The following is a 143,084-nucleotide window of genomic DNA, read 5'->3' as shown; positions in this document are numbered from 1 at the left end:
CAGATACAACTGAAAAACATATAAAAACATATAGACGGCAGTGATCATGACATCCATCCATGAACCCTCACATGACGGATAAAAAAACCCTCCAACCACAGAAAAACATGTTGACAGGAATAAACATGACCTGGACCTCGTAGTACATACACAGCTAGTAACTAGGAACTGGAATGCAAACGTTTACCCAATTGGGGAATTACAAACTGCCCTGCGTTAAACACTAGCCTAACTAAAACAAGTGTGCTGGTTGATTGACTGGTTTAAGCAGCCTCACCTGCTGTTATCTTTTCCACAACCTGGTGCGCAAAATGAAAGAGACCCACAAAAAGAGTGCTCCAGTACTCGCTGAGAGTTGGACCTTGTATTAGATATATGATTTTTTGGAGGGTATTTCTTGCACCCCTACTTTAGAGTTTTTAATCTAACCACACAACAAATAATCATGAGACTTTTCTGTGAACTGTTATTAACCCGAGATGTACTGGTAGTCAAAAATGTATATTTACATTGCAACTGTAGCATATTCCAATGCCGTCTCCCCCTGTGGTTCCACATCAACAGTGCAAACCAGAATACAAGGTGCCCGGGCTGTACGTTATCGACTCCATTGTCAGACAGTCGCGGCACCAGTTTGGCATGGAGAAGGACGTGTTCGCCCCGCGCTTCAGCAAGAACATCATCGGCACCTTCCAGCACCTTTACCGCTGTCCCTCGGATGACAAGGTGTGCGACGCATATAACACTGTTAGGTTTCGTTTCAAGTGTGCCAATGGTATGAAGGTATTATTGTAGCAAAAGTCTTTAGCACCTGTAACTGCAGAATTTGAATGCGTACACTAAAGTCACAGTAAATTTGAAGTCGTATATATTTATTTTGCATGTGTACTCTAAAGTCACAAATGTGTAACAGTACATTTGTAGTCGTAAAAAAAATATACATTTTTTTTTATACCATTGTAAACACAAAATAGGGTCTACGAGTACGCTAATCTGTGTTACAGGTGCACAAATCCTTTTGCTACAATTATTGCAGCGCAGTTGGTGCAAAACACATTCGCACACCCGTGTTTCATAATCTGAGAACATGCCCAAAAGGTGTGCATTCGTAAACCCAAATTTGAACAAATGCATCAGAAGTTGCACATCTGTGAACGCTATGTTAATTCAGCATTTTAATGAGCGAGCACAAAACCATTTTACAACTGCTCGAATCTGCTCCTGCAAGTCTCAGCTGTGGGGTTTTTTGCAGGTTGTTTTGCAACACCCCTAGGTGGTAAATGTGTAGCAAAAGTATTCGTATCCGTAGATGACAGAGCGTCCGTGAGCGGGACAAAATAGTCCCGCCCATAATTTCCTAATCCAATGAAAATCGCCGGCAGGGATGCATTTCTCAAATTACAGTGACGGCTGGTGGTGATTTTGGGTGGGTGGGCTAAAGAATGCATTACATTTATCAATACTTCACAGGGGTCCAGACGCCATGAGGTCACCTTTATATCTCTGTTCATAACTTTCATATAATGTGAATGATTTTTAAACAAGATTAAGGTGTAGAGAAAGGCATTTCTTTATTTGAAGCACAATTATAAATAAAAAGAAAAATAAGGTGCTTCACTGAGCTGAAATTGAACATTTCGAACTAAACCATTAAGCAAAATAAAACTTTTTTTGTGCTTAAAGTATTACACAATTAAAATGTTGACTGGTCTCCCTTTGCGCAAAATGCGGCTGTAGACGATCACACACTCTTTGGTAGAGACGTCTGTGTCGCCGTCAATCATGAAGGACATGTAGGGGTCCTTTTACATTATGTCATTTTACATTAGGCCTATGTAAAATGAAATGACTTAGTTCAAGGGAATTCTCCCCAAAGTATTGCATTAACATTTCTGAATTTATGTTATGGCGACCATTAAAATACATTCAAGGACATTTGCGGCATGTTAATGAAATACTTTGGGGGGAATTCACTTGAACTGAGTCATTTCATTTAACATAATGTAGGATACCCATCTCCGTTCAGTAGGACGCCCTCTTCACTTCTCCAGAAATAAACGTATCCCGTGCTGAGTATGCTGCGATCTTTATAGCTCCATGGCTGGCACGGGGTGGGTGGGTCCCAGTGTAATTTGAGAAATGCATCCCTGCCGGCGATTTTCATTGGATTAGGAAATTATGGGCGGGACTATTTTGTCCCGCTCACGGACGCTCTGTCATCTACGGATACGAATACTTTTGCTACACATTTACCACCTAGGGGTGTTGCAAAACAACCTGCAAAAAAAAACACAGCTGAGACTTGCAGGAGCAGATTCGAGCAGTTGTAAAATGGTTTTGTGCTCGCTCATTAAAATGCTGAATTAACATAGCGTTCACAGATGTGCAACTTCTGATGCATTTGTTCAAATTTGGGTTTACGAATGCACACCTTTTGGGCATGTTCTCAGATTATGAAACACGGGTGTGCGAATGTGTTTTGCACCAACTGCGCTGCAATAATTGTAGCAAAAGGATTTGTGCACCTGTAACACAGATTAGCGTACTCGTAGACCCTATTTTGTGTTTACAATGGTATAAAAAATATTTATATTTTTTTTACGACTACAAATGTACTGTTACACATTTGTGACTTTAGAGTACACATGCAAAATAAATATATACGACTTCAAATTTACTGTGACTTTAGTGTACGCATTCAAATTCTGCAGTTACAGGTGCTAAAGACTTTTGCTACAATAATACCTTCATACAATGGCCCCACCATGTTGTTTTCAGTCAGCTTCCTGGTGTTGTTTTTGTGGTTGATGTATTGTTGATTGAAACGCATTTCTAACCAGCCCACGTCTCTTTGCTTGTGTCTCCAGAGTAAGATAGTGCGAGTCCTCAACCTGTGGCAGAAGAATGCCGTGTTCAAGAGCGACATCATCCAGCCCCTGTTGGACATGGCGGCAGGGCTGCCCCCGCCCAGCGTCACCCCGGTCATGGCCAGCAGCACGGCGCCGGCCAACAACGCCACACCCGGTCAGTCCGGACGCGCACACGACAACGGCCTCCTTACCGCCCACCTACGTGTTGATTGGTTTAATGTTTAGCATGTAACAACGGTATAACGCACACAAGCGTGTCACATGTATATTGATATACTCCCTCCCTCTCTGGTTGTGTGCAGGTACCCCAGCCACCCCGGCCACCCCCGCCAACATAGTCCAGGGTCTGCCGGACTGGGCCTCTCAGATCTCCAACACAGACACCGTGGCTGCCGTCGCCCAGATCCTCCAGAGTCCCCAGGGACAACAGGTTAGAACAGAACCACAACCCTCCAGCACCCTCTTCTGGAATACTCTGTGCCTACCTTACAGTCATTTCTTCCCCTGTACTTGAATGTTTAGATCTTTCTGTCGTTGCTATATATATATATATATATATATATATATACTCTTTTTCCGTCGGTATTGCTGTTATGCACCCAAGTTGTTATACATATACAGTAATTATGAACTATGGTTGAAACTATTGTGGTTGCGGTTGTCGTGCAGCTGCAGCAGCTGGTGCAGAGTCTGCAGATGCAGCAGCAGAAGCCCCAGCCGTCCCTGCTGCAGGCGCTCGACGCGGGCCTGGTGGTCCAGCTGCAGGCGCTCACGGCCCAGCTCACGGCCGCCGCCACCGCCAACAGCCTCAACCCCCTGGAGCAGAGGGTGACTTCTTTTAACAAGGTAAGCGTACTGATGTTGTTTGGCATTTAACGCCGTTTGGAATTATCAGCATGAATATGTACCGTCGTGAAACGTAACATTTGATGTCGTCTTTTCCGTCTTAGAAACTTTTGGGCCAGTTCGACTTCGGGAATGACTCGGACCGCAGTGAAGATTCCAAAAAGGACACTTCATCTCAGATGTGAGGACAAGCTCTAGTCCCAGTCACATAATAAATCCATTGATCAATGAATTAATATGTGGTCACTGACGGGATCTCCTATTAACTACGTGTTGACCGCTCTGGGGGCGGCTCTTTGCAGGCCCATGGTGTCGGACTCCATCAACAACTCCCTGTTCCATCAGCTGGCCGAGCAGCTGCAGCAGCAGAACCTGGAGCAGTTCCAGAAACAGCTAATGGAGCACCAGCAGAAGGTGGGTCCTGGTCCGATCGACACCCCTCACACAGAGTGCCCCACAGTGCGTGCCGCACTTGGCTCCTCTAGGCGTAGTCTTCTTTATGAGGGCAGGTTGCGATGCTTCGTTCGCAGTATAACGGTTCTCGTTGTCTCTCCTCCTCGGAAGTCCATGAGCATGGAGCCGCAGGACTCCATCTTTGGGCCGGAGAACCCGGTGCCTTCTGTCCAGAGCACTAGCCAGCCACAGCTCCCCGAGGCAGAGAAACTAGACGACTCCATGGACAACCAGCAACAGGTACCAAAAGACTTGAATCACTTATTGGTTTTGTATCGGTAATAGTTGGTCTTGTACTATGTATACTGTCAATCATGCGGCGTGCTGCCATTGATTGGTGGCGTCCTATCGGCCTGGCGAGTGTGTTGAAGTGTGTTATCACGCGGTGATTGCAGGACATGGACATGGATCTGGACGAGGGCCCAGATGGAATGGAGGAGGAGCTCTTTGAGACGGAAGAGAAGAAGGCTGCGAGCACTCGCTCCAGGACGCGCTCCCGGTCACGCTCCAGGTCAGAGTCTCTCTCGTTCGCACTCTTTCATCTGGACTATCTTCAAACGAGGCCTGCCCCTAACTGGGACACCAAAGGCTCGGCCGTACCTTCTGCGTTGCACGTCTGCGGACAGCTGCAGAAGTGCGCTGGTAAAGCTAGTGCGGTACCATTGACACTAGAATTGAGGGTCCGTGTCAGTCTGGTTTCCACGCATGCATGTTCCCCGCTCCCTAGCTCCATGCCCCTTGATGGCACCAGCATACGTGGAAGTATGAATGGGCCCTTGGGTGCTACATTCAATCAGAGCAGTGGGTTTATGCTTTTTGTCGTAACGTGTTCTCCCAGTTTATCCTCCTCAGTCCAATTATGATTCAAATCATTTGATTACATAATAATAAGCTCATGTCTGCCACAGGAAACCTCTGTAAGTCATTTGTAATCTTGTGTCATTTGTAAGCTGCTGCATTTCCATTGATGTGCGTGTTTAAGCTCTGAAGTATATCCACATGATGTAACGTTGGAGGCGTTTGATGTCACCAGGTCTCCAAAGAGGAGGCGCTCTCGCTCGCGCTCCGGCTCTCGGAAACGGAAGCACCGCAAGCGCTCGCGGTCGCGCTCCAGGGACCGCAAGAGGAAGTCGTCTCGCTCCTACTCCAGCGAGAGACGCGCCCGCGAGCGGGAAAAAGAGAGGCAGAAGAAGGGCCTTCCCCCGATACGCTCCAGGACCCTCAGCGGTAGGAGACTTGGCGAGCTGTGTGCACAGACGCCACCGTCTCATTGAGTTTTTATGAATTCCTCATCATGGAAGCAGACAGCCTTTCACATTAACTTCTGAAAATGTACTAATTTTCTTGGCATCCGTCATACACAGTGTGCAGCACGACTCTGTGGGTTGGCCAAGTGGACAAGAAGGCCACTCAGCAAGACCTGACCAACCTGTTTGAGGAGTTTGGCCAAATCGAGTCCATCAACGTAAGTCGAGCTCGGCTTCTCTCTCGTAAGCTGCAGTGGTGTTACGTCGCTGACCCCTCTCAGCCTTAAGCCTGGGAGATTCTAAAAACCCCTTAATGAATGTAAAATGTTAACAACATACTCTCTCCCTTCTCCCTGGTCAGATGATCCCCCCCAGAGGCTGTGCCTACATCTGCATGGTCCACCGGCAGGACGCCTACCGCGCCCGCCAGAAGCTCAGCACCGGCTCCTTTAAGATCGGCTCCAAGGTCATCAAGGTACCCTCCAGCCAATCCACTCACTGATGCAATGTTCCCCCTTTCTCATTTCCCATCTTGTGTCCTCGGACAAATTGGATCATCCCAAAACCTGAATGGACTAGTGCCTTTTAAACGATATGATTAGTTTGAGACAAGCAGGTCATACTATCTTATTGTACCTAGTTTTATCCTTTTGTTCTTATTCCGGAGATAAACGCCATTTCGATTTCTCTGTATGTCTTCGGCGTATTTTGCAATTGACAATGAAGTTGACTTTGATGCTGTGGCTGTCCATACAAACACTGTTCTCATCCACTCCTTGTGTGTGTTTGTGGACCAGATTGCCTGGGCGCTGAACAAAGGCGTGAAGCAGGAGTACAAGCAGTTCTGGGACGTGGACCTGGGGGTCACCTACATACCCTGGGAGAAGGTGAAGCTGGACGACCTGGACGACTTCGCAGAGGGCGGCATAATCGACCAGGAGACGGTCGACGATGGTGAGGGAACGCTCCGCACGAGCTCTGGGATTGGTTGAAGCAACTGAAATGCTGGCTGTACGATATGACGCTTTAACGACACTCTGATAAAACATGCAGCCACCGGCTGGCGTTCAATTGTTCTGAGGTAGATTTATTGCCCACTTATAATTAGGGTTGGGTATCGTTTGGGTTTTACCGATACCGGTGCCTACTCGATACTTTTCAAACGGTTCCGGTGCTAAAACGGTTCTCAAACCGGTTCTTAAAAAAACGAAACGGCACACACTTGCATTAAGCAGAAAGTCAGGGGACACTGAGTTGAATGGCAACGGTGTTTGCTAGCCTACTTGATATGCAAGATTTACGGTTGGCATTCAATTACTCGACTTACCCGAAGAGGCTGCTGTGAGTGCTGTGACTGATACATATCTTTTTAAAATTACAAATAATTGTAATTACTCACTGAAAGCAGGCAGGCACGCATCATGGCGCAACATTACTGCCAAAGTCATATTAAGTAATATAACTCATGTGCGCAAGGCAGCCACAGGAGACGCCAACTTTGTTTTCAACCGCTCGGTACCGCGCTGTATTAATTCCCAAGTTTTGAAAAGAAAAAGTATTTGACGCGTATAACGACTCTGTTTTTGATTTGTTTATTTGGTTTTTGAACAGCAAGTTTTGGATGCATGCATCGGCTTTGAGTTTGTTTGTTAATTTAAAAATTACATTCGCTCGCAACACACACACACACACACACACACACACGCACACGTTCATTCACGTTCACCCACTACAACCTGCCGATCTTCAATCAAAACAACATCAAGTAAGCGATGCCACAGCGCGTTGACAAGTCCGTCCCGAGTCTCGAGGCGCCCATAGGCTTTATGGTTTATATGTTTGAAAGCCGTGACACACTCTTTTACCAGTTGGCCTGAAATACCACGCCTCGCAGTCATTGTTTACCGCAACATTGAGAAGGGTCCCGTCTGAAACTGAGTCGCGCAGCGCTGCGTTCCGAACGTTGTGTAATCAAATACACCGGTATGGCGGTAGGCTATATAATAAAATCATATCCATTGAAAATACACACCGTTATTCAGTGAGAACCGGTATAGCGCCCAGCACTGCAAGTTGACGCCGCAATACCATGGGGGCGGGGCAGGGGGCGTTAAAAAACATCAGGCACCGTTATGAGGAACCGAAATGTGCGTTCTTATTCGATCTCGTTACAACCGTTTACGTCGGAACCGGTTCCCTACTGGAACCGAGTTTCGGTGCTCAACCCTACTTATAATGGAACCGATCTTTAAAAAAGCCCTCATCGACACTCATGTTGGAATGAGGTCTGAGATGCATAAACACAGCTGGGCTCTCGAAGCCTACCACAGAAGAGGATGACTGCTTCAGGATTCTCGTTTTGTCAATACAGAGTGGGAGGCGGCCAAGAACGCGGAGCCTGTCAAGGAGCCCCCGAGCCAGGCCGTGAGTGTGGAGCCCGTGGCTGCTCCGATCCAAACCCACGCCGAGACCTACACCCAACAGGTCACCATGATGCCTGTTCAGGTACGGAAAATACACCATTTACCATTTATTTCTGACACTTTAGTTGTCGATCTCACTAGCCTCACATTATATAAGATATAAAATCAGCAAGACAGACTTTCCTCATATGATATGCTTCAATCCCTCCCAACACAATGTGGAAGGTAGACCTATGTTTTCCTCGGCCTAATCCTCGCTGCCAGTTTCAGCGTGTTTAATCTACTGTTGGGCACGCCCCATCCACTTCCTAAAGGCCTTTGCTGTTGACCTGCTAATGGGTCGGCTGAGTGATTGCAGCGCGGTCACACAGATTGTTTGTTCACTGTGGCACTGTAAGTGACTGTTTGTTATAATAAATGTCCTGCTCTCAGGGCGAATGGGTGCTTAAAGTCCTCAAAGGCTCATGCGACCAATTTGTTTATGAACAAGGCCTTTTTTGCTGTTGCGGCATGCACCTTAAGACAAATAAGCTATCCTCCACTCCCTCTTTCAAATCATTGATGCGCTGTACTTAAACCACTGTTCCCAGAGTGGGAGGGGCATGGTGTGATGGGATGGGAGGGGAAGTGGTAACATTTTGTAGTGCGGGGAAAATCGCAGACTTTATAAGAAAAACAATACACTTGTTCAATGAAAGTAATTTGTTGCACACTGGAGCTGTGAACAATCACATCCCCTCCTGACACAATTTAAAAAATATACATCGAGGTTTCATGGTGGTCGTGTCATGAGTCTGCAGGCAGATGGCGCAAACAACGTGCCCACAGCAATGTTACAGCAAATGTTGACTCAATGCCATGGGAGTGAGTGGACGGTCCAGACGGTCCAGAAGAAACCATTTCTTATCTTACGTGCGCTACATTGAGGAAAATTATTAGTTGCTGTTCTGTTGATTTATTCAATGTGGACAAAAGGCTATCTTTTAAATCATTAATTTGATTGCATCATTTAATTTGAAGGTAGTAATACCTGTTTGTTCATCTTGAAACAAATACAATAACATAACCAATATTGACTTATTTTTACCAAAATTAATCACTGATTCCCACTTGTGTCATGTTTCTGTTGGAGCCTGCATTGGCGTGATGATTTGATACTGGATGCTTCCTGTCGCCTCACCACTGAGTCTCATGTCTCACACCTCTGCAGCTGCCAGTGCCCCAAGCTGTTTCCAGTGCAGTGGGCATGGTGCCTCCATCCTTCCCCGTCTCCATGGGGATGCCGCCACCTGGCTATGGACCCCCACCACCCTTCATCCGAGCGGGCTTCAATGCCTCTCAGCCTCCCCCAGGTAAACACTGTCATCTTTGGAAAGAAAGAAACTTATTTTTTCTATGGAGTTGCACTGACTCCACATGACTCCACATAAAAAATGTATTGCGTTAATAATATGGCTGGTTTGTCTTCAATTCCATAGGCTTCATGACTGGAGCTCAGACACCAGGCATGTCCTCAAATACATGTAAGTATTCCCGAATATCGCGTGATAGAAACGGGCATCACGTTGTTGTTCAGCCGGTGAAGCCCATCTTTACTTGTGCCTTTACAGTGCAGTCGTCGATGACCTCCGGCCAGGATAATGTCAAGGACTCTCTGTATGGAGGCATGATCCCCCCCACCAGCAACATCTCAGGCAACTACATGCCCCCGGGCCTCCCCGGTACGGGCGTCTTCAACCCTCTGGGGGTCCCTCAACACAGTGCCAACGACAAAGGACATCAGTCGGCCGACGCCATGGAGTCCGCAGCAGAACTCGCCCTGCAAGGTAGAATAAGAACGCACTACATCTATAAATGCCAAAGGCCATTTATATCCCAGCTGCACTGATTTAAAGTCTTTTGTAATCCGAGGATATTAAGAATGTAGGTGCTAATCATAATCCATTTAATAAGGAGAAAGCAAGTCTGGCAATTATTCATGAGGATGACATTAAATATTGAACTGAATCCTGAATATTGGTGGCCCGAGGTTTGTTTATCAACGTGTTTCGTTCTCCTCCGTTGCCCAGGCATGCAGAACGCGGTGCGCAGCGGAATGGGTTTGTTGGGCATGCACCCGGGCACCCCCCTGGGCCACCCCCTGCACCCCGCGGGCCTGTCCGGACAGCGGATGCCCGGCCTGCTCCCCATGGACATGCGTCCCAACCTCCTGCAGCCCGGGGCGGCCGCCCGCTTCCCCCTGCTGCTGCAGCAGAGCCTGAACCAGCAGGCCAGCAGCATCCTAGAGGCCTCCCTCCAGGCCCAGGCCCGCGCCAGGGCCCCCTTCGCCCAGATGGACCCCTTCGGCAGGGGCCTCAACCCGCCCAGCGACGGCCTGCCCAAGGCCGAGGAGAAGTCCGGGGCTGACGAGGGCAAGGACCAGGACTACCGCTTCCCCCCGCCGGAGAAGCAGAGCACCGGCCTCCTGAGGACCCCTCCCCCGGAGCAGCGCGATGGCCCGGGCAGCGGCGCCGGAGGGGGGGGGGGCGGCGGCGGTGGGAGCGGAGGCCAGGGACCAGGGGGACCCAGGCCCGCCCTGCTCCAGACCCCAGGGACCCCGGGCCCCAGGTCCAGCCTGGTGGGCCGCCTGCAGGCCCTCGCGGGCTTCACCCCAGACAGCCGCTGGGGCCAGACCAGAGGGGACTTTGACGAGCGTGACAGCATGCGGGGTCCCCCCCCGCAGGCCCTGGGAGGCCCGCCGGCCCCCGGAGGGCCCAAGGGCTTCCCGGAGGAACGTCCGAGCCCGGGCCAGAACTTCCCCAGCCGCTTCGAGGGCCGCCCCAGTACACCGGCCGCCGCCGCCGGCTCCGCTGGGAACTCCGGGTCGGCGGGCGCCGCCCAGCCCTGGAGCCGCGGAGCCGCCGTCGCCCCCCCGGCGGCCGCCGCGCCCTTCGAGAGCGACCTTCACCAGGACCTGGACGAACGCCGGCGCCCGTGGGACCGGCAGCGTGACCGAGACGAAAGAGACTTCGACTTCAGGAGGGAGGTGAACGGGAACCGCCACGGCCGCGACAGAGATCGGGAGCGGGACCGGGACAGGGAGAGAGACACCAGAGACACCAGAGACACCCGAGAGAGAGACACCAGAGACCGGGGCCGCGAGCGCCCCAGGGAGCGCGAGCGGGACCGGGACAAAGAGAGGGAGCGTGAGCGCGGGGGGTGGACGCCTCTCTTGCCCCTGCCGACGCCCCTGCTCCCCACCCCGTCCCTCAACCCCAACCTGGCCCTGAACCAGGGCAAGATGCTGGCGCCCCTCAAACTCAACCCCCAGCTCCAGACGAGGTTCCAGTCCATGCTCCTTCCCCAGACTCCTGGCAAGCTGCCTCTGCCCCCGCAGCTCAACCCCTCACTGCTCGGGAGTCCCCCCAAGACACCCCCTCCGGCACTGAACCGGGGCGCCCTGGCCGCACCCCGGGCTGACAGCCCCAGCCCACCTCAGACTCTCTGCCAGGCCAAGTCCCTCGCCCCGGCCCGGTCCCCTCCCCTGGCCCGGTCCCCTTCCCCTCCCCCAGCCCATTCCCCAGCCCCCGCCCATTCCCCACCTCAAGCCCAGTCCCCCGCCCCAGCCCACTCCCCAGCCCAGTCCCCCCCTCCAGCCCAGTCGCCAGCAGAGACCAAGGCCCTGAGCCCGGCCACCGAGGCAGCGCCAGCGTCCCCTAGGCCTGTGACCCCTCAGCCCCAGACCCCTCCGTCTCTACGGTCCCCTACTCCAGATTCGGTCCAGTCGCCCCCGGAGCGAGCGGCCTCCCCTCAGGTAGACTCGCCCCCAGAGGCGTCCTCCCCGCTCGCCATCTCGCCGTACCACTCCCCGGACGCCTGCCTACCAGCCCCCGGCTCCCCCGGTCAGAGCCCCGACTCTCTGGAGGAGCAGGACGAGCCCGGCAGCCCGCCGGCGTCGCCCCCGGGGAGAGCCTCCCCGCCCCAGGCCCGCTGGGCCAACGGGCTCGCCATGGACCCCTTCTGCGTGGCCGACCCCACGCCCGAGGCGTCCCCCGACATCTCGCACCAGGGGGCGCCGTCCCCTTCCCTGTCCCACTCCCCCAACCTCGTCATCTCCCCAGGCGGCCCGCGGTCCAGCCCCGAGGACGCCCCCAGCGACCCGGAGGACGACGACGCCGAGGAGGAAGCGCCGACACCGCCGCCGCCGGAGCAGCAGCAGAAGGGGCCGCTGGCCTCCCCTCAGCACGTAGACAATGAACAGAGTGATGCGGTGGAGGGAGCTGCGAGTCAGCCAGTGCTAGACACTGACACAGACACTGAGGGGACATAATCATCACTCAGTAGGTAAAAGATCATTTTGTAAAGTTGTCTCTTCTTCTCTGCACTCATGTCCAGCAAACCACCCCCCCCCCCCCACCCCCAACCCCCCTCGCCACACGGGACATGGCGGGGGCACGGCACACATCCGTTGTCGTCTCGAGAAACGATAACAATAACAATATTCTATCTCTCACAAATACCTGTGTTTTTAAGTAAACGGCACGCTATTTTAATGGGAGATCATTTTGTATTTTATGCTTCCCCCCTCCCCTCCCCATCTTTTTTAAGTTGTATTGCCACCACATTCATTTTTAGTAATCAACCATTGATGAATTTTAATCATTTTTCAGCCCAAATGTATTAATTGTAATTGGGGCGGCGGCAGTTTGGCCTTCCTATGGAAGAAAGTAAGTAACCCTGGCTTTGGATTGAATTCAGTCCAACCACGATACTTGAAACCACACTGGCTGCCCCCCGTTTCCCCCCTGCTCTTCTTTTTTAAAAACACTGCTGCAAGGTTTTAAATGAGTGCTTTGTGTGCTGCCCTATAATGCTTCCTGTTTCCAAAGCCAAACCAATAGCCTACATTCAGTGATACTGGTACAGCTGCTTTTGAACCGGGGGGAGGGGGAACAAATACACTTAAAAAGATGGAAGCCGATGATCGTTGTGTCTCCCGCAGCTACAAATAAATGTCTTTGATTTGTTTCATATACTTCACCGGATTTTAAAAAGCATAAACCGAACGTGCCCCGTTGGAGGAAAGACATGGGGACATGGATCTCTGGGGGGGGGGGGGGGGTTGTGGATGTTGGGTGCATATTGTTTTAGTTTGAAATAAACCTGCTTTGTTTGTTTAAACACTTGCTTTAGGACTGTATTTTCTGACCCAGGACCAGTGGAAAACTAAGACCCACTTAACAGACTCTCAGTGTTTTGATTTGTCCTTCACTGTTTCGAACAACCCTTGATTATTTGCCGTTTCTGTTGTTGTTGTTGTTGCTCAAATCGCTGCTTGATCCTCCATCCACAAGGCTTGGATGAAACCACGGGATATAGTGCTTAGTTTCAAACCACTCTGGCTTGTTCATCCCCCACCCCGCTCTCTTTCTCTGGGGACGGGGCTGTGCCTTTCATTTGTTTTTGTGTGGAGTTGTAGTGTTCATGACGAAGCCGCCACAGAACTGCTGCGTGATATTGAACTGTTCCAGACCACAGTGTGGACAGACACACCACTGCCCCCTGTCACGTCCCCATCCCTGTCCCCCTCAAAACAACCGGTGTGAACCGTAGCCATTTGTACAGCACTATCCTGTAGTAGAGAACAAGACCGCCTATACTCCATAGCTCTGTGCATGCAGGCCTGCAGCCATGTTTTTAAAAAGCCTTTCTGTCTCCTGAACATTTCACACCGCAAGCTGGTCTTCTGTTGACCCGCTGCGGGCAAACCCTAGTCTGCTGTCCTGTTAGACCAAATGATCACTACAGGAGATGTATTGTTGAATAAAGTATAAAGGTGCAATCGGGACTTTATAATTCCTTACATTTTATTTTACTTGCTTTTCTAATAATGGTGACCGTGCCTGACCGTAAACACATTTCACTAGGACTATAAAACCCCACTGCGGGCTGGGATTCAGATTATTACAGTAATGCCCAGCAAACATTCAGGCTTTGACTACATGCCTCAGGAACAACTGAAGCGAAACAAATGGGTATCCTTAGTTCCAGTCATACAATCATTTTAACTCGAGTCTGCTTCTTATTCTAGCCTCATGATATCTTTGCCAGAGTAATATATATTTAGTCTATGGAGTGAGAGGTTTGCCATTTACAACCCTTTCAGCCACTTAGCTGTGACATTCATGTAGATCACTCGCCTCCTATATATAAATATGAAACATACTGTCGTTAAAGGTTCGTTTCTTACATCCCCCCCCACTCTATAGAACTAAAGGCCTTTCCTCTTCCAATTAAATCAAATTCAATAATTAATCAGCAAATCGGACCCATGCAAGAGAGCCGTGTTGGTGTGTATAGGCGAGGAGGGAGCGGGGAAGGTATTATGGGCGAGATCAGGGTTAGGTTATGGGTGAGACGGGTAGGTATATGGTGCTAGTAGAAGAGTGGGTTAAGTATATAAGAGTTGTAATATATGGGTGAGAATGGGTTAGCATATGGTTGAAGGAAGACGAGTGCGATTTATGTACGGATGAGGGAGGGATAGTATTGGTGTGAGAAACTGGCCGTAGTATCCTTGAGAGCAGGGTTAGGCTACACTTTTAGCCATCGATGACACTAACTGGGCCGGCTCTGTTTATATTCACGGGCACCGTTACCTAAATAAACAAGTAAAGATAACACTCATCATCATAGCTGGGGCTTTCACAAAATAATTGAACACCAGGCTACTTGCCTAATGTTCAGATTGTGTGCTACACCCACACTGTGAATAGGGTCCGTCGTCGATGTGTGTTCATCAGTCCACGACCGAGGCCCAGTGCGTAGCAGGAGCAGACCCTTAATTAGTGTTTATGAGCCACACCTGGGTTTGTCCTCGATTTCACCTTTGTGAAAAGGGTTCATTAAAGGGGACATATTAGACTACCAGGTGCGAGTGTGATTAGCCATTACAAGCCGTTTTGAAAATGTGCAGCTTCTGACATCACAGGTGGGCGTGTCCACCTAGATGTGTGCTGGATAGATCAGTCTACCAGCCTACCCAGTGGACTGTAGCAAACGTTGATTATCTATCAGTCATACAGCTAGGTGGACACGCCCACCTGTGATGTCAGAAGCTGCATATTTTCAAAACGGCTTGTAATGGCTAATCACACTCGCACCTGGTAGTATAATATGTCCCCTTTAAGTGTGTGAGCGCAAGGTTAGGAAAGTAATGTGAGAGAGATCAGCTTAGTATATGAGCGAGTGATAAAGAGTGGAATGACGGTGGTGTAAGTATGTGGGTGAGAGGGACCAGGTTTATGGGTTATGAGGGCGAGAGTAACCGAAGCAGGGGCTGGTGCTGTCTGTGTGGTCAGACAGAGACCCCCACCCAGTGCTTAGTCAGCAGGGCAGGTTCACACACTGAGGCTGCTGGCTGCGTCTGGACCAGGCTTAAGGCTAATGAAGTGCTTCTTTAGATGTATGAGCTTTATCTTGCTCTGCAGCAGTTTACTATAGTAGATGAACAAGCACAAATTAAGTGGTGTGTGTGTGTGTGTGTGTGTGTGTGTGTGGGTAAAACACAGATGACACTCATAACGTTAATTATGCATACTTTAATGAACCACAGCAATAGTAGACATCGCTTTCGCCTTCTCTCTCTCCCCGTTTCACTTCAATGGTATATATTTGATTATTTACTGGCATTAAAAAACATTCCAGTACTTTATCATTCTGCTATTGTAAGGTCCCTTGGTATTGTCACAGCCAAGACCCCTTGCAGCTGTTTATTTGCGTGCGGAACGCGGCTTTGATTGGTCTCTACGTGGGCTTGATAGAGGCCCGTGGAGACCGCGAGCAAACATCAGTGTGACCAGGGACTTGTCTCTCCTTTGTACTTCATAATCTCAGAAAATGGCTGCAAATAAAAAATATAAAAAAGCCTTGTATTATATTTACATTAACAATTAGGGCAGTATTACCTCGATATATAAATCATATAAGGTGAAACACAGCTGGAACTTGCTTCATGTGTGGCGCTTTTGATAAACAACCCTACATAAGCAAAGAGCAAGTAAAAAAGGAAAAACATTATCTTGAATGGAAAAGACTACCTGGTGGGTCTTTTCCCAGTGGCTGCGTCTACTCTAGCTCAGTGTGATGCCCTGCCTTCCATGAAGGCCCTGGCCCCAGACAGCCCTGAGGGAGGCCGCAGAGGGAGGCTGACCTTTCAGTGCAGGATTACCCCAGCATGGCTAACTAGCATCAAAGCCCCACCTGGAAAAGGCCATGGAAGTATTAAATCTGGTGATTGCCAGACAGGCCCAGGAGGTAATCATTAGGGACTCTGTGGGCTAGGCTGCTGGTTGAGTGGTTGAGTTCCCCGTTGTGAAGAAGTTAATTAGACCAGACTTCGAGGGAGGTAAGAAAGTCTTGTAAAAAGGGAAAGAGGAAAAAAGAAGGTTGAGGAAGAAAAACGTAATGTCTTGGTATTGAATCATGGTCTCCGTCCTTGGAGTTTTGCCCCCTGGGAGATTCCTTGATATATGGGTATTTTAGATTTACACGGTTTGGTTTTAATGGTTACATTCTCACATTTTGCTCTTGCTATGAATTAGTGGCGTTCATGATTTAGTCTCAGACAATGCTGCAGTAAAACGTAGTTTTTCCGAATGAAAGGTACAGGAAAAAAAGCTATTATACACTGATGCTCTAACTCATGCCCACGGCCAAGTCGATTGGAAATGAACAAGCAATACGCCATCTGGCCTGTAGGGGGCAGTGCGGGGTCACAGTCCACAGCAGCACCATCCCCATGGAGAAGAGAGTGGAGATGCTCTCTGGTTCATTTGCAGAATGTGTTTATTTTTTTCTAAAGTGCGACAGAGACATGAAGCTGCAGTGTTCAGCCCCTTGCCTTCTGTGTTGTTGTTCTCACTGAGACACATGGATGCGAGCCGAGGTGGAAAAATATTATGGGCATCATTTGTTTTTACAAACAAATCTTCACAGTAAAAAGGAAAGATAAATTGCAGCAGTTGCTCTCGTTCGTTGTGCCATGGTGGTATTATCAAATATGAATTACCAAAACCCACCCTTACGATTGATGGGAGATCAAAGTGTGACTAATGGGATGGCGTCTGCACAGAATCTAAAGCAGTGGGGCCTATGGTCGTCCTCCTTAATCTAGTCCCTGTGTTAGGAAACACAACCTGATACCCACGGACAGACACCAACAACCGCATACCAACAACCACACACACCAACGGCGATGGTAAAATACCCCAGCTAACATATTGGCACAGGGTGGTGTGATGCTCCGTCAAGATCAATAGAGATAAGCACGCACACAGGCCGTGCCTGCGGCAAACACCCAGACACACACACACGCACGCATGAGCTAGCGGGATTGCGCGCCCCGCCTATATTTCATCCAGCGCGCTTTGCAGGAAGAGGAACTCCCTATCTCGGCTCCCAGTCGGCAGCCCGGCGCGGGTAATTACTCAACCCTGTGAGAATGTGCATATCCCACCCCCAACACCCACAACCACCTTCCCTCTTCCTCTCTAAAGGCTCCTGGCTCGCTGGCTCCTTGCTTATCAGACTCCGCAGACTCCAATGCTGCCTGACTACCACCACCGCCGCCGCCACCCCTCTCCTCTCCCAGCTCCCCCCCCCTCCACCAGCGAGGGCCTTGGGGAGGGAGGGCTGGAGGATCGATAAAGGCATTCAGTGGGTTTTCCTTGTCGGCATCACAGCAGCCTTGAACCCTTGGTAGCAATTAAGTTTGGAATTTTTGTTGCCGTGGCGCGGTATGAAGATGATGAAGATATGAACCCGCGTTAGGTCGGCTGCAGGGCGCCTCTTTGTTGGGCATCGGGCAGCGGCGGGGCCTCTGGAGAGGGAACCAATACGATCAGAACACCGTATTGATCCGTGGAGTTGGGCTTCAGGTCTGATGTGCGGAATGCACTCCAGCGTAATGCCGCTGTGTCTAGACATAAATCTTGTCGTCTTTTATGTCTGGTCTTTTTATGTGTGTGGGAGGAATGGTTTCACTCGGTAATACCCTAATGAAAGCCCCTCTCTGCCCTCGCCAGCGCCGGGCCCTGTTTTGGTTCAAAGCTAGCACTGCGTGAAATAAGCATTTCATCTTTGTTTTTTAAGGCAATATGAAATTTGCTGTGAAATAATGTTTATTTTTCAAGGCCCAATCACTCCGCGACAACTCAGTCTGAAGATAAAAGAAGCTTGCCAAGCCAGAAAATATTTCCATTCAGTGTGTGTGTTTGTGTATGTGTGCTTGCGTTTGTGTGTGTATGCTTGTTAGAGTTTTGCATGCCAGGGTTTGAATGCCAACGCCCCCACCCACACCCACAGACATACACACTGGTTTGTGTATATTGACAGCGTGTCAACAATATTACAATGTAATCTGAAGGGAACACATCACTGCAAACATGAAGCTCACACACACCACAAGTGTGTTTCCACTTAGCTTCCATGGAGCTGGTAGATGTTCATCTGCAGTGTCTTCCCCCGCTGCCGGCTTTACTCAGGACTTACCATACATGATTGGTTGGACGCTGTTATACATGTTAATGTGTATCGTGTTCTAATCCAGAAGTGATGCCAGCTTCTGACTAAACACCTGCCTGTCTGGGATACATCATTTTGTGTTCAGTTTGGAAGATTCAACCTACTTGAATCTCTGTGTCGCCCAGTCCCCTCTGATTTGAGAAGGTTAGAGAAACCAGGAAAGTCTTGGAAAAAAAGAGAGAGGGAGAGAGGGCAAGAGAGAGGTAGTCATGGCGACAACCAAGCTTACACACCAATCTCCCACTCGACTACCTACTCTCAAGGCGCTGTGCATTGCGCGCATGTACATACACACTAGGTGGGTGCATTCCTCCCTGGGCTGTATTCTGTTTGTGTTGTATGTATGTGTGTGTGTGTGTGTGTGTGTGTGTGTGTGTGTGTGTGTGTGTGTGTGTGTGGGCATTATCTTTGCAACAGGGGAGCTTATTAAATGTACCAACACTCAGGCAGGGTAGAGGACGGGGTTGGGAGGCGGTGGGGGGGGGGGGGCAGGGTACATGGAGAGGTGGTGCTGCAGTATTGCTGAGCTTGCAAGGGAACATTTTGACAGCGCAGCGAAAAATGACCTTGGAATTGGGGAACTTTGGAAGAGAATTATGCAAAACTGTCAGGTAGGCCGCGGGAGCTCCCGAGCAACCTATAGAACAAAATAAATCCTCTTCACAGTCGTTATAGTTCAGTACCCTTTCTCTCAATGAAATCATCATTACCACATGACTCACTGGGTATATCTGGATAAAAGCAGTCATGTTTTCCAATAAAATACTTTGCTCTGACTGTGTGTGTGTGTGTGTGTGTGTGTGTGTGTGTGTGTGTGTGTGTGTGTGTGTGTGTGTGTGTGTGTGTGTCTGTCTGTGTGAGAGTGCGTGTGTGTGTATGAGTGAGTGCTTCTGTGTCTGACTGCGTCTAGTTTGTGTGTATGTGTGTGTGTGTCTGTGAATGTGTGTGTGTGTGTGCCTGTGTGTGTGCGTCATGGGTTTTGCAGAAGAAAGACATTGTGTGGAAGCTTGTAATTACGGAGCTGACTCAAACTGCTGGCCTGGGGATGTGACACCTGGTTCATCAGCCACCATAGAAAGTGTCATTGTTTCCACACAGGAGATCATCCCTGTGTCTGTGTGAACGTGTGTTTATACATGTGTTAACAGCTTGTATCCTTTTATACGCGTGTTTGTTTACGCCCGCATAAACGGTGTGAGTGTGCTTTCGCGTCTCACCCACCCTCGTCACTGTTCTTCATCCGTCGTCGCGACATCCCCCCCGACTTTACCCTGCAGCGCCAACGACCCCCTTTTTGGTGTGTTTGTTGTTCACTTTTTTCAGGCAGTTTGTTAGCCTAGCGCACCAGTTAGCTGCCAATTAGCCCCGAAGGCCCTCCTGTGTAGTCTGGCTTTCTGTTTACAACCCCGACGACGGCGACGGAAGCGCGCGCTCCCCTCCTGAGAGCGGAGGAGTCACTCAGATGTAGGAGATGGAAGTGGAGCAGACGCGACCCGTTTAAAGATCAAGAATCCTCCACAGCCCCCCCAGCCCCACGTTCAGAACGAATCCCGTCAGTCTCAAGGGGTCTGAGGAAGGAGGGGGCGGCGAGTAGGTGAGGGAGGAGGCAGGGTCGGTGGTTCCTCAGAAGAATCGGCAGCAATTTGTCATGAATCCAGATTGAGACGTTGAGTTGCAATGCCTGCTGAGATCAAGTCTTTTGCTCTCTTTTGTCGAATTTATTTATTGAAGTGTTTCTGCTCTCTGGTCTAGGGGGCTGGGTGGGGGGTAGAGTAGTAGATGCTCTGTAGAGATGCACTGCAAACGGCGCTCCATATTAGGAGAATAAAATGGAATTAATTAAAGTTAATTACATCGATAACATTTTGTGGTCTGATCATTAAACAAGATCCCGTCTAAAATATCGAAATTGGCAGTTTATACCATGAGGTTGAACAGTCAAGCGTTGTGTTAACATTTCGCCTGCAGTCGCTTGGCAGATAAAATAAATTGCGTAAAAACGTCAAAAAATTACCGTACATTTTCCAAGTCAATCTCCTGTCTCATAAATTCCACCCTTTAGCAGCAGCGGTGATAATTCAGACTCCGACACCGTGGGGACACAGAGCACCAGGCCGGCTAGCCGAGCTACTACAGCCAGGTCTGCAGGGAGGGACACTAGCTGCTGAATTAAACCAGGATTGGTAAACCGCTGCTGGTGTCAGTGAGCAAAATGCTAGCTCACGCGTAAAGGTCAGCGTTTGATTCAGCGTGCTCGGACAGTGTGATCCTTAAGCACACCTCCCAAACCCATCACCCCCCCCCCCCCCCCCCCCCAGTGACACCCACCCCTTCTACAGCACACGAGCGCATAGAGAAATCCAATGTCCAGCTCATTAGTGTTTAACCCTGTGGAGCAAACTTCAAACCACCCCCATGCCTTCTGTCCAATCTGTCGTGTGTTCTCTGTGTATGTGTGTTTGTGCACGTGCACGTGCACGCCCTCGTCAATATCACCCACGAGGCTTCCCCAAGCCACCCACTGAGCAGAGGATTAAACATTCATGATCATGTTTATTAATGGCTAGGAGGCATCTGGGGTCCCTGAGCTGTCACATCCATGTACCGGTACACACACGCACACGCACACGCACACGCACACAGATGCACAGACAAAACACCCTCCCACCAAAAGTAATGTTTCCTTCCACACACCAATTGGAGAGGAATACATCATGGTTTAACAAGCCGGCCTGCTTAGTTGCTGTTCTGCTTGCACACCAAAGACGCACATAGAAACACACACACACACACACACACACACACACACACACACACACACACACACACACACACACACACACACACACACACACACACACACACACACACACACGCATACAGATCAGTGGATGAGTCTTTCTTTGCAGCAGGCTCTGCGACAATGGCAGTGGTGGGCATGGCGACGGTGGGGCTGTATCTGGGGAAGATTTAGCCCCTCCTTTAGTTAGTTATGGATCCACTCATCTGTTCAGTGGAGAAGGAACAGACTTCCTGGCTGTGATCTCCCGCCCCGCCCCCATCACTCCTACGGTTGAGGGGGTCTGAGATCTGAGCGGCTAATTGTTTATGGTTGGGGGGATGAACGTCTGCGGTGGAAGTGTCACACGGGGAGCACGTCCGCTGCACACGTGTCCCTGCCATAAAGCAAAAGGATATGCTGCTCTTTCATTCAGCACTGGAGGAGAGGGCTATGCTCAGAAGACACAAAGGAAAGCCTCCTCTCTCTCCCTCTCTCTCTCTCTCTCTCTCTCTCTCTCTCGCTCTCTCTCTCTCTCTCTCTCTCTCTCTCTCTCTCTCTCTCTCTCTCTCTCTCTCTCTCTCTCTCTCTCTCTCTCTCTCTCTCTCTCTCTCTCTCTCTCTCTCTCTCTCGTTCGCTCGCTCTGTCTCTAGTTGCATGGCGGGAAAATTATGCTTGTAAAGGAGACCGCCACCCACGAATTGGATAATAAATTAGCCAGGGCCCTGCCCTGTGCTGACAATGCAGTATCTCTCTCTCTCTCTCTCTCTCTCTCTCTCTCTCCTCTCTCTCTCTCTCTCTCTCTCTCTCTCTCTCTCTCTCTCTCTCTCTCTCTCTCTCTCTCTCCCTCTGTCTCTCGCTCTCTCTTTGTCTGTTTATATTTCCCTTTGACTCTCTCTGACTCTCTGTCTCTTTATCTCTCTCTGTTCTAGGTCTCTCTCTCTTCACTGTGTCTCCCTCCTTTTCTCCCAGCTGTGAGACCAGCCCTTCTCCCTTTAGTTTTCCCCTTCCATCTGAACAGAGCGTAGTGTTTCCAGACGTCCTCTGGTGAGCCGTCTGGGTAATGGAGCCTGTGGGTCGATAGAGCAGGGGGTACTCGCTGCTGCGGGGGTGGGGAGCTGCTGGATATAGGTTTTATTTCAGGGGGGGGGTGGCGCTATTTTGCACATAGAGACACATGTACACACATCAACACACACACACACACACACACACACACACACACACACACACACACACACACACACACACACGTACATGTTGACCTCATGTTGTCTCTAATGAGACACCTTGTCTGGGAGGGGGAGGGGCGAGGTGAGTGCAGGGAAATGAGAAGCATGAACTGAGCGGATGTTCACACACACACACACACACACACACACACACACACACACACACACACACACACACACACACACACACATCCATGTCCACTCCAACCCCAACACACCTCACCTATAGCACCGGGGGAGGGGGGGGGGGGGGGTGAAAGGCTATCCTGGGCCAGACAACATGAGACTGTGGCTGTTTGTCAGATGGATTATGCTGGTGGTGGTGGTGCTGGGGAAGGGGGGTAGGGGGTCCTCTGGGGGAAGTTGGAGGGGAGGTGGTGGGGTTTGTGAGAAAAGAGAAACAGCTGGATGAATTTGTTCCTCAGAGACTGAAACCAGTCTGCCTCGGCTCCACTCATCCTATATCTTTCATTCACACACACACACACACACACACATAGGCAAACGTGCGCACACACATGCAGACGCACGCATGTGCGCACATGGACACACACACACACACGTGTGCACATACGCACACACACAGACACACAAACCTGCGCACAGACAGCCACACACACACATGCATGCGCATATGAACGGTGCGCCCACTGCAGTAAAACCCCCCGATGCACTCACACACACACATAGAGTTTATAACTGCTGCCAAGAAAGGTGGGACAGATTATCCCACACACAGTCAGAGTAAGGTACCTACTGTGCCCTTCTGAAGGAGACTTTTAGACTTCACATAATCACTGTGTTATCAGCTAACACACACACACATGCTTCCATTTTGCGCACACTTTTAAATAGACACAAACTCACACACACACACACTCACCTTCCACTGGGAGGGCTAATCCGATTCCACAGCCTAAATGAATGCGTCTAACATGTGACCAGCTATTTAGCGTTTATGAGCTAAATAGGCTAACTGCGAATCACACACATGGGCTTTGGGACAAAGCTTTTGATTCTTGTCGAGTATGTTGACATGGAATTACAAAAATGAGTGTTGGAGTGTTGGTCTTACTACTCACCCCTTAACAGATTCAAATATTTTTTATATTAGTCTTCCTCCAGAGCTATTCTAGAACATTTCCTAAAACATCTAGGTGTGATTATATTCTCTGTCACTGTTCTTCCCTTCCCCTTAACAGTTGCCTTATAAAGTTTAGAGATAAACTTAAACGGAATTACTAGATAGCTCATTCACATTTTATAGGCACATTGTTTGCATGACTGTTTGCATTTGCATGACCTGAATACACACACTTACAAACGCACACACACACGGCCACGGACACACACACACACACACACACACACGCACTCATACACGCACATCATCATTATTAATCTGTATCCAGCTCAGTAGTGGAACACTTAAAGTGAAACTTGAAGTGTTCCCCTGCTCTCTCCTCACAAAACCCTACACACATCACAAACTTCCACACATTCTCAGGCTCCTTGCAAACAAATCAGTTGGTGTGTGTGTATGCGTGTGTGTATGTGTGTGTGTGTGTGTGTGTGTGTTTAGCTGTGCAAGGTAGGGTGGGGGTGTATCGTATTTCCCACCTTTAACAAGTCCTGGTTGGTCATTCATTAACGACTGTTTTTTTACGGCCGAACTGGGCCAGGCTATGTCGGGACAGCGTTTTCTGTTACATGGCAACCAGTTAGCGAGGCTGATGTTGTTGTGGGAAACGGTCGCCAGAGAGGAGAGGGTGTGCTCCTCATTAGGGGAAGTGAAATGAAAAGACTTACAGTTCCTCAGCATTTAACAAGGTGGGTTTATCAGCAGCACTCGGCATCGGTGTGAAAGAACGCTTAGCCTTCAGAAAAACTAAAAGAAATACGTTTTACAGGCTGTTTAGAGCTCTTATTCGATGGGGGGACTATCTCACTGCTAATGGGAGACGTTAGAGAGGGCCATGGTTGTGTTCAAAAACAGTGCTGGGACTGACACAAGTTTCTGCTTGAAGCGTGGAAGCTTATGAAGATAGAGTTGCACATAGTGTGTTACCGCTCACTTGCCTAGAATGACTCGAATGAATTACTTTGTTATCGGTTTGTAGCGACTGTTTTCAATAAAAATGTAAGTCAATAATTCAATCCCTCATTCTCTGATTCAAACGTGGCATTAAGACCAGGCTATTCATTAGTCCTTTCATAAGATATCCCGCTGCAGTACAAATCCCTGTCTGGCCTTAAGTGAATAACAGCATTTACCTTTATTGGAATCAGACCTAGTTTTAGGTAGTTCTTGTTAAGTTCTCCATGGCCGGTTGTTTGCTAGCAAAGTGGTCATGTGACCTGGTACGCCATGTGACATTAAGGGCTTTGAAGAGTCACGCTATTCCATAGGTAAAAGAGGAGACGAGGATTGTAATTTCTTCATCCTCAGCCTGACCCAAGCCCTCCTTTACGCCTTTCTCCATCCTTGTTTCATGAGCCAAAAACTTGGACAGCTTCCCGTTCTCTTTCGGGATATATTCAGCCACCTACAAACTCTCACCTTGGTCATTGTCAGACGTGACCCACATTCACATGAAGAGGTTGTAACGTGTGACGTCTCTGGCACTTCTTAGAGCTGATATCACGCCTGGATCACCCAATCAGATTCACTGTTTGGGTGGACCCCACTGTCCTGTCCTCAGCCCAGTCCCTCGTCTTTTCACGCTGTCCTCTTGGACAGCCGTCACCTGGGATACCCTTGTGTCTGTGTCTGGTACTCCGGTGGCAGACAGATGACTGGTTCCTGGTTGCTGTTGTTACCTCTTTTTTTTTAGGAGGCAATTTTCTTGCCTGTCACAGTAGACATCCCCCTGTGTGCAGAGTCTCTCATGCGGGTTATCTTTCGCAGACAGGGCGTTTCGGGTGACAAGTTAAGTCAGGAAATTGGCTACAGTTGAGCTAGGTGATATTGAGAAAATCCATTACCGGAAAAGGGCTATATTGGACACCTCCTCGTCAGATATGGTTTTGTTGTTTGCAGCATCAACGGAACAAGTCGACTCGACAGAGGAAGCATGTTGTATTGATAGGATTACCGGCCCCTTAATGAATCACCCAGTTACATTTCTGGACTATACTAAAGCCTGTTCTTTTATATGTCATATCGATACGTCTGTCGCCCTGCACAGAGTTACGGTTCAACAGAGGGGTTGGGTTCTTTTTGCGGTACAACTGGGCTGCCACGGTTATACAATGGGGCTTGTTTGAGAACGCTCGGTCCTGTCTGGTGCTCCAACCTGTTTCTGCTGACGGTTTCGTTCTCCTTTGAACCAGGTGGCAGAGAGGGTTGGACCATCTGATGTGGAACACAATGCTCATGCCCGATCTTGGAACGTCATCTTTCCATTGAGTTTTCCCATCTACTGGAATGGATACGTGCCAATATATATATACAGGTTTTATTGTAGAGACCAAATATAATCTGTCCACAATGAATTGTGTTTAGGTAGATCAGTCTAGTAGGCTACCTCACCTAAAATGTACTCCAACATCCAGGGTTATATATTTTATGTTTAGAGCCCTGATAGACGGATATATTATCGAGCATCATTTCTTGGTTTCTGAACAAATGTAGACCTGGTGAATGGGTTGTTTGAGGTGAGTTGAGGCCACTCTAGGCACAGCCATGCGTCTCTCCGTGCTCTGTACTTGGGGGAGTGTGCTAAGTGAAACCTGTTGGTGGCTCTGCGTCACCAGGGTGGTGTGTGAAAGCCTTTGCAGAGCCTTGTAAGTACAGTAATAACACCTTACAAGGCTCTTTCTCTGCTCGTTCACATGGATGTTCAGTGTTTTTTGTCCCCCGTGGAGAACAACACAGTTCCCCTTTATTCCATCCATATTCCCTCTCTCTCACTCGCTTTCTCCCTCAAGCAAACCCCATGTGGTCTTATTTTGATCTCTCTCTCTCTCCCTCTCCTTGGCTCTCACTCTTTTCCTCTCTCTCTCTCTCTCTCTCATTCTCTCTCTCTCTCCCGCCCTCCAACACACATCCACACCTCCTCTCTCTCGCCCTCCCGGCTGTAATGGTGCGTAGAGCTGCAGACAGGCCGTGGGTCGCTGAGAGATGGGGCCCGGCGTGGACGAGGCTGATCCATCATCACGCGTAGTTTCCCACGTCGTCGTGGCGATGAGACCTTGCGGGGAGGAAGCTAATGCGTCAGCCCGAGCGTAAAGGCGTTACCTCCGGCCTGCGGTGGAGCCCGGGGGTTTCCGTTAGAACCTCTGCGTTACACGACACGCAGCATTTCACTTGCTCAGGCGACATGGTTTAGGTCACCCATGCATGGCTCCTGTGTGTGTGGAAGCCATATATCTTATGTTTTGTTTTTGACATTTCATTTATATCGATTCTTTTATAGATTCCCCTTGGCTGTGGTGACAGGGTCAGGATATCGGACATCTTTGTATTGTTATTATTATAAGTATTACTGTGATTTTACATGCAAATGTAATTCGTTTTCTCACTCAAATATTCTTATTTGCATTGACAAATAACAGCATAAAGCTTAACTGCCACAAACACACCTTCTGTTGGGTGTGTTGGTTCTCAACCCCCTGCTGTGAGGTGTAACAATGTCTCACGCTACACGCCATCCAGGTGGCTGCTACTCCCCACTGCTGACTCTTACTGGGCTCCTCCAGACAAGGAAGCGTTTGAGTATTTGTGTTGGAAGCCTGTTTATTGAACTGTTTGCAGATAATGATAAAAAGGAGATCTCTCCCTGAGTGTGGGTGGAGAAGGCTGGTTTGATTGCTCAATGTGCAACTGGTGTGCAGCCTCACCCAGACCCAGAGTCCAATCAGCCTGACTCTGGGCCAGGTGAGGCTGCTTCAACCAGCCGTCCTCCACACACTCTACACACACAATTTCTTTGAGGTACGACTCAAGTACGATGGGCCATCAATCTATGTCTAGCATGATAAAACATGAGACAAACATTTACATTTAGGGCATTTAGCAGACGCTTTTATCCACAGCGACTTACAAACCCATAGATATCAACCGTAAATATCAGCATTGATCGGGCAGAGTGCGGATGTGAATGAGTGCTGGAGAGCTGTCCCTGGCCGTCGCTGAGTGGACCTCGTGACAGGGTTCAGAGGAGACGACCGCTGTGGCAAACAGGGCCCATGCCTCTTTGTCGTCATTGATTTGTCATTAGTGGGGCCCTCAGGATCCTGTACACGCCGATCACTGAAGATCAGTCACCGTCTTGTTCAATTAAAGAACACCGCCTCCAAAAACGTCATCCCCCCCCCCCCGCCGGGGGTTCATAGAGGGAGATGGTGGGCTAGCTAGTGGGGGGAGAGAGAGAGAGAGAGAGAGAGAGAGAGAGAGAGAGAGAGAGAGAGAGAGAGAGAGAGAGAGAGAGAGAGAGAGAGAGAGAGAGAGAGAGAGAGAGAGAGAGAGAGAGAGACGACAGAGAGCTCTTTGTGGCTGTCTGCAGGCGAACATGCTTCTGTGTCTGCACCTCTTTGGAAACAAGTGCTCAGTTGTCCTGGGTGTGGTAGGGTCTGATTATAGTCCTGCCACCCCACCCCTGCCCCTCCCGGCCCCCATCCTCCTCCTATCACACACACACCCACCCACCCACCCACCCACCCACCCACCCACCCACCCACACACACACACACACACACACACACACACACACACACACACACACACACACACACACACACACACACACAAAAACACACCTTTAAACAACCCTGTCCTTGGGATTAAAAATGAAGCCACGTGAAAAGCAGGCAAAAAAAACAACCTGGCTATCTTCTCGGCAACCACAACACACCTACAGCCACAGTCTGACCTGGGCTCAGAGAGACGGAGGAGAAGGGGGTTCTCTCACTGTGTTATACCAAGCCTGTCTTACTGCAGAAGACAGCCTGTCTCACTGTGTTAAACCAAGCCTGTCTTACTGTACAAGACTGCCTGTCTCACTGTATTAGATTAAGCATGTCTCATTGTCTCTCTTTGTTATACTAAGCCTGTCTTGCTATAGAAGACAGAGCCTGACTCACTCTGTTATAGCAAGCCGGTCTTACTGTACAAGACAGCCCGTCTCACTGCATTAGACCTACCCTGTCTTACTGAAGAAGAGAGAGCCTGTCTCATTGTATTAAACCAAAACCTGTCTCACTGTGTTACACCAATATATATCCTATTGTAGTAGACAAACGCCTGTCTCACTGTATTACACCAATCCTGTCTCACTGTATTAGACCAAGTCTGCATTAAGCCTGTATCACTCTACAAAAGCCTTTTTCACTCTGGGCCACAAAGCCTGTCTCACCTCAGCCTGTGACACAAAAGCCTTGCATGTGAGGGCTCCTTCTACCGTCCACTGGGAAGGCCGCCGCAACGCTGGCTAAGAAAGGAGCACACATGACAACTGAGCGCGGACGGATTTACGCATCGAACAGGCTAGCACCGAGCATCACCGGTAATGAGAGACTGGGATCGGATCGCAACTGTACAAAAGACAGCCTCTCCCCGAGAAGGGTGAGAAATCACTTAGCAGTCACTACCTACACCCCACCCACCTCACACACTCTCCCCTCACCCGCCATCCTTCACCCTCCACCATTCTCCATTTGAACACACGCTGGTATAATTACCATGACGACCTGGTTGTACTGGGGCTACTATGACTAGAACAAAGCAGCGAGGTGAGGCATAGGCTGGATGCGATTGAGAGACACAAAGGAGAGAGAGAGAGACAGAGAGAGACAGAGAAAGAGAGAGAGAGAGAGAGAATAATGAATCCGAGTACCTCGCTGTGTGTGTTGCCATGTGTGTACAATGTATGTCATCTCATTAGGTGCGTATATGTGTGTCACCTGTCCATATAGTATTCCTGCATCAGCAGAAAGAGAGGAATGCTGGCTGAGCATGCCATTGGGTTAGATTATTTTTCCATTCATCATTCTGCTCCCCACCACTATTGCGATTAAACTGTTGACGCGTCCTTTTTCTTTGGAACCATACTATCGTTTTTTTTTCTTTTCTAGCGGCCGTTACCATGGTGTTTCCCAACATAGTATGCCACCTAAGGCATAGGTCTGCCATTAGGCTTGCTTAGGCACATCCTCACCGCAACGCGCGCACACACACACACACACACACACACACACACACACACACACACACACACACACACACACACACACACACACACACACACACCATAGAAGACCGCAGCAGATCAGGGTCATCCCGCTCTATTGTCACGGGCTGACAATGGGGGTTGATGGTTAGCAGGATGTCCGATGTCTGATCTAATTAACCCCCTAATGAGAGGCACAGTGGCCAGGGCTGCTGGGGGCTATCAGGTGAAAGGCACACCCACACACACCCTCCATATGTCCATAATTATCCAGAATACTGTTCCACCATATTCAATTTGACAAGATAACACTGGCTGGATCTGTGCCAAACTATTCTACAGTTTTTCTTATTGCAAGATATAACTGGCTATGTTGCCAGCGTACATCTGTTTTCTAAATTTTTTAACGAAACATGACAGACATACACAAAGAAACAGCGCCATAAAGATGCGTTTCGACTACATGATGACAGCTCACATAAATATTGAACGGTACAGCTATAACGCAGCATAAACAAGTCGGAAAATACAAGGAAAATGAATCAGTAAATATAATACAGTGCACACATTCACACAGGCGACTTTATTACTGGATCAATAGTCCTGACTTAATTCCATGCTCTCAGACTCTCTGATCTTTACAGTAATCCAGCACAGGTCCCCATGCTGTATCAAAGGCTTTTCTGCTTCCACTGATTTTCAATTTAAGCTTCCCCACGTGGACGGTTTCGGCCAGCTCCCTCCCCGGCATGTTTGCAGAGCCTCAGTTTTCCAAAATGTCTATCCCTTTTTTGGCTGATACAGATTCCTGATACACTGGCCATTTGTCTCTCCCCCGGATTTGGCATTGTTACGACCCGGCTCGTATTAAGAGCCGCAACCCGTGAATCATTCAACATCACATGCACATTAGACGGCAGCCGTAACAGCATATTGTCCACCGTGAATCCAAAAATGGCTCCTAGTGAGTCAGGCCCCCACAAATCATCAAATGCCTTGGAGATCAAGTCGAATAAAGAGGTCCAGAATTGGCTTTGGGACAGAATTAACGAGCTGTTTGGATGCATTTTGTTTACTTGAACCTTTGAATAGTGCAGCCAATGTATGTCATTCAATTGTCGATTGGTAAATTGTAAATTGTAGAATGACTTTATATCCTTGAGAGACAATAGAGTTCAACTTGTTTTGGTATGCGGTAGCCATATGGGCCTGTTCTAGTGGAGACTATGGGTCTTCTATCTCTTTTAACCTGCGTTCCACCTGTTTCTTACTACTTGCTACGCTGAGATAATGCTAACTCCAAGCAAAGCCTTGATGGCGAAGGTTTTGTTGTCAACTATTTCCCCTTGTGTGTACTACGGAAGGACTAAATGACAACATGACTCTAAAGTATTAAAGTAGAGACACTGTACCCATGTTCAAACGCTATACTCGACACCCTAGTATAGCCAATCCTCTCTTACGTGCTAAGGAGCCATTACTCAAGGTGTAGCCTACTGCTAAAGGCTCTGCAGGGGGGGAGGATACAGGTCTACTGTGGAGCTAGAAGGGTGATACAGTATGTGGCTGCTGCTACTAATTCAATGTAGAGAGATAGCATCTTTGTTCAGGCCCGGTAACACCTGAAAAGAGGCTGATATGCAGATTAGACCGGGCTGGGAGATCAGATGCACAACGCACCAGAATGTAACACAACAAGAATTACAATGCCGGGAGGAGATTGATCAGTATGTTTACTCGATTGACCATTGTGAAGGTACAGGACAGGTTGACCTGGATTGAAAGATCTGTGGTTCTCCAAATTAAGTTCAATTAAATTCAAACGGCTTTATTGGCATGTGAAATGTACAATTGCATTGCTAAAGCACATGAAGCATACACAAATAAGAAAAAACAAATGAGATAAAAAAAAAAACGATGCAAAAACAAACTATAGAGTTAAGAAAAAAATGAAAAAAGTATACGGACATTATTTAGGTTTCCCTGGAAAGTTAACTAAGATAAAATAAAATAAAAACGATATTTTAAAGGTAAAATAACGCCAGATTTGAGAAGAATCTACACTCGGGACATTCAAATGGCTCCGTGATTCCTGAGTCTTTTGGAAGGAGGAGTTTAACCCCACATTGTCTGGGAAGAGCCCACAGGGTCTGGCGCCGCGTCCGGGGAACACCGCTCCGCTCTACTCCAAAATATTCGCGTAAACCTTACAGAAATACATACACGGGATTCAAAAGAAACTGGAAAACAACGAGTCAAACTTGGCGATGTCGACAGAAAACGGACGTTAACCGGTAGGTGCTCGCTCGGTATAACTTGTTTTAGTCAAATCAAAGAAGCGTCTCTACATGTGTGTGCGTGTGTGTGCGTGTGTGTGTGTGTGTGTGGATTCTGAATGTTGTCAGTGTGCGTTGTCAATTCTGAAACAGGTATTTTAACAACGTGTATTAAAAACGTTCGCTTTGTATATTTTCCTGGAGCTCAAAAGTTAGTATGAATGAACAAATGAATTTCATTGTATTTCGATGTCCATTAAGTTGCAGCAGAGCGTGCACGTTAACGCAATTTTTAAAAGTGAGAAGAAGGATCAAATTGGAATGAAATTGCATGGAAAATAACCTGGTCGGCTTTAATGAGCTTGGAATACCCATACAACTCTGTGCACTCTGGCCTATTGTAAAACAAATAGCGAGGCATTTTAAGGGGGTCCCCCTCACTCAAGAAAAGATAGACCGCGACGAGATGAACGCCTTTGTAGTCTTATCATCTGACATTAAATATGACCCCTGGTCATAAATCTCTCAGACTTTACTTAGTAAAGTTTTTTTTTAATGTTTTTTGTGTAATGTGCCCTTCCTCCGTCTACGGACGTCCATCATAATATCACATAACTCCAACCTCCCTTTGAGGATACTAATTCAAAGCGCGCCAGTGTTGAATAATTTAGTTTTCATTCTGGTACTGACACAATGGATCAATGCAAGTAGTACACCTAGTGAAACTCATTAATAGTGTATAGATGTCCAACACGTTGTACGCAGCAGTGATAGGCAGGTTGTTATTGTACTCCTTTTTTAATACAGATTTATGAGTCTGGAGAAGTGCAGTAATGGACGTTCCAGTAAATGTTGGGGTGTGTTCTGCTGATGTTACTTAAGGGGTGATTTAACTCCTGGGCCTCCTTTTGCTGTGTGTTGGTGGGAGTGCTGTAGCTGTCTGCTAAGGTGGAGGGCCTCTCTTGCTACACAGAGACAACAAAAGGGCCCCAGGAACCCCCTGGGGTTAAGGGCCTGGCGAGAGCAAACAAGAGTCCGGGAAACAGGGAGGAAGGACCATGGCATGCCTTTTGGCTTCCAGTGCCCCGTTCCCTGGTAACCACCAGCCCCGCCCTGAAATACAATTTTGACGGTTCTTCTTGCCCGACACCCCCTAATAAAATCACAAGCTAATGTTTGACCTGGCGAGTACCCGGCCAGCCTGGTCATTTATCAGTCTAAGGACTGTTTAGAGCCTGGGTATAATTCGTGATTACAGACAGTACTTTAGGAACAAGATTAACTTTTACAACTCTGTCAACACTGCAGTGTATAAAGCATACAATGGCAATAGCCATTATTAAAGATTCTGGAACAATGATCATTTTTGTTTTGCAAAGAAGGCAAGGAATAGTTGAAGAGGTCTGCACAAGTATGTGTGCTGTTTATTTATATGAATAGAGGGGTATGTTTTGTTTGGCTGGGGATGATGTAATGACCGGCCCGTTTTGCCTCCAATATGTGAGCCCTGTTCTTTGAAAACAACTGCTTCTATCAGGGTCGGTTGGAGGGCATGCAGCAGCATACATGCCTTGGTCTCTGTGGTTCTGCCTCCTATTCTCCTTCAAAATGCACGACCACGAGGAACGTTCTCTTTTCAATGCTTTGTTTTCTGACTCGGCTGAGATGAGGGCTTGAGGGGGGAAAGACTATGAGCCGACTAGACTGCCCAGAGTTTGTCAGTAAGCAGATAGCGTACGTTTACCTTCTCGTGTGGATGTTGCCTTTTGGCTGTCTATTTAAGTTTGTTTACCAGTGGCACAATACGTTCGGTGTTGACTCTGATGATGCTCCTCTCAGGGAAATTGTTAATAATTACAGTTCTGCAAATCATCACACCTCTAATTCTGCGTGAGGGTCTTTCGTAACTTTAATCAGTTGGCAACAGATAACAGTTTATTATTTGGTTCATGTTGCTTAACATCATTCATGGCCATCAGAGACATTTGGATAAGCAAATACATTTAAGTTGAAGGGAAAGTTATGTTTCTCTGTATTGTGTGACTACAAGCCAAGTACAGTCAGGGGCCTCGAATTGTTCTGCTCCCCGGCCCTGTGTGAAAACAGTGCGGTAATATCTGTCATCGTTAATTCTGAAGTGCAAGCGCACTAGCGGAGAAACGCCAATGTTTCATGTCTTCTCTCCGGCACATTATTCTCCATATAAGGTGGCGCATGCGTGGGATCAGCCAAGGATAACATCTGGGCTCATTGTCACATTCCGTAAGTAGGGAACAAGGCTTTTATAATGTCTCTAGGTGGAGAGGTTCTGCAGAGGGGGGGGGGTCCACATCGCTGACTAGGCACTGCACTGTTGTCCCACCAGCCTCCGCTAGCCGTAGTCTGCAGCGCTGTCTCGACTGGGCTGTAGATTTCTTACAGTATTGTTCTTTGTTTTGTCTATGATGCAGTTTCTATTATTTTCATTATTAGTTCCTCAGGTTCTTTCACCATGCTCAAGTTTTCCTGCTAGCCTACCGTCTATCTAGTCAGGCCGACGGCTGTTTGTGTGTTTCTATTTTGTTACAGCTGTGGCTGGGATTGTATTTTTGGTTGTTTGGAGTGTGCTTATGGCACTATGGGCGGCGATGTCTGGAGTAGCGTCTATAAAAAGAAGGTGAAGGCAAAGCCGGGCTGCTGACAGCCTCCTGGCCGCCTCTACTTCTCACTGGCAACCACAGTGTGTGTCTGTGTGTCAGTGTGTGTGTCTGTGTGTGTGTGTCAGTGAATTCTGAGATTTACCGTTATCCAGCATGCCCTGCTGGCACACGTTTTGGTGAGGCCACTTCTGCTCCTGTACTTTTGTCTGTTTATAGCGGCTCCTGGGCCAGAAACAAAGATATATTGAACCCCAGAAAAAGCCGCCAAAGGAGTCCATACTGCATAATTCATCGGTTGTGAATTTAGAAGAACATCCACTTTTATTTGTTCAGTGAGCGGCACTAATCTGAACCACACAAGACAGCTGATGTGCTTTGCTGCACAAAAACAGAAAACCCCGCTCCTGCCCGAAGGCGAAGCCTGGACCCTGTTTGTGACGGAGCTGATATGCTCACGCACGTTCAGCCTGTAGTCACCCCTTTACAAACCCGGGCGGGCTGTGCATGGAGATTAATGCTCTGGTCCTAATTAAATTGTGTTTCCTTTGAGGGGGGGGGGGTCACGTATCGCCGAACGCCCTGTGTGGTTCAGTGCAGAAAACAAAGATTAAATGGCAGAGGTGAGCTTAACCGACAGGCCCCATTCACCGGCCAGCAGCAGCCCTACCAAGCGAGAGATTGCAGAGAGAGCAGGTGAACAGGGGGAGGAAGGGAGGCGTTGGAGCGCTGCCAGGCTGCTGGGTTTCATGGGTTGGGCTCCTGTTACCCCCCCCGCCAAGCGACCGGTCGGCACATAGACCCCGGAGGTCTTCCATGCACCAGGCACATGTGTGTAGGCTAACAGACGTGCGCTAACCGGGGCAATGAGCATTACCATCATCGGGCCGTATAAATCACACGGTTACTAGGAGACGGGACATTAACGGTACCCATGGTAACAATTTCGCCGGATGCAATAATCGTGAATGGCTGACAATGTACAATAATTCAGTCTGGTAAAGGTGCGGCCTCAGCAGAATTCACATGATTGATGAGTTGTTGGGTGGACACCCCACAGTACGTTAATTCAGATGTATGAACAATGGAATGGAATAGAATATTATTATTCTCCCTGCGCCTCCGTTGATCATCATGACGCCTGGCATTTTGACAAGCAAGAAGCATTATTATTATTATTATTATTATTATTATTTTGTAGCCTAGGGATGCGTGTCTGTGTGTCTGTCTGATCCTTTATGCTCAAAGCAAATTCTCCTTGGTACATTATCTCCTCTTTGCTTATCCCTGACGAGCCTTTGATTATGAGCAAGAGCCGGACGGAGTGAAGTTGCGTCACGCTTGACATGCTGCATGCTATTCACGTGGGTATGCACTTAAAACCCCCAAAAAACACAAGTCACTATGCATCTGTGTAATTCCTTTTTAAAGTGAAAATGTTCAGCACGTGTAGTGCCGTGACACAAGACGACCAAACGCCTGCATTGATGTGAAAGACAATCAAATCAATGTTCTCTCTCGGCTCGGAGCGCACACTTACAAGTCAGGCAAAACAACAATAGTAATTGTGATTGATCTCCGCTACTTCCACGAGTCCAGTAGCCATAAGGTCCCACTTACAACCGAGCGCCTATTGGTAAGGCAAACACAGCTGGTGCTGCAGGCGGACGCCTCGTACCCTGGGCTCTCCTGGTGCCACCATGTGTCCCGCATTGTTCCCATTGATGGATGGAGGATGTGCTAGGTACACATTTACTGCACATGCAGCCCACCTGCTCACTGGTGTAGGGCGGGGCCAGAATGGACTCCCGCCTTTGTATCTTTGTGAGATGGGTTTGTTAAACAATGCTGGGGATCACGTTCAAAAGAGGGCTAATGCAAGGACGGTCTTAACCGCACAGACCTGTTTTCCCCAGCTATCCTGGTATTCATACATTTGAATCCCGAAAAGGCTGCTTCATTGGGTTTAGCTCTTGGGTAGCTCTTGGGTTTAGCCTTGGAGACGTCGTCTGGCGAGTTCTTCTCTGGATGTAGTCCAGCAAGTCCTTGTGGGACTTGCTGCCACACGCAAAAGGCTTTAGTGGTTTGTTTGTTGGTTTTGTTTGGGCAGAAGTTCCATGAGGTTTATCGGTGGTACGTTAAGGTGCATTTGCTGGCTCATTACTCGGCCCTCTCACTCCCGCCCCATTTGAGAGCCGGCGATGTTTGATCTCCAGGCAAGATAAGCCCTTTCCTCCACCACCACTCCGACCCCCAGTCTTGTCATGTTGATTCAGTCGCCTGGCGCCCGGCCCGGGTAAACAAAGTCCGCCTCCAGATTGCTTGGGGTCACCGGCCGTTCTGGCACCCTCACACTGCACACGCTCAATCAAAGCTCTTTGAGGTTTGCTCTTTCTTTTATTATTGAAAAAGAAGCTCTTCCTAAACGGGACCTACGTGTCCAAATCACTCCCTTCCCGGAGTCATATCATCTCTCTTGGCGTGGATGCTTTGCTGGCCAGCAGGGGAACGGGGAAACCCCAGCGAAAGACCTCGGAACATGAAGCGCATCACGTCAGGAAAAGCAAACCGCTGCGGACACGTTCGAGCTGTGTGGCGCCGTCAAGTCAAACCCCAAACTTCTTTTGGTGGTGGCAGTCTGGCCTGGCTATTTTCTTTTTTTTACATCCCACTCTGCTTTACATATAATGGAAATACTGGTTGGAGTCGGGTTACGAAGTCATTCAGTCACATTCAGTATGCATCTCTTCTTCAGTCAGCTCGTAGAGAGAGCCAAGTGGGTCGCTGGCCAGGCCACAGTTGGATAATGTGTGTGGGCTTTTGTATTTTACAATCCCCTCCGTATTGTCTTCGCTTTCTACGTCTCTCTATGCCTCGTATTGTGTTTCCGTGTCGCCCAGAAAGTCCCTGTTCCACCACTTTCTTCCCGGCACAGGAGGAGAGCTGCTCGAGCTCTAGAGCTCAACCTGATCTCCATGCCACCCAGGCCGGCTTCAAAACCCTCAAACGGCCTGGATTTCCTTGGTTCGGAGTGTACTCCTGCAATGGGAAAATCCTTTCTTAACCTCTCTCGTCCTCAGGCAGGATCTTGTTGTAGAGGGGTGGCTGTGTTGAGGCCTATGATTTGTGTCAATTGGAAGTGTTTACTGTGTCTAAAGATTGCTTTAAGACTTTTGTGGTCTATCTTGAATTTGTCCATAGTTTTAACCACCCATTTGGTTTCTGTGTGATATAACTAAAGCCCCTATTGAAGTGCCCATGGCTTTGTCCCTCCTCGACTGCACAAGCAGGACGACGGAGATGCCATTAGTGCACAGTTGAGTGTGTAGATTTCAACGCTATCCAAGAGATTATGCAAAGCACCGGTTTCTGCTCACTCAACTTGTAGCAACCTGGGAAAGTCCTGCAATATTGATGCTTATCGGTCAGCAGGTGACGTCTGAACAAATGTCCCCGTTGCTTATCCCATAAGGCTGAATGTTTTAAAGTTTGAGTAGTCTGGCCAGGGTGAGCTCACCAGTGTGTCGGGAGAGTTTTATTTTTGGTAAAGGTTATTCCTCACAAAGGCTCAGTCAGAGGTTGATGAACTTTGAGGTGTGTGTGTGTGTGTGTGTGTGTGTGTGTGTGTGTGTGTGTGTGTGTGTGTGTGTGTGTGTGTGTGTGTGTGTGTGTGTGTGTGTGTGTGTGTGTGTGTGTGTGTGTGTGTGTGTGTGTGTGTGTGTGTGGGGCTAATAATAGCAGCTGACATTCAGCCATCTTCGGAGAACCCGACTCCCTGCCCTCCCCCTTCTCCCTCCGTGTCCACGTTGGAACGGCGCTGGAAGCAAAACAACAGGACAGCGTGTTTTATAGACTCCCGTCGCTCGCCCCTCTACTCCATTTGAGCAGGAATTCCGGAACCTCCTGAACTGTCCCATTGGAAGTGACTAGGCTTACATGAAGTATAGACCCCCTCCCCCCCTCACTGCAGCCTAGCCCAGACACTCAATACCCGTAGGATTAGTAGCTTTGGCACTTCTTTCACCTTCCCCTCCCAACTTTAGTGGTTTTGCAACAGGAGCTCTATTGGCTGGTCTGGAGGGGGGGGGGGTGGGAGGCTGTGTCTGATATGTTGGGGTTAAGACTGGCTCTCCGTGGGGGGGAGGGAAAAGGAAGACGTGACTCACTATAAGGGGGAAACAACACACTAATCCAATTTGTAGTTGAACAACTGGTGTTTGTGTGAGCGCGTGTGTACGTGTGTGGATAGCCTGCGTGATCACGTCACCGCTGGGGAACGTAGGGATGGGGGGGGGGGGAGGGCTCTGTCGGACACATGTTGTGTGGCATCAGGCTAACTTCTGCCTGCATTCCATCTCGGCCCGATAATGGGCTCTGTGTGTCTAAGGGTAGTGCGGTCCCACGACCCTCAGCCTCTGTGTTGATGGTATAGCCCTGTGGGGAAGCGGCTGTCGCTTTGCAGAGTTCTGAACTCTCATTCTCCCTTCTTTTCCACTTGAATCGTCTGACCGAACAGTAGGAATCCAAACCGGCTGGTCTACTGAGGAGAGACGATAAAACATATCTCCTGTTTTACACACGTCTGTTTAAAGTAGTCTGAATGAATGATATATTCTCATTATATCCGGTACAATGACATTTTGCATGGATAAAAGATATATGTATGGCGGGAACACAATGGGGGAACTATTCAGTAAAAACAAGGAACACGCCACAAAATAAGATCTTGGCCGTTTCGAAGCTGTGATATTGTGTTGCACTTTCTGTCTGAGAGTTTCCGCCCAAGCAATCCTAATATTTCCTCCTGAACTCGGCGCGGCACTCCTCCCGGTAATGGAGGGGTGCGTGTGCGTCGGCAGCAGTGAGCCCTGCGGTCTGCTCGCGTGGACCACGACGGCCTCCCTGGAAACGTGTGGGCGTGTTCTTTATCATTATCGTGACATTTTACATCATGGAGGTGAGCACTGCCATTACCACCGCGCCGCGACTATTAATAACACGGTAAATGAGAGCCAAAAAGAGGGGCCCGCTCCGCGCCTTGCTGCTGGAAAACCGGGCGTACACTCAGCCATGTGATGTCCTCAGACGTCTTGGTCATTAAGTACTCCTTTCTCTACCCGGCTCCTCACGCGGCTTCCTCGTTTTTCATGAGTCATGCAGTCCTCCCTCTTTGAAGAAAGAAAAACCCTGTCTTTTTCTTTGGGCTGGTGCGGCTCATTTGGCTATTGCCAATCTCTAATTGGATATGGACTGATCTCCCCCCCCCCAGACACTTTTATGAGCGGAACAGGCGTTGTTGTGTAGTCTCGCTTGTAGCCCAGGGGCTTAAATAGCTTGGATCCATTCCTTTCTAAGCCCACCGCGGCTCAGAAGCTAAAGGGTCGTGAACAAACACCCCCTCTTGTCCTCTCATAATGGAGCCGCTTGACCCTCGGTGACCTCTGCTGGTTAGAGCATCTGCCTGTCGATTTCATCCGGCCCGCCCTATGGGAACCAGCAGGATGTTCCGGAGATGTAATTTGATTGGTTGATTTGGTGCAGTACTTTTTTCCTTGATGAGTGGGTTTGTTGCTGGGTGAATGTAATCGTATTCAACCTCAAGGCTCTAAGATTCGCCATGTGCATGCTTCACTAATTTGTTGCTGAGGTTTATGCATGCGAAGGCAGGCCACTTATGCATGCAGAGAGGAGGCGGATCAACCCAATGAGCCTGATGCTTATTGGCGTTTTTCCGAGCTGTATAGTTGTGTCGATAATGACTGCGGCGGAGGGTGGAATTTAATCATTTTGCTGAAGGGGGGCTACTGTTATGCAACATGATCTGCTATCACTGTACCCGCATCTTTGGCCAGGCCCGGGCTAGCCTAGCCTCATTCTTTGCCATTATGTCCGATCGATGCCCAAATGGGCCAGTCACCAGGTGACCAGCATTCCACATTCCTGTTTGAACAAAGGATTGAATGATAAGGACCAGAATAGGGTCAAGCTTATTTATTTTCATAGGTTTATCGTAAGTCTGGTTGGGTTAGTGCACATGCCTCTCATTCTCTCGTGACATGAGAAAATTGTTTGAATTGACTCCCCCCCCCCGCCCTATTTGCACAGTTTGATGCTTTGAGGAACCCCAGTTACACATTAAAGCAATCCCATTTAAAGCAGTAATCTTGCCCAGACTCCTTCAATAAACTAATTTTATGCATAATTCATGGGAAAACTTTAATAAACAAACTGCTCAAAGGACTGAAAGCACACACACACACAACCGCTTAGTTTCCCACCCGTATTTTTCTGACCTACTCTCGTAGAGAGGGAGAGAGGAAAAAAGAGAGGGAGATATGCAAACCAACAACAGGTGCTAAGCCCTCCCCCCGGGGATTTCATTGTCAAAACAGCCTCATCACTGCTCAGTCAGTAATAAAGCTCCTTTAAGCAAACACACACTCCCGAGCCCCGGCACCCCATGAAACTAACAGTCGCTAAACAGTTTCATGTGCCCAGCTGCGGGCTGGTTTATGACCTGCTAGCATGGAGTGGGATGAAGGCCCCATCAAGGTGGGTGTAAATGTGGTCCGCATTTTGCATCAGGTATCTCACAACAGTGTGGTCTTTACCAGAAAGACCACCATATAAGGTGTGTGTGTGTGTGTGTGTGTGTGTGTGTGTGTGTGTGTGTGTGTGTGTGTGTGTGTGTGTGTGTGTGTGTGTGTGTGTGTGTGTGTGTGTGTGTGTGTGTGTGTGTGTGTGTGTGTGTGTGTGTGTGTGTGTGTCCGTCCTTGAATTTAGTTTGTATGCACAACACGCGTGGTGTGCATAATCACATTTGTCGTGTATAACACACAGTTTGTGCAGGGGGGGGTGTGTGTGTGTGTGTGTAACGTAAGACCTCCAAAGCTGGAGTGACGGCGTCACTCTGTCTCGCTGTCGCCAAGCCTTTTACCGATCAGCCTCAGACACTGAGCGTGCAGAATAATACCCAAGTGCTCTCCGAAGCTAGGTCAATGGTCAACAGTCAGCTGCAGGTTAGACACCGAAGTGGTGGCAATAAGGGGTGCTGTATTAAGGGGCTGGGTTTGTAATAAACATGGTGATAATCCATAATTGGTTTGGTACTTTGGGAGTGAACACTTTTTGATAAGATGTACATGCATTATGTAAGCTTGTTCAGTGAAAGCCGAGTTGTTTTTTATGCCTGCCTTTGGTGCAGCTGTTGCCATTCTTCACTTTATGTCATGCATGCTGAGTGGGGGTTGTTCTGTGAGTCACAAAAGGATGTTACAGCATTCGGCATTGAGACTAGCATTAACCCTCCTATCGTGCATTTAATTTAAAATGTTTTATATTAAAAGGTTACCGGGATGTACTGTGTTTTGCAAACGGCATTGCTGCCACCCACGCACACTGTGTCTTACTACAAGCAGAATGTGCTTTCACAGGATTTTGTACAGGGCTGCATATCTGCATCCACACACAGTACACATGTAGTAGATGAAGGTGGGACACCTGGCTAACGCAAACACAAAGGTACAGCCCGAGTGTAGATTGAATCTGCTCCATGGTTTATTCAGTGGCGGCGACTGTGGCCCAGTGTTTACACTGCTCTCACGGAGGTCCTGCCACCTAGGCTGCTGACCCTAACCCCCCCCGGACCACCTTCCACACCCTTACTATCAGACATGCTCTCCTCAACGACAGAGGAGAATGTGCTGGCTCCAGTCCCAGGGAACCAAGGCCTTACCGCATTAAAATGCCACGCTGTCTGCCGATACATAAAGGGTAACCACTTCATTGCTCACTACACTTGCTGATGCCATAGCAATAGCATGGTCGCTCTCCTTTTTGATGGTTTTTAGGGACACAACGACATTTGTGAAATGTTCCGAACAGTGCATCGGTGAAAAGGTTTCCTTGTAAGCCCTCGACAAAGGGAGTCCTTAGGAAGCTGCCAGCAGGGTGAAAGCAAGGCTCCAGTGTCAAGTGTAATTACCTCGGTTAATGGCCCCTTAATAGCTAGCTTAGTCCTGCTTCTATTGTTCCTCCCTGGCTTAACCTTGACCAGGACGGGCAAACCAACCGGGCGAGTCCAGGCGAAGGGAATATCCGCAAGGCACCGTATTGGCGTCAGCTTTACTCCTTGCTTTAAGGGTCTTGGTGGACGTGACGGTGACAAATTAGAGGTTATTGGAATGCAGACTTTGCACAAAACGGATGATCTCTGACCTCAACCATCTCTTTAGTTTGTTATTGCAGCCTGCTTCATCATTTTGCTTTGGTTTTTCTAGGTGCACACCTTATTTGTGTATCTGACTCTGTTATAACCCCAGGGGCTCTATGATCATGCCAGGTAATTTGATCACAAGGAACTGAATGATTGAGGGTATTTCAGGCATTATGCCGGCGCCTAAAATGTAATAAAAATGTCAGATCATTTGCAATGCACCCGGCGTAGAGGGCTAATGTTTGAATTACCATAACCATTAGAAATGGCTTGTCCTCTGGCTTTTTTCTGCTCAGCATGATCCATCAGCCCACACTGCCGAAGATGCCTCGTGCAGTTTGAGGCCCGGAGTGGGGGAGAAAAACTGGATCCAGGGTGTCGGGTGATGTTGTGTCTCTAGATAGAGGGCTCCCCCCTCTGGGGAGGGTTACAGAGGCATTCCCCACATAGGCGTCAGAGCTCCTAAAGAATTCAGATGGGATGCCTCTGGCACTGATCGATGGGTTCTGGGGTGAGGGGGGGGCAGTGCACACACACTTAGCATCTGGATGCAGACAGTTGGGCTCTACCCGTCTGCATGATTTGCCCGGGTGTCAGGCGCTTGGTTATTGGAGTGTGTGTGTATTTTCCAAAAGTTTATTTTCCAAAAATAACTTTTTACAATTAGATCCTTTTTCAGAATAGAAAAGCATTTGACCTGACCATTCCCTGCACAAAGAACTAATTGCTAAATGTCCATAATAATGTGATAATCATTTCTTTATTTGGCAGATGAGTAGACTGTGCACTGACCGCACCTGGGTGTGACTGCGTGAAAGATCCTTCCTGAAGGATGGGTTTTATTTGCGCATTCCTGGGTTATTTACTCACACACGCTTGTGCGCATGCACTCGTGGGTCCGTCTCTCTCCCGACCCTCCCCCCCCCTCCCCCACACCAGAACATCATTGTTTTACCCCAATCCTCAAGTGAATTTCATTGACCGCCAGCCACCCGTTCCGTGTCCCCGACATTGGGCCCCTGCCAGTCAATTTCCCCTGATGGATCACCTCGGGGAGCCTAGAGTGGGGCCCAGCTCCTCCAGTTGCCGCGCACTACAGAGAGGGTATTGCCATGGTAATGAGGGAGCGAGTCTTAAGCTGATGGCATTAATCAGCAGGGATCACTGTCACCAGCCTGATGACAGATTGGGCCCCTGAACACAGCGGGCAGCCGCAGTGGAGTTCAACCTCTGGGACAATGCCGTCCGTCCAACAGAACTGGGAGACGGATCCAACACCGGTGAACTCTGCAGGGGGAATTACATGCTCGGTCGTACAAATTCAATGTATGACTTTTGAAATCTCAATCAATTACAAAGTTAATCACTTCATTTTAGGCTGCAGTGCATACTTGAAGTATCTCGGTGAATATCTTGGCTCAAATGACACCTTGCGCTTTTCTCTAGATAGGAATTTTTCCTTTATTATTTCTTGTCCGAGCAGAGCTCTCCTTTACATCCTCTGTTAAGCCCCTACATGTGGTTTTACCGTTTCCTGGGATCAGTTTGTTTCTTTTCACACAGAGCTGCTTCAGCTGTGGTGAGGTCTGCATTGGTTCTGCTCTGTGAATCATGGGGATTTGGTAATGCGTCAGTAAATGTGGCCCTGCTTTTTGGGGTTTGGCCAGTTTGCACACCTATTAGTTGCTGCGTCAGGTTTCATAGAGAATCCATCCATGTGGATTGTTGAAACCTCTCTTCTCGACGTTAGTCTCTCAGTCTTGAGTTGCAGAGAACCGTCAATCTTCAAATTACACACTTGAGTAATAATAATAATGGATCCTGTTTATCTTATACACTGGAAGGGTCTTTGTTGGTTTGGCTTGTTTTCAAAAAGGAGAGTAAGTAGCACAAAATAAGAGCTGTTCTTGGTTCCTAACCTGGGGTCTCGACCCCCACTAGTGGTGGCTGAAGTCAAATGATACTGGATCTTTTTCGTATTGGTGAACACATATTAGTGAGCTATATTTCACATTTTTATTGCATCAGATATCCTATGTAAAAGCCCTGGTCAGGTGCATGTAAAATGGTACGCAGAAGTGCTTGTATATTATCTCTGATGCAAGTTAAGGCTTTCTAGCCAGGCTTCATGATTGATATGGTACAGCTTTTGTGTGTGTGTGTGTGTGTGAGAGTGGGCGGAAGAGAGAGGTCATCTAAACAGCTGGGAAACTGCAGGTGCATATTGGCATTCCTTCAGCTTTTCCCCCAATTAAGCAGCTTAATGAACGGAAAAGGATCGTTTTCGGGTTGGGATCGCACACACACACACACACGCTCACACTCATACTCACACTCATGCACTTGCTTACACAGCGTGGCTTTCAACCATGGCCAGTTATTCTTCTAGCATATTTTCTGATTTATGTATCCACACCATAATTGGACCAAGTACATGCGCACACACGCACTGCACTAAAAGGGTCATCCATTTCTGGCCATGTCCACGCTGAGCTGGTGAGATGGAAAACATTTGTCAAAAGTTTTCCATTCAAACTTACATTTTCATTAGCACAACTCTCAATCCAAACTGAAACTGGTCTTTTTGCATCGTCAGTTCAGATGTCTTCTTATGTATATGGGTAGGATTCGTTGGTAGTTTAAAGTCAAATATTAAATGAAAGACATGACGGATTCATGGGTAGGCCACACTATTTGCGGCGTATTGAACTTCATGTACTTAATATTGCCGTATAAACATTTATCAATATGTGGGTGGGGGGGGGGGTGGGGTAAAGGCTGGGATTGATGAATTAAAGCTTTGGATTAGAGCGCTAATGTGCTTGTCTCCCACCCCAGTATTTTCTGCAAATTCAGCAAGTACTCTAGGCCCGGGCTAATAATGCAAAGCTAAGGTTCACACGTTGACCCTTGTTTTAAAGATCAGGCAGGATCTATAGCCAATTTTAAGAAGTTAAAACTTGGCAGACAGTTATTCCGTCCGCCGCGCCTATGCCGAGCCGCTCCACTTGTAATTTCCCTCCAGGTTTGCGTGATCCAAATTTTGAGGCATTGCGGAGCAGCCGTCTGTGCTAAAATCGTCAATTAAGCTCATTTTATTCCCCGCTACTGGAAGCTATGTTTACAAATCTCTGGCTCCCACTGTGCATGTGCGGCTTACGTCCCTCGAGAGCAGAATGATCAATGCAGTCAACTCTTCAACAGCCCCTGGCTACAACAATAGATGTGTCACACTGTTTAGGAGGGGGACCGAATGCTCTGGCATACTTGATGGTGAGGAGAATATTCTGCCCATTTTATTTTGCTCTGTTTGTCTGTCTGTCCCTCCCTCCCTGTCTAGCTCTAATCCCAGCTAGGTTCCACAGGATACTCTTGGAGTCAAAACAAGCTAGTTTCGATTTGAAGGGCTGGTTTGTTGAGGTTATGTTGATTTTTAAATAAAGCCTTTTTCCCTGTTCACTACTCATTAACATATACCAACCTACTCTGAACATGAATGGGGTCCATTGATTTAGAATGCCTGACTAGATTGAATTGATCTGGGCTCTTGGTACCTGTGGCTAGTTCTAACATCGTTATTGAGGCACAATGTCACAGGACGGGTCCCGTGATGAACTTTAAGCCCTGCTACCCCAGCCCCTCCTCCCTGTGTGGTATCTCACTGCCCTGCACATTCTGTGTAGTTTAAGATAAGTTTGATACGAGGATGCTTGTCTATCCCACTTCCCATCTTTTTCACCATCAATTGACAGAAGACGACACTTTTGTAGCACTGATTAACATTCTGTTCCACAATCTCATCCGTGCCTTCTGGCGGCTGTGGATCACGTGACTTGGCTCACGCGGAACGCCGACTATATTACATGAAGAGCCAAATGACAACCCCGTGGCTCCCTGCGGTCTACGACCGTCAGTACCTCGGTGCCCAGGGTGGAGGGCTGTGTGTGGGATGGTCCTAGGAGGGGGGCTCCGTGGCACTGGAGCGGGCGGCTCAGGCAGTCTGAGCCTGCGTACCATAGGGGGGGTTTTAATATGATCCTTAAACGGCTCGTCAAGGGCCCTAATTATTCCTGATTAGGGGGTCAGTCCGTTTTGCAACTCTTAAATTAGACGGCGCAGCACCTGCTCTGCATGAATATGCAACACGGTGCTCTCTCTCTCTCTCTCCCTGCTCTGACGCCCTCCAGCCCGCAGTGTGGCTCCCTGCCTCTTCCAGGGATGCAACGTCTCTGCGTTGGACCCCTTCAAGCAGCCTGATTTGCAAGACAATGGGCTTTTGAGAAGCATCCCGGCTCCCAGCAGTGCAGGCTTATTGTGTTCAGCACAATGTCTTCTGGTAATCCACTAACATTGTGGCCCGCGCCACGCTGATGCTAATGCCACCGCTGACGCCCGCTGACCTCCCCTCAGTGCTGAGTCAGCTCAGTTTGTGAAGACTCTTCCACTAGGGGAGGGGTGCACGTGACTTTGGACCATCGTTCAGCCAGGACTTGGTCAAAAGGTTTTTTTTCATACCATAATCTGTCCGTTGAAGTCCTCGGACTTGGAGTCGTGGCAGTCTTCTCTGAGCGGGGGTACGGTTTTGAATGTGACCACAGTTATTTTGTATGTGAGGGATGACACATTGGAGCACACAGCGGTCATTCAAATTCCAAGGGTCGCCGCAAGACCAGTTGCCCTTTAATTACCCCTGAGACGATATTTTAGACTGGACAGATTGACAGACTGGAGTGTCTGCACTCCCTGGCTACCTACTGGCTAAGGGTCATCATGGTATTTGGGGAGAAGAGCGTCAGTCATTCTGTCCGTGGCTCCAGGGCACTCCTCCCAGGCGCTGGTGAGGCCAGCCCATCTCGCCTCAAACAACCCATTGGGTTGGACACGCCAGGCATCTTCCTGGCCGCCCAATGGGAAAGCAGGCTTAAGGGGGGGAAGTAGGGATCAGCACCACTTGTTTGCTCGTGGAGCACTTTGGACTACTTAAGATGTAACTGAAATAGAAGACGCACACAAATACACACACCCTTTTAAGATGTGCCTGTGTACAGCGTTTATTTGTATTTTTTTATAGTTTCAAATCAATACTTAGCATACATACTTATTATCTGTTGTTACCCTTTATTAAAAGCTACACATAATTATTGATCTATTTAAGCTATCCTATCTGAGCTCAGTGATGATCTATATCCATAGTCCCGTCCAGACTGGATGCTGGTCATCATAGAGTCCTCACCATTGGGGAGGGGGGGGGCGTCCCTTCCTCCCCTCTAGCCCTCTCTTACTTCCCCTCTGGGCTCCCTGTTGCCCGGGGATACCCTGGGAGGAGTCGCTTCTAGGGGAGGGAGTTTCCACGTGTGTCTCTGCTGTGGCAGTGACTCAGTTATAGAGCGAGTGTGTGTGTGTGTGTGTGTGTTCGTGAGTGTGTGTGTGTGTGTGTCGCTTTAAGTCTCTGTGAGCCTCCGCAGCAGAATCCACTTTAAGATCAGTGAACATCGGCTCGCTCTCCGCTCGCTCTCTCTTCAAAGAGCTTTTAGATTAAAGCCGGGACCACAGAGGTAAGAGATGTTTTGCTGTCTGCCAGCGTACCTCCCAATCCCTTTGTTACTTTTGTTTGGTGGAATTAACTCGCAGACTGTGAAAGAATGGGGGGGAAGAAAAGTTGGCTTGTATTGTCCTTTGTCTGGATGCACAGGTGGAGGTGTGTGTGTGTGTGTGTGTGTGTGTGTGTGTGTGTGTGTGTGTGTGTGTGTGTGTGTGTGTGTGTGTGTGTGTGTGTGTGTGTGTGTGTGTGTGTGTGTGTGTGTGTGTGTGTGTGTGTGTGTGTGTGTGTTGGAAGACGGTCTCGGCGATGGGATATGTTTTGATGGATGTTTATGTGGCGGTTTCTGTGGGAGGCATGTCGGTCGAAGACCGCAGAGTTTAATGTTTATCACTGGGCCCGACACATACTCTCAGGAGGCTTGTTATCACCTGGCCTCACGGTGTGTTCACCGTCGTCAGCTTTTATGCCCGGTTCGCGTCAAGAGTGCCGACTCACCCCATGTCACTTACGTCGTGTTCTCGCACGTCGACTCGTTTTACGTGCCCGTTTTCACCCAAGGTGACACACCAGAGTGTAATTAAGCCTGATGAGTAAAAATGCAAGCCGAGTTGGCGTTTATGCCACGTTTGGTGTGGCCTGGAGAAAGTACTGTGCGCTCACTTAAACGGGGGCTCCAAGATCCACGTCGTCTGAGAAAGAGGGTCTTGAAATGTTTTGAGTGACCCGGCTCCAACCACTCTAGGATGGATGGTTTGGTGCACTGCTTTTTGTGTGTTTATAAATCATTCAAGAGACGCCATGTCATTTTTGGACAGGGGCCAGTTCCTGGACCTTCTAAATTTATAATGAAAAGGTCCAAAGGACGCTAACAAGCCCGTTGATGGATGCTTGCCGACCGGGGGGCCATAAAGTTAAAACTCTGCCACCACGCCGTACTATGGGGACTGCAGCCGGGGTGATTCATAGAGAAAACTCTCTCGTCCGCAGCATAGGAACACTCTGAATCTAGTATGACAGGAATCAGCTGGATATGCCATGCGCTAAGGCTCCCCCAACACGGTTTTAGGACACATCCCGGCGTGTTGTTCTGGCTGTTTATGTGTTCTGAAAGGCCCCCCCGGTGGGCCGTTGCCATGTCTTTGAGTTCAGGGCCCCTTTAAGTGGCCGTCCCCATGCGACAGGGAGCTGAGGAGATGGGCCTCCCGTGGGTTGTGTCTCTGACAGCAGGAAGGCGGTGCGATCGTGCTCTCTACAAAAACACATGACCGAACTCCTCCCGCCAAAATGCGTTCAGAGGACAGTCGAGCCCCTTTCCCTCCTCAAATTCGGATCACATTTCAAAGGAACACTGCTGCCACTGCTGCGGCTACAGCAGCTGTTCTTCCCAGTGTTGTATACTCTCTTCGATTTCTTTTTCTGCCACGTTTGTAGTGTAGCACCTTAATTTCCCCTAAGGCCACGCTGTCGTGGCAATAGGATGAGTCAACGGTTTCCATGGTTGATTCCTCCCGCCCATGATTTCCCCCTCTCACCCGGGGCGGACGTGTCCACTAAGCACTTCTTCATCTCCGAGGAAGCGCAGCAGAAGGGGTGAAAGGCCAGTGCAGCAGCGGCAGCATGCCATTTCACACTCGACGCTCTGATTCTCCGGGGGGACGGGGGGGGGTAAGCTCGTGGCTTCACACTGCTGTGTCAATACTTTCTCCCCCCCCCCCCCCTTTTGTTTCTCAAGTTTGCCTTCAAGGTCACGTGAGGTGAGAAAACCATTAAGGGTGTGCGCATGCAGGGTTTCCAGCTCCTCTTCCCATTCAGGAACCTAATTTTGAAGTGACTTCTCAGTCAATCAATACAGCCTCAAATCCAATCATAATTTCGATATGTCTTATTTTTATCGTCTTTTCTCTTTTGTCTTTTTGTCCTCTGGGAGTAGGCAATGGGCTCCACACTTCAGGCACAAGACGGATTTTGTATATACTCGACGGGCTGACCCATCGACCCACTACCCAACCCACTCACAAACACGCTCACACACTCGTACACACACGCGCTCAGACGCTCACAACCTCAACCTAAATGCCTCCAGACTAAACATGGAGGCTGGGTGGGAGGCAGGGCAGCGAGGGGAAGACCGGCGGGTCAAAGGGTTTGTAAAGGAGTGGTGCGTTGCTAGTCGTCCCTTGCCCTCCGCAGCAGATGGCCGGCGGGAGGAACCCTTTGAGTCGAGAGGGGGACCGAATAGGGGCTCAAGCCAGGGAGGGGCAATCTGGAAACCAAGCTCTTGGTGCATGTGTTTGAGCGTTTGTTTGTCCACTGAATGGGGGACTTGTTTTGTTGTTCACCCAAATCGCCACCACAATGCTCCCTGCTCAAGTCGCACTAGAAGGCAAACGTGTGTGTGTGTGTGTGTGTGTTTGTGTGTGTGTGTGTGTGTGTGTGTGTTCGTATAGCGCCACGCCTTGGGCCTTTCATACCGGAGGCCTTGTCTACCCTGAATAAAGTTAGTAAGAGAGTGTCTGTCACGGAGCTGGAAGAAAGTGGCCTTTGTGACAAGAATGACAACAACCTTTATGCCGACTCCTGCAGCGTAGTGCACAGCTGTTCTCTGCCTCACAGCTGGTTTGCTGTGTTAAAAGAGCTTTGTTTGGCTCATTCATGTGCAGTGACTTTAGACTTCCCTTTGGCCTTAATTAATTTTACACCGCCGGTTAATTTACCAAATTGTTTCGCGTCTTTCGCAAAGACAGGAAACTGTTTTGGGTGTTGGTGGTTGATAAATCAAAGCGCTTCTGGTTTTTGGCACAGCGAGGCACTCAGCAAGTCCTCTCACCACAATTAGCCAAGCTTAGGGATGGCCGTAGGTTCAAGTTCATGATCACTCTCTTAACTCGCTCTGTCGTAACATTGGACAGCGATAGTCCCATGACACTGCTTCAAGTTACCAGCTGTTTACTTCATGCTCATTTAGCAAAGCCTAATGGGGGATAGATAATTTCATTAGAACAGCGCAATATGTAATTGGCTCCTTGTCATATTTGATATGTCAGCGCTGACACAGAACTATCGCCTTTCTACTTTTGTACAGGGGTGTGTTATCATTCCCTTAGTCAAGCCTTCCAAGTTTCCGCCGTGGCATTTCCCCTCTCTCCCTGTACGTACTGTAGTTCATTCTGCTCAGCGAGAGAACACTCATTACCAGCGCTTGCGAGTCATGGTGCTTCCAAGCAAGAGAGATAAACTCTCTGTTAATGCCCTAGATCACTTAATCCCCAAGGTTATGGCTCTTGGCAGTGGGCTGCTCGCCGCCGTAACCCCACACAGGCTGTACGTGCGCACCCAGACTTGACGGTCATGAGCGCAGTGCGAAAGGTTTCCTGGAGAGTGAGCTTCAAGCGTGTGAGGGGTTGTGACACACACACACACACACACACACACACACACACACACACACACACACACACACACACACACACACACACACACACACACACACACACACACACACACACACACACACACACACACACACACACACACACACACTGTGAGGAGTCACGCTGATTCACAATTCCTGTCGATGTGGCGAAAGGAAGTGCCCCCCCCCCACAGTCTCTGACAAAGTTGGTGGTGTGGACCGTTGGAAGGGGGGAAAAAAAGAGGGGGAGCATCAGCTCCAACTTTCAAAAATAAACAGCAAGGGCAAACTGTAGCAGCCTTTGAAAAAATACTTTCCCAAACCGGATCAAACACGACGTCATCGTTTCTGTGCAGAGTTGGAAAAATGCAAGTAATGTGTAGTTTGCTGGGAAGGAAGGCCGGAGCGCTGAAGACTATGCGGGGGCAGGAGTGTGTGTCCTCAGTAGTCTCTGGGCAGGGCTAGCACTCAGACGCTGGCTTGGCTTCTGAGGACCCTGGTCACCTCAGCGTGTGTGGATACTAGGGAGGACTTTTTGCCCATGTGTGAAGGTAACATTTGATTTGTTAACTGCTGTTGATGAGGACGTGGTCTTAATTCAATGCTCGCTATCTGAGCTCCACCTTCTGAATGGACTTATTTTTAGATGAAATTTGATGAGTGAAGTCTGTTGGCTTCTGATTTGCTTAACTTGACTTCGCAGAATGAGGTGTTTATGTCGTGCTTAAATGTTGTCCCCATGATCGTAATGACCGGCTAAATGGAACAACTGTTCTGGGAAAACTGTGTAACCGTGGCACCGTTTCTTCTCCTTCTGTTTCTCCTTCAGATGAGTGTGACCCTGAATGAAAAAGTGTGTTTAGAGCAAGGGGAAACAGAGGATGCTGCCCACACGAAGGATACACTCTGACAAAAGTCTCTAAAACGGGTAAGTTAACTCCATCCACAGTGGGATTACTTTCTGCTTTTAAATCTGCTTTAAAATATGTATAGAAAATTAAGTGATGAAGCCACATAGCATACAACGCCTAAGTACTTTTGAAGGGTTTTTAGTGTTAACCCCAAGCTCTTATAGTAATCGCTGTAGAACAGGGGAAGCCACAGTGCTAACTGCCAGCGCGCTAGAGTCACATTTAGAGGAACATGGCGGGTCCCTGGGCCAACTTTTTTCATTACAACGTAATGAAACACGTGTCTTGGCATGGCTCCCCATCACTAATTCACTATAGGACGGTCTGGAAGTGATTTGACTTTTGTATCGTCACACGTAACAGCCATGGGAACCTGGGGCTCATTTGTCAAACTTTAAGGGAAACGTTGAAGGCGAAATTAGTCGAGTTTGGACCGTAACGGCTGAAGGTTAGAATTCTAATAAGCCTAGGCTTGCTGCAATCAAAATGTCAATGTAATAACTATTTGCTATTAATTAGTGTGGTACAAACAAACCAAAATAAATTGCATCTTATGTCCACCCTTCAGGTGGCAATGGGGAATTCTGAGAGCCAGTACAGCATCCAGGGGCCCAAAGGCACCAGCTTCTTCTTCCCCGTGAAACAAAAGCCCTACTCCCTGAAGTTCCCCTCCTCCAAAGAAGACGACCTGTCGCCCCACACGTGGTGGAAGAACGCCCCCCGCGGCTCGGGCTTCAAGGCCAGGTCTCTGGGCCGCGGCTGCCTGTCGCCGGCCAGGAGCCGCCCGCCTTACTCCAGCGGCCACTACGACTACATCTCCCAGGGGGCCAAGGGGAGCCCCCTCAGGGAGCCCCCCCAGTGGTGCGGCGCGCCGGGCAGGCGGGCCCCGGGTGGCTACCGGGACAACCCCTACGGCGCCGAGTTCAACGGGCACGCCGCCGGGGACGGCTGCGACGGCCTGGAGGAGCAGAGCAGCCCCCGGGTGGTGATCAAGAAGGACGGGAGCCTGAGGGTGGAGTTCACCAACACCCCCGGCAGCCCCCTCGTGGTGGAGGAGGCCGGGGGTCCGGTGCAGCTCCTCAAGTTCTCCCCCAACGTGGCCGCCGCCGCCGCCGCCGCCGCCGCTCCGGGACCGCCGGGCTCCCGAGGGGGTCCGCCCCCCGGCCCCGCCTCCTCGACGGCGAGGACCAGCAAGGGCAGTTCGCTGAGCTCGGACGGCTCCTGGTACGACTCCCCCTGGGGGCCGAGCGCGGAACTGTGCGCGGAGCAGGAGCCACCGTGTTCGGCCTCGAGGACCCTGATCCTCTCCCCCGGCCACGAGTCTCTGGACGAGCATGAGTCCTCTCCCATGTCCGTCCCAGAGCTGTACAGGGACCCCACTATGGCCGCCACCTTCCCCGCAACGGTGGAGCCGGCCTGCCTGTACCGGGAGCACAGCCTGTCCCACAAACCGTACCGTGCCTCGTTTGCGTCCGCTCTGGACGTCCCAGCGGAGGAGGAAGAGGAGGGGGAGGGGGAGGAGGAGGAGGAACGCCTGGAGGCCCGGCAGTACTCGTCTTACACCCTGCCCTGCCGCCGGCCCAAGGCCCACACACTGAGCGAGGACCTGGGCGGGTGCCAAGACCCGGAGCAGTACCAGGCCGGGCCGGAGTTTGGCTTCCAGAAGAAGGACTCCATCAAGAACCGCATCAGGCGCCTCAGCGACTGGACGGGCAGCCTCGCCCGCAAGAAGAAGTCCCAGGTTAGTCAGACGTCTGTTCTCCTCCTCCTGACTTGGAGCATTTCTCTCTCTCTCTCTCTCTCGCTCTCTCTCGCTCTCTCTCGCACTCTCTCGCTCTCTCTACAAACGAGACTTGGAGAGTCTCGTTGTCTCTTGATTGGCCGCCTAGAGGGGACACTTGACTGCATCATTTTGTGTGTCACAGCAGGGCGCTTGCAGAGAATCTCAAGGCCACAGTATATCAAATTGTATTCCTTTCTTTGAAGGGATAATTCCCTCCTCCATTACCCCTGGTTTAACATTTTGATGTTTATTTTTAAATGGTGAATCTTTTCCATGCCCCCTTACCTGATTGGGCATTCATTGTCGGCTTGTTTTGATGGAAAGGGAATCGATAAAGGCCCCAAGTGACCGTGTTCCCCGGTGAGGGTTTTGTTGTGGCCTTGCCTGGCACTGCCTGGTGTCTACCACAAGGTCCCCGTCCTCAGAACCACAACACCATCTGTCCCGCGCACCGGTCACTGTGGGGTGTCACGAAATGAAATTGGCACAGCTGCGGGTGTTGTTCATGTCTTTTTAAATGATCATTACTTGTCCTGAATAGAAAGGAGATGAGGTTAGGGACAAGGGGCCAGTGGATACATAGTAGGAGATATGGACAACATGATCAGATGCAGCAGAAGCCAAGGGCTGCGCTGTCAGTTTCACGATGAGTTTTTAACGGTGGGTCGATGCCTTCTTTGTAAGCATGCCGGTAGTTGTGTCAGATTGATGGGTGGAATTCTGTGTAATTAGACAATGGATGAAAGGGGATGCATTTGTGTCGTATGTGTGTGACTTAGTTAAATTGTCTGTATTCTCATAATTTCACTGTTGTTATTGTAAATTGTGGTTTGCATGGACTATAGTTAGTTGAAAAAAGGGGCTAAGTTAATTTTGTTGTACTTTAATAATGTTATTTACCTTTTATGCTTTATGCTACATTTATATTATTTATAAGTAGTTTTAGTTTAGTACAAACTGCAAGCTTGTGTATTATGTTCCAATGAACATTTCACTGCTGCCCTAAACAGGGATTATCTTTAAATTGTAATTTGGCAGAATGTGTAGCTTTAAAGTTCCTTTTATTTTTGCGAGTTCAAACAAAGCACTTCCGCATCAGTTAATTCACCTTTTTTAAATGCTTTATGTTGAGGCTATGCCCAGAGAATTGCCCAAAGCCTTTTCTAAAGCTCTGTTGGAGAGCAACTAATTCCTCATTGAAGATTAACTCTCCCTCCCCCCCGCCTCTTTGGACATTATTAAGGACTTATGGCTGTTTTGTATTGTTCTGGAGAGATGTGGTGGAGTCCTCTCGCCACCCTCCGTGAACTAATCTGCTAATAGGGATTTCTGCGTGTTCAGTTGGATTTTTTTGTGTGGTTTCGATTTTTTTGCATCAAAAACTCTGCTCTTTTGTGTGTGTGTGTGTGTGTGTGTGTGCCATGTCATCGTGTCTCAAAGTACAACAATCTGTGTCATGCATAAGGCTTTCACTTTACATTAGCAGTGCCCTCTTCCAAGTGTCACAGAAAAAAGCCCTGCTAATCTATGGCCATGTGTTGGTGCTTAACCGGTTCTGGGAGCAGCCTAGGACCAGCAGATTTAGCTCCTATGTTGTTAGCACTTGATGCCTGATTGGAAAGCAGAGAAAAGAGCTTTGTTTATTAGCAGCTCACCTTCAGAGAAAAAGAGGCGTTCATCTGCGACGATCATAAGAAAAGCACCAATCCTAAACCCGTAAATACGCAGTGATTCATAGTCAAAACCTAGGCCTCGGCAACAAACCGTCATTAGCCACAATCTATTTTTAGAGATAAATGCACCGTTTTGAGGGAATCATCAAAAGACCGTTTTCTTTTGGGGAATTTCCATGTGCGCCTGACATAGCCTAAATCAGGGCTGTCGCCTTTGGAAAGAGGCCTCGTTTTTATTTTTTCTCTTTCTCGCTTCCATAATCGTCCTTATGTCTGGATTCCCTCAGTGCCGGCCGGCCTAACCTCTCTGGTCGTATATCTCCTACTCCGGGCCCAGGTCCCACTGTCTCATCCGGTCGACCAGACCCAGGAGAAGCTCTGGCTCTTGCCCCCCTCCACCTGCACTGCAGGTCTTTTGTTGTCTAATGGGCTTAGAGGTCAGCGTGGGACCTCAGAGCCCAACAGCCGTGGCCTGCAGCTTGTTAAAAACATCTGGATGAGGACAAGAACAACGTCTTTTTTTAGGGAAAAGGAAAACTGACTTACCCAGGTCGGCGTCTCTCGTCTGCATTTTCCTGCTGCCACATTGATCTATAAATATGTACAAGAAGGGTATGAGTGTGCTATTTCTTCCAATCCTGGGGAATGAGGTCATTGGATACCAAAGGCAAAGTATCAGGGAAGGAGCAGAAAAAGAACCGACTCGTGTTTGAGATGAGGTGATTTAATGACGAGGAATGATAGTCATGAAGTAAGAAACAACCAACAAAAACAGACGGCGAAGGAATCAATTCCTCCCTTCATCTCGATGAAGGGAGTTCTTTTCAATTGTTGCCGGGGGAGAATCAATGCAGCAAGACCTCGTTAAAGAGAGGTTGTCTCTCATTAGCCGAAAGAGAACATGATTCCATCAAGTGGTCTTCTGGGGAACCGTCAAACCCCCTGCAGGCCTCAGATGACGTGAAATCAGCCGTGCCTCTGTGTTTTCTACACACTTGGGTCCAATCACCGGCAATTTGGCCCAATTTCTCAGTCCAACAGCCGTAGCAAGCAATACCAGCTTCTATTTTGCACTTTAAGTGGAGATGTGAGTAGTGTTGAGAAGTAAAAGGTGTACCTGATCCAAGTCCATATCGTTGTTGTACTACAGATATGTGTTCTCCTCAAATGCATTACCAATATCTACCGGCTAAGGTGCTCGAACCGCAAACAGGAAGTTCAAGGTTTAATCCCTGCTGTGCTAATTGTACCTATCCTTGAGCAACAGACACACTTCCTGCTCCTGAATGCAGGTCCTAAATGCAGATATCCAATCCCCTGTGTTCAGGGTAAGTTGCCTCTGAGGGAAGCGTCCTGAGCAATTATGTTGTTGGATATGGTTTCTTCAACAAAACATGTCACAATCTACATCCGTGAAAGCCGTTTTGATCTGAACCATGTCTGCGTGGGCTTTCCATTGCCGTTTGAATGAAATAAGGACATCTCCCCCCTTATAAACACGACAGACGTAAACATGCCGGGTGTTGATTGCCATGCCTGCTCTAGCTGCCATTATGGGATGTTTCTATATTGGTACTGGTAATGAAACCATACATTCCTCTTTATGCAGTATCAATGAAAGCTAATCCCGGGGCTAATAGGCAGTCTTTATGAAGTCGTAAACGGTCGAAAATGATGTCTTCCGCTTGCACCTTAAGCGGAAGACATCCCACGTTTTATGAAAGTGTTTACTGGGCGGGTATTCCGTCAGAAACACGGAAAGAGATAAAAGTATATGTATACTCTGTCGTGTCGCTCTCTGTCGTGGTTTCATCTTTATTCTCTTTTTACACTTGTTGCCTTTCATACCTTCTTTTTATTTCCTGTAGCCTGTGTACCAACCACTTCACACACACCTACTGTTCTACTTCCCGATCCATTGTTGTGGTTCTGCTCTGAAGCCTCTGTCTCCAGTGTGTCATTCTCCTCTCACCCTGTTCCCCTCTCCTCCCCACCCCCCCCCCCCCCCCTGACAGGAGCAGAGGCACAAGGCGCCCAGCGACGCCTTCGACAGCGGCGTGGACGGCCTCACCGCCGACACCAGCTCCCCCTCCCAGGTCTCCAGCCTGCCCTGGTTCCCGGGGGCCTCGGCGGCCTCCCGGGCCCAGTCCCAGGGGGCCCTCCACCAGGCCAGCGGCGACGCCGTCCGCCAGAACATCTACGAGAACTTCATGAGGGAGCTGGGGGAGACGGGGGGCGGCCGGCGGAGCGGGAGCGGCGGGGCGGGCGGGAGGAAGGACGAGTCCACGGGCACGGGGGAGGAGGAAGACGAGGAGGAGGAGGAGGAGGAGGAGGAGGAGGAGAGGAGCAGCAGCGAGTCGCCAGAGGGCTCGCTGGAGCAGCTGGACCTGCTGTTTGAGAAGGAGCAGGGGGTGGTGCGGCGCGCCGGGTGGCTCTCCTTCAAGCCTCTCCTCACCCTGCACAAGGACCGCAAGCTGGAGCTGGTGTCCCGCCGCAAGTGGAAGCAGTACTGGGTGACCCTGAAAGGTGAGCAGGCGGCATTCAGCCAATACCCCCTCCACTCTGAAGTAACACCAGGCAGGGTGGAGGAGCCTGCTTCACCTCTGGTTCCCAAAATCGTTGTCATAGTTACCGCGTAGTTTGCCTGAGGAAGGATATTCTCATAAAGTCAATATTACATTAAAGGAGAGCCTCTTATTGTATCAGGTTAAAAAGGCCTTTTGGGTCCTTGGCAATGATATAATATTTGCTGTTGCTAGAGCCTCTATCTGGCCTTGTTACCCTAAAATCTTAGAAGGAATTATGAGGTTGCATTACTGGCCGAAATAGATAAGCATGTGTTTGCGTGTGTGTTTGTGTGTTTGTGTGTGTGTGTGTGTGTGTTGGCGCTTTCAATCCAGGAGTGCTCATGCACCTATAGACGAGGACACATAACCCTACGCCCTCATTTGAAGCATTTACTGTCGAAAACATCTGAGATTTATCAGCCAACGAAGGCCAGCACTGACACCGCAAGGACATTCTCTTCATGTCCAGGATTCCAAGCGCCTGTTACGCTTAAGTGCCAGCACGGCACACAAACGCCTCATTCCTGCTGAACATAAGTTACTATTCAAAGCTCTTATGCAACACGCCAGGGTAATATTCCCTGGAAGCCGTTATGAGAAGATATGAACAAATCTCAGAGAACCCCAAACAAATCAAGTTTGGTGATCGACAGTTGCATACACATCCATCCTGCTGAAACAATAACCACAAACACACTAAAAAATAATAAAGGAAAACAAAATATCCGAGGAAAATAATTGTTCTACTACAACACGTTCCCTGACTTTCAGTTTGCGACTATGATTAAATGTGATCAAATGTAAGTTGATGTCTGGGACTAGCGAATGACCATGAGAACCTTGATCAATCCCGGACTTGAAATTAGGGAATTTCAGGGAGGTTTTTTTATTTTATTTTATTTTATTAAAGGATCCCCATTAGCTTATGCCATAGCAGTTTGCTAATCTTCCTGGGGTCCACATAAAATCCACATTACAAGTAATACTATTAAGTGTATTAAAATACAGTTCATACAAACACAACTATAATAACAGTATACATAATACATCACAAAAGTTCAGCAATTATTAATACAGTATAATAAATAACTAAAACAGTACAGTTTAATCTAGAATACTTGATAGTAATCCTAGACAACATGAATGAAAGCATACATTGTTCCTACAAAAAGCAGCGTCCATATAACCACTAAGAAAAGTGCACCTTTATTCTCCTTTAAAGGGCGACGGTTGGAGGCTTCCAAGAGTTGTCCATTGTCCCGCAAAACTTTACTCTTCAGATGCACCCCCCCCCCCCCCACCTGGTCTCTGACCCTCCCCCCTTTCCCCCTGTCACCCCAGGGTGCACGTTGCTGTTTTACGAGACCTACGGGAAGGGGTCCCCGGAGCAGGAGGGGTCCCCGCGCTACGCCCTGCTGGCGGAGGACAGCGTGGTGCAGGCAGTGCCCGAGCACCCCAAGAAGGAGAACGTCTTCTGCCTCAGCAACAGCTATGGAGACGTCTACCTCTTCCAGGTGAGACCCCACTGCCAAAGCTTCCCCTACCAAAGTCCCCCCCCCCCATCCGTTCGAGCCGCCCACTAATCCCTGTTGTATTTTCTAGTGCCAGCGTCTGGTCGTGTCATGCACAAGTGATGAACCCTTAGATTCCTGTGTGGACTTGAGCCCGGCTCTGTTTTAGTGTAGTGCGTGGTCCAAACCGCTCAAATGAAAAGCAGAAGCCTGGATGTTTCGGACATGACGTGTCGATGCACTTCTGCGGTCTGGCTTCGATAGGCCGTGCCTCCTACGGGCACGTCAGCCTTCTTTCACAGCGGTCGCTATCCTAATCCGTGTGGTCCTTTTTGTGAACCCCGTCAGACGACATGGTGCAAACAATTCAAACGGGCCTTGAAGGTCACAGCCATCTCATCTGATTGACTGCTTCTGTGAGGCAGCAATTAGAACGGTCCCAGGTTGGATGTTCACATCTCGATATAACAAAAAGAAGAGTGTGTTGACGTGATCTGGAATGCAGTTGGAAGAAAAGGAGTGGGGGAAGGGTGGATAGAAATCTCATCTTTTTCAGGAACACGGGCCCAGCTTGCGGCCTGTGAGTCATGAGGCCAGTGAGGGGAAGCATGGGGTGATGTCACAGGCTCTGTGTTCGGAACGTGAATCACAAGGGTGGAGGATGGAAACAGGAATGGATAGATAGAACTCAATTCGTGTTGGTATGTTTGGTTTATTGTCCGAGTGGACATGGTCCACTCGGACAATAAACCAAACATACCAACACGCAGCCAATCATGTTTACACCCTCAATAAAACCTCACGACATCTCAGCTTGTCCGAAGAACGACCGGCGACAACCTTCACGGCATTCAGCTCTCCAATCATTTAACCTTTTTAAACCTTGCCTCTGAGATCTCGGAGCAGCGCGAGAAGCCTAAACCGCCGGACCTGCTTAACAACCAAACCTTCTAAACCTTCCCTCCCGTCTCAGGCCAGCAACCAGACGGACCTGGAGAACTGGGTGACGGCGGTGCACTCGGCCAGCGCCTCCCTGCTGGCCAAGCGGCAGGGCAAGGAGGACACGGTGCGCCTGCTGCGTGGCCAGGTGCGCGGCCTGCTGCAGAAGGTGGACATGGACGGCAAGATGAAGAAGATGGCCGAGCTGCAGCTCACGGTGGTGGCCGACCCCAAGAACCGCAAGGCCATCGAGAACCAGGTGAGTGCACGGTCGTCCCTGATGAGAATAGGTGGCATCTTCTCTGAGGATTCCCCGAGGCCTTTTTATCTGAGAGTTTCCCCTGGCACATGCTGTACTGCAGCAGAACGCCATCGTAATGCAGGAGCTGTAATTCCATTCAACGTGCTCCCTGTTACTTAGTCTGACTTGATTATAAAACGTAGAGACAGGAGAAAGAGGTTGGTTGTTCTGCAGCCCTGAGCACCAGAGCGGGCTATCGGGTAGCTGTCACCACTCTGACAGTTAGCTGCACTGTAAAGTTATAAAGTGGTACAGTCCTATGAGGACAGGTTCGACAGTGTTCCCTGCCATTATTGAAATACATATTGATATATATATATATATATATATATATATATGAGTGGGCATCTTCTCCGTGTTCTCCTTCCACACACTGGTGAGGAGCTCTGGCACGCCACACACACACACACACACACACACACACACACACACACACACACACACACACACACACACACACACACACACACACACACACACACACACACACACACACACACACACACACACACACAGGACATAAGGCATGAAGACGTCAGAGGGCTGATGCATGGGTGGATGTTCTGTTGTGGGTTGTCCTTGTTTCATTTCCGAAGCTTAAAGGCACCCAGTGCAACTTTATGTAAACATTCAATGAAAAATAAACATTCAATTTCTAGTCTTTTTTACACGTAGTAAGTTTCAATAACTCCATACCATTACATATCGACATTCAAGGAGCAAAGATGAGACGTCGTTGTGTGGTGAGAACTGATAGAAAATCGTAAACAACAACAATCGCCGGTGGGGAGAAGCCATTTTTCCATTGACTGGAAGCCTGCTTTATTTATTGTAGGTTACAAAAAATAAAGAAAATGGCGGCATTGTTGTTGTTATCGATTTTGTATCAGTTCTCACCACACAACGACGTCTCATCTTTGCTTTTTTTAATGTAATGGTATGGAGTTATTGAAACTTACTACGTGTAAAAAAGACTAGAAATTGAATGTTTATTTTTAAGCCTCGAAAGTTGCACTGGGTGCCTTTAAGGGTAAATCTCTGGGTTTGCAGCGCCGGGCAAGAGCGAGGGAGTAATATAAATATATGAGTGACTTGTAGGTTTTTTCACTATTTTTGTACTATGTTGTATTATCTAGCTCCGCTGTAGGTTTTGGAATAAAACAAACCAAGAGTGGGGTAGGCCCTGTGAAACTGTATTCAGGGCTCACTACGTTGACCAGTGTAACCATATTTTTAAGATAGGTACATTTTCAACATCTTTTATTTTTTTTGTATTGAGAAGTCTCATCTGTCCTAGGAACAGTATCTCATAAAAAAACACTGGCAGGACCCTGGCATGCACCTGATCCGCCCCCGTCTCGCGCCCAGGGCAGCCCCGGCCCATCCACACACACTCAACAGGGTGCTCCACTTACTCTGATCCAGACGGGGCCGTCAGGGCGGCACAACGTCTGTCTGTTTGTATTTGATCCTTCTGGAGTGGGAGGAGGGGAGGTGGGGGGGATTCAAGTCGGAAAAAACATAAGTGGCCTAAACGCTGCGGCCCCAAGACGCTGTTCCTCAGTGGTGGGGGGGGGGGGGGGGGGGGGGGCTGTGCGGGGATGGGGGCCGCTGGGACTCCGGGGAGCAGCCAGCTCCCATGCCATCAGATGGAGGTTCCAGATGTTTCCTGGTAATGGATTCTCAACATGCATAATCCTCCTCTTCCTCCGCCTGCACCACGCTGCCTGGAGGGGGGGGGGGGGGGGGGGGTGGGGCTGAGCCTTGAGCGCCAGCCAGCGCAGCGCCTTGCTCTGGCCTCGCACAGCGGAGAGCCCGACCACAGGCGTGCCTCTCCTCTAGACTTGGAGATCAGGGACAGGGACTTCAGCCCACTTCATCATCACTCAGCTGCCCCCCCGCCTCCCTCTGGTCGCCCCAATCAGACGCCTCTGATTAGAGTAGGTCTCAATGGAGTCTAGAAGTGAGGTTTTGCATGAAAGGAGAATGCACGACTAGACTGCTACACTGTCCCTCTGATCTATATCGTTTATTTATACAAAGCTTTATAGAAGAGTGTGTGTGCGTGTGCGTGTGTGTGTGTGTGCGCGTGTTCCACACACACTAGATGCGCGGTTGGAGGGGGGTGTTGGGGGTTAAATCTGGTTGCAACTAGCCGGTACGCTCAGTCAGGGCGAACGGCGAGGCAAGCGGCTGTGGGACCAATGACAGGGTCAGGGCGAAGCCGGCATGGCTGGACCTCTGATAAGCGTGCCCTGAGACGGATGATGGATCTAAAGGTCTCTGCCTGCCGGCTGGGCCGACGGGGGCGGGGTGGTTTCCAAGCACTGAGAGGGGGCTACTTTGATCTCTCAACCACCCCCCCCCCCCCAAACCTTGACCCATGTTTACTGGAATCTGCACGAGCAAGACTTCTTTCTGAAGTTCGCTGCCCTTTGTGCACACACACGCACACACACACACTCAAGTACACACACATGATGGAGTTGCATTACAAAGGGGTTATCATGCATTAGAGTGCTCTCTCTGGGGCAGATGCAAGAGTGGGGAGGTAAGAAGAGATGAGCATCTATCGATGGAGAGACTGTGTTCCCGCTCCACTTAATGGATCTGAAATGAAACTTAAATACGTTTGTCTTTCCAGCCCAGATGGGCAGAGTCAGCCACATGGCTGCATTCACACATAGCTGCTAAACAACACAAATGTACAGAGATTACTCTCACAAGGGTTGTGAGACCATGTGCAATGGTTATATACAGGGGTTCTTATGATTGAATTCACCCAATGCGACAACTCTCCTAATGCTCGAAGTCTACAGTCTTTGTTGCTTATGATTGTTACTACTGCTATAGTTCCTCCCCTATACCTTCTTCGTCATACAACTCTCCTCATACAACTCTTGTGAACAGTGCAGTGGATTTCAAGATAAAATCGGAGGGTTTATGGACAAGTTTATGTGGGTTTTGGGCATAGTTAATTAAACCATTTCCTAGTTTTTTATTTACTGGGAATTGCTGGGAAATCATTCGGCAATCATTATGTAATGCATAGTTCAGTATTAACAGCTAATACTTCATTCAAACTCCCCCCTTATGATTTCATGCAACCACCTGCAGTATTCTCAACCTATGGTGTGGAAACGAAAGGTGCAGCTTGATAAGGAGAGCAGATGGGTCAGCTGTGCATTAGGCCCAGTATGTCGGGAGTACCTGGACCATAACTCTGTATAACGTGGATAATATCCTTCAACACAGGGTGTTTGAAATGTCATGCATCCATGTTCCCCACCACACACACACACACACACACACACACACACACACACACACACACACACACACACACACACACACACACACACACACACACACACACACACACACACACACACACACACACACACACACACACCTCACTGTGAGTCATCCCCAGCCATGGGGAGACTGATATCAGATTTTATTGAGAGTTAATAGGACATCTCTACAGGGTGCAGCATCATTTATTTATATTGTGGGTAAAAGATGGCATAGTGCTGCCTAATCCCTATTAAACCTGGTTGTTTTTAGGGCTGTATACATGAGAGGTCCTCATTACAGCGTGGGTCCCACCAAAAGAGGGAAGATTCCCCTGCTTTACAAGCTGGGAAAGCCAGAAGGGCGCATGTGTGTGTGTGTGTGCATTCATGAGACTGTGTGTGTGTCTGTTTTTTTTAAGTGCTCTCGTGCGCGTTCATGTAAATCCTATGGGATTAACGACGGTGGTCTGGGTTGTGACGTTTTATTATTGATAACCCAGGTACACACACACACACACACACACACACACACACACACACACACACACACACACACACACACACACACACACACACACACACACACACACACACACACACCCTAAAATACACCATCTCCCCCCCCCCACCCCCCACCATCAACATCTCCCTGCAGCCTTTCACATCTGTAAGCAATCGCTGCTTGATGGAATGCAGTCCTCTGACCTCAAGCCACCCCAACCCCCTCTAGATCACGACCTTACCGCGCCAACCGATGACTCCCCAACCCCATCACCCCCCAGCCCTTAACCGTCTCCATCAGTGTTGGGTTTATTGCATGTTGTGGAGTGTGTCTGGTTGACGGCTGGCTTAAGCAGCCTCCCCTGGCCCAAATCAGCCTGACTCGGGCCAGGTGAGCCTGCTTAAACCAGCCGTCAACCACACACACACACAAACAAGCATGTACTACATCTATTGGAAGGGTAAAGTTTTGCAGGAAAATGGGCCACTCTTAAAGTCTCAATCCGCCCTTTGACCTCCCTGAAACTCCCTAGTGTCCAGTCTGGGATTGATTAGGTATCTCGTGTTTTTTCCCTCGTCCCAGACCACACGTCCCTGACACTTGATCCCAGGTGTGGGAGTGACTCACAGCTTCCTCCCAACCCACTCCCACCCTAATCTGAACTCTGTGTGATCCCCCCCCCCCCCCCCCCCTCAGATCCAGCAGTGGGAGCAGAACCTGGAGCGCTTCAACATGGACCTGTTCCGCATGCGCTGCTACCTGGCCAGCCTGCAAGGCGGCGAGCTGCCCAACCCCAAGAGCCTCCTGGCCACCGCCGGCCGGCCCAGCAAGGCCGCGCTGGGACGCCTGGGCATCTTCTCCGTGTCCTCCTTCCACGCACTGGTGAGGAGCTCTTGCACGCTACACACACACGCTACACACAGACACATAAACACACACACACAGGACATAAGGCATGTAGACAACAGAGCAGCTAATGCATGGATTCTGTTGTGTGTTGTCCATGTTTCATTTCCGAAGCTTAAGTGTAAATCTCTGGGTTTGCAACGCCGGCCTAAGGCGGGGAATAATAGAAAGAACCTAAACACAGATCTCCCAGAGAGACAGTACCTAGCATTCAGAAGGGGGGGGGGATTTTGCCCACTTTCACGTTTTTAAATGGGTATAACATTGGGGTTGTAGCAAAGATTTTCCCATGGAGTGGATTACTCTATTGAAGGGGTCATTTAGCAGAAGCTTTGAAACCCGGGGACTAACGGATGCCGTGTCTGTAACCAGATCTGTTCGCGGGACGAGGCCACGCTGAGACGGAGGAGGAGGCGGAGCTCCGTGACGCTGGCGTCCCGGCAGCGCAAGCGAGGCCTCTTCTCGTCTCTGAAGGGCCTGGACAACCTCACCCTGAGAGGACGGGACAAGAGGCCCTCTGTGTCCCAGGTACGGACGTGGAAATGTACACACACATCCAGGAGCATAAACGGGGTCTCGTTTATGTTCCCCGGTGCACGCACGCGACACGCACGAGCGGAGATGGATGTGTAAAGCGTACACTCAGTCGCTTTACACGGGCGGTGCAACTGCCTCGTATTTACTGCAACAACAACAACCGGCGCAACACATGAGCTGGTCCTTGCTTGCTTGCATGTCTTGTCTGCAATGAGCGGCAAAACCCCTTTGTGCTAATTGCAGCCATGTTGACCATGTCGGGCTTCTTTGAATTGATTAGAAACACATTTCTAGTCCCCCCCCCCCTAACCCCTCTTAATGCAAGGCTCCCATCTATGGCAACACTATGGGACATTCCAAGCGCAGGTGCGGGAGGAGGGTAATCTTCCTCAGGTTAGTAATTAAACCCATCATGCCGGCTGGTTATTTATTTTGGCTGGAATCCCCCCCACCCCCCAGGTAGGACCCCACGTAGGACTAAGCCTGCTCCACTTAGGCGTTTATATGAGGATCTCTGTCCTGGGAAGCGCTCCTTCTCGAATCCTCTGAGGAAAATTTGACCAAGCTCTTTTTAAATTAAAGGAAGACCTTTTGTTTCTTTCATGGCAGTTTCGAAATGTTTGTGTATTGACAGTTGACACGTGGGGAAAACCCCAGTGCACCTCTGTTTCAGCCACAATCTCATCCGGTCTGCGTGTTTGTGTTTGTGTCGTTTTGCGTGTGCGTGTATGTGGATCACGTGCCGTCTCCCAGCATTTGAAGACAGCTTATCTCTGAGCTGGGAGCCGGTGGGGGCCAGCAGTGCTTCTTCCAGCTGGTGGGGACCCAGTGCGTGCCTGGTGGCGGTGCATCCCACTCGTGAATTATTAAGAACCATATGTGGTTCATGGCAGGCTCCACTCTCACCTCAGTCCCCAGCGGCCAACTAACGGGGCTAAATATTTCCCTGCCTTCGCTTTGGTTTTCGTCCCCCCTTTTTTTTCCTCCAATTTGTTTAGAGTGTTCTAATTGGGATCATCTATTTTTTTTTTCTCATCTAATTTAAGATTATGAATACATGCTAATGGCAAGCAAGTGCTTCAAGATAATTCTCCCACTCTGCACCTGCTGTGTCTATTCACTTTTTTCTCTCACACAGCTATATAATCACTTTCAATATACGTTTAATTAATGTGATCATTAATGTGAAGAAAATCAATCCATCCATGGATAATGAAATTATGGCTTCTGTTTATTGAAGATTTAGTTGCAATACGTGTCTGGAATTATTTAGCATATTGTTAGGTACCAGGAAACAAATCTGATGACTCAAGTGAAATAGATAGACTTCAGGTTCAATATGTTTGTGTGCCACAGGTTTATATATATATTCAACTGTCCATCGTGCCAAACATAAAATGACATACATTAAGCAAGATTTATTTCAACATTAATTCTACACTGCACCATTTCGCCAGGCACTATTCCATTCCATGGTGGCCAATCATTCAGATTCAGGCTCACTATAGTAGATCCACAGACGGACGCTTAGTGTGACCTTATAAGGCCCATGCTTGTGCTCTCTGTAGCAGAGATGTGTCTGAGTGGGATTTGGATGAAGGCCAGGCTGTTGCTATCACTGTTCTTCTCATGTCCATGTTCAGTGTCCCCAGGTGTGGACACCCCTACCCCTCCAAGACCCCCACATGTTTTATCCTTGGTATTACATGATATACTTTGTCCTCGAACCTTCTCACCCTTCTCCCTGTGGCGTTTCATCATCGTCAGCCATCTTGTGCGACGCTTTGCCTGTCACTTCTCTCTACGTCTCAGTCATTGAATCTGTCAAGCATGTTGGATACCAAAAAACGCCGTCATCGACCTTCCCTGTCCCTCCATTTATCGGCCTCTCTCGCTCTCTCTCTGTCTCTGCCTCCCTCTGTCTCTGCCTCCCTCTGGCTGTCTTTACTTATCCGTCTTCTTCTCTATCTGTTTGCCTCTTTTCACTATCTCTCCATCTGCCTCTCTTTGTCCCTCTCTCTGTCTCTCTTTCTGTCTCTATCTCCCCCTCTCTCGCTATCTCCCTCTCTTGCTACCTTTTTCTTCATGCCTGCCTCTCTCCCGACCAACCGGTTTCTCTCAGTGTTTACAAGCGGTCTACATACCCCCCCCCCCCCCCCCCCCGGACCCTCCCAGCATGCCTCTCTCTTCCCACATAGTCTCCAAGATACTGACTCATCCGTGTGTCGACACATAAACAAATCCCATTTACCCATAATGCACCCCTCTCTACCCCACCCGCCCGATCACTGTCTCCATCCCACATCCCCCCCTCCGTCGCTCTATATCCCCCCCCTCCCTGCGCCTCTCATTCCGTTTCCCCCCCCCCCCCAACAAAGGTAAACGTTGTTACCTTGACGACGGAGGAGCGGTGGGAAGTAGGCCAACGTAAAGGACTGGGGGATTTGCTGCTGATGTGGGGTTAGCTAAATGGGTTCTAAAATTAGCTTTAGGGCTTTCACGGCAAGGCATCGCTATTTCCGTCGGGTTTACAAATATACCTCTCCCGCTGGGAGGGAGGAAGAACCAGGTCGTAGTTCAAGACCAGTGGATCCCTGGTGCTTCAGGAGTGGTGTGAGTGTGTGTGTGTGTGTGTGTCAGTGTGTGTGTCAGTGTGTGTAGAGCGATGTTTTTCGTTTTATCATCGTGGCTAATAAAATCGTCTGGTGTTGAGATGGAGTGGGGAAGCTCTCCTTCTCTCGCCACCATCTCTTTCATCTCTCTGCCCACAGGCACAGGCGAAAAAGGAAACACACACACACACACACACACACACACACACAGACACACAGAGACACACAGAGACAGACTGGCTCAGGCGAAACACACACAGAGACGGGCTCAGTCGAAACAGGCACAGGCAAACACGCACAGACAACGGCACAGGCAAACCGCCCACGCACATGGTCAAACACACCAATCCTATTACAACCTCTGGACCATCAAAGCCTACAGAGTCCATGTGGTAGCTCTATCAAACCTCTGCTCACATAGTTTCTAATTAGCTGTATAATAGCAGTGTATGCATGTGCGCATGTTTGTCTGATAATGTGTTGCCGCAGGTCGCCGGGTGCTTAATTACATCTGAGTCACGGTGTGGGGTGCCCTCATGTCTGTCTCACCGTCTGTCCGTACGTCTTTTGTTCCAGATCTTCGAGAGCACCAGCGGAGGTCAGCCCTACTGCCTACCCCCTGCCGAGGTGAGAACTGGCTCATTATTATTGATGCTGCAGCACTCTCGTTAACGTTCTAATGAATGAATGAGGAATGGACCCAATGCAAACCAGAGATGTTTTTTTTTTCCAGCAGATGCAGGAGCTTGCCTTCTCTCACTTGGACCTCTTTGGTCTTTCATGGGTTTTGATGTGAGCGTGTAATGACATTCTTCACAGGCACACACACACACACACACACACACACACACACACACACACACACACACACACACACACACACACACACACACACACACACACACACACACACACACACACACACACACACACACACACACACACGTGCCGCATGTACGTTTTGCACATCAGACAGTGTCTGTATTACTCCAGCGGGATCAAAGCACATTTTATCTGTTTATCTGCAGGTGTCGGGCAAAGGGACAGACAGCGTGCCTAAAGTGATTTGATTCACCTAGTCTGCTCCCAATGGTGTGCTGGAAACCAAGTTCCAATATACAATTTAAATGCAGCCTTCGACGTGTGTGTGTGTGTGTGTGTGTGTGTGTGTGTGTGTGTGTGTGTGTGTGTGTGTGTGTGTGTGTGTGTGTGTGTGTGTGTGTGTGTGTGTGTGTGTGTGTGTGTGTGTGTGTGTGTGTGCTTTTCGGCTTTGGGTTTTCCGTGTGAATTTGTGGAGCATGATGTTTTTCTGTCTGAGAGGGCAGACCTAACAAGTACACCAGTCTGTTACATGGATGTGTGTACACATTCTCTGGTCTCACAGAGAAGTCGTTGTCCCAGTCTTCCTCTAGCAACCGCCTAATTTCCATGTCCTACTAGAAGGCCATTTTGTTTTTGCTCTCGCGGTTTGCCACTCTTATAGTCGTGCACAGTAGACACTGCAGCAACAGGTACAACTTGGCTCTGCAATTTTGTTCTTTGTTCTGTTGAAGTCCATGTGGCCATATCCCCATCTGGTCTTGTCAAAACTAATGAGTTTGATCCGCTTAGTTTTTATTTTCACTGATTTGATACCCCAGCTCTACCCATTCGATAAGGGTATTTGGTTAACTGAGTCTCTGTGAGCTCCGCTCCCGCATGACTTTGCCGGATTAAAGCGGCGCAGACTGTGACGTAAACAAGCAGTAGCGCTGAGGATAATGATGTCACTCTTCTTTACACAGCTTAGTGTCCCTTTGAACACGTCGCTCTCTCCTCCAAATTTGACTTTGTTTTGGTGAGCCAGAATGTGTAGCCCGGGCCTGGGATCCCTGGTGATGTGCTCGGGATTAAGAGTCTTGAAGAGACCTGAAAGTAGTGGAGAGGAGAGAGATGGCTGAGAAACATAGGGTGAGACTGGGAGAGAGGGAGTGCTACTATCGATCCTTGTTCCTGTGTGGCGTCACGCTCCCTGCTGTGGTCCTCCTTTGGATGCCTCAAATCCCCATGACGACTCCATCAGCCAATCATCTTGCCCTAATGCCTCAAAGTGGAGTCAAGTGAAGGGCATGCACTTGTGTGTGAGAATCTATGTACCAAGCAATGCAGAAGCAGACCCCTGCATGTCGGTGGCGTATGGGTGTCATTAATTAGCATCTATGCGTGCAGCGGAGGTATCCGTCCAGGGGATCTGTTCAGTCGGGCATTGGTGTAACCCACTGGGGTGAGGGAGTCATGGTCTTGCCGTCACCCTGCCTCGGTGATGAATTCTGCATACTGTGTGCAGCGTCTGTAGGGGATTAGGAACAGGGCTGAATCTTTTTACCACTGCGGCCTCGGGGACCCCAGCTATAATCCTCTATGAATACAGTAATACCCGTTCACAACCCTTTTCACAGACCCCGGGCAAACCAGCAGCTCAATTAGTTTTGACGCCTCACTTATGCACCGAAATATATATACGGAAATGAAATGTTCAGACCATGGGAGTGAGGTTCAGACTTTTTCTGACGTTGTACGTGCAGTCCTTAAAATCCATGACTTATGCAAGTTTGTTTTTGTGGAAAGTCAGGACTGGTGGGAATGTAACTAAGCCTGGGTTAGCCTATAGGCTTCAGGATCCCATGCATTGAAACTTGTTTGTTCTCTGTCTAGCGCAGACTGCTGTAACTATGCTATCTATGCTCCACACTTCCTACAGTCGTCCACTACCCATGAGCTCTGCTCTTTGTGACCACTATGACCCCAAACATGGTGGAGCCACCGATCCCCAAAAGGGTGGGGGGGGGTGGGTGTGTGTGTGTGTGTGTGTGTGTGTGTGTGTGTGTGTTTCTGTCTGTCACCCCATGCGTTAAAGAGGAAGTCAGTTGGTGTTTCGAGGAAATGAGGCGTGAATCTCCTTTTAACAGACTTAATAGCGGGAAATGAGAATGAGCGAAAATGACCCATGACTATCATAGCCTTGCTTGTTTATAAGGTCTGGGTCGCACAGTTGCTAAGGTCCTTACCAGGCAACACTGTCTTATTTATTTTCTTCCACCATGGTCACCAAATGTCTGCAACCTCACAGTCCATCTTTAGAATCTACCGGGCGGGGCCACGCGTGTTTGTGATTATTTCCATACACTGACCAGAGAAAGACTAGACTCTTCCATACGCTCTTGCATATAACATGCTGCTTCTTATTTCCCCCCTCGTCCGGTGGCTAGGTAAATCATACGCAAACACACCTAAATCACACACACACTCACTCACACACACATAGGCCGATACCCCAGACACCCCTGTGTCTTGGCAGCCCTCAGTGGAACAATGCTACAGGCTACCGTCGGACCGCCCATGGTCTTCCAGACCCTGAAAGAGAGCACAGTTAGTCAGCCACCGCGGGCCAATCGGGGATCGTGGTGGCTTCTACTTCTGTCCATCCGTGCCCTAAATGTGGAGAGATGACCTCATGATTCCACACTTGTGTCGGAGACTGGTTGGTTTTTTAAGCAGCACTCTTGTTTGTCCAGAAATAGCAAGGAAAGTTGGTTTTTTTATAGAACATGGCGAGCCGTTGGCGCGTGGCTTGTTTTGGCCACCACTCGGATGTGTCGGTCAGCCAAGGGGAGTCGGAACATCAGGGTTGCCCTGTTGGTTGGTTTTTGCCTCGTCACCCCTGGGCCGAGGAGGTGGAGCAGAACATTGGGTGGCTGTCCTCACCAGGAGGTGTGTCACGGAAGGTTGATGAAGTCCGCTGACGCTGTGTGTTTGTGGAGCCAGTGTTCCACGGCCTGAATCAAAGAGGGCTCAGTTTAACAGGCTAGGTAATTAATGGTTTCAGTTGGAGCAGGGGGGCCAAGGGGGTAGTCATGTCTCTTAGAGAGTTCCTGTGCGTTTTTAAATTAGTTACCCCACCCTGTTTTTACAAACACATGGATCACACAGTGACTGAATCCATTGGACACTCGCTCACTCACTCACTCACTCACTTACAGAGAGAGACAGAGAGAGACAGAGAAAGAGAGACAGACACTGACTCGCACAAAGAGACAGACAGACAGACAGACAGACTCACTCACTCATCTGTTGTGGTCTAGCTCTTCAATTGCATGAGCGCAGCACCTTGGTGGCCTGGCCACTAAGGCAGTCCTCCCTCTTGATCTCGTACCTCCTCTCAGTGGGATAGTGTGGTGCAGACGGTTCCCGTCCATAGAGCTAAATAGTGGATTGCTTCTTCACGCTGTGTGCGCGGGTTTTCAGACCCCCTGGAGGCTGTGGTCCGGCTTCGGCGTCTCCGCTAGCCGCCAAATGCAAAATGGTGACTCTCTCTTCCGCAGAGTCACACAGTCGCAACCAGGAGACGGTTATAAGTGGTCTAGTGGTGTGGGGGCTCCGGCGGTTAGCCACTGTTAACGGCCCTCCGTACCCCCCGACCAAACCACACCGTTAATTGCCACAGAGAAATGTTTTCACTTCAAAGACTCCCACTGATTTATTTATTTTTCCTTTTTTGTGTGTGCTATTGCAGGGGCTAGGCAATTATGTTCCGTGGATCATCATCAAAGCACCCTACGAGCCGGTTCTTTATAAATACTCTCTGAGTACAATGGTGGTCTCCCCACTTTCTTTCCAGTCAACGGTGTGGTAGCCATTACTAGTTGATCTCGGATCCAGCAGTACCTAGATCTGAAGTTAAGTCTGAGTTGGGAGACTTGCCATTAGCTAATCTGTAACTGCAGCTGGTCAACTAAATGGCTAGAACCCAAAGCTGAAGTCTTGGGAGGCAGAATTGTGGCTCGTATCACAGATGCTGCCGTGCTCTTTTAACCCGCCAATGGATCCGCAATCAGATCTGCAGCGTACAGCATGATTATAGACTATTTATGTGGCGTCTGCGTTGTCAAATGATTTTGTGAAAGGCCGATTGTGTGACTTGTCAACGCTGTTTGCCTAAGCCACCGTATCTAGGCACTGTATTTTAGACTAATGGACTTGCATTGATTTGTTTGCTCTCTCACCCTCACCCCCTCCCCCCCTTCTCTGTCCATCTGTCTCTCTGACTCTGTCTCCCTACGTATCTCTGTCTCTCTCTCTGTCTCTCTCTCTGCCTCTGTCTCTCTGCCTCTGTCTGTCTCTCTGCCTCTCTCCGTCTCTCTCTCTGTCTCTCTGCCTCTGTCTCTCTCTCTGTCTCTCTGCCTCTGCCTCTCTCCGTCTCTCTCTCTGTCTCTCTGCCTCTGTCTCTCTCTCTGTCTCTCTGCCTTCGTCTGTCTCTCTGCCTCCGTCTCTCTCTCTGTCTCTCTGCCTCTGCCTCTCTCTCTCTCTCTCTCTCTCTCTCTGTCTCTCTGCCTCTGCCTCTCTCTCTGTCTCTCTGCCTCTGTCTCCCTCTCTGTCTCTCTGCCTCTGCCGCTCTCCGTCTCTCTCTCTCTCTCTCTCTCTCTCTCTCTCTCTCTCTCTCTCTCTCTCTCTGTCTGTCTCTCTGCCTCTGCCTCTCTCTCTGTCTCTCTCCCTCTCTGTTATTTCCACGCTGCCCCCTCCCTCCTCCTGTTTCTCCCTCCTTCTCCCCCTGCTCCTGTTGCAGAGGCTGGACGTGCTGACCAACATCTACTCCATGTCGCCCCCCGAGGGCGGCGTCTGGGAGAGCAGCAGTGGTAGCGCTGGCAGCGAGGCACTGGCTCATGTCCGCACGCCGGACGGTCTGACACTCCAGCTGCCCATCAGGGCTGACCTCACCGCCGCCCAGCTCCTGGCGTCGGCCTGCAAGGTATCAAACGCACCCCAGACCACCCGAAAGCACCTCCGGATGTACCTCAAAACTGCATGGTGGCGGTTTTCTCTGTGTTAGGTTGACTTTAACAACTAGAAAGGATGAGATATTTGTGTTGACTTATGCATAGCGGTGAACAGCATACGACATTCTGACCGAATCGGTTTCTCTGCTATAAACAACCAACGTTTTTAGATATGTACTTTGCCTGCCTCTTCAAATGCAATATAGCACTCGTCGGTTATACACGAGGCAAACGGGAATTGATTTATTGGACATAATTTGGGTGTTTCACTCATAGCACAGGGCCATTTGTGTTTCACGAGCTAATCCACTCCGGCCACTCGTCTTGATTAAACAGCGAGCCCAGCCCCGCCCTGACACCCGCCTGCGTCCAACAAAAGGACTGCAACAAAAAACTCACACAAAGCCAACCATATGTCATCATCACCTGACCTCGTCCTTTTCTAATTGTATGCACACACACAGACGCATACACGCACGGACGCGCACACACGTCTGGCCACTTGAGTATTACAAATGGCTTCTTGTTACCTGGCGTGGAATCAATGAGCAATTCGGCCGCTTCTGCAGAATTGGGTCCGGGCCGCAGCTGTCGGGGCTCGGTGCCGGTGTGTGACGTACGAATGTGTGTCTGTGTGTGTGGTTCGCTCACCGTGGGGCCTGTTTTGTGCTCCAGGTGAAGCAGCTGGACGCGGGCCTGCACGGCCTGCGACTACACGGCCCTACGGGACGGGCGGAGGAGGGCCGGCTGCTGGCCCCCGACGAGCTCCTCCAGGACACTGTGAGCAGGGGGCCCTGATTTGTATTTCTCGGGGGTATTTTCTGCTTGGTTATTCAGCAGACACTTGCTGTGAATTCAGATGCATGTCCCAAAGGAGCTGGTAGGGGGTGAGGTACCTGGGCTAGGCTGAGGTATCGAACCCAGTAACTTTTGGCTGGGAGTCAGATACCCAGAAAAATGCACTTTCCTGCCACCCCCCTACCCCATGATCAACTGCTACACACACACACACACACACACACACACACACACACACACACACACACACACACACACACACACACACACACACACACACACACACACACACATTAGTCTTCTCATTACTGTGCTTCATTACACACCGTTTTCCCTCCCGTGCTCTATCTTCCTCCCGCCCCGGTGGCTGGCTGCACTGTGCTCAGATCTGTCAACTCAGCTGTGCTCCTCCCGTCTCCTTGCAGATGTGCGATCGTCTGGAGGTGGTCCCCTTGAACGTGTTCAATCTGCACATGAGGAGACCCAGCGGCACGGGAGACTTTGGTGAGCTGTCTACCGCACAGACCGAACCGAGGGAGTGGGGGCGCGTGATCTGTTTGAGTCTGTACCTGCAGCAGTCGTCCACCGGCTGACTGTCTGTGTCTGCTTCCTGGCCACCAGGTTTCGCCGTGACGGGCCACATCGACGCGCAGAAGAACAGCAGGATCTTCGTGAACGAGGTGCTCCCTGACGGACTGGCCATCGACAAGGGTACCGTCCGAAAATGATATGCCTCCATGACCGGCTCTTTGATTTCAAGCAACTTGCCTTGCTAAAGTGTGTGTGTGTGTGTGTGTGTGTGTGTGTGTGTGGGTGTGTGGCCTGCTCATATTTGTATCTTTCAAAGGGGAGACTAATTGGAATGACTTTATACACAAGTGCTTAACAGGCCTTCCCTGGGCATGTGTGTGAACGTAGATGTAGATATGAACGTAAGATGAGTTTATCCACACTGTGAAATAATTAGCAGAGCGCAAGCGATGGTCAACCGTCCAATACACACACACACACACACACACACACACACACACACACACACACACACACACACACACACACACACACACACACACACACACACACACACACACACACACACACACACACACACACTCTAAATGTGTTTAAGGGGTGCTCGGTAGGGCAGATATGATTAGGAATGATCTTGATGCTGAATTGAGGAGCGGGTCTCCTCTTGATGATGTCGTGTATATACTGTATATCATATCCGTGTGTGTGTCTCCAGGTCTGCGGCCGGGCGATGAGATCCTGGTGCTGAACGGTCGCTGCGTGTCGGGTCTGGACCTGGTGCTGATCCAGACGCTGTTCGCAGAGCAGCAGCTCAGCCTGAGCCTGAGACGGGACGTCCTGCCCACACAGCCCCCCGCCCCCCCTCACGACGCCTCCTCGCCCCCGCGGCCCAAACTGGAGGTGCCGACCCCGCACCAGCACCAACGGGCCAAGTCAATCTCAGGTCTGTTGTGGGGATTTATCTCCAATAGATTTACCCTGCACACACACAAGCACACATAAACACACACACACACGCACACGCACACGCACGCATGCATGCATGCATGCACGCATGCATGCATGCAGCATCACGGAAAACCCGTTCACTGTTTAAAAACAATGACCTCAAAAACATCTCTTTTCATTAGACGAGGAGGAACAGCACGCGTCCTCTGCTTTTGGATCAGGTCAAGTGTGACTTCTTCACTTCCTCTGAAAGGATAGAGTCACACAAACAGCCCCTTATTAGCGGTTAAAAACAGCCCAGTCGAGGTGACATGTCACAGCTCTCTGTGTCACCGCTGCCCCAAAGCAGCATCAGATGGAGGGGGGAGAGAGAGACGCCAGCTCTGGCCGGACATGGCTCATTAGCGGTGCCAATTTGCAGTCCAGTGTTGGCTCGCTTCGGGGGTTGTATTTGCCGGTTTGAGGTAAAAAAGCAAGGTCACCGACGTAGCTAGATGGAACAATGGAGGAAGAGAACCGCGATGGCGACGTGGTTGAGGAGCCTCTTTGCACCGTTCAAGCCGAGCCGCCGGTCGTTGACGTCAGCCGGCCCCGGTTCTGAAGGTAGGCCAGTGCCCTGGCAAGTACCTTCAAATAAAAAGCGTCTCTGCAGAATATAAACAAACATATTCATAGTCTGATGCCAGGCGTTTGTTCAGAGACTCAGTAAACATGACCGATTTCACTTCACATCGTTAAGCTTCAGCTAGTAGATTTCCTGCATCTGTTTCCTCCTTCCGCAACACATGACATGGAAACAGTCCGATAATTCACGCATTCATTGCACGTGTCAAAGACGTCATTTTGCACTGCGATACGTTTTGTTGGGAGAACTAAAGTTTAAAGAAATCGATGACGATAACCCTAAAGGCCGCCTGAAGTTTGCCCCTCTTCCTCTAGAGGGAGCACTATCCCATGCGGGCTCTTCAGCAGGCAAGAAGGCATTATCAGTTTACCCTGAAACAGAACACGTGCAAATAACTTTGAAACTCTGCTGCAATAAGAAATAAGAAACATAAGAAATTTTTAATGGGATCATTTATTTATATTTATATATATCTACAGTCTATATCTTTATATCGTTACATCTATATTTATATAATAACATAATAAAACATATTTATTTTCAATTTCCTTTCTACCCATTGTCATTCAGCCGTATCCATAATTCTGTTCATGTAATAATGTTTCACATCTCAGTAATCATCTTTCATCATTGTTTCATTAGTGCTCCTTGTTTTTCATCATCACAAACACATTTTCAAGCCAAACCTCCCATTCAGTTGTTCAATAACTGATGTAAATTATGATTTATATTTAAAATGAGAGTAGTTGGAATTGCAGAGAAGGCAAGATGAAAGAAATGATAATAAACACAGAAGAAGCGGACATTTTTGAGTTGCTGCCCTGTGAAGCCAATAAGAAACGCTGATTAGTGACAGGTGGAGACATGCTGACACACGCAAACACACGGCAGGGTCTGGGTTCATATGCAGAAACCTTAATTCACACCGCCTCTTAATTCAAACCGCCTCTCTCTCTATCTCTCTACCACAGATGTGCTGAGTGATGGTGGTGAATCCCTGGGCCTGGAAAACGGACACAGGCCTGTTCAACACAGCAAGGTAAGGTGTTAAGGTGTGTGTGTGTGTGGTGTGTGTGTGTGTGGGGGGGAATTATCACTAACTACTTGGACATCAAGAGAGAGTAGTCACATGGGTCCTCGATACATCACTGTGTGTGTGTGTGCGTGCGTGCAGAGCAGCTGGGAAAGCTGTCATGTGCAGGCCTCTTTCAAGCTGCCCCTTCCTGGTAGCAGGTTTAAACAAACACAGACAGACAGACAGACAGGCATGCATAAACACACACAATGTCAGGTAAACAATGAAAATATCAGGAAGAGTTTATTAACGTTGGATGTCACGCATGTTGTTTTCTTTGTGTAGCCTTTGAATTGTTTGTTGCGTGTGTCTGTTAGTTTGTGGCTAGTGTGATGTCGCCTCAGTAATATGATTGTCATTGCAAGTTGAATCGCAGACATGAGGAAGAAATGTAAATAAAATAGCCTTACGAATCATTAGCTTGACAAACACACTAGTACTGTGTTTACGGCCCATTCCTGCTATTCTGCTCTGGACAGTCACGGCTCCACTGAGCTGGACCCACGTCCTGAGTTGGTCCGAATTACATCTGATCCAATGGCCTAAATCTAACCCTGCAAAAAAACACTTCACTTTATCTACACTAAAGGCCTGCCGTCCACCTTTGTGAAAGCGTGTGCGTTTAGTGTTAAACGAGTATTCCCCCTCCTGAGCAGTAAATAACAACGGGATAGAAGTCCTTAAAGCCAGAGGCTCGTGTCCCGCTGGGTTCATGAGCCTCGGTGTTATGCTAATGAACAAAATGCGCATGCAGTGCTTGAGGATGCTACATGCTATCGCCTCCATCATCTGCCTCTAGGTGTGTGTGTGTGTGTGTGTGTGTGTGTGTGTGTGTGTGTGTGTGTGTGTGTGTGTGTGTGTGTGTGTGTGTGTGTGTGTGTGTGTGTGTGTGTGTGTGTGTGTGTGTGTGTGTGTGTGTCTGAGGGCTGCCCATGTTGTCCGTCACAGAGTGTATTAAAGTCTGGAGGTGGAGCCGCTGAGTGTTTGACCCGAGGGTCGCCCGGCAGGTGAATTAAGAAGGAATAAAGGAGCTTTACCTCTCCATCCTCGCTTTCTCTCTCTTCGCCTATGTCTTTCTATCTCTCTCTATCTATCGGCTCGGCCTCTCCTCCTCCCTCCCCCTCTCTCCCTCCTTTTGTCTGTTCAGCTCCGTGACTCAGTCCCCCTGTGCTGTGATCTGCACTGCAGCAGCAGCGTGGCTACTGCTGCTCCTCTCCCAGCCTCTCGTCTTCTACTAGGCTGTGTGTGTGTGTGTGTGTGTGTGTGTGTGTGTGTGTGTGTGTGTGTGTGTGTGTGTGTGTGTGTGTGTGTGTGTGTGTGTGTGCGCGCGTGCGCAAGGTTGGAAAAAGGTGGTGTGTGTCTGTGCGGGTGACCATGCCGTTTCTTCCATGTGTGTTTGCTGATGAGAGAGAATGCGATGAAAGGTTTATGTGCCAATCGCTCCCATCACAGCCTGTAAAAGCACACGCATCATGCGTAATAAAGATGATAAAGCAGTAATGGGAGACATGGGTGTCCTGATGTAGACTGCTGATGTCACCGTGGAGGGAGGTAATGTGGTTTATCGTTGGAAAGTGAAAAATTCTCCGCTGCTGCTACTGCTGTTGTTGTTGTTGTTGCCGAGTGTAAAGCATGGTGCGCTTTGGCTCGAGAAGGTGCAGCGACCGCAGACACACAGCCAATGGAGACGGATGGGGACAGAATGGCTGGTTTCAAGGCTGTTCACACAACAGTCGCCATTGCCTACTGCTGATTAATTGGTCCGGCGCATTCCAATTTGTGCTTATTACCAGAGGTGTGTGTGTGTGTGTGTGTGTGTGTGTGTGTGTGTGTGTGTGTGTGTGTGTGTGTGAGTGTTTGTGTGGCGCCTGTGGTAGAGAGATGAAAGAGGGGGGTGGAGCTGCTTACTAAGCAGAGTTAACAGCAGCCGTCACCAGTGGTCTATTGAATGAGACTGTATGAGTGTGCGGGTTGGCTTAATAATACGCATGTTGGCTGTACCGCAGCATGCTAATAGATTAACACTGTGTTATAATACCATTACGGGCTCAAAGAATCGATTCTGAGAAGGAGACCACTGCATCTGCCTAATTCCTCGAGTCAATGTCACTTTACATTGATTGGAGGTGCTAATGCTGTTTTGGTCAAGTAATAGGGAAAATGTGTTATTTATTGTTCTCTGAACAATGATAATCCTGCTGTTGGAATTGTTCACTGGCCGACTAATCTCTCAGACTTCCCAAAGGGACAGACTAGATTACGGTTTGTTATTGTTTGGAGAAGAGGTTGGCAGATCAATGACACACACACATGCACACACGCGTGCGTCGCACACACAAGCACAATCACCTGGACGCGCGTAAACACGCACAATCACCTGGACACACATAAACACACAAGCGAGTGTACACACACATACAAACAGACAATCACCTGAACACACATACGCACACAGTCACACTAGACCACCTCAAGTAGACAGATTGCATACACGGGCGCTGGGGGAAATCTGTCTTGGTCCGATCCCATCACTTGCCCCCCCTCCAACGGAGTGCCTCTGATGTGCACGTGCACACGTGCACGTGCACACGTGCACATGCACACACTTGCAGTGTGCGTGCCCTGCACAGATGGCCCATATCAGCACACTACCCTGGTTGTAGCCATAGCTGAATGGTGTCCATGTGAGAATGTTAATGGTCCTTTGGAGCATTACTGTGCAGTTTTTAATTTGCTGTCATTATTAGAACTGGCTCAAAATGACATCAGTGGGATTCCTGAGGGTTAATGGTTAATTGATCTCATTATGCCCCTGATTGCAAACTATTCCGGTCTTTTTAGCTGAGTGATGGAAACGGTTTAAAGAGCATGACCGTGACCGAGACCTTCTTCCTCTGTCCCTGTCAAGAACAGAAGAAGGACACTGACTTGTTCGAGTTGCTGGTGATGTGTTTTTCCTGTCGCGTGTCTCCGAGATGGGTACAGACTCGCATGATACCTCTAAAATACACTTCAATGGGTCTTCTGAATAACGCACAGTGCCGCTCCAAAACCTTGGTGTCTGAGGTGTGTCTAACACTTCTGGGACAGTGTGACGACGGGACAAGTTAAAATATTCAGTAGGGTCTTTTTTTTCTTTCGTTTTTTACAACTTCAAAAGATCCATCAAATGTCCCTCGACATTGTGCATGACTGTCTTCTCTTACTACCTCTCTTACTACCTCAATGCCGGGTTTATGTGAGGGTGACGTCCCTGAAGTTATGGACTCCTGCGACACAAAACTGACAATCTCTCCCTCCAGTTCACACATGCACTCTATCCTACTGTTTGTGTGTGGGTGTTTGTTTCATGACTAAGCCAGTCAGTCGCCATATGGCCCTAAGCAGACTAATCATCTGAGCTTAATGCTGTTAATGCTAGCGCTAGCCGGCCCCTGACTCAGTCCGTCTGGCTGTAAACAAGAGGGCCGGTGTACACCAGAGCAGAGGGATAATGCGCGGCCCCCGGGGACGCCCGGACACGGCATGACCCAAACCAGCACGCCATGGTGCACAGGAAGCCGCCCGACGCCCCCTCCAACACCCGCTCTGACGCCACGGGTGTAACCCGTCCGGATCCGAACGGTGACCAAGAGCCCCCGGGACCTCGCGTGTGCCTCAGCGCTGTGACGGAGCTCTTTACGCGGGGCCGGTCCCCAGTGCGGGCCCCCCGCTCCCTGGTAGCCGTGCGCTGGTCAGGGCGGCCCCCCGAAGGCGGCGGCGGCGGCGAGGCGGCCGGGGAGGGGGGTCTCTTCTTGGCCCGGGCGCCGCTGGCCCAACGCAGGCTGCTGAAGGACAAGCTAGCCGGCATGGTGCAGGACATGGCCGCCTGCCTGACCTGCGGGACGCACGCCGGGGCCGGGGACGACCACAGGGTAACTATGGGCTCCAGGAGGAGGCTCTCTGGGCGTCGGAGGGCTGAGGTGTCGACCTGCTTTCATTCTGTAAGATTGGTGTTGTGTTGGGAGTCCGATGGTTGAGACGGCCGTGTCATTTGAATTCCTACTTTTGCGATGCATCTTTAGATTTGTCGCCCCATCGCTGTTCTTTTATAAAGGAGCTTTATATGCTGCGTTGTTTGTGGCTGCATACATTTTGTGGTGTAGTGGTCCACTGGTGACCTGTAGTTGGATGTAATGTCTGAGCTTGAGGGAAACCCTTAGAAAAGGGGTTTTGCACTGTTATACCGCGATCTATAGATATTAGTCATTCGAGACAATCTAATCTAAATTCAACGATTTCACTGCATCGCTTAGCTCCGTCTCTGGCATATTTATCCAGCACCCTGATGAAGTAGTCGTTTTGGACGATTGCCAGTGGAATTCATGCAGCAGTGCAGCCGTTGAGTATGCAAATAAGTTCTCGGGGCCATCCGTCCCCCGTACCAACATCGGTGTACCGGCCCTGGTTCAGAGTAGGGCCGTGTTACAGGGGGAGGGATGGATGGGGAGTTGATCAGCAACACGCTGTAACCGGCATACTTTATTTCAATCCGGGACGTGGGTCCTGGCAGCCAGCGCGTTATTAGGGTCGATTACAGTGTTTAATCTGAGCAGTGGCTGATTAGAACAGCTCTGCAGAGTCGCTTTAAAGCGCTCCCCACACACAGTGTGGCGAGGATCCAATATAAGCAGGGGAGATGGGGGGACCTTGTTCCCCCCCTGCGCCAACTGATATAAGCTGGCTGCTTAATCACCCCTGCTTTTTGTTTTGGTTTCGTATGACATGGAATGTATTTTGTGTCTGCACGAGGTTCATGGGTTGTACCGGTGTAATAATGCACCATTATCATGCATATCATTTTGTCTTTTCAGTTAGCTGCGGGCATTCTCTCCTGGCCACGTGTGTGTGTGTGCTAGAATAAAATGGCCTGCATATTCTTTAGCTCTTTGTAGTGGCAATGACACAGTGTGTCGGTGTGGGGGGGGTGGGGTCTCTGAATATCCCAGGGGGACTCTATCTATATCACGTTTTCTTTTTTATGCTGCTTCATTATTTACACACATATACTTCCAAGACTCTCTGGGGTAATATTTGTTTATGATGAATTATAAACCAGGCTTGGGGAGGGTGTGGCCGCCTCCCACACTTCTGGTCCCCTCACCCCCCTGCCCCATTTTTCTTTCATCCTCTCCTCCGTCCCTCCCAAAGTGTGTATGTGTGTATGTGGGTGTGTGTGTGTGTGTGTGTGTGTGTGTGTGTGTGTGTGTGTGTGTGTGATTTATCGGCATGCCTCTGGGTTTATTGAGCTTGAGAAGAGGATGGCAGTGCCTGGCACCACGGTAGCCTAACTGGCCGAATGAATCACTCGCCTACCTCACAGGCCTCCTGCTGTCTCTGTCTCTATATCCCTCTCCCTCTCTCTCGCTGTCTGTCTCTCCCTCTCTCCTTGTCTGTCTGTCTCTCCCCTTCTCCCCGTCTTTCTTTCCTCTCTCCCTGTCTGTCTTGTTCTCTCTATCCCTGTCTGTCTCTCATTCTCCTTGTCTGTCTCTCTCTTTATTATTCTCTCTAGCTTTTGCTCTCTCTTTTTCTAGCTCTCTTCCTCTCTTGTTCGCTTTCTCTCTCTTGTTCCCTCTTTCTCTCTGGTGCTCTCTGCCTTTCTGTTTCTCTCTCTGACACATCGAGGCTCTCTCCCGTGTGAAGGAATGCGTGAAGCCATCCCCGCATGGATGTGCCTGTGCTTCATATCCCCCCCCCCCCCCACCGCTCTCCCTCTCCTCACCTGCACTTTTCCTTCATTTCATTCTCCGCGTCGCTCTCCCTGTTTGTTTAGTTCGTGTCGGCTTTCATTGCGGTTGTACAGTGGGAGGCGACGAGGCTTCCACTTTGATTGGATCAGCGTTTTGTCTGGGAAACCGCCGGTGATACAGTGAGAGAACAGACAGAACTTGTCGTGTTTTTTTTCTCCTCTTTTTTATTATAAAGCTCCCCCCCTCCCCCGCGCTAGACGTGTGATTTATTGCGCTGCGGTTGGAAGCAGAGATGCTCAGAGGAAACAAAACCCAAACTGAATTCAAAACACTACAACGGATGCTGTGTGTTGTTGTGGTCCTCACAGCGGCCCCTGTGAGAGTCTGTGATCTGGTAAATGGCTTCATTATGCAGGTGAGGGGAGGTAATATAAGGGACTGCTGTGACATGTTGTGAACGCGGCACATTATCGCGGAGCACATAATAAGCCTGAAGGGAGAGAGCGAGAGAGAGAGAGGGAGAGAGAGAGCCGGCCTCCTGCTGCAAGTTAGCAGTGCTGGCATCAACGCACCGCCTCTTAATTCGACTGTCTTGTCTTTGCCAAGGCCTCTCTCTCTCTCTCTCTCTCTCTCGTTCTCTCACACACACACACACATGGATGCACACAAACGCGCACGCCTGACCACACGCTCCCCCAGGCAGTGTAGTCCAATCAGGGACCGCCAGAGTGTATCCACCTGCTGCTTACCTGCTAAACCAAGGCCTGGTAATCTGTATTTAATCAGACTAATGCTATGAAAGTGACTGCGGACTCGACTCCCTACCCGGCCTCCTTTTTAGACATTGGATCAGATGTGGCTGCAAGGCATTTAGACAGTCCAGGATGCCGAGGTTGATTCTGAGCCTGAAGGTACTTTGATCGACTCCCAATGTCTGTAGCCTCCCAGGTTCAAAAAAATAATAGCCTTTTTTTTTTTTACTACAAAAAAAACCACAAACAAACACCTCCCAATGCAAAACAACAAGAGCCTTATTTCTCTCACTTCGTTCCTGAACAAGGCCGGGGACGTGAATTCCTGTTTGGTCATCAACAGCGCATCGACGGATCCTCACTTTACCGCAGTCAGCCATTCCTGGCTGTTTATCTGGAGCGAGGGTGGGAGTGGTGGTGGTGGTGGTGGTGGTGGTGGTGGTGGTGGTGGTTGGTGGTGGTGGTGGTGGTGGGTGGGGTGTAGGTGGGTGCTAGTGGTAGTGAGGGCGTTGCATAAACAAGCCAGAACAGTCCACATTGTGCTGCTGCTATTCAGCACGGCCTGCCCATACAGACCCCTGTGTGCTGTGGAAACGTACGGCAGGGTAACGGGGACGGATGAGAGAGAGAGGGAGAGGAGAGGCAGCAGGAGATGCAAGACAGGGAAGAAAGAAGAAGAAGAAGAGGAGGATTAGGCGAGGGGAACATGGATGGGCGGCTTGGGAGATAGACCAAAGGAGACGAGCCGAGAGTAGAGGAAAAGAGGAGGAGAGTATATATTGTCCCCAATCCCCCCCCCCCCCCCCCATCACCTCTTTCTTTCTCTGCGAGTGATTATTGATTCCCAATCACCAGCCAACTACTGAATCTTCTCTTTGCTGAAGGTGCTGTGGGGGTGGCGTGGGTTTCTCTGACACTGCGCTCTAAAGGGAGGGGGAGGGGGGGCACAGTCCATGCTGGGCTCTGTGTGAGATACACCAGGTGTGTGTGTGTGGGTGTGTGTGTGTGTGTGTGTGAGAGAGAGCAGAGGGGAAGTAGGGGGAGGACCGGCCATCAGGATGTGGACCTCAGTGTGAGTGACGACCGGAGAGTGGACGGAGGAAGTAAACTAGCCAGGGGTGTGTGAGTGTGTGTGTGAGTGTGTGTGTGTGTGTGGTGTCATGCCCGCGGGGAGGGCGATCAGGGTGCGCAGGAAGGGCTGCTCCTTGGCGCGACGGACTCGTCGCCACGCCACGGCCGCCTGGAGGCTCCTCTACCGGCTGCTCTTCATGGTAACCCATGGCGACCGCTATATCCTCTCTCCGCTTTTATACCCCCGCCGCGGCTTTTTTTGGTGATGATCAAAGTGTGTGTGTGTGTGTGTGTGTGTGTGTGTGTGTGTGTGTGTGTGTGTGTGTGTGTGTGTGTGTGTGTGTGTGTGTGTGTGTGTGTGTGTGTGTGTGTGTGTGTGTGTGTGTGTGTGGACTCACACTACAGAGGATTGAGGTTTAAGTGCGTTTTGAATGGCACTCCATCTTTCTGTTGTGAGTATTGCCACTTATGACAGGGACTATATTTCGTGGCGAGTTTTTGGGTGGAAGGCGGAAAATAGAGTACAGTTATTCATACAGGGAGATGGAGAGCAGTTATGCAGATGATAGCCACTGTTGGTAATGGGGGGAATTAAAAGTGTATTCTGTGCGCTTTAAGAGAAACTAGCTATGTTGTTGACCGGCCAGCTAGGTCGACTGTAGCTCGGCAGAAAATGTGCCGTGTGCACGCTAAACACCAAACTTTGTAATGCAACTTTCTTTTTCACTTTATCTTCCTCTCAATCAGAAGTGTACAAAATGTTGTTCTTTAAATGTCACACCTGTTAAATACTATTTGCAAGGTAATGACATTTATCAGAGCGAGAAAGTGAGCGAGTGAGAGAGATGAGCGTTAACAGAAACCGGCATCTTGGTTCAAATCTCACACTAGTCTCTCCTTGGTACTGATCGTTTATACTTATACATACTCTTTAGTGACAAAGCGTGTATGGTCGTTTTAATCACAGTGGGTGACTTGGGCTAAAAGCAAAATTATTGCAAAAAATCGACTTGGTGTGGATTTTTCATCGCTATCTCTACACTCCTCTTTCCCAAACTCCCCCGCCACCCCCAGTCTCCCTCTGGGGCCAGGGCTCAGTCCCACCTCTCCTCGCTCCTCTCTCAATCAATTGGCTATTTGGTCTGTCTTTCATCCTGCCTTGGTGGTGGTGTTGTTGTTGTGAGGCGATAGTGAATCCTGAGTCACGACACAGTGTCTGCCTGCCTGCCTCCATGCGTCTCTCTCTCGCTCTCTCTCTCTCTCTCTCTCTCTCTCTCTCTCTCTCTCTCTCTCTCTCTCTCTCCTCTCTCTCTCTCTCTCTCTCTCTCTCTCTCTCTCTCTCTCTCTCTCCTCTCTCTCTCTCTCTCTCTCTCTCTCTCTCTCTCACATTGTGCCTGTCTCTATGCTGACTGCTCACAGTCACGCTTCATTGCAGGTACCTGCTTTCAGGACCTGAATGGAAATGTCCCTGTGTGACCAGCAGTCTGCCTCTGGCGGGGGGCAGGGGGTTTCAGTGAACGCCGTACAGTGGTTGTGTGCACCGCGTGCGGGTTCCCAACGCATGCATTCCAGCACGTGTGTATTGTTTGTTGAGCCCGTCCTTCTGCTGAATCTGTGGCTTTCGACAACATTACATGGTGACACGCACGCATGTGCACACACACACACGCACGCGCACACGAGGGCAGGGGGGGGGGATTCACCATGCTGTGAATCTTTGCTTGTGAAACGTGTTTGTATATTCAAGGCTGCCCTCCACCTTCTCAACATCCATGTGAAGGAGCTGGCTGGCTCTATGATAAATCTGTCACCTCTATATCCTCTAACTCTCGCAGACTGTGTCCCGGTCAGGCTGCAGATGCAATCTAGAGCTGTGTGTGTGTGTGTGTGTGTGTGTGTGTGTGTGTGTGTGTGTGTGTGTGTGTGTGTGTGTGTGTGTGTGTGTGTGTGTGGTGTGTGGTGTGTGGTGTGTGTGTGTGTGTGTGTGTGTGTTCCCAGCCAGAGAGTGCTGGGAGATGTTTGGTCTCCGTGTAATTATCGGGCCACATTCAGAGAGCCCCAGAGTACGAGCCGGGTGGTGGGCGCCAGATCGCTTGAAGGAGCCTGCCGAGGAGACACACACACACACACACACACTTATGGAAACAAAACACAATAACATCAGTGTATCAGTAGTCTGAAGGACGTAACGGCCACACTGTCATGGCTGTCTCATCGTTGGTTTGTTATTGTCGCTCTTATATTATTGTCAGTGTGGGGTTGTGGGCAGCAGAGTCTCATAGGATCAGGGTGTACATACTGAGACAGACTAGATTAACATCAGCAGATTGGTGTGTGTGTGTGTGTGTGGATGTGCTAGTGTGGGAGTGAAGGGGTATATTGATCTTTGCGTGAGTGTTCTTCTCTTCTCTTTAGTGACAGGCCTCACTTTGGTTCTTGCTAATGCAGCATTTCAACACACACACACACACACACACACACACACACACACACACACACACACACACACACACACACAGTGTTTGAGGGAGCCGTCCGATACTGCTGACCCCGCCGCCCTGCGCGCTTGCAGTGCTCTCACTGTGCTGCTGCGTTGCCATGCCAACGCGGCGCTTCGGTCTGTCAGCCGACGCTACAGCCAGCGAGAGTGACTGGCCTCGGAGCGTAGCGGCCCCAATACATCACAGACGGACAGACAGACAGACAGACAGCAGACCAAGGATGAGCCCACAGCCAAACACCTGATGTGTCTGAGAACGGACCCTCGTGTTGCTGCAGCCTGTTGAGGCTAATTCTGATTCATGTGTGTCCTTATGTACAGTTTGTATTGCGGCTAGAATACTCTGAATGTTCACAATGAAGTCTTTGTGGTGTCATCAAACATTAATACCGGTATTATAGCCAATTAGGGCAAACTGCAACTATAAATCACAGAGGCACAGACGCTAGAGCCGATATTATAACCTCGTCCACCACCGCACACAGCCACCATTGTGCTGCTAGCCAAAGAGCTAATTTCCCAACCCCAGGGGGCTAGTCCGCCGTTATGAATCATGATTTGCTTCCCATAAAGACACCAGGCTGACCTTGTCCGGGGAGCAGCAGCCACATAGGAAGCGCAACGTGCGCAGGAGTACGGGGTGTTTCAGACCCCAGTCTCGGGCGGTGGAGCGGGAACGCCAGCGCCGACCCGACTCGGAGTGGAGATATGTATTCAACGACCCCTCGCGTGGCAAATCCCCTGGAACTGATGGGACGTAAATCGGCATAACTGTCCGTCACGAATCCGTGAGAAATAATTAACCGCGCGGCTAATGCTGGCTCAACCTTCTAGGATATTCCTCCAACCCCCCCGCCCCCCCCCCCCCCCCAGGAGACTTATGCATAAAGCTGGCTGTGATGCGGGTTAGCTTATAGCACGTCATGGGCACATCTACACAATGCTGCGGCACCAGCATCCCATTGTTTTTGAGCATTTTTCTTCTCTGTTATTGCTGCATGGATGCCGAATTACATACAGTATTGTTCTGTAGAGAACAGTGGCTGAATCTAAATTAGGTTCACCACTGGGGGAATGTGCTGAAGAGTGCAGTCTATTTAATCGTTTTTTCTCTCCCGAGCATCTGCCTGACAGTTAACTTGTGTAATTTTGATCTTTTAAGGACTTCTGTCGCATCAACTGACTGTAAAGTCACTGGACGCAACAATGCACGTCCCCTTATTGTAGCCTGCTCTGGAGGAGCGTGTGGGTGTGTGAGATCTCCAGGGGGGGGGAGTGATCTCACCCCCCTGTGGATGCAATGCTCATCGTCCCCTACCCTACCCTCTCGCTCACCTCCTGTTTCAGAGCACTCTTTAGAGCATGCCGGAAAGTGCCGATTTTGTTTTAAGCTGCATAATCGTTCAAAGACAATGTGTTGTAACGAAGTGGGCATCTGCCCCTATCGCCCATCACCCGTTGTGTGATGGGCGATACCTGAAACGATGGTGCATGAAAACATTCCAAATGACAGACTTCCAGACAACTCATCACTCGTTCTCTCTCTCTCTCTCTCTCTCTCTCTCTCTCTCTCTCTCTCTCTCTCTCTCTCTCTCTCTCTCTCTCTCTCTCTCTCTCTCTCTGGGCAGAGCGTGACACGGTGTGCACTCTCTACCAGTCCTTCCAGGACGGACCTGTCTCGGGGGCCAAGGGCGCGGCGGCGGCGTCCAACCAGGGCTCCAGTCGGGCCCCCGGCGCAGAAGCCGCCCCCGCCGCGACGCTGCTCAGACCCTGCCAGAGGCACATGAGCCCCACGGAGAGACTGTGCAAGGTGGTCCAGGAGCTGGTGGACACGGAGAAGTCCTACGTGAAGGTGAGCACTCGTCTTTTAGGGCTACGGCGGGACAGGCAGGGGTTTTTAAGGCAAAGGGACCTTTAAGCCCTGAAACTCAAGACGACCCTCTCGGCGGTGTGCATCAAACGTGTTCAGGGGACTCTGGAGTCAAACAAAGACTCTGGAGTCAAACAAAGCGCTGAGTCGTTGATGTGCCCTGCAGGCATGCTAGTGCTTTTGGAATGCCGTAAAGCGCTGCCCTGAGATCCTTTTTTAGCGTTTTTTTCCTTCAGCAATAAAGCCGCCGTTCAGCGGCGTAAACATCCAGAGACAGCGGAGCACCAGCCGGCCGTCAGAGCTTCATAAACCAATAGCGGCGGCTGAGTGACGAGGACGGAGCGAGGCAACGAGACGGAGGGCGATCGAGGCCGCTAAAGAGTGGGAGAGCGAGGGTGAAACTCGCCATGAATAGAGGGCGGCGGGGTGACTGCTGCTTCTCGCTGGCAGCCTCAAAGAGACTGACACGGCGCTCGCCGAGCCCCGTCATCGGCGATCCACCCCTCCTTCCTCACCGGTGAAGGGGGGTTGCCGTGGCGACCCCTGCTCTTTCCCTCTCCTCCTACCCTGGCGTCCCACGTCCCACGTCCCAAAGAGCTGCTCTCCACTCTAGCCCTCTCTACACCTTTCAGAGCCTTCTGATTACCCCCAGGCGGGCTTCCTCCAGCTTTTTCTTTCCTTCCTCTTTTGTTCCTCTCCCACGCATGCTGCTCCTCCACACACACACACACACACACCACCCCCCCTACCTCCCTTCTTATTCTCTTTGTTAACATCTCACTATTCTCCAGTTCATCATTTTCCACTCCCGCCCGCGCCTCCATCACCATAACTACTTCTAGGCCAACGGGAAAAAAAGGGCTCTTCCCAGAATGCCTTGCTCCGGCTCTTTCTACTGCTACTTGGGGGGGGGGGGGTTTAACAATTAGGACGTGCCACAGCACCTGGGACGGGGAGAGTTTGGGTGGGTGGGTGGGTGGGTGAGTGGGTGGGGGCGGGTGCCATAAATCAACCTAATGAGTGAATATGCCGTTGGCGAGGCACTGCTGCGGCAGCAATGGAAGGAAGGGAAAGACGTGACTGAATGGAAGGCCGGTAGCTGGGAGACGGAGTGGGAGGGAGAGGTAGGGGAGAAGATGGGCAGAGAGAGAGAGATGGAGAGATGGGAGGAGGGGATATGAAAGGTTGGTGGAGAGGGGGGTAAATGGGAGGTGGAGCCGCAGAAAGATCACAGGGGAGTTTAAAAGGCTTGGAGCGGAGAAGGACGATGTTGTCTGGCATCGATGTTTGACTTCTCATCACTGACCTTCTTTTGGTGTCTGTATCTCTGTCTTTCTGTCTGTCTGTAGGACCTGGCTTGCCTGTTTGACATCTACCTGAAGCCCCTGCAGGATGAAACCTTCCTCACACTGGATGAGGTATGTGTATACGTGCGTGCGTGTGTGTGTGTGTGTGTGTGTGTGTGTGTGTGTGTGTGTGTGTTACGGTATCTGTGTCAGGTGGGGGGTGAGAGTGGAGTTGATGATGTGGGATTCATAGTGTGCGTTACCCGAGGAGTAGGAAGGGAGGTACGAGGGGGTGGTGATGAGATTGACCTGACCGGGCCACCATATCTACCTCATTACTGCTGCCCTTCCACCCCCCCTCCCCCCCTCATGCTGACCGGCAGCCTCCCAGAGGAATGAGCCAATAAGATGCCTCGCTCCAGGACACCGTTAACCGCTGTGGATTTCACTGTGATTGTGATTGAACACGACCCGTTCCCCTACATTGATCGACACTTCGTTTCCCAGGATTAACGCACAGAAAAACTGGGCCATTTCATTGGGTTTATAACGAGACTCTGGCCATAGACGGTGCTTCTGAAATACCAACGACCTTGGCGGAGGTCATTGGTATTTCCTCCCCCTGCCCTTCGCCCTTCCTCCTCCCCCTCCCCCTCCTCCTCCCCCTCCCCCTCCTCCTCTCTCTCCCTCGGGCGTGCGACGGTGCGGCGAGCACGACCTCAAACACAGGACGTCCCTCCTGCCTGCGCCAGCGAGTCGATTGTATGCTGAGCACTCGGGCAAATTAAAAGACCATTATGGGACACAAAGACATGTACAGCCCACAAAGTGGACAAGGACAGGGCGGCCGCAAATGGATTTTAATGATAGGTGTGTGTGCGTGTGCGTGTTCGCGTTCGCGTGCGTGTGCGCGTGTGTGTGTCTGGCGATTGCTGCCTTATTCCCCGAGTGCATTTATCAGCAGGCGAGCCATCAGAGTGAATATTTCTAACTCTGACTGTTATGAATCACTCTCCCTCATGAGACCCCAAGCCTGCTGCTCCATCACATTGTACTCAGTCTCCTTCCAGACGACCCATATTTCTCCTCAGCCGTCACTTCTGTCTTAAACCTCTCACCCCCCCCCCCCCCCCCCCCCCCCCGCCCCCCCCCCCCTAACCACACACAAACACACGCACACCCTTTTAACACCCAGCTCTGAACCCTGTGGTCTGGCAGATGGAGAGCCTGTTTGGCAGCCTTCCCGAGATGCTGGACTTCCAGAGGGTCTTCCTGCAGACCCTCGAGGAGAAGATCGCCTCCTCGCCCGACTTCAGTACCCTGGAGACCCCCGCTCAGTTCAAGGTGAGCTCAGGGCGAACACACACACACACACACACACACACACACACACACACACACACACACACACACACACACACACACACACACACCCCAACCATATTGTCTAAACATCAAGATGTATATCAGCACACCCGTCACCATCACATCCATGTATCGTCAACCGAAAAACAAAGACACAGACGGAGGCATTATGCTGCAGCCGTTGGTTTATTGGGCATTACTCTGACCCACCGCAATCTATTGCATTCATTAGTCATCCACACCCCGCGTCGGCACAAACAAAACAACATTACAGGAGCGGGCTGAGAACGCCCGCACCTTAGCAGCAGACCACACACAAAGACACACACAAAGACACAAACACGGTGGTGGCAGTTCCATGGTTGAGATATCTTTCTAGGCAGCGGCGGCGCCCTCTTTTGAAGTCATGAAAGGCATTCATAATTGAAGAAGCATGACAGGGTCATGTTATTGTGATTGATACTCCTGGCGCGAGGAGATGTGGGCTCTATTGATCAGGGGAAAGGCTGCATCCATCGCACCGCTGGTGGAAGCCTGTGAACTCTGAGGCAGAGGGAGAGAGAGGGGATAGAAAGAGGTGTGGGGAGGGAAGGGGAAGAGAGAGGGAGAGATGGGATAGAAGGAGGTGTAGGGGGAGAGAGAGGGCGAGCGAGAGGGGTAGAGGGAGATGTAGAGAAAACAAGAGTGAGATCAAGAGAGGGGGGGATAAAAAGGACATGGGGGAAGGGGGGAGGGTGTCTCCACAGGGAGTGACCCGAGTGGCCGAGTCACGATTTCACATGTTTGCGCTCTCTCCATCGCTCCAAGCACAGCCACAACCTCCTGCCCCTTCCCCGCCGCCTCTGTCCTGGCGTGATTGTTGATACTCATCTCTCCACTCTCCCCTTGTTTACCAGAGGCTGCTGTTCTCCCTGGGCGCCTCCTTCCTCTACTACGCCGACCACTTCAAGCTCTACAGCGGCTTCTGTGCCAACCACATCAAGGTCCAGAAGGTTCTTGAAAGAGGTATGTTATCTATACACACATTTCATCCATTAGAACCCGGTGAGGGATACGCATGCACGGTGAAGTCACGTCCAAACTTTTCCCGCCCCCGAGTTGGACAAATGTGGTGCCCTTGCGGCTGCGTTGCATCACAGGCGGTTCGCTAGAGCTGGATGCTGTGCCCCCAGGCTCAGTCCCCGCAGCTCTATAGGGGAGAATATCCATTATGCAAACGAGCAAATGACCCCCGAGTACGGTTTATGGAGAGGCAAGTACAACGGGGCTATTTATGTTCGAGTGAAACTAAAAATGAGTTTCACATTTGCGAGGCAGACACACTTACTTTTCTATGATCTGGGAACACATCAAGTGATTTGAGTTTATAGAGGGGGAGTGGTCATGCCTTGCATGCACCCCGTCAATGTTTATTGAACATCTGTTCTGCTATGCCCACCCCCACAAATGTATATTAATTTGCTATGCACCCAAAAGATTATGAAATAAATAAGTATATAATAAATATATATATTGAAATAGTGATATTCGTATGGTTTGTCCAGGCTAACATTGTTCAGTTCATTCTTCTAGGTGCTAGATCTATCTGTTATTTGACTCACAAAAAACAGTCTCTGAAAGGAGAAACATGCCTTAGATGGTGCTCCATGTAGCGCCATCTACCTCTCTATCTTTAGATAGCCATCAGTGGTGGACCTAGTTTATCTCTGCTTGTTACGACGTTGAAAAGGCCTTCCATTATCCAGCCTACTGGATAATGGTGTCTGTGTCTGTTGAGCAGAAAATGGAGACTGCAACTGGCTGGAGATCCTCCTGTTGGCTGGTTTCAAATAATTTCAAAACTATTGTAAAAATTAAAACAATTCTAGGACTTTTTGTAACAAACACAGATGCCTTGCATAAAAATGTGTTGACACGTTACTTGTGTTTGGGAATACTGCCAGAGAGAGGAGGGATAGGGAGACTGGTTTTCCTTGGAGGAAATGCTCTCATGTGCTTTGGGAAAATGATTATGGGGGAAGGGTGATGGGATGGTCCCAGAGAGGGATGGAGGTGTCAGATGATTGGGTTGGGGGGATATTCATCTCAAGGGATTATCAAATATTTTGGTAATCTGCCAATTTGGTCAACATGGTCGTCGTTGTCCCCCTCCCCCCTCTATTCTGACCAACATGATTTATCTTTGTCAGACATCATAGAAACCGTCTTTAATTAAAATCCCCTTCCAGCCTAATTTATTTCCATCCCTTCTCCTCAGCTTATTCCCAAAACACAAATCAGGGTTTTGAATAATTGAATGTTGTGCTGTCAACGATAAGCAAGTTTGATGGAGCACATTAGATAGATGGTGTTGGATAAATCGCCTGCTCGCGAATATTTGCAGTTGAATTCAGAGTGCTGAATAGGAGAGTGTAGAATGAGATGGACATTGCGATATTGTGAGAAGGATGGTCAATCTTTGCCATTAGATCGCTTGAAACTGTGAACTTGAAAACATTGTTGTGATACTAATAGAAGAGATAAGCAAAGGGTATAGCAAAATAATACAAAGCTGGGATTGATATAGAATTCCGGTGTCTCTGTGGAGCATTTTGGCAAAGCAAAATAACAAAACATCAGCGGGATAACATGACAAGCGGGGCACTTACAACATTGCATTGTTCGCGAGTCGCCACACACAAAATTAGCCCTAGTTTCTTTGGAACCCAAACATTTACACAAAACTGGACCAAAGCCACAGAACGACGCCAGTGCAGTCTCTGCTACAAGGCAGCAAGCCCGGGAACATAATACGTCCTACTAATTGCAAGGTGGGGCTAAAAACAGACCTGGGTAACAGAGTACACACACACACACACACACTCACTCGCGCGATCCTCTGAGTGGGTATATGCTTAGCGCAGCAGGACCCCAAAGCAGCAGCAGCAGCAGCAGCAGCGAACTCTACAGCCCCATCCAGAACCAGCTGAGCCAAGGACAGGGGGAAGAAAGCGTGGGCGTTTGACTAAACCCTTCGAGTAATTATACGCCAAGCCCATCATCGCACCAGTCCGTCCCTCTCCCCTCCCCCCTCCCTCCACTGGCTCGCATCTGCTCTGACGCGCTGCCGTTTCGGGGTTCGCCCGACTTTTCTGTTTACTTGTCGACTTGTTAATTGCCTGCCAATTACTCACCGAGGTGTCGATGCGGCTGCCTGTCTGTTGCGCTGAGTGCTATAATTAATACTTTAATGGGCCCCCCCCCTCCGATCCCCTCCCCGACTGTGCGCCGGAAAACGGGAGGGAACGGCTGCGTCGCTTCGGAGAAAACCTCTCTCGCCACCTCTCTCTCTCTCTATCTCTCTCTCTCCAAAGTATTCACGACCGTCTTGTGTGAGAGCTGCATCATCTAGCATTTATTCAGTCTGGTGCTTGACCTTTTCTTAAAGCCGGGAGCCCTGGCTGTCGCCCACCCGTCCCAGGGCTGCAGCCTGTGTCGTTGTAACACCACCGATTCTGGCACTGCCTTAACATGTTGACACGCACAGTCTGGCAGAAACGCGGTGCTCCCCTTTGGCACCATGAAAACGGATGACAACCGTCTCGACACAATTGGGATTCCAAGATAGTGGCAAGTGGTTGGGTGTTATTTTTGGGTGGTGGCGTGGCCCGTTAAAATACAACAACAACCTCGCCCAGAGCAAGCCTGTGTCTCTCTGCCGTTTCTTAGCCTGGGTGCTGCAGTGATCATGCTTGGCTGAAGTGCTCGTAGCTTCCATTGGATTGACCAAACCATACATATATGAACATCAAAGCTCGTCGGCTGGGAATGTGATTGAACAAATACAAATGATGGCTCAAGCCAACAATGATGTGCAATTTCATGAATCTGATCGTCCTTTGTCTGTTTTTTCTTTTTTCTCTTCAGTGAAGACGGACCGGGCCTTCAAAGAGTTCCTGGATGCCAGGAACCCCACCAAGCAGCATTCTTCCACCCTGGAGTCGTACCTGATCAAGCCCGTCCAAAGGGTCCTCAAGTACCCGCTGCTGCTCCGGGAGCTGGTCTCACTCACAGACGTTGAGAGTGAGGAGCACTACCACCTCAACGGTAGGCCACACGCCCACACGCCCGCGCCCACGCACACAAGAGATAAAGCTGCTGCTTTACACAGTTTCAAAGTGACCTTCCTCTTCTGATCTCCGTGGGACACAATGAGGTCCTGGCTCGGATTCACAGAATCAGATTTGGCCAGCATGACCTTCAGATCTAGAAAACCAGATTAGACGCCGGCCAAGTTGTCATCGTCATTCGTTCCTCTGATTCAGTCCAGCAACAATGTAAACCCTTGGGGGAAGGGAGACATGGAAGAATGTGTGCATGTGTATTTATACACCCTGTTTTTAGTACACCGAAGGGAACTTACCCCCGTGCTCTCTCTCTGCTCACCTCCACACACACAGAGGCCCTGAAGGCCATGGAGAAGGTGGCCAGCCACATCAACGACATGCAGAAGCTCTACGAAGACTACGGCGCCGTCTTCGACCAGCTGGTCGCTGAGCAGACGGGCCACAACAAAGAGGTAGAGGGAGCATGACCATGACCAGCCTCCCTTAAGTGGATGGGAAGGGCACTTTAATATATAGGAGGACTCTTAACTCGTCAACCTTGATCCGCACGTACTTAAATGAAATCAGTAATGGTGGAACGTCAGCCTTTTACTTAAGTGATTAAGATTGGAGTGGGGGGGGGGGGGGGGGGGATGCCGAGACGGGAGTAAACACTTTATGCTTTGTCACAGTGCGCATGTTGTGTGACAGATTTACAGTTTAGCTTTAGTGAATGCGCGGCACATTAAGTGGCCATCAGCCCTGTCTGAGTCACGGGGAAACTACCAAGCGCGCCCGTGGCACATCTTCAGATTCTGTTTTCACGCTATTTACTTACTGGCCCGGACACCATTTCGCCCCAGGGTGCCAAGCCATCCAGTATTCCGCCGTCGGCCACCGGCTGCATTAATATTCCAAGCGTCGGCTAAATTGCGTTTGGAATTCGACATAATATCAGCATTCGCAGCACTCAGCCCGGCTCAGGCTTAAGGCCACCGGATAGAAGTCTGACTCTGAAAATCAGCATGCGAGTGGCGTGATCGACATAAGCGCGTCGTATCTGAGGAGCTCCGTTCGCAGACGCGCAAGCACTTAATATGTATCTCACAGCCCCTAAAGTCTGCCTCTCTGCCCCCCCCCCCCCCGGCGGCGGCTTCTGTCTCCTGCTCCCAGGTCACGGAGATCTCCATGGGAGAGTTTCTCATGCATTCCCCGGCGGTCTGGCTGAACCCTCACCCCTCCCTGGGACGCATGAGAAAGGACCCAGAGATGACCGTGTTTGGTGAGTCACCGCTCTGCAGTCCTTGTTGTTCTCTTCCAAAGGGGGAAGAAAATGAAAAGAAATACATGGGTTTTTGTATTCCACACGCATTGTTGGTTTAAGAACGATGCAGAATTCAAGTCATTAATGTGATCTGTTTGGGGGAGTGCCCATGCAAGTCATTACAGTGAGATCAATGGGCCGATATGCTCTTTTTATGGAAAAGTTGCAGCACAGACGCTATGAATCTTTGAGCTTTGGAATCTGAACTGCGTCTCGGGGGAGAGGGCACCAGTGGGTCCGTACCGAGGAGGGTTCAAAGTCCAACGATGTCTGCGTGTTTTCTCTCATCAGTGTTCAAGAAGGCGGTGATACTGGTCTACAGGGAGCACTACAAGCTAAAGAAGAAAATGGTAAGAATGTTTTCCTAAACTTGTACCCTTTCTACTTCCTCATTTGCCCGACGCTGCCGGTTTCCAGTACACATCCCCTTACCTTTTGTGTGTGACCCAAACAGACCACCTCGCGTTCCTCGACCTCCCAGGGCGACACGGACCCCTTCAAGTTCCGCTGGCTCATCCCGCTGTCGGCCCTGCAGGTCCGCCTGGGGAACACTGCAGGTAAACACGGGGCCCCCACCGCCCACTGGCCTCGCCTGGGTTAACCAGGGGCCGTGAGGGGTTAAACATTCACCCAGTGGCGCTCTCACAAGGTTCCCCACTAGGCAGTTCCTCGCCCACTGGAGCCAATCCTTTCACAAATCTTTGTCTCTACAAAGGCTAATCATACTCCTCTGCACTCCCCATGAATAGAACAAAACAATAAATGTCAATGCTAGCTCCTCCAAAAAAGAAAAAGTCTGGTACAAAATACACCAATTAAGTCTTTGTTCTACACTGGAGCCGCTCAGCCAGCCATTTACTACTTCATCCCCATGCCTCGCTCCACGTCCGTCTTCCCTGCTCTCTGTAATTTTCCAAACAGTAAATGCATTAGTCTCTCTGATTGCAAGCCTTTGTCTTCCGGGCCATTCCTCGGACCCTCTCAGGCGCGGGCACCGAGAGCAGCTGCATCTGGGAGCTGATCCACACCCGGTCCGAGGTGGAGGGGAGGCCAGAGACCATCTTCCAGCTATGCAGCAGGTCAGTTCGGGATCAGTACACATTGGGTTGCGTGTTCTTCGTTTCCACAACAGCGGCTGCTTGAGTTTAAGCCTGAATAGAATGGTGGTGGTAATGCCCTGAGCCCCAGGGTGATTCACACACGGTGAGGACAATAATTGGCCGTATACAGACTTGGCCTCAATTCTGGTTAATCTGCATCTTGAGAAATATCTCACATTCTGCGGGGGATTCTGAAAGAAAATCAAAGCAGATTATGTGCGTCATTGCAAACATAGCGGGTATCAACTCGCATGATATGAGTCCAGTTTGCCTAACGTCTCCCTGCGCCCGGTCCCTGCAGCGTGCCCGAGTACAAGGCCAACGTGGTGAAGGTGATGCGCTCCATCCTGAGGGAGAACGTGAGGCGGGGCACCAAGGGCGACGCGGCGCCCGACCGAGGCTGCAGAGAGCGCCTGGCGCCGCTACGAGGCACCCTGCCGTCCTCCGCCCGCATAGGTGAGGCTGACCGGCCGACGCCCACCACGCCCGTCAGCGCTGGAGCACGGTCCGCACTGTGACCGCTTCATATTTATTCATGGAAAGGCTGAGACGTCCTTGGATTGTTATCAGTTTGCCGGGTTCGGAGTACGACAGAGATTTGACGACTACTCTGAATTCAGCCTCGGCGAAAGCCTTGACATAACGTTTCGCTGTGGGTTCTGCTGTTTCTGAGCATTTCACCGGTCGTATCACAGCGCTAGAGCATCCCCTACAGCATGAAATGTTTCCCTTCCCGGTGAGAACATTGCTCTGACCTCCCCGTCTGTCCAACCAGGTTCATCCAGGGCCTCGTGGCTGTCCAGGAAGACCAGGAGCAACTCGACCCATTCCAGCAAGACGAAAGCGGGGCCCGACTCGGACGAGAGCAGCCAGAGCAGCAGCGCCCCGGGCTCCTCCGGGACGGCCCCGCCCGGCGCCTCCACGGATCCCCGCCTCTCCCCGGCCCAGGAGAGCTGGTCCCAGGACTCCGGGTGCCACTCCCAGCCCAGCTCCTCCTCCGTGAAGGAGTCGGACGCGCTAAGTGACGAGGACGCCGACGCCGGCTTCGGCGGCTCGGGCGACAAGCGGCGGGAGAGCGCCGGCGCCCTGGAGGCCCGCTTCCTCCAGCTGCAGCTCTCGGAGGAGGCGCCCGCCCCCCGCGTTCAACCCGAGGGCGCGGAGGTGAACACGCCGGAGAGCCAGCACAGGGCGCCGCACGCCCACTACAGCCCCCTGAAGAGGAAACCCAGCGGGGGCTTAAGACGCAGCCCGGGGGCGCCGGGCAGCCTGAAGGGTCGCAGCAGGTCGCTGGACAGCCAGGCGGACACGGCGGCGGCGGCGGCGACAGTCATGGACATCAACTCCCTGCTGGAGAGGGAGTTCAGCGTCCAGAGCCTCACGTCCGTGGTCAACGAGGACTGTTTCTATGACCCCGCCGATGGCCGTGCCGTAGACTCGGGGAACGACACCCCGTCCCCTTAGACTGCCGGCTGGGAGAACCAAGACGTGCCCATGGAAAGCGACACTGCATACGTTCTCGAGCCGAGCCCAATACCCCTGTATCGGGGTGGTGCGATGGTGTCTGCGGTACCTGCTTGTTCCAGGTCGGGGATTAAAAATACTAAAAATAAACAATAGATGCCTATTGGCCAAGAGTCAGGAAATTGACTGCCCGCCGAAGCGGAGTATGCAAACTGCTGCTGCCGCAGTCATTCTGCCAAGCACGGATCAATAACCTGGCTCCTCCCGGATCTATTCAGACTACGCCTCCTCCCCGAGTGGCAACTCCCTATTCTGGGAAAAGCTTACAGCGTCACATCTACTTCAACCTGCGCCAATTGGCATCTCCTGAATCAGGTTGCTGTTCCCCTGACCGACAGTCCATACAAGAGGATGCGGAAAACTGCCTCAATATTTCACTATGCAGATAAGTAAAGTTGGAATAGAACGGAAAGCAGCTGAGCAGAAGCGGATATGAACTAATGAGACCGTTCAGCCAAACTTCCTGAGTGGAGGGTAGTCGACCCAGACGGCCATGAGATTGATTTGTAAGGCCTTGTTTGCTGTATTTTGTGCACTAAAATACATAGCTTGCCTATACTATTGAATTTTGATTCAATGTCGGAAGGTTTTTGTCTTTAAAATATGTTATTTATTTATCGGGAAGATCAATTATGTTAGTGTTTCTAAGGTTCATGTCTAATTAACTGAAAAATATTTTGCCCAAAGTAATTATAGTGTGATATTTTAGTGTACTGGATTTTCTTTTGTGGGGGCTGTCTATTCCTGCTTTGAATTTTTAACTGCAATAATATTTAAACAATCTTTTATATGTTTGTATGTCTTGTATATACTGCTGTTTTCCAAATTACTGTGGTGTACATTTCAAGCATTTATAAATTCTTCTACACATACTTGACATTGAAAAAAGTTGTAAATTGCTGTAATTACGGTGGCTACTTTGGCCGTTTTATCGACGTACTGGTTTGACAGTACATTTTCAGGTACTAGACGGAGCAAAACTACTCGTACACTGTTACTTTTCAGCTTTAAAGAAAGACATGCCTTTAATGCTAGCATACCAATGAATGTGAATACCCTGTGCTTATGGATGGATTGTTTTATAAATAAAAAGTTTTTATCTAGGTTTGACACATGGGGATACAGTCGTTTAAAGCAATTTCCACATCCCGCACATGCCTTGACAGGTGGAGTAAAGCTAGGGGGCAGAGCATTGTCTTGTGTCAGTCTCTTGGGACTGAACGAGCTAGTCACAGCTGATGAGCTGTCAACGCACAACAATAATGCCCCAGTCTTGGAACCACGTGTGTACCCGCAGATAGACAGAAGTAGGACACAGTCACCGACGGAAAATACATCACGCACCATGCTGAGCATGCAATGGATGTAGTAGCTATGTGAGATGCAATGCGTCAAGCAGGTTCGCTTTCCGTTGGCAAGGAAGCCTTATCTGATACAGAGGGAGGGAACAATTTGATATTTTCTGGGATCATTCCAGTTTTAAACATGTCTGACCAGCCCAACCGACAAATCTCCCCAATAAGAGTAACGTTGTAGTAATGTTGATCATGGGAGGTAAAGAGCTGAAATGCATTTTAGATTAATATAAATTGGGCTGTCCAGGCACTCATCCAGAACAGCACAATCGATTGAGATCTTCCAACACACAGACCACACCAGCCGCTCCGGACTCTCACAGCTGGGTGTCTTGTGGCATCACCCACACACCTGTCAGATTAAATATGTAGATTTAATTAAGATTAGGCTGTGACATCACACATTTTAGATTAATGGATAGATTTTAGATTAGATTTTCAACAAAAAGGTCAATTTTCTGCACCTCAGAGGCTGTTAAGATTTATTGTACATACAATACATTTCAAACATTATTTGTATTGTGGTTCACACATGTATCTAAAACAAAAGACACTGGTAATGAACATTGAAAGGACAGTAGTCAGAAAACTAATAGAAAGTTTCATTGTAGAGACACGAGCCGTCAATCTTTTATACCACAGGAGAACTTCTAAGGCTGACAAATCCACAGCACTTTCTCACTTTTTCCTCTCCCTCCCTGGTGAATAAGTAATACACAGCGAGGAAATGGCCTGGATTATACAGTGCTGCTATCTTGTTCCCATTCTCCAAATCATCCAGAAAATGCTTTCTGACTTCCCTTTTTTTTAGCTCCCACAGGACAAGGTGTTGTGAGAGTTGGATCAGAGGTAACCATTGTCGCATGGGCTTGGAAGGCTGCCAAGCTCCCTGCAGCAAAACTCTTTGCTTTGAGCGCTCCAGTTTGTCACTCCATCTTACAATTGAAATCCGCCAGGAACAAAAACACCTGGTTCTGTGCTAACCTGTTTCTAAACTCTCAGATACTGTCTCCATATTAATCGTACGGCTCACGTGGAATACCATTCGTGGAAGGTCAAAAAAACACGATGAAGGGATGAGGGAGCTGTCCATTCCACTCCCTGCAGTCCATTCGGGGCTGCCATGGCCAGGCCTCTTCTCAGCGGGCTACCCCCCGGTGGGGGGGTAGGGTGGAGCGGGCGAGCCCGTTTTCCGTATGATGCGTTTGAGCCTCAGCTCCTCCCGGAACTCGTAGGCGGCGAGGCCGGGGTCCAGGGAGCACAGGCCGGCGTAGGCGTCCGCCAGGGCCCTGAAGTGGCCCAGGGTCAGCTCCGTGGGCCGCAGGGTGGGGTCCACGTCCGCCTGCCGCAGCATCGCCTCGGCCAGCTCCGGACGCCTCGCCTCGGGAAACAACAACCTGAGGAAGGGACGGGAGGGACGGAGCGGGGTGAGGGGAAACAGAGCCAGTGTCCCTACCCTTCTGGCTTCTTTGATGTCACCGTGCTCATGCGCAACGGTTTAAGACTGAGATGATGTGACATCTGGGAAGTTAATTAAAAATCACATGAAAGGACGAGGGGGGGGGGGGGAAAGAATCATACATTATGAATGCATGATGATAGCCAGTCTGTGCTAAAGAACGGTGTCCTAATCAAAAAAATATGAAAAGCTCAGTAACCTAAGCAACAAACCTCTCAAATGTGAAAGGGTACAAGCGGATTTGAGCTCCAGCCCTTGAACCCGTGCCACAAGTTGCATCACGTAAAAGGTACGAGGAGGAGAAGCCATTTCAATTCGATGACATCCCAGCCATCCCTGACGCCATCCGCTGTGCTTTGAGTTATTGTGCGACATTGCTAGCTCCATCACTCAAACACACGCGCTACAGATGCTATCTGGATGCTTCAGGCTGGCGCCTCCTCTTCAATCTGGCACCGGCACCGCCGACCCGCTCTGGTTATATAAGTTGCTGTAGACAGCCGCCTCGTCTTCCCATCGAACCTCAATGACTCATAATTGCCGCTCTTCCTCGCCACCCTAGCCTTTCTTTTGGTGCGCCGCGCTGTCGTACCGCACAGTTTTGAAGCGGGCACGGGGGCGGCCGGCCGCGCGCACTCGCGCCCCGTTCCCCGTCAACCGCTGAAGTGGACTATGTTTGGATCTCCGAGAGAGTCAGTGATTGAGTGTGTGCGTGGAGGAGAGGGACACAAGCTAATAAGGGCAAAAATACCTGACGGCTAGAGGGAATAAATGCATTAATAAAGGAGGATGAGATCACTTTCCAGCATGCCAAAAGTTGAATAAAATGAGAATGCTAATTAAGAGGAGTAGAATGATTTAAGTACGGCCTCACAGACCCCCCGGTCCAGGTACCATATGCTCACTCTAAGCCTCTGTAGCAGTACTTCCTGCGGAACTGGAAAGCATTGCGGACGACTTTCTCCACCAGCTTGAAGGGCTGCTGGATCTGGGGCTGAGCCAGCGGAGTGAAGTGGACGACTCCAACATCCACCTGCACATGGGAGGGGGGGAGAGAGAGAGAGAGACACACAAACACAATGAGAAAAGATAGGCTATAGAAGACCACAGGGGAAGATGATATTGTTGACAAAGGAGAGAGTTGGAGAACAGTGCTGAAAGAGGCTAAGCAAATGAGTAAGACGCACGGACCAGATGGGGGACGTTAAAAAAAGGAACGAATACGCAGGCACAAACGATGACACAGCCGTCTGCCAAGCCAGTTGCAGTTGCCACAGTAACACCTGTGCAATGGACCATAGAAAGTCAGCCTCCCTCTCGCTTTTCTCTCACCCCCTTTCATACTGCTGCCAGTCTCTGGATCACAGTCACCGCTTCTAAATACTTCCCAAGCCTGAGTCATTGAGGCGCGCACCTCTGCCCCCCCCCCCCCCCCCCCCCCTCCCCGTCTCTGCTACAGGGCCCCGCTGGGGGCCAGAGCCAGCCAAGTGGAAGCGCCATATAGATCAAGAGATGGCCACGGTTGCGGAGTGCGTCGCTGCCTTGCTTGACTGTGGGGGCGAAGGCGCTGCTGCAAAGTTTACCATCGATTCTTCTCCCTGCGCTTTTACGTGGAAGAGAAAATTGACCTCGAAAAGGTTGCCGGAAATAAATTGCACTCGATAACATATTTTTCTCTCCTCTTTGGATCACCATAAAGAGGGGGAAAGCAATGGGGTTTATCTTAGCGGGTGGAGTTCAGTGTAGCGCCAACCAGGTTAGGTGGAGGAGTTGAGGCCAGGGACTGGAGGGAGCAGTGGGAATCCTGGCACCACTGTGGCTCACTGGCTCCCGCCCGATCCCTCCTCCGTCAGCTCTAAGCCGATATGACAAACTGTTGAAGTAATCATGCCAGACTTAGCAGAGAGCCTAGCTTGGGCTCTCCCTCGCTAACCCTCCCTTGGATTTTTTTTTTACGACTCACCAGCAGAGCGTACGCATTCAGACGCCTGTCTCTTTGCTCGCTTGCTCGCTCACTAAATTTCCCCGTGCAGGCTCATCCGTTCTCCTCATTCTCTATTGAGGCCACGAAGGAAACCCGAAGAAGACCGACCAAGAAGCCGGCACACCGCTTGGGTTCGCCCGCCATTTGTGAAGGAGGCAGCGCTCGCGTTGGGATTTCTGACAGCCTAAACAATATTCCAAGAGTCATCCGGATTGAGTGAAGGGGGGGGGGGAATACAACTCCAGTGTGCATGGCGCAGCAGTGACAAGCTGAGGGGGCCAAAGACCAGAGAGGTCACAGTCCTCTTTCTACATTGCTGGTTGTGAGCCGGTCGCATTTCCCTGGTGGGGCAGGAGTGAGAGGGGCCGACTCGCTTACTGACTGGTTGGATTGACTGACATCCGGACTCCAGGGGACGATATAGACTGTGTTGTTAGGGACTGGCCTGTCCACCCGGCAGAGAGAAAACATCAATACCCGCGCTTAAACTGCAGCAGGTTTTTGCTGAGAGGACTCGCATGTAGAATTGAGAGCGCAGACGTGGCATGAAAGGTATGTCAAATAAAAAGTAAAGTAATGGGAAGGAAACGAAAGAAGGTCAAGACACGCACCTACTGAAACATGCAAACAGCACACAACCATTGCTTTGAATATTAACAGCACAATCTAATGCAGACCGTGACCCTCAATCACACAGGCTCTAATGTTAATGTCATTCCCCAATCTCACGTTCACAAACCACACAGTTTTATTTGATCATTTCTTCACAAAACCCCCTCTGTTGACATTCTCCAACCTGAGGTGCCTTTCCTGAACCTTGCGGATTGTGCGAGTCACACGCAGTGCCGTCTTGTTTTGCTGGGCTACAACAAGACTGCGGTGGGTAATTGGAGGGAGGAGAGCTAAAAGTGGTCCGTGGGACGAGCGAAAGATCACTAATGAGGCGTTTAGATTCCCTCTACCCGACGCTTCTGTGACGCCGTTTGGCAGCAATACTAGAGCTGGGCTGGATCTCCCGTCTGATCTCAGGTGCTCTGTGTGTTCAGAGATGCTTGGGCTGCTTGTTAACCTGGCTGCTGCTGCTGCTGCAGCAGTGCGTAAGAAGACAACACTGGTCTGCATCCGTTGTTCTGGCCACAGCTCTCTAGGCGGTGCCGTTGTGTACAGAATGCTTACATCCTTCGCAACGATTGGCTTTTGTTCCAAACGACAGCCGTGGTGAATAATGTATGGCATGGGGCTACTGGTTTCCTGCTGAACGCAGCCTTACATTCTTTGGGAGGCTTTGTGGTTCATTTGCATACTTGAGAGCCTTGGTCCCCGCGTTTTATATAAGCGCCAATGCTCTCACCCCTTACTCGAATTGATTTGCTTGGCATTCTGAAAATCAATTCCTCCACCTATGGCAATCGACACGCATGGGACTCGGTTGAAGTTTACGGAGCACGACTTTATGAGGACGCTGGTGCTACAAAAGAAGGAGCACAGGGCCATCTGTTTGGGAAGAAGCAATAAGACAGAATGTCTTGAATTTCACCCCTCCCTGTGCAAATAATTAGACCGTTTATATTCCGAACTTGCTGATTTATGAGAAGAGCATAGGGAGAAGTCGATAGGCCGACTATACGGGCGGCGGCATTTCAGCCATCAACTTGTCCGAGTCACTTTGCACCGGGATTTATGGACGGCCTCGCTACATGGCTACACCAGGTAGCAGCCCTGTAATATATCCCGCTCCCGCCATTAATCCTCCTCCGATAACCTTAACACGCGAGGAACTCCCACCTTAAATCATGCACGGATGCCTGGGCCCTCCACTTCAGTGCGCATGCCCTCATCCGTAGCAGTGCAGAAGCACATGCGTTGTGCATGTGTCTGGGAACCTACACTTTAGAGTCCGACCCACACCCATAGAAGCGCTTCGGTTGCTCACCACCTCTGATGTGGAATCAGTCACCCACCTATAGAGGCGCTTCTGTTGCTCACCACCTCTGATGTGGAATCAGTCACCCACCTATGGAGGCGTTTCTGTTCCTTACCACCGCTGATTTCAAAACCAGCTTATTTTCTCAAAGGGGGGCAGGAGCCGTCATGCAACACCAGGAGACATTGCAGATGGGCTGCCTTTACAATGTTTTCCCAGGCTCATGTGCTGTGTAAGTAGGAAAAAATAACAGAGTCCCCTAATGAATTCTAATTCTGTTTGGCCTCCAAAAGGGCTTGTTGTTGACAAGGATTTATCATCAAGCCTAACAAAGAATCATCTCGTTCATACTCTTAATCCGGCTCCAATTCAAAACGTTTTTTTTATATTACGTTCACTTTGAACCATATGCACATGGTAGGCAAGCATACATGGAAGTGGCTTGGCACAGCTTGCCTTTACATTTCAGTGCAAGCCCTTGAACTTCGGAAAATAAGATGCATAATTCAGCAAAGCAATTCCTAAAAGAGTTACCAAAAACTACAATCTTCTACAATATTTCTGTGTCCCTACAGACCACCCGGCTGGCCCATTTCTTCGCATCACACGCACATCACTATTGATATATTTTTAGCATTTCCATATTTCATGCGTTTGACCTTCTCAAATCGCTCAGCAGAGAACTCCATTGCCCTGGCTCTGCTCTGTAGCCCTCAAAGTCCCCGTGCCCATTCCCACCTCGGACGCCTCCTTCTCGCCGACTCCTCGCCCAATGGTGTGTGAGCTGTAATTTGTCATGTCCCTCTGAGCGGAACCGAGACGAGATGGCAGGGCCCCGGGGCGCCGGCCTCAGCGCCACCTGAACACCCAACACTCCTGCTCTTACATAATGCCAGCTTCTGAGGGAAAGCGCGGGGGGCTGGGGGAGGGGTGGGGTGGGATGCGGGAGATGGAAGGGACCGCGTCCGGCCGGGGGAATACATGAGGAAAAAAGGCCCACTAAGATGCCACACTATGGGCCAAGCGTTGCATTAATCATGACTATTCGTGGAGACAACACCCTCCATTTCGTTTTGTGTAGAAAGCGAGGGAGTGGAAGGTAGCCTGGGCTCCTGCTCCACAGAAGAGGCAGGAACGTAGCCCACGTTCCTTAGACAGCTTCTGCACCCCTTTGGAGATGTTCTCTTTGAAACATCTGCCAGTTTTGGTAAAAACAATGACTGGAAATAAAGGATAATGCAATAACAGATTCGGTTCTCACAGAATCCAGATCTGGCTTTGTCAGGATGTGGGAACCCGCACAGGGCATTCCAGTTTGTTCATTTGTGAAGTCCATCTCAGGGGGGATGTGGGGCTGGGGGGATGTTGACAACTGACAGATTTATTATACATATGTTAGATGCAGTGAGAATTGCCAATAGCCCCGGAATACAGTCATCCAATGACACCTTGGACCTTAACTGGAAATGAATCACTTTTACAAGATGACAAACTACAGATGCAATTTCTCCTTCACATGGGGGGGGGGGGGTGGGGGTGTGGATTGACCGAATCGAAATGCAAATTGAACAATAAAAATCCCTGGTGTGTGGGAAAGGTAGCGGTTGCCGCATTGCCCCAGAGCTGTGCTGAGAACGTGGCTGGGAGGTGATAAAATAAAGCGGGACCATGCTTATAATAGCCTGCCATGTCTTCACACATCACCGAATCACACATTTACACTCCCTCTGGTACATCCCTTTCTCTCCCGCCACCCCTACGCCTCTCCCTTTGCACCCCTTTCTCTCTAAAAACGCATTTATTTATTCATTTTTCATTTATTTATCTTATCGCCCACAGGAACACGGCCAGCTGGAGCACTTAAGATCTTATCGGTAATGACGGGATAAGCTGCATCCCCTGTAGCGCGCCGGTGGTGGGAGTCACTGGAAAACTGGAAAATTCCTCATTTTGGTGCAGCGTGTTCCCGCCACGGCCCCTGAGAATGTAGAGCCCAGAGTCAGCAGCGTTCCCTGACTGAAGGTAACGGCACGTCCTCCCGATGGTTCGCTCAGGGCTCGTCGACCGATAACGACGTGGGGGAAGAGCACCAGAGAAAACCACACAAATAGATCAATAAGCCAAACAGAAACCAATAGGCGTTGACCCATCACCAATCACCACACAGCCAATGCAGGTGGTGGTGGTCATGGCGGTGCTTTCAGAGGAATTGACAAAACATTGGCTGATGCTGCAGAATGCTGGTCACAAACATCTGGGCTTCAAGGATGGAGCGGTTCTTACTTCTAAGCATGTTTTCACCTAACCATTATGTCCTCTGTGAATCAAGCCCCCCCCCTTCCCTCTCCCTGTTCCATGTCCTCTGCAGAGAAGAGGGACAGGAAAGGTGGGGGGGGGGCTAGCAGCTGCGATTTGAGGCTCCTGTTGTTTTCTGGCTGATGGAGAAGATGCCTGGGAGGAGTGGGTTTCGGTGTGGTGGGGCACACATCCTCCAGTGCCCTCTGGACCTTTGCATAAACAACGACCAACGACACAACGACACCAACGACACAACGACACACGTCTGGTCGATTATTCTGGTCTTAATTAAAATAGCTGTGTAAGTCGTCGAGATTGAATTACTCCTGCGTGTGGGGTACATGTTATCAACATGCCCAGTCCTGGCTTGTGTCGTTTGATAGCAGCAGCATTCAGCTGTAAATCTAGGAGCGACTGAGCGTCATTTTAATACTTGCCTACCTCCACCGCTCAATAAAAAACAAAAAATGTTTTTGGAAAGAGCGTCCAAGAAGGGAACGGATCCATTGAATCGACAACTGCAAAGTGTGTGATTGAAGAATTTTATAAGTAAGGTGGCCCTGTTCAAGCTTAATTCATCAGTAATGATGGCACATCTAATGGAGGTATAAAGTGCTGTCACATCACATAAGCCAGATGTTTCAAAACAAGTAATTTTGCACTACGCTATTAAAGAAACCCGTTGTGTTGAACTTAATATATGCGTATGAACATTACAGCCATCATATCGAGATGTATAATGCATTGTAAATGATTAAAATAAATAATTCACCTGGACTGAGGAGTTAAGTAGGAATAAACTGCAGTCATCGCATCGCATCGTTTTAAACTTCAAAAGCAGACGATACCCTTGTTTAAAAAAAATATATATACAGGCTATATGCAAGAAAATATGCAACATTACCACCGCACTAGTCTGCGGACAACTGAACGGTGTTGAATGAAGTGGCGGATCTCCATTGTGTGGACTTTCATTCGGCACCGCTCGTCTGCCCCGTGACGTAGCCGCTATTCCACAGCAACACACCGAGAAGCGGGGAGGACACACACACGGCTCTCTACAACGCTCCGGGAAGACATGTGCGCTCCATGGCGCGGGATATTTCCGATCGTTTAGTATTGCCGAGGATATGGATGGATAGTTGGAGAGGATCCTTAGTAGGGACTGAATCATCGCCATCTCGTCTCGTCTTTGAATGTGTGTTTACAGAAACCGCTCAGGAGAACGTGACTCTCAATAGACAGCTCTGCACCAGCCAGGGTAAGATATTTTAACACCAACCTCGTTTGGTGTTCATACGTAAACGCCTCGTTAAGTCGGGGTTAAAAAAATAGGAAAACGACTGTGTTTTCATTTTAAAAAATAAAATAAAAACTATGCGCAAAGTTGTATTAATAACAATCGTCGGAAATAAATAAACTGACGCCGATGTTGGCGGCCGCGTGTAACGTAGAACTTGATGAAGAAGTATTCCTCTTTTGAAAGAAATCGATTTAAAGTGCCATAATTAGCTCAAATGAGGAGGGTAAGGACACTGCAGCTTTAAGTAAACACAGCTATTGAGCGTTGGAAATACCACCAACTCATTTCGCCCTCTCCAATAACACTTCTGAGGCGCCTGTATACAGGCGAATAGCAAACCGAATTTCCTCACATGCAGCAACATTGGCGTAGCGCACGGCAATTATCAGCCAAGGCCAGCAAATACTGTTTGGGCTAGACGCTCTTTGTTCCCTGCTAGAAAACTCTGCTTGTGTGGGGTGAGCGAGGGCAGACCGTGTGTATGTGTGAGAAAGAGAGAGAGAGAGAGATAGAGAGGGAGAGAGCAGAGCAAGGAGACTTGCTCAATTGAATTTCTCATTTCTGTTTCTCTCCTCCAGAACAGCAGAGCGGCGGCAGCAGCAGCAGCAGACAAGCGGAGGTGCAGGGGATTTGACTGGCAGATAGTGCAGCAGCAGCGAGTTGGAGGGGGGTGTGTGGGAGGGAGGGGGGGGGAGAGAGCGAGACGGGCACTGGGCTGGTGGGCTGGAGGCGCTGGGCTGACGCTGGTTTAATGCTGCCGGGCCAGGGAGCGACCGCCTCAGTGCCGGCAGTGGCGTCGTCGTCAACAGACACCTGAGAGGGGAGGCGAGGGGGAGGCGATGGCGTCCACGGGCATGCAGATCTTCGGCTTCGTCCTGGCGCTGCTGGGCATCATGGGCGCTATGGTGGCCACCGTGCTGCCCAACTGGAAGGTGAGCGCCGACGTGGGCTCCAACATCATCACGGCCATCTCCCAGATGCAGGGCCTGTGGATGGACTGCACCTGGTACAGCACCGGCATGTTCAGCTGCACGCTCAAGTACTCGGTGCTGTCGCTGCCCGCCTACCTGCAGACGGCGCGCACCACCATGGTCCTGTGCTGCGTCATGGCCGCCATGGGCCTCTGCCTGGCGTCCCTGGGGCTCAAGTGCACCCGCTGGGGGGGCGGGCGCCGCTCCAAGAGGCACGCCGCCATCGCCAGCGGCGGCTGCTTCGTGGCCGCCGGCTTCCTGTGCCTGGTGCCGGCGTCCTGGTTCACCAACGAGGTCATCACCAACTTCCTGGACTCCAACGTGCCGGAGAGCAACAAGTTTGAGCCCGGGGGCGCCGTGTACGTGGCCTTCGTGTCGGCGGGCTTCCTGCTGGTGGGGGGCTCCGTGTTCTGCCTGTCCTGCTCGGGGAAGAGGCACGGGCTGCAGGACATGGTGCTGCTGCCGCCGCCCGACAAGCTGCTGCTCCATCAGCAGCTGCTCCAGCAGCAGCACCAGCAGGAGCTCCAGCACCAGTACTGCTCCCTCTCCCCCCTGGACAACAAGACGGGCTACAGCCTGCAGGACTATGTGTGAGAGCGCCACACACAGACACACACACACACACACACCCGGAGCGTGTGGCCACGGCAAATGGGAGGAGAGGGTTCAAGAGAGACAACGGATGATACGGATCAGACCTGGCTTTATTCCAAACAGAGGTGGAGAAGAGGGGGAAGGGGGGGGAGGAAGGCTCATCGGCTTTGCATCCCTCCAGCCCTCTTTCTGTATCGCCCCAATCCTTTTTTTCTTGTTCTGCAAAGCACAAATGGCCCGTGGAGGAATTCCCTGAGCAAGTGTGGCGTTAACAGACAGATGGGGGAAAACGTGCGAGACGCGAAGGATAGCGTTGCATTGCAGACTCTGAGAGAAGCCTACAAAAAACACACCCGGGCTTCATTTGGAAAACCCCGGGAGAGGAGCGGGTTCCCCAGGGATTTGGATTAAGCAGATAAGGAAGTGGTCTGTGTCGATTTTTGTAACTTTTTTTTTTTTTAACCTTGGCCAAAAGGTTTGAATAAATAGGAAAAGCAATCATTTAGCTGCTAGTCACAATCGTTTGGTAGCCTCCCATTCGGCAAACTGCAATACCATGCCTCCTAGGAGGCAGCATTAGGGGGGGAAACCCTTTCATAGCAAGCCATCATAGTTTCTCCTCATATGCCCTTCCACTAGAATGCAATGTGGAGAAGATTGATATTAATAAATGGTCATATTTTTGTTAGCTAATAATAGAATGATGTTGATATTTTGCCTCTAAAAGCATGCCGTGTGGAGCCTGTCGGTGTATTAATGCAGCGGAATGCCTGGTCGAAGAGACATAGCCACACAATGCCTGTGCCTGTAAAAGCTGTAGAAACATTTCGCCTGCAAACCGCGTTCAAAAGGGAGGCGCAGACAGAGGTTGCTGGGCTGAGCTGGAGGGGAGACTGATGTAGACAAACGGCTGGCCAGTCCCCCACCCCACCCAGCAGGTAGAAATATATGAGGGAGGGAGGAAATTGACAGTCACCTAAATCCTCCAGCAGACTAGACTCTGCCATGTTGCCTTCCATTTGCAATTCATCCGATGATTCATCCATCCAACATCCCTGTTCAGCACTAACGAAATAGCCCCAGCAATCAGAACTGGTCGACAAACTAGCATGTTCATGTTCACACCCACGAACAATGTGCAGCCAGTAGACACACACAAAATTGCACACTTACGTGGGCACCCACATGAAAACCCCAACCAGGGTTGTTTCCGCCCCCATCTCCCCCCCCCCCCCCCCCCCCCACACCCTTCCATCTCCCCAATTTTGCATGTGTTTTCACCTTCGCCATCTGCCTTCTCAGCACCATGGAAACAGAATCCGGCACCCTGTGTGTGTGTGTGTGTGTGTGTGTGTGTGTGTGTGTGTGTGTGTGTGTGTGTGTCTCGACTCACACACTGCTACTTCCACCAATCCCATTCATTAGCCAGTGAAAAGAGAGACCAGTGTTTTGTTTTTACACACACACACACACTGTATGAAAGCATAAATAAATGAAATTTGAAAAAAAGGGAGGAAAATAGAAAGAGCCTTGAGTCGTGGCAGGATGGCAGCTAAAAAGGTTTGAGTCATTCTCCATATGTGACTTGTTTTCCAAGTGCGTCAGCACTGCGCATACTCGCGGCTGGTCTGCACCTGCAGAAAAGAACCAGGCTTCTTAAGTTGCAGTTGCTTGGCTATGCCATCATTCTGCTTATGCCCGTTGTTTTTCTTTTGTCCTTCCTTCCTCCAAATTCCTCTTCCGGACTCAGTCTTGCTCATTGTGTTTCGTGCGCTGGTAGATGTGATCCTATCAAAACATAGATGTATGCTTAAAGCATGCCTCCTCTCCGGAGACATAACACACACACACACACCTTATGATTCACACCTCCTCATATGTCAATATTACCGTTACACATTCACACTCATGGTTCTTCACTTGTGTCTCATGATTTCTGGGAAAAGTGTGAAGGAAGGGGTGGTGAAAGCATCATTCCAGAAACTGCTACTTTTCTGAGACAAACATAACACTCTCGCCATTCCCTTTCTTTGTCTCCCTCTCTCTCTCTCTCATAAACATGCCGCCTCTTGAGGGAGGAACAGATGGCTAAGTTCGCCACCTGCAGGCTGCTTCAAGCACGCCAGGGGGGTTGGGGGGGGGTCTCTGTGGGGGTGGGTGCGGGGAGCCCTACCCCGCCCTGACTAGCTGTCATGTGGCCGGCCGACAGCCAACAGAAGTGGCATCCTGACAGTAGCTCACTGCCCAGGGGCCGCGACCGATGCAATAAACAATAAAAACAATGTGCCATGTCTGTCGACCAAAACAGACACTTTATGCGTTTCAAGAATGTGCCAAATCGTGTCATTGACGTTTAATAATTTACGGACTTCCGTTAACCTTTTTACTACATCGTTTTTGACAAATGATATATACATTGGCCAATATTGTATGGATCTTTGATTATTTCTGCCAGAATAAGATTTGTGTCAACTAGTTACTTGTGTACAGTCAGAAGAAGCAGCCAATGCTTGTCATTTTTTTTTATCAAAAGCACAGCCTAATCAGAAAAGAATATCCCTTTTTCACAGCTGTGTAGGACACAGTCATTTCATACAAGACATTTTTGTTAAGAATGTAAAATGTACAAATATTCCATTTACTGTTTGTTGTTTGGCAGCAGATCACTGTACACAAGTATCTAGGCCAGTGGGATGTAATGGTTCTCTTTAAGGTATCATTCCTCCATTTTGTTTCAATAAATGATACAACGTCCATGTCATATCTTCTTTATAAGAAGACTGCTCGGGTGCACCTCCACTTGTGGTACATTGTTTGACAGCAGTTTGTTCCAAGTGTATGAGCAGATCATTTCAAGCTCTCTGGACCGGTACAAATGTACATACCATAATTGGCAGGCTGTAAAAAAAAAAAATGAAAATATGTGATCTATTTCTGTCCGATAAGATTTCAGCAAAGCGATCGTGAGCTGTAGAAGTCCCCGTTTTTCTGTGGCTGTGCAGCCTGGTCTTCAGTGCACCATTTGATTTGCTTAAGAAAACAAAAAAATACATGCCCGGATTAACTGGACCTTAAAAAGCTGCAGCTTCGCCCGCATAAACCAAGACGAGAATGATTATTTTTTGACAATTGCAGTGTATTTTTTTGGTGGATGCTTTTGCACTTATACTTTGCCGGAGAGTATTTACGGTGATCCAACAGTTCACAAGTTCTGGTACCGTCTCAGTGTGCTTGTGCAAGTAGTTCTATTTTTTACCAATAAAACTATTTTGTGGGAGCAATATGTCCAAGCAATCTGGTGTGTGTGTGTGTGTGTGTGTGTGTGTGTGTGTGTGTGTGTGTGTGTGTGTGTGTGTGTGTGTGTGTGTGTGTGTGTGTGTGTGTGTGTGTGTGTGTGTGTGGAGCTTGTGTATTAGTATGTGGGCGTACGTGTCTGTTGTATCAGTAGGGGATGGCACGTCTACTCCTGCCAATTGGACAGACATCTAGCTGTTACAGGCTGTGCAGAATGTAGGCAGGCACTTCATAGGGATATTATGGAGCCCTTTGCAGTGTAGGAGGGAACAACACGGTTCTACTCCCACTGAAATCTGTAAACGTACCAAGGAAAAATTATGCCACCAGTCAGATCCCATCATGTAAAAAATGCATACATTTGAGAAATTAATCAACATCCGGGGAATTCTTTCTGGTGTAAATGGTATGAAAAAAGCTTAAACTTCAGCATACCAAACAGAATACGTGTTTAAAAAGACAGTTTGTCTTCCTGCACAACTACTGGCATCCATCTATCACTGCAACGGTCATTAAAATTCACCAACACGAGAAGAGCTGAGTGAGAAGTGTCAACAGTACATTGTTAAAACCCTGGCCTCTGGGAGGAGTAGAGCTTCATTAAAAGGCCAAAACTGCATCAGAACCAGATTATTCAGCCTCTGAATACGCCCAAAATGAACCCCAAACGGGCCCAAACCACACACACACACGCATACAGTTGGAAGACCGCATTCATTCTTTACACAATTTTTTTTTTTTTTTGCATCGGCATGCAAACCGCAACAGACGTTTTTTAAAGATTGATATTGCCATGCTGTCGGCCTATAGACTTAGCCCAGGCCTCTTATTAAAAACGGTTTGCCTCAGGAGGAAAGTAAGAGCCCTCATTACGGCTGATTGGAGCCCAGTCAACAACGACCCGGGCACAAATGTGTCCCCCCCCCCGCCCGAAACAAACATGGATTATTCACGGCCACATCTCGTTCTCTTGCTCCTTTCGGTTATGCAACACAAGTGAAGATGAAATAGTGACTCCTCTCAGGGGTGCAACACTAAGAAGATGGGCTCCTCTGTGTTTTTAACCTACATTTGCCTTCAGAGGCATTCACCCGGAGTGGTTGTCCTGACAGATCTGGAATGCGCGCTACGATGAAGTGCAGGGGGTGGGGGGGTAGGGTGCGAGTGGGGTGGGACGGGTGTAGGAGTACAAGCTTATGAACCATGTCAAATTCAGTTCATGGGTTAATCACACTATACACCTAGAGTCAGGCGCCCCCATCACATCAAACACACAAGGTCTTGCTTGACCCAGGGGCTCTGCCAACAGAGCTGGCGGTTCTGAACATTAGCCCCGGGGAGGAGGGAGGGGGCGGGGGAGAGACATGACAGAAGTGGTAGATGGGAAAGATAACGAGGAGATAACCACACACAACGCCATGAACGCCTGAAGCTATGAAGCCACTTTGCTGGTTCCGATGGCAGGAGGAACGAGATTGAGATAGACATATATGCAAGAACAACACAAGCTCTTCCCCATACAGTGATAAAACACGCCCTTGATCAGAGCCCCACCTTTCTCTCTCACCCTCCCTTTCTCATCCTCTCTCTCCCCCTTCCTCTCTCACACTCTACTCGCTCCTTCTCTTTGCCGTCCAATGCATTGAAATAATAGCAGTGACCTTGGCTTGGCTGTAAACTGCTGAGGGGTGCAGTATGGGCTATGGAGATGACAAAGGGCTGCATGTAAGAAAACAATACACTGTGACAGTTCAAAAGGAGCACACTAAATACTTCAGCCCTGAGCAGCACCGTGAAGACGTGTTGCTGGGGAGGCTCACCGGTGTGTGAGGTGACGAAGGTTAAACGCAATAGAGTGAGGACAATGACATCTTTTTTACCCAAACCCCTTATCTTCTCTGAAAACTCAAATGAGCTATTAGAGTAGTGCGAGATGGGTTATGAATACACTTTGATGCAACTCAGGAGACAATGGGCTGTGGGAAACATATTTAAGCCCCACAGAGGCCATCAATTGAAGGACATAATCACATTAGCAGATCCCATTATGTTGTTGCTTTTTTTATTTCTATCAGCGCAATATAAAACCCATTCACACGCCAAATAAATGTATTCCAACGGTGCAATCAACACAAAAAGTTAGTGATTTGATTTTGGGGTTATATATTTTGTATGCAACATCTGGCCATTTACTATTTTGATGCAAACCGTCCTTCTTCAGAACCTGAGCAGAGCTTTTGAATACTGGGATAACATTGCACACACTACAGCAGCAGAGAACCTGCTTACCCCGTAAGCAGATTTGCTTTGCGTGCTAGAAAGCTAAACACTTAACCAGCATCTTGTTAGCAGGAGCAACGCACCTCCGGAGATGTTGATGAGACAATTCTGCCCACCTCTGCATTTTTCTATAAGGGCGGAAGAGAGAGTCGAAGTGGGGAGTATTTTTAGAATCCTTTTACCTTGAGACTCTGATGTATCGAGACCTAGCCATCAGGCATTAACCGCTCCCAGTACGAGTCATTGAAATAACTTTCCCTTTTACCCCTGATACCATGTTTGACCCCATTTACGGAATAGGAACAGGCCCAGATAGATTGTGTGTCTGAACAGTGTGTGTGTGTGTGTGGCAGAAGGTGGGGACTGGCACAGCAGCAGCAGCCCCGAATTATAAAGCTACTGCTGAGCGGAGAGCAAGGCCGCATTAGGTCACACTGGAAGAATCCATCATCTTCCATTGCATTACACTGAACTAAAGGTAGGTCCACATCTAGCACCGCCATGCTCCCTTCAATTCCCAAGAATTCGATTCCATGACAAAGACTCAGATATACGCGTGTGCCTGTGTATATGTAATGCACAATGTGTGCCAGCGGTGAGTCACCTTTTGCCAGCAGCCAGCCATGATGGAAGGCCAAAGCCGCATTACCATATTTGAATTGGGCTCTATTCATTTGGCCGGCGGTCCTCTGCAGAGAGTCGAGTACAAGGGAAACATCTGTAGAGCCCTCCTCTGGACTGCACGGTTGGCCGGGGCTGGCTAGGTGGGTAGCTGTGCGATGGCCATTAACGTGGCCATTACTCAAGGTGGGCTGACGCGTGGGGCCCGGGCAGACCATCTGCCGGAGGTACGCCTGACTCCCCCGTCAGCTCGGTCCCTGGCCTGCATTTGTCTTCCGAACAATGCAGTCCAGGTGGTTGTTTTTTGTTGGTGGGTGCTGCCCGGGATATTGTACATTACATAACGCCCGTTTCTTTTTACTTCACAAACTTCTCGCAGCACTTTTGTACTGAGCCATCACCCTTCAGTCTTTGCGCAGTCGATTGCTGCATTACCATCTATAGCTCTTCGTGCCACACTTCCACTACACTGGGGTTGCACATGGTTTCTTTACTCTGCACCATGTCCCCCCCCTTCCCCCCATCCACGTTTCCCTCCTCTCCCTCCTACTCTCTGGCTTTGCTCACCTTTCCCGGTGGATAGCGTGACTGCGAGTAGCTGCAGTCGGGGGACTCGTGATGAGGCGTCTGTTGAGCGCCCTCCCGTGCCGGACGGAGGCCGATTTTAAGATTCACTTTCTGCCCGGAAGATGAGAGACGACAGACTGGGGGAGTAGGGGGGGGGGGGGGGGGCATGTCAACATGCAACCCATCACCTCCTCATCATCTTCCCCCTCTTTGCAGATCGGCTGTTTCCTGTGTGATGTGTGAAGAGTAGAGCTGCGGGGCAGGCTCAAGTGGGCGTCCATGGTGAAATGATGCGGTTTCGCCGATTGTCTTTTCGCGCTGTGTCCTCTAAATGTCCTTGACCCCTGATCAGAATATTAATGAGACCTAGCAGGACAGAGAAACACCCTCACAGCACTGTGTGAAGACATTTCTATTCTGAATATAATGCAAGGTCATCTAGTAAATGCAAAATAAAATAGAGAGTTGTACATGATTGGAAGAAGCAATTTACACGTCCTTGAGTTATTGTACATTGGAATGAATGAACTGGGAGGTGTGCGACTAACAGAGGCAGGTTAGTGTGGTCGGCAACACGCCAGTGCCAGGGCATGCAGGTGCGGTGGGGGGCGAGCACATACACACAGTCTATGGAATAAGCCGATTTTCTCAAGGACAATTTCCAGTCACTCAATGTGACTGACAGAGGGCAGTTTGGGGCTGGAACTTATGATTCACAGCTGGAACAGGGCAGACGGATCCGATAGATAGGATAAGGACCTGAATCTGCTCGCCACACATCAATATGGTACAGCGATAACCTGCCAATGTCAAAATTGATTGACTGCTTCCATCCTCATTACAATCTGTGCTGAATGGGTCCCTCAAAATCAAATCAATCCCAATATTTGCACACCACCAATGTGGTGTGTCAAACTACATGCCCATTCCTAACTAGTGAAAAAAACAAATACCGGTATATATTATAACTGCCATCATTTGCCATTTGGTAGGTTGCATAGGAGACAGTTACAGAAAAGCCACCGGACAAATCATGATACATTTTCAAAATTTTGGAAAATGACGAGGATACTAAAAAAGCTACCCATATCATTGGCTCAGACCGACCTGCAATACATTGACTCCAGGCAGAAAATGCCTGTAAGTTCGTTCTCCCACCCACCAAGCCCCCCACAAAGTAAAAGGACAATTCTAATTTAATTTGAACAAATCCCTGGCCATTTAGAAGACAATTAGTGACGCGAAACCCACTGAGAGAACAAGATAATGCCGACAATTAGAACACTGAGCCGATTTGCTGGCTACAAGACGCCGGCACAGTGCTGCTGGGAAGTAGCACACACTGCATCCTCTTGCTAACTTATAGGACGAGTTAGGAGGCAGGAGTCCTCCAAGACCCCATCCTTAAAATATTGTCAGGCTGCAATTGTCGTACTATATAAAACCTGTCGATGCAAGAAGTCTCCCAAGTAATCATTACAAATTACTTCAATTTAGCTGTTTTGACAACTAATGCAAAACACACTGCATTCGTTAGTTTCTAATCAAGCATCAATTGACCACCATTAGAGACACACCGCCGTCTTGGGAATAACCACATGTTTTCCCCACAAACAGGAAGGCATTTACTTGTGAGATCAGCCTATTTTTCTATTTACCATATTTCCAGGACCCATCAAGCCAGCCTATGATACCATATTTCCAGGACCCATCAAGCCAGCCTATGATTGCTTCCCTTAAATCACACCAGGCATTTTTATTGGTCGTAAAACATTCTCTCACAATTACTCTGCCGAACACCAGTAAACAAGGCCTAGACAGAGGGATTTTTTGTGAATTATACATCATGATTTAGGCCTACCAGTAAAACAATGAATAAATAAATGAATAAATAAATTAAAGAGTGGGTGGGGGCAGGATGCACGTGTAGTGTAAGAGATATGATTGATTTGAAGTGTGCTCCAGTCCCTTTTTATGCAACATTATCAAGAGGAGACCCTCTCCTCAAATCAGTATGAAGATCATTCCTAAACATATCTGCCCTACCGAGCCCCCTTTAAATACATTTAGTGTGTGTGTTTATTGGACTATTGACCAGCGCTGGCGTTCTGCTAATTATTTCACAGTGTGGATAAACTCATCTTACATTCATATCTACGCCTGTTCACAAACATGAATGTGAAAGCATGTTAAGCCCGTATGAAAAGTCATTCCAATAAGTCTACCCTTTGAAATTGAGACAAATATGAGAGAAGAGAAGAGCACACACACACACACACACACACACACACACACACACACACACACACACACACACACACACACACACACACACACACACACACACACACACACACACACACACACACACACACACACACACACACACAATAATCATTGGGAACCATTTCTTCTGAGAGAATGAGTGATCAGCAGCAGCCGAACGCTCTACACAGGGATTCAATATTGACTGTGAGACCCAAGACGAGTACTGTGACATCTGCAGGGGACCCATCCGGCTGGGGGCCTCCCCTTCCGTCCAGGGAGAGTAAAACACAGTGTAGTTGGTTTGTTCATAAGAGAGCTGCGAGAAGCTTTCAAAAATGGCACTTGCTTGGCGTTACTTTGTCTAACATCCGGGCAGAGCTCGAAAGCCAAAGACACACCATGACGAATGTTTCAAAGTTTCAACGTTTCTATTTAATGGATTCCCTCGCCCCCCCATCCCATGTACTCCCCTAGCCATACGACAAACCCACAGCCATTGAACAGACCTCTCTATTCTCTTCTCTGTGACAATAAGCTGTTATCACACCCATGCGAGGCGAGCAGGGCCTCTGAGACAGGAGCAGACAGAATCAGAGAGCGAGTGCGGAGGAACTGGGGCAAAGAAAAAAGGAGGAAGAAGAAGAAAGAATAAGGAAGAGAAGGACTTCCTCATTATGGGCCAATGTGTGTGATTGCCGCCGGTTCGCAAATACCCAGCAGGCATCATTAGAGCCCAGAGAGGGTCCAAAGAAAAGGCGGGCAGCGACTCAACGCAGTACTCCTAATGAAGCCTGGATGAAGGGGTGTGTTAGGAGGCCGTCGTGCAAGACGATGACGGCCGAGGTGACTCATAGAGAGTGACTCAAAGCGTGAGCGGTTGTGTTGAACTGCAGTATGTATGGGTATATGTAAAGGAAAATTGCAAGCATTAAGGACAGTGTCGTGTGTGTGTGTGTGTGTGTGTGTGTGTGTGTGTGTGTGTGTGTGTGTGTGTGTGTGTGTGTGTGTGTGTGTGTGTGTGTGTGTGTGTGTGTGTGTGTGTGTGTGTGTTGTGCCATCCCGCCACGTAAACCTCGGCCTGGACGGGCCCGAGGGACCGTGAAGGACGGGGTATACCACCCCCACCCACCAGACGGCGACGGAGAGCATCCCTTTCGCCTCCCCAATCAGGGTGATTGGTGGACACCTGGCCGGTGGCAGAGGAGCCATCTTAAAAGGAGGTCCAGGACAGCACAGCACGGCACAGGAGCAAGGAGGAAGTGCTCGTGTCCGGGAGAGGCTAGAGGCCCACGGAGGCCCTAGAGACTGCGAGCTCCTTGTTTGATTTAAGTTGATTGTAAATAAATGCCTTTAACGGCGTATCCGCACGCTAAAAGTGTCGTTCATCTGTGGAACCTGGCCCAACCGAGCACCGGGATACCACAGTGTGTGTGTGTCCTACCTCGGGCTTGGGGACAAAGGCCCGGCCGGGGATGGTGAAGCAGCTGTGCACGGTGCAGAGGTACTGGGCCATGACGGACAGACGGCTCCTCTGTCTGCTGGCCGTGCTGGCCGTCAGCCGCTGGGTGGGAGAGACGGTGGCACAGGTGAGCATTTGAAATAAGGTCCTTTATTAAAATGCATGATGCATGGTCCTAGCAACTCGCTCAGGGGAAGGACAGGTCGTGGAGAGGTCACAGGGCCTGCATTGTAGAATGTGCAGTACCCAAGGGATCAGTTCATCTGGCACTTAGTGTCACTGTTTTGGGTTCTCCTGTTCAACCTTAATACAGCTTTAACTACCATCCAATCTTGTATCTTGACATGTTGTGATTATTAATTAGTCAAGCAAAACCAAATGTAGAGTATTGCTACATAATTAGGTATTCACAGAGTATCTATGAATACCCATAGTTAATACATTTAATTCTCCTGATAATTATCTTTATTTTTTATAAAGGATCACATTCACAAGTCAAAATAAATACTTTGTAAACAAGAATGTCATGTCATATCCTTCCAAATCCAGTGCATTTGAGAAAAACTATCAAATACTTATCAGCTACCTCGGCCACCTCCTTCTGGAAGGTCAGGGTCAGCCTGGTGCGTCCGAAGGCGAAGGGCCCGGTTCGGTTGGCCATGTGCTCAAGCCACTTGATGATGAGTGGCGTGGACACGTTGAAGGGCAGGTTCCCGATGATGTGGAGGTTTGGTGGATCTGATTGGGAACCACACACACGCACACCTCGGGTTTAGCAAAACCAACTACCAAGTATATGGAGTCTGCTTTCTGTCAAACTGTTCACAGCTGGGGTATAAGGGCAAAATCAACAATGGGAGTCCCCTGGTTAAAGTAAAGGTTAAATACAAATTGAATGAAGTAAAACTATATGGGGAAAACATAAGTAAATTGTATTTAATTACAAAGCAGGAAGATATTATTATTTTGGTTTAAAATAGCCCAATTCCAACAGTCACTTGCCATTATGTTATGTCATTTTAAACCAATGTTGCATCATATTCCAGAAGATGGAAACCCAGGGAATCTCTGGTCATATAAAACTCATTATGGATATATTTCCCAGCTTGAGTCCATTGTCGAGTGTAATTGCTCTTAGTCGTAGTCTAACCTTCCTCCCATGGCTTTGAGATGACGGATGGGAATCCCCGGTCCATTCTGTAAGTAAGGATATCACCGTGGACGATCCTCAGCTTTCCAGGTGCGGCCTCCGACAAGAGCTGTGCACAGAGATGTGATGTATATGTGAACTAACGAGAAAGGGGATCTTCAACAGCATCTGCCAAGTCATAGTCATGAAATATAGTTAATCCCATTAGTGGCCAAGCATTCTCCAAATTACAAGAATAGGGCTCAACATTTGAAAAGACCCCTAAATTCAATTGACATTTTCTCCCCGTTAGCTTGGTCAGATTATTCAAATTACATTCACAATATACCTAAAAATGATAGTCCCATTCTGCCAAATATGGGACTCTTCCTTCACAGCAGAATTGTTCTGTGTGGATTTGGGGCTTTTGGAGGGTGTATAGTCACACTATTCCCATCCACCATGGTGTACCTGGAGCCCGGGGATGAAGCGGGTGTCCTTCTCCACCACCAGCAGGTCTGCAGCCCCCGCGTTCAGGATGGAGCGCGTCAGCCCGCCGGGACCAGGGCCCACTTCGCAGACGTGGGCCCCCTTCAAATTACCCGCCTGCCGCACGATTTTGTCTGCAACGATAGATGAAACACATGGGATTTCTTTTTTTGCTCTTCAAATATTGATTGGGCTACTTCAGCGACACCAGCTTGTGAATTGGATATCAGTTCATGTGGCCCATGCATCAAAGCAATTAGTCCACGTTCTGCGATCTGAGGTCCTCATCAAGCGTCTCTGGGGTCTATATTTAGATGAATGCCGCTTGCCGTTCCAACGCCTGTCGGCCTCAGCGCAATGAAGTTGGGATGGATTAATATAACACACACTAGTCACCTTGTCAAGGACACAAGTGCAGATCAGCCCTCCAGCTGCATCACTGATAATCACATTAGGGGAACAGGGGCCCTTTTGCAGCCTTGTAACAACTGACTTATCTGGTTCCCATTTGCAGTGGAACTACTAAAGCTAGCCCATACAAAGTATTTTCAGTTTCTATGCGAATAAAGAAGCCCTCAGTGGGCGGAGCACTGAAGTGCAGCTGATGTGAACACGTCAGTTTTCCATCTCGGTGCGGACCCCCTAGCAATGTGCGGTAGCAGGCAGGTTGTTGCTACAATGCAGCTTAAGAACTGACAAGGACACACTATAGAAGGGAGGTAGAGTGACACACCTGTGAGTCTCAAATCCAAGAGAAAGTTCTGGGACAGCTGTTTGGTGGCTCGTAGTTTGTACAGCTTTATCACCTCGCCGATGGTGGGTAAGGGAGGCAGACGGAAGGAGGCGATTTTCCCAGAGGCAGCCATCATTTGTGTCCACTGTAAGTGAAGAATGGTTTAAAGATGGCGAAGATGCTACAAACACAACAAAGGAAATACTCAAAATGTTACTGAATGTTTATCAGACCAATTTTTGGTGGCATTTATCAGTCTATGGCATTATATAGTAAGACTTCAAATTAGTGCAAAGACTTTATACGGCAGTTTATTGTCAACAGTCACCTACATAACAATGTTGCTATGCACTCCCAATTAAATCTATCCAATATATTGGAAATCTGAAATGTATTTTCATTTGGAACTAAATCATTCAGCTTTCTGATTACATGATCTAGATCGCCATCTAGTGGCATCAAACGAAGGTTGCAATTGCCAACATAGAAAATATAGAAACAGACTTCAAGCTTCGCGATACGTGAATGTACAAATGTTCAAATGTTAAAAAGGAATTTCACGCTTTGCAAGTAACTATACCGATTGAAATATAAACGATCAAAACAATAACTCGCGACTAACTAGTACTAGTACGTTATAAGCCTGTGCATGACACTATTACACCTTTTCTAAACGATTGTGAAACGTTAACCCATCAGCAGTCACTAGGTAAACGGAGGTACCAAAATCTAAAAATATGTACTTGCACATGAATGACAAATATTTGTTGTTAGCCTATTTGAGCTGCAATCAGCGTTTCAGACCTTGTGTCTTTGCGTGGGCCCAGGATGTTATAACGATTCAGACGAAGATTTGAACTCTGTATATCTCGGTGTCCCCGGGAATGTAAATTGTATCGTTGAAATGAATACACAACCATAATATCAATTCAAGTTACTCCATGCTGTTCAGCAGCAGCAACACTTTACTTCCGGTAGCAAGCATTTCATGGTGAAGTATCCAATTATTTTGCAGTGCCTCAAATTTTAACCAATCGTTGTCGGGTAGGCGGGATCTTTCTTTGCCCTTGTTTCTTTGCCCTTTTCTATGGGATATTTCGAAACAAACAGATGGGGGGCATCGATTTCATTGTGTTTTATGGACGTTTATAAACACTAATTTGTTATGGAAGAAATAAGTCTTTGGTTTTTCAACAATTATAATTATACTTTACGAAGATGTTCGAAGTTTGACGTTTTTTATGCTGTTAATGTTTTAATGTATTGTTGTTATCGGATATGTGGTAACTGTTGGTGTTTTTATATTTTTTACAATGACTAGTCTCCAAGAAACTCCCTTGGGCCCTCTCAACGTTGTGGGTTCTAGCAAACAAAACGTCCCATAATGCATTTTGATAGACTTTATGAATATAATACGTGCACGGAGTTTGAAACTAGATCAAAAATAACGAACATGAAAAATAAAATAAAAACTACATAGAAACGGACAAACTTCTCCATAATTGGGTCAAATTGTTGACTTAAAATGGCTGACGAAGAGACATCCTCTGAAAAACCGGAACCTATTGAGGGAGAGGTTTTCCAGGGGTCGATACCGACGGCAAAAGAACCAGAATGATCCACGTCCATACAGTGCTACAAGGTCAATTTCTTTTCTTGACGTTATGTCAAATGAACTGCATGGCTTACAGATTAACTTCACCGTTAATGGCTGAACATGATTATGGAATACCAGATTTGCCCACATCGTGCCAACTCTCGGCAACCCAAGTTAACTTATTCGGCAAAGAACATCATCAACAGTCATAGTTATCTGCTAATGTAAATGTCCAATTTAATCATGCTATTTGTGTCTTGACTTATAACCGCTTGATTCCAGTGTTCATTAGACTACATTTATTTATTGTGCTACTCTTTGAGGTAATTCGACAAATTTCCCAGTTTTCAATTGTGATTTCTTATAGGTAATGTTGGCTAATGCTCATGGTCATTTCTACTTCGATCACTGTGATACCATTATGATACCAGTATCTGTGAGTTTCTTTAAAATGAAAATCAGTCGCAGGCCTTCCGTTGATTGCAACAAACTTCTTCATGGAGTCTATTCATCTAACCCTAACCCTATTCATCAGACCTAGTTCTGAAGTTTTGAGTAGGTTTCGAGACCGATTACGGCATGGTAAACTCTAGGACACATTGATGGTAAAAATCGTTATTAAAAAATATAATAAATAAAGGTTAGATTTCACGGTTGTAAATAGCGGGAATGTTATTGAGGAAGAGGATTATGTCCACCAAAAAAAAGCAGATGTGAAGGTGTTGAATGCTGAAGTCAGAATTCTGAGAAGAGATTCACTATTCCGAATTTAAAGTAAGAATTCAGGATCGGATTTTGAATTTAGTTTTATGGCTAGGCTACCTGTAAGGAACCAAATTCAGTGGTCACTTTGCAACATACAGGAGGGGAACCAAACATTGACAGAAGATGTCGGATTTATTCAAGTTTTAGCGTGATCGATGGCTCCCCAAGGAAGCCATTTTATTAATGGAAGAGCAAAGGGTGAGTGAAAAGTAAATATGTTGGTTTGGTGCCTGGACTAATTTAAATAATTTCACGTCAGTATTCTGACTTTAATCTCAGAATTTTGACTTTCTTCTCAAAAATCTGATTTAAAACTCAGAACAAAAAAAATAACAGACTATGCCCTGGATTAACACTCAGAATTGAGAATTCATCAAAGCAGTGTAATGCATTTTTTAAAGTTATGAATATACAAATACAAAGATTTACAAAATTGAACTAGAAGGGTTAGAATTCTGTGTGTCTTCTATACCTATGTGCAGTATCTCATAGTACTGCAGGCCAAGGTATTATAGCTCATTCTCATACAATACTACCATAGGCCTAACTCAAAACTAACATGAATAATACATATTTTTGTCACTAATCTTATATCCATTCTTTTTCATTCAGAATTACTTAAATAAATTAATCACAAACTCAGATGCGCATGACAATGGATTCAGTTAATTACTGCACTTACATTTAAACCCCAACTACAGAAACTAATAGTAAATACCGCATTCTATAGGTCAGTTAACACACCCACACAAATATATACCACTGTTTTATTCATACCATTGTTTGTTACATACTTTTCACTGCTGTGTTTATTTGTTTATTGATTGTTTTTCACAACTTAACTTTGCCTAATACTGTAGATTGTTATGATAAATAGTTTCATAAGATTTTATATGCTCATTACTTTTATTGGCTTTTATTTACACTGCTGTGCAAGCTAGTCGTTGTGGTTATACTAGAGCTCTATATCACAGGGGAACCAATTCTAAAGACTTCCATCGTCTGCATGTTTAGTCCAGATTCTATGTTTAACATGATGTCTTTAAGAGGACATCTTTAGTTTACTTCATATTATACTATGATACCAATGCAGTACGACATTTATAAACTTCATTTTATGTGTTTACTTTCCAAAACATCATCAATGTTGTTATTGCACTTGTCATTTCTATTTTGATTCCAAACCTTTAGTTTGTTTCTCAGATAAAAATAAAAATGAACCTATTAAGAAAGCCTGGCTTATTTTCTTCCAATTTTCTTTTTACCCGTATGATTTTGGATCTGCCACTGATCTGGAAGCACTTTATAAAAACATGGTTCTTTTGGATTTACTTTCTAATGTGGTTTTATATTTGTTAGAGATTTCCTCTGAATTTCTTCTGTGGTCTTTCTTGTCATTAACTTTTAACCCATATTGTGTACAGGTTGCTAATTTTTTTAAGGGCATTTTTGAGGAGCCCTGCCAGAGATGACCTTCTCCAACCCTGGATGCACTGAGGAACCCTATTTTACCTCCTTATCGGCTAATCATGAGAACAAACTATTGTCTACTTATTTGCTTAGCTGTATAGTATATGGTTATTCTATGGGGTTTCCAGAAAATATCTTGATGACAATCTATTTTTCAAGACATTTATTTTTCGGAAAATAAATAAAAATCAACTTTTGAATCTAAAATGGATAAATTACTGTGTTTGTTTAGATGGCTGGCTTGGACGTTGGATGCATACTTGGAGCTTAGTCGCATTATAGGGACACTCATGCTGGCCTGCCACTGGAATGCCTAAATTCAGTTCCCGTCCGCCTCACTCAGAGACTTTCTCAGACAACGGGTACTATTTGACGGACTCAAGGTGAGTATATGATTCATCACCCATCTAATGAAATCTGTGATTATTAAATCTTATGTGGATTTTTAATGTCTGTTTATAATGGGGTTGGGGGGAGGGCTTTAGAAACATTGCTTAAAAATGATGAGTTTCAGTTTCATCCTTCTTTACCCCACTATTAAGATTTAATAAAAATCATAAAAGTGTGATATTAAATGTTTACATGCACAAAAATATGACCAACCAATCAGGTGCCAGTACTCCCTGTCCATGCTGCAGACAATTCTCAAATGTTGGCTATTGGCCACGGATCAAAGAGGCATCCCAAAGGTAAAGCTGCTATAGATAGTCACTTTCACTTACATGAGCCACATGGTGCATCCTGCCAGCAGGCATTAAGCAGTGTGTCTCTTCTCCTTGCATTTAATTTCAGGATTGCTAGAGCTGTGGGTGGCTATCATCACCATGACTGTTGGAACTGTCCTGTATGCACTGACCGTGGCAAAAGACATTTAATTTATGCACCTGGTTCGTATCTGTGTGACACCAAGGTATCTGGGTGCCCTTCACAGACTCAGATTAGTTGATGTATGCAGAAAATGTATGCTTTATGCTTCAGAATTGTAATTGTTTAGTTTATGGATCATTATTAAATGAGCAGTTTATCTTGGTTACCTAGCAGGTAAAACAATCACATTGAAGAGATCAATTTGGACCCCTGTTACTTGTGATGGGAAGTTGCATTATTTATTATGACATTTTATGGAATAGAATACAACTATATTTGCCCCAGGGGAAATTTGTTTGGCACATGTACAGATTCATCAAAAACAATAGTGTACATAGAAAACAACTATAAAAGTAATAGTTTGTTGCAGCCCTACCATCTGCTCTGTGTTCTACTCATGCATCAACACCAGTCCAACCCCATAATTCAGCCCTTAGACACTGGAGGGCAGTATGAGCACAATGCAAAATCCAAGGCACCGCGATATGGCTCCTTTACATCAAACCCATACTGTGGTTCACAGAAATGGATGAGAGATAGATGGTTAGATGGATAGAGACACAGACAGACAGTAAGACAGAGTGATAGACTGACGGATGGATCGATTTTTCGGGGACTAAATTAAACTCGCAAAAATCACTTTTAGTCACATATGTTCAGTTGAAGACATACAATAAGCCCTCTCATCTACAGAAACAGAGCTTGATGGGGTTCTTGCAGCATCACAACATTCCCTTCAGGATGAGTCTAAAGATTGCAAAACATCTGTAGAAACGCTACAACGGCCAGTGGTTAGACGAGGACGCCATCTTGATGTCTGAGCCACTCAGACAGGGACGATGATGAGGCTTTGTGTGTGGGATTATGGGATATTGGTGAATAGTCTGAAATGTAACCTGAAGAATAGCTTTATGTAAAAGATTACAGGACTATTGATTGATGCGTTGATTTACCATTATAAAACTTTTTATCAGCCTGATAGTAGCCTGTTTTAACCCCAGCAGAGGGCCACCTCCAAATCACTATCAACTTTCACGTCAGAAGACCCTGGCTCATTATGTTGTGAATAACTGGTGCCATTTGGATTTGCCCACTCTCCCATGGTCAAATTTTATTTTTGTTTTATCGCCTCAAACTTCCCTCTTTCTTCTCCAATCTCACCAGGAGGTGATACATCACAACCACATTACTCTGGTGTCCAATGTGCCCATGTTCAAGGGCATGAACCCCATCCTCCTGGTTGAACTGCTGGAAGTGCTGGTCTTTGAGATGTTTGAAACCGACGAAGGAGCCGTGAAGGTGGAGACGGACCGCGTCATCCTGCTCCTCACCGATGAGTCCTTTGGAGGTGAGTGGCGGAATCCAGCGGTAGTGCACTTTCTTGTTAGAGAAATGCTAATTACATGTTCGTAATTGGGTTTCAGTCAAGACCCAAGACTCTGTTTCATCTTTTTTTTTCTTTCTTGCATCTTTTCACCCATAGCTAAATTTAGCTAACAAGGACTGTCTGAATCCAAACCGCTTTGTAGAGTAATGAGAAATGAAGCGTTGAACTTGAGATTACGGTGTCAATTGAACGTACACGTTAAAACGAACAGAGATAAAATTTGAAAATGGCTCAAAACAGCTTCTGCGTGATAAGCTGCTCGAACGTTGTGCTTCAATGCTGCTTGCCTTTGAGCAGCTTCCACTTGGGTTGAAGCAAAAAAATGTAAAATTGTGACATTTTGTTTTAATTCCATGTTGATTATCTGTGATTATGCACTAAAATAGCAAATTTGCACCCCCTTAGAGAGATACAGGGGAAATGTGAAATGCGGGGAATTAGCTTCAGCAGAGAGAAAGAACTGCCCGCGGAGAGGCATCATGTAATGTGCTTTTTTTCTCCGTATCCACCTCGCACTCCCCCCCCCCCCCTCCCTCCGGCTTGTGGCATGCGCATGTACACAGAATTATTTACACCTTCAAGGCAGCTCGACTGAACCGCGCATCAGTCAATTAGTGAATCAGAAATTTCCTATGATTCCAATTTAGCGTAGAGTCCTTGGCTCCCCCTGGTCCCCCCGCCCCCCTCCGCTCCCCCCTTTTAGACTCCCACCCTGACAGTGACAAATTACTCCTCTGCTTGGCGAGATTGAAAATTAAAAGCATTTAGAGTTGCTCATGCATTTATGCTAATGAGAAACTCAGATATGATTTGCATGCGAAAGAGGCTAGTCTGAGAACTCATCATTGGCTCACCCCCACCTCCTCCTGCACCACCACCGTCACCCATCACCACCCCCCCCACCCACCCCCCCACCTCACCCCATCCGCTTTAGCCTTGCATTTCTTCAGGCGTTCTTGTCCTTTTTATGCGAGTGAAGAAGAAAATGTAGTGTTTATGCACTCTCGAAATGTGACATTTCGATTTTCCATTTGGTACGCAAAAATGGTATTATGCGTGAGTGTATTTAAGATGCATGCTAGTAGAGAGACAACCCCCCCCCCCCCCCCCCCATGCCAAACACCACACCATCTGCCCCCACCACCAGGCCCACACCTAGCCACTCTGCCAAATTGGGTCATTGTGTCTGGAGTTTTCCCATTACACCGTCAAGAGGGAAGACCAGCAGCCATAATGACATTGTGCGGTTATTGCTTGTGCCAAGCTTTTCCACTGGCAGTACTCACACAGGCACAATTCAATACACAATAAAAGTAGGTGATTTGCCAGTATTTAACGTTGGCAAAGATGATCAAAGTTTGAATTATGGGCTTCATTCTCTAGGTATAAGCGTTTAAAGTCCAATATCAAAACTGTTTGTGCCAGTTTAAAAAAGCAAAGAAGTATTTCGTCTTGCGATAAACATGTGAGGTACACTTTGGCGCCGGAGGATTAAAAGCCCCTCCGCAGATTTTGTTTTCAACCGCTAAGCCTCCTCCCCGCCTTTACCTCGGAAATATCAAAGCACACGCTTCTCGGAATTTGTTTTGTTCCATAGTTGCTAAATGATTGTAACCTTGGAAACAAGATGTATTAATGAAGGTGGAAAATGAAATGAGAGTTTAATTTGTTCCACTGTTTATGGCTGAGGTGAAATGGATTAGCTGTGATTGAGTTGTGTGATGAAAAAGAAAAGCGCTGACATGACACTTGTATTTGTCACCGTGTCATTTCAAGGAGGATGCTGCAGCAATTATGACTACGGGTACACAGCAATTAAAAGTGGTAGCATTCATTAATAATTTTTATATTAATTTATCAGCGGCGATTGAAGTGATTGCCGCTGCACACAGGCTTTCCAATTACGCTGCTTAATTAGAAATGTCAATATTAAGAAATAATTAAACTTGGGAATACATTAAGGTTGTCACAAATACTTTTTCTGTAGGAAAGAAACATCATAAATATAATGTTATGGGCATCGCTCAAACGATGCATTCACTAATGTGCTTTCCAGTGATTTGCAATTTACAGGCAGAAACACTCTATGTGTGGAGGGCTAACATTTGTAGGTTTGGGCTGTGGGGAAAGGTAGCGTCTTTGAGCGCCAATGGCCTTCTAGCTTCCAGAAAAGGTCAAGGAAAACAACTCGGTAATCAAATGGTATTCCCCGCACACCTGCTAACTGGGGAGCAGGATAATTCTAAGTTGAGGTAAATCCTTTAAGTGTGTGCTAACCTATTGCCTCTCACACCATTACCACCCTCCCCCTTTTGCTGGGGCTATGTTACACCCCTCAGAGCTGTGTTTGACCAGAGGCACGACCAACACCTCGGCCAAGGCCCTGAGCACCTTCACAATCTACTCTCTGTCCAGGGAAGACTACCGTAAGGTCCTCAAACGCTTCAACACCCCCACAAAGCAGAAACAGTTTGGTGTCCAATGGACAATACTATTTCCAAGGGGCATTTTCAACGGCCAAAACCTACTTGACCAATCAGAAAAAACAAAGCTATGTAGAACATCAGCGGCAGCCATCGTGGTTGTTTATGAAAATAAAGTTGTTCTTTCTTAAATGTGTTGATTTTCTGAGTTTATTGACTCCAGCGAGTATGTTCATTCCGTAAATCACCAAAGGTCTCCACATACAAAACATTTTTGAAAGCATCAAAACTGAATACAAACTGTAGGCGGAATGAAACTTATTTAAATTCTTGCTAATGCATTTAAGAAAACATTTTCTGCCTAGATAGGGCATGGATTTTACCCTCCCTGATTATTTGGGTTTATATGATTAGACCAATTGGCTTGATATTTGCCAGTTCTTACGGGCATTCTAGAAAGTGGTTGTGATGTGACAAATGAAATATCAAGGTCGTATTAGTTCATCCAAAAGCAAAAAATACACCTAGCTTAAAAGGCATCATATGAAAGGATATGTTTGTTAAATTGCCACTGAGAATACTAGATCTTAATTCAATTCAAATAGGCAATTCACATTTTCATTGGAAATGTATTTCCAATGTCTTATATCCCCAGCCTCCTTCCCATGATCGTCCCTCAACGACTTAATGGACAAGCTTAGCTTGTGTTGTTCCTGTTATTTATACTTAAAAGAAAAAAGGTTAATTTGTAATTCTGTGTTTTCATATTCCGTTATAAAAGCTACCGTTAAACTGTCTGTGTTTGAGAATGAGAACGATATCCAATATATAAAAGTGGCAAAAGGGGGCTTTCACCAGGTGGAGCGCATACCATTAAGGCCCCATTCCTTACTGCAATGACCGGGGTTTGATTCCTGGTCCTTTGCTGTTTGTCTTCCCCTCTATCTCCCATACCTTCCTGTCTATCTCACTCAACAAAAAAAAGTGGCAAAATAAAATGTATATTTGAAATACAAATCATGTATTAATTTGCATACTGAACATGCAAATTACATGTGTATCATTGCTGTTATCTTAAACACATTTGTGGGATTGTGCAAAAGGGCCATAATTACCCATTCTTGGTTATGGCAGCAATGTGACGAATCATCTTTCAGTGGCTGACAGCGAACAGGAATAGCATTTCCTAGTACTGAACAGACTTCCAAAATCAAGTAACCTAACAGCGATGCAGATACACTTTTTGTTGTTCTTGCTTTTTTGTTCTCTCCGGGCACACATTACCATTAATCAAGATAAATGTCCTGAAATCACCTGTTGACTTGCAGCCAAAGCAAGTGGAACCCAGCAGACATGAAAGCGTTGTTCCCTCAAAGCGACCGCAGCCTCTAATCATAGCTAGACCAGTACTGGCACAGCACGTTATAGCCAGGTTTCAGGGCCTGGGCTTCTTGTGACAGCTCTTTTAATTGGACCACTGTGTTCCCTCGGTGCTGTGAAATGTTACCAGCGCCGTTATTGCTGGGATGTTATGATATAATTACCTCACAGTGTACCATTTATATAAAAATCAGGCGAGTCACAGCTAATGTCAAGGAATTGTATGCTTCGCTTATGAATATGAACGACTTTGTGTTTATCGGAACTAGCATATTCCTATACGAGGACTTAATTGAATCCTTTCTTCTCCTAATCAAATACAAGCTGTGCATGTGAATGAGTAGCCCATACTACCGTGTTGTTAAGAAAATTCATCATTGAGAAACAATGATTTGACAATGTTTGTAGATAATCAATGAAAGCTTGTCTGATTGCCATTATGTTGGCGACAGGCGCTCAAGGGGTTAGAGCAGGTCGTCTGGAGCCTGCTGGAGTTGCACGTTTGATTCTTACTTCCTCAATTTGAGGCAGACACCTCACCCTCTTCCAGTTCGCTGGTTGTGGTTTGAAACCACCATTGGTTTGGAAATGAAGCATAGGGGGCCTTCACATCATGGGCCCAGGCCCGGATACGAGTACACTTGACCCCAAATTCTCGCTTGTTTGATTAGTGTGAACAATGTGCCGTACCCAAGCGCAGACAGCCAATCCGTGCCCGAGTCCACTTGAAAAGGTGGTTTCAAGTACGGTTCATGTGTACTAGGGTACGGTTCGCATCAGGTTTGAAAACTATGAAAACACAGAAGTGGGCCGCTATTTGCATATCTGCGTATAAGCACAGCATGTGCCAATCTCGTCCTCTGAACTGCAACGCCATAGCTGATCAAGTAGGGAAGCAGGAGAGAGGGTCATTCATCACATCAGCCACAAAATTTCAATAACAGCGCGCGTAGTGCGAAGGTCGGCTCCATTGTATGGGCTTGGGATCTTGCGGTTGGCACGCGATTTTTTTTTTTGCGATTTTCTAGCCTCGATCGACAATGTACCTTATCCGAAAACACTTATACAGCGCTAAGGAGGCAGCTATATATTTGAGCTAATGTGTTATACAAAATAAGTGAAGTTACTTTTCTATATTTATTTAACTACCTTTAATTCACATTAGAAAACAGTTGAATAAATGCTATTCGGCTAATCTTAATTCAGCCAGTTTCGGCCTTGCTAAAAGACCTACGGTACTATTAGATTCAAGCTAGTGCTCCACATAAGGTTTCATCCTTGACCCTTCTGTCCACATTGCTCTGTTGCTCTGGGCACCTTTGCTCTGTTTTCTTTAACCCCATGAATAGAAGGGATAAAAAGACAGTGGTGAAAGGCTGAGAGAGATGAGAGCGACAGAAAGAGGATCCATGCACATGAGAGAGAGGGAGAATTTGTGTCTTTTCTCCTGCTAGGGGTCCAAGTTTTGCCATGAGAGCCATGAGGATGGCCCCCACTCACTGACAAATGAGAAAAGCCACACAGTGTCCCCGGCAAGTGACAAGCCAAATGGAAGCAATTCCTCCTGAGGCAGGAGAGAGCAGCTGTGACCAGGACCCACTCTGCCTTGCGAGACAGCGCCCTAACATGTGTGTGAGTGTGTATGTGTTTGTGTGTGTGATTTCTGTGTGCTTCTGTGTGTGTGTGTGTGTGTGTGTGTGTGTGTGTGTTTTCTGTGTGCTTCAGTGTGAGTTTGTTGTCTGGGTGAGTGTGTGTGTGTGCGCGCGTGTGCATGTGCGTGTGTGTGCACAGTCGGGCACTTTGCGCTATGGAGACGTTGCCCGTGAGACAATTGGCATTTTTCTCCTGGCGGTCTCTGGGTAAGCAGAGTGTGTGTCGCTGGCCTTTGGGAAACCCCATCAGTCGTGGATCACTTCCCCCTGCTCCCGGAAGGCAGGGACACTGCTGTGGGTGTTTATTTTAGTCTGCATCAGTACGTCAAGTAATGTGTGTGTGTTTTTCTCTGTCTGAGTCGCTTTTTACTGCTAAAGGACATAGTAAAATGATAATGTGATGTGTTGTGTTGGGTCGTATGTGTGCGGCGTTTATAATGAAATACTAATTTGCTGTGGGTATGGCATGTAGCAGTTCACTGTGGTTCTTGCTTACTGTAGCCTTTGCCTGAATCTGTGCCCGTACAAGGTGTCCTTAGGTAATGGACCATAGCATCTCCTCTGGTTCGTTGGAACACGGCCTTTCATGTGGCAGTATCAAGAGACTTGCACCCAGTGGTGGTGTTGGTAATTAATGCAGAGGGCTGATGGATTAAAAAGTGCCCCTGCTGAGAGTGACTCCTGGCAGATGTGATTGGCCCTGTGACCCCGCTAGAAGCCTGACCCTAGCAGGCTGCTGGTAGGTCAGATGTTAAGCGATAAATAGACTGGAGATAGAGAGAGAGAATGTTTGGAGGCAACTAAATGAAACAATGGTATGGTGAATGTCAGAATATATATATTTTTTAACATCCACGTTGTTAATTGAATAGTTCTGGATTTTAGGAGGTGCAGCACCATCGTTGAGGGTCGCAGTGTTCATTCAGCAACGTATCCGCGCCTATCTCTAATTCTTTATTTCTCTGTCTTTCCGTTTTCCCTTTGCTCTCTCTTCTCTCACCCAGAGCCAAGTAGATCAGGCTTCGCTTAGACACAGCCATCATAATTACTCCCAGCCCGAGGAATCAATTAGGCCTAAGCACCATTGTTTTCAGGATGGAGCTAAGCATTAAAGTTTAAAAACTCAGAATTATTAAAAAGTCATGCTCCCAGGGACAGCATACAGAATATTTACTGTTAACAAATAACTTAATAACTTCTTCCATTCCTTATAATTAATTCATGCCCAGTTCTCCAAGACTTTAGACTCGTGGTTAATTTCCCTGCTTTCATACGTTGTTAAAAATGCATCGCCTCTTGACTATGAGTGTTCCTCAAGTCTGTCAGAGCTTTTGGGGATTCATTTAGAAATCTGAGCTGTGGTTTGTTCCTTGACAAAATGATTTAAACATTGTTTTTGGTCTTATAAAATATGTTGTTTACGACTGGGGAACCAGATGGATATTCTTCACAATATGTTGATTCAGCCTGGCCAACTGAGAGGGTTCGGTAGATTTTGCTTATTAAGACTTATTGCTAAATAATCTTTGTTGATTTATTTATTTATTTATCTATTTTTTTGTTTGTGACAGGCTGCTCTAGTTCTTGATGAGATTCTTTCTTGAACCCTTTCTCCATCAGTATTTTATGATGTATTTCTCAGTCACTAATGGTGACACGGTTTGTTTTTGACTTGAATGTGGCTCTATCTTTAATGCGTCCCCAGACCCCATGCCCATCAGAGCACCTACCGTTGATGGTCAAATACTCTTCTAACCAATGTGATTTGTAAAAGAATCATACCATGTGGATGACAAAACATTTTTGCTTTGACTGTAGGAATCCTTCCTTAAATGGAGAGCCCAAGGTAGTGCACTTAGGTACCTACCTGCTCCTCAAAGACATGTATCAGAATTTAAGTCGCTTTGGATAAAAGAGTCAGCTCAATGACTATATAGCAAATAGACTAAAAACAAACTAAAAAGTGGCCACGTTGAACTTGCCGATGATTTGCATAACTAATCTACTGCTTGTCTTGGAACACTAGCCGTGATGCTGATAAGAGGGTTTGTCTATTCACTCTCATATCCAAATGTAACTTTGTTTAATTTCCCCTTGGTTTCGCACTAGATTCATCATGGCTGTTTGATTTTTTTTTTCTTAAATCCATACAGATTGTTTGGATAATTCGAACTACACTAACTCTGACCAATTGTATTTTGTGCTTAGTGCTATAGTATTACAACACTGCGTGTACGATATTGGATTTCATGTAAAATATTGGATTCCAGATCTCTCTTTGTATTGCTCTCTATTGCTGAATGAGACGACGGTATGGTACATCCGCGTGGATTGGATTCAACGACGCCGGGAGGAGAATGAGGAAACTGAAACTGCTTGCTCTTTCTGAGCTCTCCTTCCAGCTGAGCAATTCAAAAAAAACAATGCAAGCGAACCTGAAATAGTTCACAGCCTTGGAGAAATTCCCAGAGGGAGGTCGTAAATTGGCCCTCGGAAGAGAGAAAAAGAAACAATTGGCCTTTACCTCGGAGGATGCATGTCATCTCTCCGCTACTCACTGCTGAGCAGATTAAGGTCAAATAGACCATTTTCCCCCCTTTTTCCCGTTCCTCTGAAGGCTGCAGAAAGGGAAGGCTGGCGAGAATGACAGGATGGAGAGTGGGAGTGGGGGTGTTAGGAGAGCGGGATTGTGAAGGTCTTTGAAAGAGGTTTTACACCCGTCCCCGGTGAGATTCCCGCCTCGCTCCAACAACTGTGTTGATAATGGCTGACTGTCAAGGTAGATGAGCAACGCGTCCCTCCGCGGTCCCTCCCTCCAACAGGCACAGGGTCCAGCCAACGCTCCACATCAGTTATGAAGGTAACCGGCTCTGGCATGGCGCTGGCACTGGTCAATGCTGCTGGTACCCTAATGTGGTTCGAAGCGCTGTTGTATTTTCGTTGCGAGAAGAAGAAAAAAAAAAGCTCTCAACATAACTTTTCTTGATGCAGTCTCAGATGGTCAACTCTATATTATGTATCCGCCGGCTAATCTAAAGAGTACATGAGAGGATTTACTGGGCACATATCGCACATTGCAAATTGCACAAACTTAATGGGCTAACGCCAAATTATGTTGTTAGTCACTCACTCGTCACAGCTGATGAATCTCTGAAATCTAAATGCTAACCCTGCCAATTGTCATTACAAAGCCAATTGACACACAGTTAAATCCTTTGTTTCAATTGATTGTCCTGTCAATCAGGAAGGAGCTCTCCCCACTTGTTGTAATGTGTGAGCGAATAGCATAACACCCTGCCTTGCCGTGTCAAGGGCATATGGTTATGAAGTCAGCCTGCAATTAGGAACAATAATGTGCTGAGTCGAGCACGGCGACAAAATAGGCAGCACAATTTCTTCTGCCTCTGTTGAAATTATGCTTATCAGGTACCTCGCCTCGGCAGAGGTGAGGGGTCGGCTGGAGCAAGCAGCCAGCATTTCTCCACATAATTGAGAGGAGTTTGGATTTAATTGTATAATTAATCTTGTCAAATTAAGTTACACAGAAGTCCGACCCCTGAATTAGGCAGTCTGGAATATTCTAAATTGCCTTAATGTGAAATCTGGCTCCAGAATGCACTTTGTTCTCTCCTGATGGTATGAAGTAAGTTTTGAGTCATAATGAACACTGTATGCTGTAATGACCAGTTATTAGCTCTTATCACGTTCTTTTATATGATTAATTCTGCACAAAGTAATTGCAATTTAGAAAAAGGAAGCTCATTTCATTTGGACGCCTGTTTTGAGCCAGTGATGAGAAAATGTATGGCGATAGACATCCCTAGAACCTTTTTCCTTACCGGCTCAAAGTGAACTGACCTGGAAACGACATAATCAGAGCAAAACATATTAAGCTAGCACAGCCACTGCGAACCCTACTGAGGAACCTATGGGTTGTAGCACTACTAAATTATGTAAAGCTAACTGAAGCACACATTTCAGCACATTCATTTCTACTTTCATACTTTAATTTTCTTTCCACTTAATATTACCATTCCTTGTGGCTTAATGTTGACCACATGTGGTCTGTTCTCAAGTGTGGTAAAGCTGCATTACTCAATATTTCATGCTCAATATTCTCCACATCATTCTCAAGTGTTATTTGACTAGATGTTATGAACAGGGTGTTTGTACTGTGTATTCTTATGGAGGAAATTTATTTCAATTCCACAAATTTATATTTCTATACTTCTTCGTAATGTTTTGTGAACAGCATATCAAATTCACATCTGTGAAAATATATCCACAAATGCATGTGGTTGTATTTAACCAGTGTGAAACCTGTGTTGTGAGTTGTTGATCTGCTTCCAAGCATTTAGCGTAGACAAATATCTTTGGCATAAATCTGCCACTGCTCGAAAAAAAAATCCAACAAATGTATCCACCAATCAGAAATTATGCTTTTTAGAGCCAATCGGATAAGCGTTTGCGTTACCAATCAGCCACACACAGAAGCACACAGGAATTTGTCTGGACCATTACATGACATTTGCAGTTGAGTAGGCTGTACGAATCATAATACAATATATTGTATTATTGTATTACGAATATTTTCTATATTAGAATATATTGAATCAATACATTGAATTTATACTAACCTAATTAAGTTAGTCCCTTTGATCATAAGCTGATCCGGGGGGTAGCTTTAAGGAACAAGCCAACAAAGTAAGAAACTCATTATGGGTACTCAGATTTTCTGTATTGCCCCAGACCTCCTCCAAAAAGCACAACTAACCACGTCCCTTAGGATGAAAGTGTGTCACCTTGGGTGGGTGGGGTGGGGGGGGGAGCAGGCATACTTCAATTCAAGGTGGCATTGGTGAGGACAAGGATATATAGTGTCATGACATCAGTATGAGTTTCAATCGTAGATACAATGGCCGACCACACCAAGGACCTGCCTCCTTCATGAGTACCATTCCATGATACAAACTAATCCGACCTGTTGACGTTTGTGAGGACATGACTGTGAGAATATTACGCCTAGTAATAGTGGAACATGGAGAAAGCTCGATACACCCTGGATTGAAATACCGTTTCCCCTCTTGGGTTTTCCGGCCGAAGGATAATCCACAAAGACGATTCAAGCTCTTTTCCCTATTATCCATAGAATGAGAAAATGGGGCAATTATGTTATGCAACATAATACAAATGGTCAATTATGGGATATAACATGACCCTT

At 48.5% G+C, this 143,084-nt stretch overlaps 5 protein-coding genes across 10 annotated transcripts in view; 3 read left to right on the top strand and 2 right to left on the bottom strand.

Annotated features, from left to right (window-relative positions):
• Window positions 1-13,660, top strand: part of scaf8 (SR-related CTD-associated factor 8) — a 28,027-nt gene extending 14,367 nt beyond the window's left edge. For 2 of the 3 annotated variants that reach the window (XM_060052019.1, XM_060052020.1), the window contains 17 exons: window positions 565-726; window positions 2,868-3,024; window positions 3,173-3,300; window positions 3,540-3,716; window positions 3,821-3,897; window positions 4,019-4,130; window positions 4,281-4,409; window positions 4,565-4,680; window positions 5,203-5,396; window positions 5,534-5,634; window positions 5,778-5,891; window positions 6,214-6,370; window positions 7,788-7,921; window positions 9,050-9,191; window positions 9,318-9,362; window positions 9,450-9,665; window positions 9,909-13,660. In XM_060052019.1, the coding sequence (XP_059908002.1) occupies window positions 565-726; window positions 2,868-3,024; window positions 3,173-3,300; window positions 3,540-3,716; window positions 3,821-3,897; window positions 4,019-4,130; window positions 4,281-4,409; window positions 4,565-4,680; window positions 5,203-5,396; window positions 5,534-5,634; window positions 5,778-5,891; window positions 6,214-6,370; window positions 7,788-7,921; window positions 9,050-9,191; window positions 9,318-9,362; window positions 9,450-9,665; window positions 9,909-12,148 (4,401 nt within the window). In that variant the 3' untranslated portion in view covers window positions 12,149-13,660. Of the gene's footprint in view, window positions 1-564; window positions 727-2,867; window positions 3,025-3,172; window positions 3,301-3,539; window positions 3,717-3,820; window positions 3,898-4,018; window positions 4,131-4,280; window positions 4,410-4,564; window positions 4,681-5,202; window positions 5,397-5,533; window positions 5,635-5,777; window positions 5,892-6,213; window positions 6,371-7,787; window positions 7,922-9,049; window positions 9,192-9,317; window positions 9,666-9,908 lie in introns of all 3 variants that reach the window. The other variant, XM_060052018.1, reaches the window with a different exon arrangement.
• A 34,372-nt stretch (window positions 13,661-48,032) lies between these two features.
• tiam2a (TIAM Rac1 associated GEF 2a) lies at window positions 48,033-102,704 on the top strand. The gene is made up of 27 exons (XM_060052030.1): window positions 48,033-48,264; window positions 52,493-52,591; window positions 53,143-54,315; window positions 58,046-58,556; window positions 59,939-60,111; window positions 61,082-61,306; window positions 65,843-66,028; window positions 66,425-66,580; window positions 69,778-69,828; window positions 74,804-74,986; window positions 75,690-75,794; window positions 76,238-76,316; window positions 76,434-76,523; window positions 77,059-77,286; window positions 78,888-78,955; window positions 90,674-90,895; window positions 92,263-92,331; window positions 93,418-93,543; window positions 94,461-94,569; window positions 97,471-97,650; window positions 98,004-98,122; window positions 98,823-98,931; window positions 99,265-99,323; window positions 99,428-99,530; window positions 99,959-100,052; window positions 100,375-100,529; window positions 100,849-102,704. Exons 3-27 carry the CDS (start codon window positions 53,149-53,151, stop codon window positions 101,532-101,534), a joined length of 5,253 nt encoding a protein of 1,750 aa, XP_059908013.1. The 5' UTR covers window positions 48,033-48,264; window positions 52,493-52,591; window positions 53,143-53,148; the 3' UTR covers window positions 101,535-102,704.
• Window positions 102,705-103,401: 697 nt separating this feature from the next.
• On the bottom strand, window positions 103,402-127,323 carry tfb1m (transcription factor B1, mitochondrial). 2 transcript variants are annotated; one of them, XM_060052025.1, is made up of 8 exons: window positions 127,127-127,323; window positions 126,323-126,467; window positions 125,572-125,723; window positions 125,122-125,230; window positions 124,558-124,709; window positions 123,954-124,073; window positions 105,314-105,441; window positions 103,402-104,346 (listed from the first exon to the last, which is right to left on the bottom strand). In XM_060052025.1, exons 2-8 carry the CDS (start codon window positions 126,456-126,458, stop codon window positions 104,097-104,099), a joined length of 1,047 nt encoding a protein of 348 aa, XP_059908008.1. In that variant the 5' UTR covers window positions 126,459-126,467; window positions 127,127-127,323; the 3' UTR covers window positions 103,402-104,096. The 2 variants fall into 2 exon arrangements, with proteins under 2 accessions (XP_059908008.1, XP_059908007.1); XM_060052024.1 differs by having other exon boundaries at window positions 127,240-127,322.
• LOC132457719 (claudin-20) lies at window positions 111,491-116,458 on the top strand. 3 transcript variants are annotated; one of them, XM_060052029.1, is made up of 2 exons: window positions 111,491-111,875; window positions 112,501-116,458. In XM_060052029.1, exon 2 carries the CDS (start codon window positions 112,757-112,759, stop codon window positions 113,480-113,482), a length of 726 nt encoding a protein of 241 aa, XP_059908012.1. In that variant the 5' UTR covers window positions 111,491-111,875; window positions 112,501-112,756; the 3' UTR covers window positions 113,483-116,458. The 3 variants fall into 3 exon arrangements, with proteins under 3 accessions (XP_059908012.1, XP_059908011.1, XP_059908010.1); XM_060052028.1 differs by having other exon boundaries at window positions 111,492-111,875; window positions 112,504-116,458; XM_060052027.1 differs by having other exon boundaries at window positions 111,492-111,875; window positions 112,496-116,458.
• A 13,567-nt stretch (window positions 127,324-140,890) lies between the features above and the next one.
• Window positions 140,891-143,084, bottom strand: part of LOC132457925 (AT-rich interactive domain-containing protein 1B-like) — a 28,387-nt gene continuing 26,193 nt past the window's right edge. The window contains exon 6 of the mRNA XM_060052328.1: window positions 140,891-140,895. Coding sequence (XP_059908311.1) covers window positions 140,891-140,895 — 5 coding nt within the window. The remainder of the gene's footprint in view (window positions 140,896-143,084) is intronic.

This window comes from Gadus macrocephalus, chromosome 5, assembly GCF_031168955.1.
Source record: "Gadus macrocephalus chromosome 5, ASM3116895v1".
Classification (NCBI taxonomy): domain Eukaryota; kingdom Metazoa; phylum Chordata; class Actinopteri; order Gadiformes; family Gadidae; genus Gadus; species Gadus macrocephalus.
The sequence above is the reverse complement of the archived record's forward strand: the minus strand, read 5'-3'. Positions and strand labels throughout refer to the sequence as shown.

What these genes read in the sequence shown, in the direction of transcription:
- tiam2a (XM_060052030.1), top strand. Translation starts at nt 53,149, where the DNA reads ATGGGGAATTCTGAGAGCCAGTACAGCATCCAGGGGCCCAAAGGCACC. An exon ending in CGGAGAAGTCCTACGTGAAG is followed by an intron (nt 90,896 to 92,262) that starts GTGAGCACTCGT and finishes GTCTGTCTGTAG; the next exon opens with GACCTGGCTTGCCTGTTTGA. An exon ending in GGAGCACTACCACCTCAACG is followed by an intron (nt 97,651 to 98,003) that starts GTAGGCCACACG and finishes CCACACACACAG; the next exon opens with AGGCCCTGAAGGCCATGGAG.
- LOC132457719 (XM_060052029.1), top strand. Translation starts at nt 112,757, where the DNA reads ATGGCGTCCACGGGCATGCAGATCTTCGGCTTCGTCCTGGCGCTGCTG.
- tfb1m (XM_060052024.1), bottom strand. An exon ending in CTCAAAGCCATGGGAGGAAG is followed by an intron (nt 124,710 to 125,121) that starts GTTAGACTACGA and finishes GTTCCCAATCAG; the next exon opens with ATCCACCAAACCTCCACATC. An exon ending in TCCAGAAGGAGGTGGCCGAG is followed by an intron (nt 124,074 to 124,557) that starts GTAGCTGATAAG and finishes TCTCCCACCCAG; the next exon opens with CGGCTGACGGCCAGCACGGC.